Source organism: Pongo pygmaeus, chromosome 1, assembly GCF_028885625.2.
Source record: "Pongo pygmaeus isolate AG05252 chromosome 1, NHGRI_mPonPyg2-v2.0_pri, whole genome shotgun sequence".
Lineage (NCBI taxonomy): Eukaryota > Metazoa > Chordata > Mammalia > Primates > Hominidae > Pongo > Pongo pygmaeus.
This window is the reverse complement of record NC_072373.2, coordinates 12737263-12857990: the sequence shown is the minus strand read 5'-3', so window position 1 is coordinate 12857990 and position 120728 is coordinate 12737263. Positions and strand designations below refer to the sequence as shown.

The window sequence follows — 120728 nt, the reverse complement described above, 5'->3', positions numbered from 1 at the left end:
GTTTCGAAAACTTTTGACTGTTCTTCCTCCAAATACATTTTTCAGTTGGCCTCCCTCCTTTGGAGGCTTTTTTTATCTGTATGCTAAGCAGCTCTAAGTTGTCCCACAGTTAACTAGGGCTCTTATCATCCTTTGTTCTTATTTTTCTCACAGTATGTCATTTGGTTTAGTGTCCACTGCTATGTGTTCAAATTCACTAACCTTTTTTCTGCAATGTTTAATCTGCCTTTAATTCCATCCAGTGTATTTGTCTTCTCATAATTTGTCATTTCTTCTCTAGAACTTTGATTTAGGTATTTTAAAAATACCTCCCATATTTCTACTTTAACTTCTTGAACACATGAAATGCAATTTTAATAACATCTAAACATAATTCTAAATGTAACAGATATAATGCTAACATCAGTGTCAGTTCTGGGACAGTTACGACTGATTACTCTCTCATTATGGGTCATATTTTTCTGCCTCTTCGCATGCCTGGAAATCTTTGGTTGGCTGCCAGACATTGTGACTTTATCTTGCTGGGTGCTGGATATTTTTGTATTCCTATAAATCTTCTTCAGCTTTGTTTTTTGAAAACAGTTGGATCTTCTCGTGTCTTGCTTTTAAGATTTGTTAGGTGGGTGTGGAGCAGTGCTCTGACAGAAGCTAATGACCCCCTACCACTGAGCTGAGACCTTTTTGAGCATGCTACTCAATGCCCTGTGAATTATGAGTTTTTCCAGTCAGCCTGGTGGGAACAGGCACTGTGTCCTTTGTCCTCTGTGTACACTGGGCACCTCTAATCTTTTCTGATAGTTCTGTCCTTGGCCTTGTGTAGATTCTCTCCACACTTCTGCTGATTAGCACTCCACTGAGTACTGAGGGAAACCCTCCACAGATCTTTGTGCAGCTCTTTCCTGTCTGGTGTTCTGACCTACGAACACTAACTGCTTCGGTCTCCCTAAACTCTCAGCTCTATTTCTTCAATGCAGGAAGTTGGCCAGATTTGGCCTCAGTTCTTCTTCCCTGCATCTTGGCCTGGAAGCTTTCTCAAGGCAGTAACCTGGGTCAGAGAGCTCATCTCTCTTTTTTTTTTTTTTTGTCTTTCAGGGATCATTTTTCACCTTTGCTTAATGTAGAGTGTCTGGCTAGGCGCAGTGGCTCATGCCTGTAAATCCAGCACTTTGGGCGGATCACCTGAGGTCAGGAGTCTGAGACCAGCCTGGCCAACATGGTGAAACCCCATCACTACTAAAAATACAAAAATTAGCTGGGCATGGTGGCATGCACCAGTAGTCCCAGCTACTCAGGAGGCTGATGCAGGAGGCAGGAGAATTGCTTGAACTCAGGAGACAGAGGTTACAGTGAGCCAAGATTGCACCACTGCACTCCAACCTGGGCGACAGAGTGAGACTCCATCTCCAAAAAAAAAAAAAAAAAAAAGTAGAGTGTCTTGAAAACTACATTTTCACAGATCTTGCCTGTTTTTTGGGTTGTTTCAGGCTAGACAATACCTCCAGTTCCTGTTATCTCATCTTGGCTTGAAGCAGAAACTAAGAGTTTTATTTATTTTATTTTATTTTAGACAGAGTCTCGCTCTGTCACCCAGGCTGAAGTGCAGTGGCATGATCTTGGCTCACTGAGACCTCCGCCTCCCAGGTTCAATTGATTCCCCTGTGTCAGCCTCTCCAGTAGCTGGGATTACAGGCGCCCACCACCACACCCAGCTATTTTTTGTATTTTTACTAGAGATGGGTTTCACCAAGTTGGCCAGGCTGGTCTCAAACTCCTGACCTCAGGTGATCTGCCCGCCTCAGCCTCCCAAAGAGCTGGGATTACAGGCATGGGCCACCACACCCAGCCCATTTTATTTCATTTTTGTAGAGACGAGGTCTCACTATGTTGCTCAGGCTGGTCTCAAACTCGTGGGATCAAGTGATCCTCCAGGGTTGGCCTCCCAAAGTGCTGGGATTATAGGTGTGAGTCACCATGCCCAGCCACAATATTTTCCAAACCCTAAAATGAGACATTTGGGCTAAGATGTTTTGGCTTATTCATTTATAAAAAAGGACCTACTCAGACATAGGCTACTGTTGATATACATTTCATAACTGACTCTAATGAAAAATAAAGAGGAAAAACATAATCGGAGTATACTCTTGATTGGGCATTGTGGCTCATGCCTGTAATCCTAGCACTTTGGGAGGCAGATGCTGGAGGATCACTTGAGCCCAGGAATTCGAGACCACCCTGGGCAACACAGCGAGACCTAGTCTCTACAAAAAATTTAAAAATTATCCATTTGTGGTGGTGCACACCTGTAGTGCCAGCTACTCAGGAGGCTGAGGCAAGAGGATCACTTGAGCCCAAGAGTTTGAGACCAGCCTGGGCAACATAGTGAGACACTGCACTGCAGCCTGGGTGACAGAGTGAGACCCTGTCTCAAATAAAAAGAAAAAATCCAATCCCAATAAGTAATATAAAATATTGGGAATCCAGTCAAAATTAATTTCTATACCTCCAAAAAGTCATAAAACTTTCATCATATAGCTCATAATATTTGCCACCATCAACATCACAAGGAAGCCTCTGGCCGGCATTTAAGGTCTTCAGTCAGGCTTTTCCACCTCTTTCCAACCTTATGTCCCGTAGAAATCTTTACTTCAGCCAAGTGCTATTTAGCTATTTTTCAATTTCTCGTTGTATAACCATTCACATTATTCTCTTGTCTTCATAATCTTTGTTCTCTCACCCCAGCCCCAATCCAGTCTTTTTTTTTTTTCTTTTTTTTTTTTTTTTTAGACAGAGTTTAGCTCTTGTTGCCCAGGCTGGAGTGCAGTGGCGCTATCTCGGCTCACTGCAACCTCGGCCTCCCGGGTTCAAGCGATTCTCCTGCCTCAACCTCCCCAGTAGCTGGGATTACAGGCAGGCACCACCACACCTGGCTAATTTTGTATTTTTAGTAGAGAAAGAGTTTCTCCATGTTGGTCAGGCTGGTCTCGAACTCCTGACCTCAGGTGATCCATCCACCTCAGCCTCCCAAAGTGCTGGGATTACAGGCATGAGCCACCGCGCCCGGCTTCCATCCAGTCATTCTTACAACACTTTCACCTCTTGTTAGTCTTGTGAACTTTACAACTCTAAAAAATCTTTCTCTTATATTTCTATTTCTTTTAAGCTTTATAGTACTTACTTTCTGTATCAATCATTTGACAATCCATGATCCAGCTATGTATTTTTCTTTTATTATCTGTGTATGTCTTCCCAAAAATATGTAAATTTTTGAGGTAAGGAATATGACTTTTTAAAACAAATTTTTAGAGACAAAGTCTTGCTATGTTGCCCAGGCGGGTCTTGAACTCCTGAGCCAAGTGATCTGCCTGCCTCAGCCTCCCAAAGTGCTGGGATTACAGGTGTGAGCCACTGTGCCCAGCCTATAGCTAGCTTTGTAGTAAGTCTTGAAGCAAGGTATTGTCAATCCTCCAAATTTGCTATTCTTTTTCAATATTGAATTGCCTCTACTAGGTCTTTTGACTCTTCACGTACACTTTAACATCAGTTTGTTGATATCCACAAAGTAACTTGCTGGGACTTTGACTGAAGTTGTGTTAAATGTATAGATCAAGGTGGGAAGAACTGTCACCTTGATGATATTGAGTCTCCTTACCCATGAGCATGAAATATCTTTTCATTTATTTAGTTCTTCTTCGAGTTCTTTCATCTTTTCTTCTACTGTTTTCCTTATACAGATTGCAGAGGCCAAAGCAACTTCATTTGGATCCTAATCTGCCATTTTGGCTTCTGATTAACCGCTGTTCCAGGAAGCCGTCTAAGATTTCCAGTTTATCCGTTGTTTTTTGTATAAGAGCCAGTACTTATCATAAAATTGTTATCATACTTCGGCCGGGTGCAGTGGCTCATGCCTGTAATCCCAGCACTTTGGGAGGCTGAGGCAGGCGGATCACCTGAGGTCAGGAGTTCAAGACCAGCCTCAACATGGAGAAACCCCGTCTCTATTAAAGATACAAAATTAGCCGGGCATGGTGGTGCATGCCTGTAATCCCAGCTACTTGGGAGGCTGAGGCAGGAGAATTGCTTGAACCTGGGAGGTGGAGGTTGCGGTGAGCCGAGATTGCAGCATTGCACTGCAGCCTGGGCAACAAGAGCGAAACTCTGTCTCAAAAAAAACCAAAAAAACAAAAAAAAATTTGTTATCATACTTCAACTATCCTTGATGTTATCATACTTCAATTGTCCTACACATCCCTTCTGAACCACCACTTCTCTTTGGTATGTAAGTGCTGGGTCTAAGTGATAAGTTTGCAGGGATCCACCATCTTGTCTCACTGCCACCCAAGACACAGTCATGGCTTCTGTTCAGAAGTCCCTATTAACTATTTCTTTCTAAGAAACATGTAACCACCCAAGGGGTTCATCTTGCCCGCTGCCTAGACAGAGCCGATTCATCAAGATGGGGGAATTTGCCAGGCACGCTGGCTCACACCTGTAATTCTAGCACTTTGGGAGGTGCAGGCGGGCAGATTGCCCGAGCTCAGGAGTTCAAGACCAGCCTGGACAACATGGTGAAACCCCATCTCTACTAAAATACAAAAAATCAGCCAGGTTTGGTGGTGTGTGTCTGTAGTCCCAGCTACTCAGGAGGCTGAGGCACGAGAATTGCTTGAACCCGGGAGGCAGAGGTTGCAGTGAGCCAAGATCATGTTACTGCACTCCAGCCTGGGTGACAAAGCGAAACTCTGTCTCCAAAAAAAAGACAGGGGAATTGCAATAGAGAAGGAGTAATTCATGCAGAGCTGGCTGTGTGGGAGACCAGAATTTTGTTACTACTCAAATCAGTCTCCCCTAGCATTCGGGGAACAGAGTTTTTAAGGATAACTTTGTGGGTTGAGGGAGGCCAGTGAGCCAGGAGTGCCGATCAGTCACAGATGAAATCATGAGGAGTCCAAGCTGTCTTCTTGCGCTGAGTCAGTTCCTGGGTGGGAGGCCACAAGATCAGACGAGCCAGATTATTGATGAGGGTAGTGCCAGCTGATCCATCAAGTGCAGGGTCGGAAAAATATCCCAAGCACTGATCTTAGGAGCAGTTTTGGGAGAGTCAGAAGCTTGTAGCCTCCAGCTGCGTGACTCCTAAACCATAATTTACAATCTTCTGGCTAATATTAGTCCTACAAAGGCAATCTAGTCCCCAGGCAAGAAGGAGGTCTTTGTTTAAACTGTAAACTAAGTTTATTTCAAAGTTAGTTCAGCCTACACCCAGGAATAAACAAGGACAGCTTGGAGGTTAGAAGCAAGATGGAGTTGGTTAAGTTAGATCTCTTTCACTGTCTCAGTCATAATTTTGCAAAGGCAGTTTCAATCCGAGTTTGTCAGCCTCTTTCTTCAGCCTCTCAGCTTCCTTGGACTTTAGGGGTAGGTTTGCATAGGTACCCCCCATGAAACATAGATCTTGTACATATTTTGTTAGATTTATACCTAAGTATTGCATCTTTAGAGGTGCTAATATAAATGGTACTGTGTTTTTAATTTCAAATTCTACTTTGTCATTGCAGGCATATGAAAAAGTGATTGGCTTTTGTATATTAATGTTGGATTCTGCAACCTTGCTGTAATTGTTTATTCGTTTCAGGAGGTTTTTTGTTGTTGTCATTGAATATTTCAGATTTTCTACATAGACAATCATGTTATCTGCAAAGATAGTGTTAATTCTTCCTTCCCAATCAATATATTTTATTTCGTTTTTTTGTCTTATTGCCTTAGCTTGGACTTCCAGTATGATGTTGAAAAGGAGTGGCAAGAGAAGACATCCTTGACTTGTTACTGATCGTATCAGAAAACTTCTAGTTTCTCACTATTAATGGATGTTGGCTGTAGGTTTTTTTAAGATTTTTTTTTTTTTTTTTTTTTTGAGATGGAGTTTTGCTCTTGTCGCTCAGACTGCAGTGCAGTGGCACGATCTCGGCTCACTGCAACCTCTGCCTCCCGGGTTCAAGCCATTCTCCTGCCTCAGCCTCCCAAGTAGCTGGGATTACAGGCGCCTGCCACCATGCCCAGCTAATTTTTTTGTATTTTTAGTAGAGATGGGGTTATCATCATGTTGAGCAGGCTGGTCTCGAACTCCTGACCTCAGGTGATCTGCCCACCTTGGCCTCCCAAAGTGCTGGGATTACAGGCATGAGCCACCGGGCCCAGTCGTAGATGTTCTTTATGAAGTTGAGGAAAGATTTGCTCTATTCCTACCTTGCTAAGGGTGTTTTTTTTTTTTTTTTTTTTAATGTATTTTTTTGAGATGGAGTCTCACTCTGTCTCTCCCAGGCTTTAGTGCAGTGGTGCAATCTTGGCTTACTGCAGCCTCTGACTCCCGGGTTCAAGCAATTCTCTTGTCTCAGCTTCCTGAGTAGCTGGGACTACAGGTGTGTGCCATCACACCTGGCTAATTTTATATTTTTAGTAGAGATGGGGTCTCACCATGTTGGCCAGGCTGGTCTCAAACTCCTGACCTCAGGTGGTCCACCAGCCTCGGTCTCCCAAAGTCCTGGGATTACAGACATGAGCCACCGTGCCCAGCCCCATTTTTTTCTTTTTTATCATGAAATGGTGTTGGATTTTTTCAAATGCTTTTTCTGTATCTATTGATATGATTAGTGATGTTTCATATTTAACCTCACGTTGCAATAGGTTACATTAGTTGATTTTTGGATGTTAAATCAGTCTTGCATATCTGGGCTAAATCTGCTCAGTCATGGTGTATAATTCTTTATATACATTGTTGAATTCAATTTGCTAATATTTTGTTGAGTATTTTTGAATCTATGTTCACAGAGATATTGGTTTGTAGTTTCTCTTCTTGTAACACTTTTGTCTGGTTTTGGTATTAGGCTAATGCTGGCATCATAGAATGAGTTAGGTTCCCTCCACTGCTATCTTCTGGAAGAGAGAATTGGTATAATTTTCTTCATTAAATGTTTGGTAAAACTCACCAGTAAATCCATTTGGGCCTGGTGCTTTCTGTTTTGGAATGTAATTAATTATTGATTCAATTTCTTTAATTAATAGATAATAGGCTTATTCAAATTGTCTGTTTCTCCTTATGTGAATTTTGGTATAGTATTTATTTAAAGGAATTGGCTCATTTCATCTAGGTTATTAAATTTATGGGCATAGAGTTGTTCATAATATTCCTTTATTACGTTTTTAATGCCCATGGGATCATTGTGATGTCTCTTCTTACATTTTTTTTTTTTTTTTTTTGAGACAGTCTCTCTCTGTCACCCAGGCTGGAGTGCAGTGGTGCGATCTCGGCTCACTGCAAGCTCTGCCTCCCAGGTTCACGCCATTCTCCTGCCTCAGCCTCCCGATTAGCTGGGACTACAGGCGCTTGCCACCACGCCTGGCTAATTTTTTGTATTTTTAGTAGAAATGGGGTTTCACCGTGTTAGCCAGCATGGTTTCGATCTCCTGACCTGGTGATCCACCCGCCTTGGCCTCCCAAAGTGCTGGGATTACAGGTGTGAGCCACCATGCCCAGCCTTTTTTTTTTTTTTTTTTTTTTTTGAGACAGAGTCTCCTTCTGTCACCCAGGCTGGAGTGCAGTGGTGCCATCTTGGCTCACTGCAACCTCCGCCTCCCTGGTTCAAGCGATTCTCCTGCCTCAGCCTCCTGAGTAGCTGGGATTATAGACATGCTTCACTATGCCCAGATAATTTTTGTATTTTTAGTAGAGATGGGGTTTCACCATGCTAGCCAGGCTGGTCTTGAACTCCTGACCTCAAATGAATCACCTGCCTTGGCCTCCCGAAGTGCTGGGGTTACAGGCATGAGCCACCGTGCCCAGCTCCTTCTTACATTTCTGATATTAGTAATTTATGTCTTCTTTCTTTTTCTAGGTTAGCTTTTCTAGACGCTTATTGATTTTACTGATCTTTTTAAAGAACCAGCTTTTGGTTTCGTTGATTTTTTTCTATTGATTTTCTGTTTCCAATATTATTGTCTTGGGCTCTAATTTTTATTCTTTCTTTTCGTCTCCTTTCTTTGGATTTAATTTGTTCTCCTTTTTCTGTTTTCCTAAGGTGGAAGCATAGCTATTGATTTAAAATCTTACTTATTTTCTAATATATACATTCAAACTATAAATTTCCCTCTAAGTACTGCTTTTGCTGAATCCCACAAATTTTGATAAGTTGTACTTTCATTTTCATTTAGTTCAAAGTATTTTTAAAATTTATCTTTTGATTTCTTCCTTGATCCATGTGTTATTCGGAAGTATGTTGTTTGATCTACAAGTACAATATTTTGAGATTTTCCAGATATCTTTTTATTATTGATTTCTAGTTTAATACCACTGTGGTCTAAGAGCAGATACTGTGTAATTTCTATTCTTTTAAATTTGTTGTGGTGTGTTTATGACCAAGTCTGTTGTCTATCTTGGTGAATGTTCATGTGAGCTTGGAAAGAGTGTGTGTTCTATAGTTGTTAGATGAAGTAGTCAATAGACATCAATAATATCAAGTTGATTGATGGTGCTATTGAATTCCACTATGTTCTGTTCCTACTCATTTTCTGCCTGCTAGATCTGTTCCCTCCCTCCCTCCCTCCCTTCCTCCCTTCCTTCCTTCCTTCCTTCCTTCCTTCCTTCCCTCCTTCTCTGAGACAGGGTCTTGCTCTGTTTCCCAGGCTGGAGTGCAGTGACATGAACCTCCTGGGCTCAAGCGATCTTCCCCACCTCAGCCTCCCAAGTAATTACAGGTATGCATCACCATGCCTGGCTAATTTTTTTATTTTTAGTAGAGACAAAGTCTTGCCATGTTGCCCAGGCTGGTCTCAAACTCCTGGGCTCAAGCTATTTCCAACCATAATAGTAGATTCATTTAGTTCTCCTTGCACTTCTGTCTGTTTTTGCCTTGTGCATTTTGATGCTTTGTTGTTAGGTGCATACACATTAAGGATTGTTATGTCTTCTTGAATAATTGACCCTTTATTATTATGTAATGCCCCCTCTTTAGCTCTGATAACCTTCCTTGCTCTGAAGTCTGCTCTTTCAATATTAATATAGCTATTTTCACTTTCTTTTGATTAGTGTTATCACAGTATGTATCTCTCTAATTTTTACATTTAATGTATATATGCCTTTATATTTAAAGTGGGTCTCATGTGAACAACATCTAGTTGGGTCTTTTTTTGATCCACTCTGACAATCTCTTTTAATTGGTGTATTTAGATCATTGATGTTTAGAGTGATTATTGATGTTTAGAGTGATTATTGATATAATTGGTATCTACCATATTTGTTACTGTTTTCTATTCATTGCCTTTATTCTTTGTTCCTATTTTTGTCTTCTACAGTTTTTCTGCTTTTTGTGATTTTAATGAAGTATTTCATATAATTCCATTTTCTCTCCTTTCTTAGTATATCAGTTATACTACTTTTTTAAAACCTACTTTTTCTTTAGTTGTTGTCCTGCAGTTTGCAATATACATTTACAGCTAATACAAATCCACTTTCAAGTAGCATTATACCATTACACAGGCAGTGCAGGTACCTATAATAACAAAATAATCCTAATTCTTCCCTCCTATTTCTTATATCATTATTGTAATTCATTTCACGGATACATAAGCATACATAAATATATATGTATATAAGCATACATAATTGAGTACATTGTGGTGTTATTATTTTGAACAAACTGTTATTGTTAGTTAAATTAACAATAAGAAAAATAACCAGGCCAGGCGCGGTGGCTCACGCCTGTAATCCCAGCACTTTGGGAGGCCAAGGTGGGTGCTGAGGTTAGGAATTTGAGACCAGCCTGGCCAACATGGTGAAACCCCATCTCTACTAAAAATACAAATATTAGCCAGGTGTGGTGGCACCTGCCTGTAATTCCAGCTACTTGGGAGGCTGAGGCAGGAGAATCACTTGAACCCGGGAGGTGGAGGTTGAAATTTGCTGAGATCATGCCACTGCACTCCAGCCTGGGCGACAGAGTGAGACTTGGTCTCAAAAAAAAAAAAAAAAAGACAAAAGAAAAACAACCAGCCTGGGCGACATTGCAAGACCCTGTTTCTACAAAAAATTTAAAAATTAGCCAAGATTGGCGTTGCATGCCTGTAGTCCCAGCTACTTGGGAGGCTGAGGCAGTAGGATTTTTTGAGTCCAGGAGGTCAGGGCTACAGTGAGATATGACTGTGCCACTGCATTCCAACCTAAGTAACAGATTGAGCCCCTGTCTCTAAAAAGAAAGAAAGAAAGAAAAAAACGAATGTTTTTATTTTACTTTCTCCTTTTTTTTTTTTTTTTTTTGGAGACAGAGTCTCACTCTTACCCAGGCTGGAGTGCAATGGTGTGATCTTGGCTCACTGCAACCTCTGCCTGTGAGGTTTGAGCAATTCTCCTGCCTCAGCCTCCCAAGTAGCTGGGATTACAGGCATGCACCACCACGCCCTGCTAATTTTTGTATTTTTAGTAGAGACGGGGTTTCACCATGTTGGTCAGGCTGGTCTTGAACTCCTGACCAAAGGTGATCCACCTGCCTTGGCCTCCCAAAGTGCTGGGATTACAGGAGTGAGCCACCATGCCCGGCCTACTTTCACTTTTTTCGAAAGATCTTCCTTTCTTTACGTAATCTGAGTTTCTGACCTATGTCATTTTCTTTTCCTTTAAAGAACTTCTTTTAACATTTCTTTCAAGCATGACTACTGGCAAGAAATTCTCTCATTTTTTTTTTATCTGAGAAGCTTTTTATCTCTCCTTCATTTGTGCAGGATAATTTTGCAGGATATAGAATTTCAGATTGGTGCCTTTTTTTCTCTCTCAACAACACTTTAAAAAGTTTCACTTCACTTTCATCTTGCTTACATGATTTCTGAAGACAAGTTGGGTGTCATTCTTACTTTTGGTCCTCTGTAAATAAGGTGTTTTTTTCTCTCTGTCTTCTTTCAAATTTTTTTCTTTAAATTTGATTTCCTATAGTTTGAACATGATATGCCTACATGTAATTTTTTGGCATTTATCCTGCTTTGCATATTCTGAGCTTCCTGGATATGTGGTTTGGTGTCTGACATTATTAATATGGGGGGAAATACACAGTCATTATTCTAATAATTTTTCTGTTCCTTCCTCTCTTTTCCTTCTGATATTCTCATTATGTGTGTGTTAAACCTTTAGTAGTTGTCTTACAGTTCTTAGATATTCATTCCAGTTTTTTCCAATCTTTTTTCTCTTTGCTTTTCCATCTTGGAAGTTTCTATTGACATATCCTCAAGCTCAGAGGAGATTTTTTCCTCAGCCATGTTCAGTCTACTAATGAGTCCATGAAAGACATTCCTTCATTTCTGTTACAGTATTTTTATCTCTAGCATTTCTTTTTTGAATTATTCTTAGAATTTCCATCTTTCTGTTTACATTGCCCATTTGTTCTTTCATGCCACCTACTCTATCCATTACAGCCCTTAACATATATATATATATGTTATATATTTTGTTTATTTATTCATTTATTTTGAGACAGAGTCTTGCTGTGTTACCCAGGCTGGAGTACAGTGGCATGATCTCGGTTCACTGTAACCTCCACCTCCTGGGTTTGTGCCATTCTCCTGCCTCAGCCTCCCGAGTAGTTGGGATTACAGGGGCACGCCACCACACCCAGCTAATTTTTCTATTTTTAGTAGAGATGGGTTTTTGCCATGTTGGCCAGGCTGGTCTCAAACTCCTGACCTCATGCTATTTGCCCATCTTGGCCTTGCAAAGTGCTGGGATTACAGGCGTGAGCCACCATGCCCAGCCCAGCCCTTAACAAATTAATAATAGTTATTTTAAATTCCCAGTCTGATAATTCCAACATTCCTGCCATATATATATGAGTCTGATTCTGATGCTTGCCCGGTCTCTTCAAACTGTATTTTTTTGGCTGAGCGTGGTGGCTCACGCCTGTAATCCCAGCACTTTGGGAGGCCGAGGTGGGCAGATCATGAGGTCAAGAAATCGAGACCATCCTGGCCAACATGGTGAAATCCCGTCTCTACTAAAAATAGAAAAATTAGCTGGGCGTGGTGGCGCATGCCTGTAGTCCTAGCTACTCGGGAGACTGAGGCAGGAGAATCACTTGAACCCGGGAGACAGAGGTTGCAATGAGCCAAGATCGCACCATTGCACTCCAGCCTAAGTGACAGAGTGAGACTCCATTAAAAAAAATAAAAAACAAAAAACAAAAAAAACCTGTAACTTTTTGCCTTTTAGTATGTCTTATAATTTTTTCTTAACCTGCTGGACATGATATACTGGGTAAAAGGAACTGAGATTCATAGGTCTTCAGCAATGTGCTGTTAAGGTGTCAGGGGAGAGAAGCTTTCCCTAGTCCTATGATTACATCTGAGTCTTTTTGTCAGCCTATGACTCTGAATTGTGAACTTCACAAGTGTTTCTCAGTCCCACCCACCCTCCTTTAGGTGGGATCTGATGGTTAGAGTGGGTTGGAGTTGGGTATTTTTCTTCCTCCAGGCCAGTTAATCTCTCATAAAATAGTTTCTTCTAAGATCAGGCCTTGTTAAGAAGAATAGAATGCTCTGGTATATTTCAAAATGGTTCTTTCCTCTCCCTCTTCTGCAAGCACAAGGGGATTTTTCTCCAGGAGTCACTGTGTGAACCTGGGGGAACTTCTAAGGTGAATACAAAAGTGTGGTGAGGGAGCCTGAAGTTTTTATTGCTCAGAGAATTGCTAGCAACTCAGCAATTCTTCAGTTACAGTTCAGGTTTTCCTACCCCAGAGCTGCTTCCCGGGGAGGTTTCTACTCCCATCAGTTGTGGGTCTCTATATCCACCTGTCTGTGTCTCCAATTCTGGGGGCAGGAATTTGCCCTATGACCTTACCTCTCTGACAAATGTAAGAAGAGTGTTAGATTTTTCAGTGTGTGGAGCTTTGTACTTGTTAGGACAGAGTGATGACTTCCAAGCTCCCTGCGTGCTGGCCATTATAAAGTTTTAAGTATTTGAGAGCAAAATAACTATTTTATTGTTGAATTGGTATATTTTGCAATCTTCATTAATGTAGCATGATTCAACCACTCTACAACTTCAACCACCTACTGAAGTTTTAGATACACTTTTTCCTTATTTATCTCTGAAGTATTTATACTTCAGCTAAAATGATCATCTTGTATACTTAAAATTCTTCTTTTTTTGGATTATTTTCTTTTTATATTCAAAATTTAGATTCATAATCCTCAATCTCAAACTCTATTTTTTAAAAAAGACTACAGTGTTTTGTAATTGATTAGATCACTAGATGCGGAGAGGGGATGAGGAGAGAGGGATAAAAATTATTCTTTCCAGAGCTACAAGTCTTTGACTGATTGAAGTAAAAAAATCTGAGGAAAACTCAGCATTATTGGAAGTTGCCCATTTAAACAACTAAAGTCAGTCGGGCGCGGTGGCTCACACCTGTAATCCCAGCACTTTGAGAGGCCAAGTTGGGAGGATCATCTGAGGTCAGGAGTTCGAGACCAGCCTGGCCAACATGGTGAAACCCAGTCTCTACTAAAAATACAAAAATCAGCTGGGTGTGCTGGCGCATGTCTGTAATCCCACTACTTGGGAGACTGAGGCAGGAGAATCGCTTGAACCTGGGAGGTGGAGGTTGCAGTGAGCCCAGATCATGCCACTGCACTCCAGCCTGGGTGCCAGAGCGAGACTCCATCTCAAAAATAAATAAATAAATAAATAAACAACTAAAGTCACAATCCCTGCCTTCTCTACAAAACAGATACCCTTGAAACTGAGAAAGCTTCTATTGAAATACTGGTGATAGGCAGTTCTAAAATTCAGGGTCAGGGCCGGGTGCAGTGGCTCACGCTTGTAATCCCAGCACTTTGGGAGGCCGAGGTGGCAGATCACCTGAGGTCAGAAGTTCGAGACCAGCCTGGCCAACATGGCAAAACACCATCTCTACTAAAAATACAAAAATTACCCAGATGTGATGGCGGGCACCTGTAATCCCAGCTACTTGGGAGGCTGAGGCAGGAGAATCGCTTGAACCCCAGGGGGTGGAGGCTGCAGTGAGCCAAGATGGTGCCACTGCACTCCAGCCTGGGTGACAGAGTGAGACTCCATCTCAAAAAAACAATAAGTAAGATTAAAAATTAAAAATTAAATGCAAATTCTTAATGATCACAAGAGAAACGTAAATTAATTTGTTAACCTATGATAAATTATATTCCAAATACAATTGAACTAAATTTATCTCTGTGCTAAAAGTGCCAGGTATAACTTGCTTATTTTAAGAAGTAGGCGTTTCTGCCCCTAAAATTGCTGTGTTACAGCTATTAATAACACAACAGCAGTGCTGGTTTGAGGTTGCTGATGTGCAGGTCCTCTGAACTGCTGTTTGCCTTTGGTGCCCCTACCCGCCTCTCAGTGTACTTCCATTTCCTTGTTGCTTTCATGATTTCCTTCCTTCCTAGAGAAAACCTGATTGGATAAAAATTATCGATAATAGCATAAGACTATTTGCATCTTGAAAAGGATTAAAATAGTGTGACACAAAGGAATAAAGTGCTAAAGGTGTAAGTTGAGATAGGAAAAAGTCTGAAGTCACTTCACATATGCTAACCACAACTCTGTAAAATGGAGGAAAAATCCATTTTACTTTCTTTTTTTTTAAAGGAAGCAAGTGTAAATTAATATTGCTTTTGTTTTTATTTGAACAATTCATAGTCTGGAAAATGAGAAGACTGAAGGGAAATTTTTTAGGTGACTAAATATTTGGAACAGATTACTGCATGAAACATGGTTTGTTGGGGGACAGGGAAGGTCAAGACTTATTTTGCTAAGCAGGTGCCTTTGTAAAAAATCATTTCTAAATTTGCTATTAAAATTTTTTAATTACATAAAAATACATAAATAAGTTACTTATTTTAAATGAAAACATTACAGACAAAGCTAAAGTCCCCTTTAAGCATTACTTTCTCCCAACCCTAGTTCTTCCCTAATTGCCCAGAAATAGCCATTATTAGCTATTGTTATGAGCTTGGCATGTATCTGTTTGTTTGTTGTAGAAATGGGGTTTAGCTATGTTGCCCAGGCTGAATGCAGTGGCTATTCACAGGTGCCATCACAGTGCACTGCAGCCTTGAACTCCTGGCCTCAAGTGATCTTCTCGACTCAGCCTCCCCAGTATCTGGGACCACAGGCTTGTGCCATCAGTGCCTGGCTATTTATTTAAAGTAGCTTTATTGGGGTATAATTGCCGTAGAATCAACTGCACGTATGTCAAGTGCACAACTTGATCAGTTTTGACATACATATAGGCCCATGAAACTATCATCATGGGCAAAAGAATGAACATGTCCATTAGCCCCCAAAGTTTACTCATCTGCCTTTGTAATCCATCCTTCCCTCCCCACCCTCAATCCTGGGCATCCATTAATCAGCTTTCTGTTATTATAAATTAGTTTGTGTTGCAATAGATTTATTATCAGTGGAGTCATACAATACTCATGCTTTTGTTTTTTTCTGGCCTATTTTGAGATTCATTTGTGTTGTTATGTGTATCAATAGTTTGTTCCTTTTATTGGTAAGTAGTATTCCATTCTAAAGATACACCATTCATTTTTATTTTTATTTTATTTTATTTTTTATTTGTATTTACTTTTTTATTATTATTATACTTTAAGTTCTAGGGTACATGTGCACAATGTGCAGGTTTGTTACATATATGCTTGTGCTATTTAGTGTTTACTTAAGCATTTATCATATACATCTTTAACATGTCAGAGTGTATTTTTAAGTGATATTACAACAATTCATGCATAAAAATCCTTAGCTTCCATATCTCCCTTCTAGGCTTTTGAACAATTGTTGTCACTAGTTTTATCTCTACATATATCATAAGCCCCAAATACATTGTTACTATTTTGATTTAAAATATATTTTTTAAGCTGGGCATGGTGGCTCATGCCTGTAATCCCAGACATATTTTTCTGTCAATTCTTTAAAAAAATAGCTCCACTGCCTCCTGCCTTACATGGTTTCTGATGAAAAATCTGCTGTCATCCTTGTTTTTATGCCTCTGTAATATGTCTTTTTTTTTTTTCTTCCTGTGGTTGCTTTAATTTTTTTTTTTTTTCAGAGTTGGATGGGATCTTATGTTGCTCAGGCTGGCCTCAAACTCTTGGGCTCAAGCCATCCTACTGTCACAGCCTCCAGAGTAACTGGGACTACAGGCACATGCCACCATACCTGGCTTAGTCTGTTAAAATTTTATCTTATCCATGGCTTTGAGCAATGTGATTATGTTGAGTTTTGGTGATTTTTTTTTCATATGTCTTGTGCTTGGTGTTCATTGAGTTTTTGGTCTGTGAGTTTAAGGTTTTCCTCAAATTAAAAAAATTTTTGGCCATTATTTCTTCAAACATTTTTGTCCTTCCTCTTTACATTTCTGGGATTCCAATTACATGTATATTAAGAGATTTGAAGTTACTCATAGTCCTTTTCATTTTCTAAAATTACTTTTTCCCTTCAATTTCTATGTCTCCAAGTCACTAATATTTTCTTCTGCAATATCTTATCTGCCATTAATTCCATCCAGAGTATCTTTACTCTCAGGTATTATAGTTTTAATTTCTAAAAGTTGTAGTTTGGACATTTTTATGTTTTGTGTGTCTCTACTTAGCTTGTTGAACCTATGGAATACAGTTACAATAAAAGTTTTAATGTCCTTCTTACTAACTGTATCATCTGTGTCCATTCTGGGTCTGTTTCAATTGACCAATTTTTCTCCTTATTGTAAGCTATGTTTTTCTGCTTCCTGCAAGTCTGGTAATCATTGTATTCCAGATGTTATGAATTCACTTCATTGGATACCAGATATTTTTGTATTCCTATAACTCTTCCTGAGCTTTGTCCTGGGTGCAGTTAAGTTGGTTGGAAAGAATTTGAAACTTCCAGGTCTCACTTTTAAGGTTTGTTAGGTGGAACTGGGGCAGGGTGTGCTCAGTCTAGGACTAATTATGCTCCACTATTCAGGCAAGACCCTTTTGTGTACTCTACCAAATGCTCATGAATTATAAGGTTGTTTTCCAGTCTGGTTGGCAGGAACAGACACTATTACTAGCCCTGAGTGAGCACCAGGCACGGTTCCCTCTAAAGTTCCCGCATGGTTCTTTCCCCAGCCTTGGATAATTTCCAGGATGCATGCGCTGATCAATAAGTGTTCTGCTGGGTCCTCAAGGGGGACATTCTATAGATCTCTTAGGATCTCTCTGGGAAGTCTTTACCCTACAGTATTCTGTCCTGAGACTTCTAGATGTTTTGATTTCCTCAGACTCTCAGTTCTAGCTCCTCAAACCAGGGAGTCCAGCAGTCTCTGTCTGAGTGTCCTTTCTCTGCACTGCAACTTAGAAATCTCTCAAGGAAGGCCAGGCGCAGTGGCTCACACCTGTAATTTCAGCACTTTAGGAGGCCAAGATGGACATATCACCTGAGGTCAGGAGTTCGAGACCAGCCTGGCCAACATAGAGAAACCATGTCTCCACTAAAAATATAAAAATTAACCAGGCATGGTGGTGCATGCCTGTAGTCCCAGCTACTCGAGAGGCTGAGGCGGGAGAATCACTTGAACCTAGGAGGTGGAGGTTGCAGTGAGCCAAAATTACACCACTGCACTCCAGCCTGGGCAAAACTCCATCTCAAAAAAAAAAAAAAAAAAAATCTATCAAGGCAGTAAGCTGTGTGCAATCATAGGAATCCGCTTGTTTGTATTCCAGCTCCCAGAGAGCACCATCCTTCTTCATCTGGTGTGCTGTGTCTTAAAACCTGTTGTTTTATATATTTTGTCTGGGTTTTTTGCTGTATTGTTTCAGGCAGAAGGGAAAATCTTGTTCCTGTTACTCTATCTTGGTTGCAAGACAAAGTTGACATGTATCCATTTACAAAAGAATTACATGTAGTTATAGAAAATATACAGACTGGATTTTCTTTCTACCTCTGATATTAATCTGCAACTTATTTGGTCATTTAAAAATGTTTTGGCTGAGAATAGTGGCTCATACCTGTAATCCCAGCACTTTGGGAGCTGAGGTGGGAGGGTAATTTGGGGTCAAAAGCTGGAGACCAGCCTGGGCAACGTAGTGATACCGTATCTCTACAAAAAGTTTAAGAACTAGCCAGGCAGTGGCACATGTTTGTGGTCCCAGCTACTCAGGAGGCCGAGGTGGGAGGATCGCTTGAGCCCCGGTAGGTCGAGGCTGCAGTGATCTTTGATTGTGCCACTGCACTCTAGCCTGGGTGACAGAGTAACACCTTGTCTCAAGTAAAATAAAATAAAATAATATTTTTGAGTTTATATCGTGTAACTTCTGTAAAATATTCTATTACATGAATGTGTTGCATCATATTTACCCATACCCCATTGATGAATGCTTAGGTTATTTCCAATCTTTGTTATTACAAACAATGCTGCAACCAGTGTTCTTATGCATGTCTCCTTGTACCCACATGTAAGAGTCTGCTTAGGGAAAATACATCAGTCAAATTCCTCTACAGTGTAATCATATCAATTTATATTCCTACAATGTATGAGGGTCTATGTCTCTGCAATCTTGCCAATATTTGATATGAACAAGCTTTAAAAATTTGCCGATCGGTTAACTCATTCGTATTTTAATTTGCATTTATCTTATTTTTAGTGGGTTAAGTACCTTTTTCAATTTTTTGTTTTTAAAAGATGGAGTCTTGCTCTGGAGTGCAGTAGTGCAATCATAGGTCACTGCAGTCTCAAACTCTTGAGCTCAAAGGATCCTCCCACCTCAGCCTCCCAATTAGCCTGACTACAGGTGCAGGCCACCATACTTGGCTAATTTTTAAATATTTTTGTAGAGACAGGATCTTGTGTATTGCCTAGGCTGGTCTCAAACTCCTGGACTCAAGTGATCCTCCCACCTCAGCCTCCTGAGTAGCTAGATTACAGGTCTGTGCCACTGCATGTGGCTAAGTATTATTATTATTATTTTTTTGTAGAGACAGTGTCTCACTATGCTGCCAAGGCTGGTCTAATCTCAAACTCCTGGCCTCAAGCAATTCCTGGACCTTCCAAAGCTCCTGGCCCATTTTCAGACAATAATTTTATTGCCTATTTTTATTTCTTCTAGAAATTTTCTGTTTAGTCTTTGTTTACACTTATATTGAATTATTTTTATTATATTTTAACTTACTTGAAAAAATGCTTTAAAAATTGAATATTCACCTTTGTTATATAACAAAGATTAATAATTAATATAAATTAATTTATCCAAGTCTATTCCCTGCTTTAGAACTTCTCTTGTCTTGCTGCAGAGAATTTAAATTTGTATCTGGTTGCGTTTATCAGATTTTTCTTCTATACCTTTTGATTTTTTTTTTTTTTTTTTTTTTTCCCCTAAGAAAGCTCTTCCTGGCCGGGCGCAGTGGCTCACGCCTGTAATCCCAGCACTTTGGGAGGCCAAGGCAGGCAGATCACAAGGTCAGGAGATCGAGACCCTCCTGGTGAACATGGTGAAACCCCGTCTCTACCAAGAATACAAAAAAATTAGCCAGGCGTGGTGGTGGGTGCCTGTAGTCCCAGCTACTCGGGAGGCTGAGGCAGGAGAATGGCATGAAGCCGGGAGGCGGAGCTTGCAATGAGCCGAGACTGCACCACTGCACAGCCTGGGCGACAGAGTGAGACTCCGTCTCAAAAAAAAAAAAAAAAAAAATTGCTCTTCCAAGGTGGGCATGGTGGTGCACACCTGTAATCCCAGCACTTTGGGAGGCCGAGGTGGGCAGATCATCTGAGGTCAAGGGTTCAAGACCAGCCTGGCCAACATGCTGAAACCCCGTCCCTACTAAAAATACAAAAATTAGCTGGGTGTGGTGACAGGTGCCTGTAATCCCAGCTACTTGGGAGGCTGAGGCAGGAGAATTACTTGAGCCCAGGAGACGGAGGTTTCAGTGAGCTGAGATTGTGCCATTGCACTCCAGCTTGGGCGACAAGAGCAAAACTCCATCTCAAAAAAAAAAGAAAGCTCTTCCTTTTACCAAATTGTTAAGAGATTCTCTTGTATTCTCTCTTAATAATTTGAAAGTTAATGTTTTACAATTAGATCTTTAATCTATCCAAAGCTTACTTTTGTGTATAGGGTGAGACAGAAATATAAATTGCATTATGTGTGTGTGTGTGTGTGTGTGTGTGTGTATCCTCCCAACACCATTTGAACTGTCTTTTGACCATTTAAATGTGTCTATCATTTATCATATTCCAAACACATACATGAGTCTGTGTCTTAAATTTTTGTTCTGTTCCATTAATCTTTTTTTCACTTTTCTTGTACCAATATTCAGTGTTTTAACTACTGTTGTTTTATCATATCTTGTTATATTGTAAGACAAATCCTTGTTATTCTTTCTCAAAGTGATCTTGAATTTACTCTCCCATATGAATTTTGCAATCAGTTTTATGTTCCAAGAAAATCTTGTTAATTTGGTTGAGTTAGCATTGAATCTGTAGATTAATTAAGGAATCATGACTATCTTTACAATATTGAGACATTTTATCCATTAACATGGTATAGCTTGCTATTTAGTCAGATTTTTTAATGTTTTTCACTAAAGCTTTGTAGTATTTGCAATAATTTCTCACACAGTTTTATTGAATTTATTTCTAGTTACTTTATAGTTTTACTTGTTGGTTTAAATGGGACCTTCCCCCCGCACCCAGTTGGGTATTGTCATATAAGAAAGCTCTTGGTGTTTGATAACTCCCCACCAAGCTATATTCACTTATTAGTTCTAACAGTTTCTCAGGTGACTCACTTGGATCCAAGTCCACCTTCTTGTCTTAGCTCAGAATAAGTTCTAAATGACAATTTGTTAAATGAATTTTTAAAGTGATTGATCCTTTTGTAGATTCCTGAGTTACCAGTCTGAGCCTGTGTTCTCCATTCTGGGGGTAGAAAGCACAGGAAACTGAACGCTAGCTACGGTCACTGATAACACTAGATTGTTTTTCCATTTGTCCTTTTCTTGCAACAGCAATAACCAAAGCAAACATCCCTCAAAAAAACTTCTCTAGCTGAATTTCATTACTTGGGTTTCAGGTTTTAATATATGAAGTTCATCTTTTGGAACAGATTTTATCTCAAAATCTGAAGCAAGAAATAAATTTCTATGTATGAAGGCATTCACTAAAAAAGCAGCTGGAAATGGTGTGGGTGTGGGAGCACCCATGATCAAGGCACCAGGAACACCTGCAAGGTGGTGAGTGAGGATCCCGAGGCTGCAGGAGGATATGTAGAATAAAAGTGCCCTCTGCACAGCCACACTTTTTCACCCTATCCCATTTCTCCTCTCTGCTCTGCACCTACCACTCCCCACCCAGGGCATTCTAAGTGTGTTTAGCAATACACCATACTAAGAATCACCCACACTTTGCCATTCTCTTTGTGGGAAACCAAACATTGCTCATGCTTCTAGTGAGTAAACAATTCAAAGTAAACTGCAAGTAGACAAGAGAGATTTAATCTCCTGTGTGAGGAAGGGTATTGCATAAGTGAAGAGAGGAACTTAAGAATTATTCATGCTTAAATACACGCACTGGAATACTGTGCCTCTGACAAACAGAAATCAAATCAGCACAAAGGTAATATTTTACTTAAGCTTTTGTCCCTCTGTTGACATTTTGGAATATAACTTTCCAGATAATTTTATGTATGTATGCAAAATCTACAAGGCAATTGACTCCTGTATAATAATGAATGCTTAAGAAGGTAACAAGACTAGGCATGGTGGCCCACACATGTAATCCCAGTACTTTAGAGGACAAGGCAGGTGGATCCCCTGAGCCCAGGAGTTCGAGACCTGCCTAGGTAATGTAGTGAGACTCCTGTCTCTACAAAAAATAAAAATAAAAAAATTGGCCAGGTGTGGTGGGGCACATCTGTAGTCCCAGACACTCAAGAGGCTGAGGTGGAGGGATTGCTTGAACCTCAGGATGACGACGCTGCAGTGAGCTGTGATCATGCCACTACACTTTGCACTCCAGCCTCGGAGACAGAGCAAGACCCTGTCTCAAAAACAAGAAGGTAGCAAAAGAAGATTTAAAATTTTCTGATAGGAATGGAAAACCAAACATCATGTGTTCTCACAGATGTGTAGGAGCTAAGCTATGAGCATGCAAAGGCATAAGAATGATACAGTGAACTTTGGGGACTTGGAGGGAAGAGTGGGAGGGGGCAAGGGATAAAAGACTACCAATATGGTGCAGTGTATTCTCCTCGGGTGATGGGTGCACCAAAATCTCACAAACCACCACTAAAGAACTTACTCATGGCCAGGCGTGGTGGCTCACGCCTGTAATCCCAGCACTTTGGGAGGCCGAGGCGGGCGGATCACGAGGTCAGGAGATCGAGACCATCCTGGCTAACACGGTGAAACCCCATCTCTACTAAAAATACAAAAAATTAGCCGAGCATGGTGGCGGGCGCCTGTAATCCCAGCTACAGGAGGCTGAGGCAGGAGAATGGCGTGAACCTGGTAGGCAGAGCTTGCGGTGAGCTGAGATCCAGCCACTGCACTCCAGCCTGGGGGACAGAGCGAGATTCCGTCTCAAAAAAAAAAGAACTTACTCATTAACCAAATACCACCTGCACCGCAATAACTTATGGAAAAAAAATTCTGATATGAGTTTCTCCTGCATTTGGATAAGGATGTAAATTCAACTCTAATAAATTACAGTGTATCAAAAGGATTAAAGGGTCTCTCCCTGCATTCTCTCCTAGCTCTGTTCCATCCTACACACAGCTGCTGGATTAATCTTCCAAAACACCAATTTTCTCATGCCACTTTTCAAAAACTAGCTTCCTGGCTTCCTGTTGTCTAAAAACTAGTTTCAAATGCTTTTGTCTGGCATTCAAGGAGGTCAGTAGTCTAGAGCCTCCTAAATGTTTCACTCCTGCTCCTTCCTTCTACCACATACCACCTGTATGCTCTTGGATTAGTTATTATTATTATTATTATTATTATTATTTGAGATGGAGTCTCACTCTGTCACCAGGCTGGAGTGCAATGGTGTGATCTCAACTCACTGCAACCTCCCCCTCCTGGGTTTAAGAGATTCTCCCACCTCAGCCTCCTAAGTAGCTGAGACTACAGGCGCCCGCCACCACGCCCAGCTTGGGCTAATTATTTTAAGACTGGTCCCCCTGTCCCTGTAAAGATCCCATGCACCTCCTCCACTCAGTGGCTCACTGTAGCAATGCCCTGAAAGGCTGTAATTGAACTCAGGAGTCAGGGGTGATGTCGCCACCACCTAATTGCTTGGATTGAGGATGGGAACAGTGATTCTCAAGAAGAAAACTTGGACACTATTACCAAAAGTTAGTACAACTGCCTTAAAGCACTCTGGGCAAAATTTAACAACTGTCTGTTCCAAAAATGTAGAGACACGGAAACTTAGTAACTCTTGCTGGGGCATCTTCTATCACATATGATTCAGTAAGGGTATATCAAGCAAATTCAACTGTAGGAACTGGCCCATTCTGAGGCATAGGGTCTCTTACGTTCCTAAATTCGTATTTTCCCATCGTGGTTCTAGCCACTTTTCTATAGATCAGGCCCACTTGAGCAGCCCAATTTGCTGGGTTTTATCTGTATGCAATGTACATATCCTTTGAAATAAGACGCATGTGGTTCAATAATGTAACTTTTTATCTTAGATTGCAGAAATTTCACTGTAACGCTTACCTCAAATGGCATAAAATAAACAAAAACGATGTATTCTATGATGAATCAAACAAAATATATTTTGAGTTGTTGTTTCCCCCGTTTAAAACAGCACATTTCTGATCATTGTCATCTGTTTGTGAAAAGACATGAGACCAACAGTTCTTTCCACACTTACGGCTGCAGCCTTGTACCCATGAGTTAAAGCCTCGGAATTTGCCTGAAACTTTCCCTGTCAATCCGAGACGGTCATATCCAAGCCATTTTGCTTCCATACGTCTTCAGCGCCTCCTTCCACACACACATCTTTCCTGGTTTAAACTTTCATTTCTCCAGTTCTATAGCAAAACAGTATTTGCAAATCTCTTTTGACCACAAACTCCTAACAGTCAGGGACTTCTCATTTGGATTTCCCCAGGGCTTGGAATTTTGTTTCGTTCATGGGGAGGGGGTGAGATTTTTTAAATTGCATTGATGAATGCAACCAATCAGTCCATTGCTCCATGCTGTGTACAAACACTGTAATAAATATTGGTTGACTTCTTATAACTAAGGCAATAGGAGCTTCTCTCAATAAACTAAATTCCAAGGAAAGAATGAAGGTAGGAAAGTAGCTGGTTTATTTGTACCTACTATATGACAGGCCTTAGTTTAGGTTTGTTTGTTTGCTTGCCTGGAGACAGGGTCTCATTCTGTCACCCAGTGGTGTGGTGTGATCATAGCTCCCTGAGGTCTGTAACTCTTTGGCTCAAGTGACCCTCGTGCTTCACCCTCCAAGAGTAGCAGGGACTACAGGCATGTACCACCATGCTCAGCTAATTTTTTTTTTTTTTTTTTTTTTGAGTCAGAGTCTTGCTCCGTCATCCAGGCTGGAGTGCAGTGGCACAATCTCAGCTCACTGCAGCTCTGCCTCCCAGGTTTAAGTGATTCTCTTGCCTCAGCCTCCCAAGTAGTTGGGTGCCTGCCACCACACCTGGCTAATTTTTGTATTTGTATTTGTATTTGTATTTATTTATTTATTTTGAGATGGAGTCTCGCTCTGTCACCCAGGCTGGAGTGCAGTGGCACGATCTCGGCTCTCTGCACCTCCACCTCCTGGATTCAAGTGATTCTCCTGCCTTAGCCTCCCAAGTAGCTGGGATTACAAGTGCCTGCCACCACACCCAGCTAATTTTTGTATTTTAAGTAGAGACGGGGTTTCACCATGTTGGGCAGTTTGGTCTCGAACTTCTGAGTTCAAGCGATCCACCCACCTCGGCCTCCCAAAGTGCTGGGATCCAGCTAATTTTTAAATTATTTTGTAGAGACTGAGTCTCAAAATGTTGCATAGGCTGGTCTTGAACTCCTCGCCTCAAGCAATCCTGCCACCTTGGCCTCCGAAAGTGCTGAAATTGCATGTGTGAGCCACCGTGCCCAGGCAGTATTTTCACATAAACATTATTTCAGTGAATTCTCACAATCCTGCAGACACTTGCAGACTCAGTTTTGGTTTTTTACTTAATGTAACACAACCTTACAGTGACAGGTCCATCAGCAAAATCCAGCATATTTGACTCCATGATTACCAAATGCACTATCTCCATTTATTGGAAAAGGAAAATTGGAGGTGAAGTTATGGAAATATGAAATTTTTCACATGACTCTGAGATTGAGTGTTTGGGTATTATCAGGAAATGTTAAAAATATCCATTTTCTTTTCTTTCTTTCTTTTTTTTTTTTTTTTTTTTGAGACAGAGTCTCACTCTGTCGCCCAGGCTGGAGTGCTGTGGTGCAATCTCAGCTCACTGCAACCTCCACCTCCCGGGTTCAAGTGATTCTTTTGCCTCAGCTTCCTGGCTGGCTGGGACTACAGGCATGTGCCACCAATCCAGCTAAGTTTTTTGTATTTTTAGTAGCGGCAGGGTTTCATCACATTGGCCAGACTGGCCTCGAACTCCTGACCTCAAATAATCCGCCTGCCTTGGCCTCCCAAAGTGCTGGGATTACAGGTGTGAGCCACTGCACCCAGCCCAAAAATGTCTATTTTCAACAGTGGTTTAAAACACTCTTGGACAGCAAAAGAAATAAAAGTCGAAGGACATTGTGACAGCAAATTGATTGTATGGGAACTCTGGTGAAAGAGAATCATTTTTAAATTACTTTTTTTTGTAAAGTGCAAAACAACAATAGCATCCATTTGCGTCATACTTTATAGTTCGCAAAGCACATGGGAAAAATCAAGGTAATGATGGTGATCGTTGCAATTCATAGGAAAGGAGGCATGAGGAAATGAAAATGAAAGAGAATAATAACTACATAACTAGTCAATCTTCCTTAAAAAAAACTGTTAAAATATACCACCATCTTCTATTTGATATAATGCAGAATGGGAATGATAAAAAGATGAATTACATTTCAGAGTTTCAAAAAGCAAACCAGCTTTAGAGCAATGCTTGAGGTTGGGCTGCTAACAAGCTCACTCAACTAGTGTTTCCTGACGGCCAACGTCAGAATAATTCCATCTTCATGAGAAGTACAGAAGGAACCACAAACAAAACCTCCAAATTGATTCTAAGATAAAATACCCTTAAAAAAAATTTCCCTTCCTATCCGAAGGCAGACCAAGAGGAAGTTTATCCTCCCACCTACAAATTCCCCAGAGAGCTTTCATCTAGAAGGTTTGACTCTGGCTAGACAACCAGTGAGCATCTTCTCCCAATCTGTTGCTTCTTCCATGGCAAACTCCAGAGAATTAAGAAGCCAAGCTCAACATCGCCATGGGCCTCAGGACGACTAAGCAGATGGGGAGAGGCACTAAAGCTCCTGGTCACCAAGAGGGTATGTAGGCATTTGCTGTCTTCCTGGATTTCTCAGAGCTGAGTTTTTAGCCAGAGGTTGCTTATTTATGATAATTCTTGGATATATTATACACTAAATACTATTATTATCTTTTTCCACCCGACTTTTATCTTTCTGTTCTTATGTGTGAAGGCAGAGAAAGATTATTTAGAGCTCTTCAAAGATTCCTATTTAATTTAAAATGCCTGTCGCCTTCCTATAATAGACTTATGATGGATGATAGCTTTAGTTAAAATGTAGCAATCTTAAATATATTCTTCATAACCAATTCCAATGTGTTCTCACTTAAGTAATGGGTATAAAACCCCACTTAAACGTACTATTTTAAATATTTGAAGCCATCCTTTCTGAGAGAACCCGAAGCTGTTTTTTCTAGAGAAGCTGTGAGTGTGTATCGGGCGACTTCTGTTCACTCCTTTTCTGCGGCACTCACCCTGGAGGTAATGTAGTAACTAAGGCCAAAGAAAAATCAAAATAGAAAGTACCAGCGTGTGCCATCATGCAGCGGCATAGTCTGCTTAAAGATCAGGAAATTGTCTAAATATCAGATCGCCGGCGGGCATCTCAGCCCAGGCCTCTGTTAGGGGAGTTCTGGTGTCTCAGCTGAGGGCGTGATTAGGGAGCCAGGAAAGGGACCCGCGACTGCAGCCGTTTCTTAAGGCCAGTCCTTCGCTCGCAGTCTGTGCCGGGCGGCAGTCGTGTCAGCCCCCCGCTAGGACCCGCCCAGGGGGACGTGGGCACCGGGCAGGACGCGCGCTCCGGGCGCTGGGGACGCCCGGGACACTCGGGGCCCCGCCTTGCGTCCCAGCCCCGGGTCGCGGCACCCCGGCTCCCGCCCCGCGCCTCCGGAGGGAGGTACCGAGGGACGCGCAGCGAAGGGGCTTTGCTAATTGCCAAAGCAGGAAGTGAGCTCGTGGAAGAAGCGAAGGAGGAGAAGAAGAAGGGAGGGGAAGGCGGAGGAGGGCAGGGGCGCGCAGAGCCACGGTTTGCTGCAGGCGCGTCGGAACCGTAGGACTTTTCATCCCCGTGGTCCCACGGTCCTCCCGCGCCCCGGAGCCTGCCAGCCCCGCTCGGACGCTCGTTTGCCCCTAACCCGCCCCCATGGCTTCACCGGACGACCCTCTGCGCGCAGGTAAAGGGACACAGCGCCCGCCCGCACCTGGAGTGGGCACCACGGGGCGGGAGCTCGGGAGGCGCTCGCAGCAGCCGCAGGGCTATCGAGGCCGGGCCTTGGCGACCCCCGAGGGACGCCCGGGAATCACCCCCGACCCAGGCGCCGGACCCGGAGTCGCACAGGGCTCCCAGTCCAGCCCCGCGAGCAGCTGCTGACCGCCCCTCCCGCGCTCGCCAGGGCCCCTGCCCCGCGTCACCCACCGCGCGCCTTCCCCCTGCCCATGCCGCAGCCCCCGTGGCTTTTGTTCTGGACTCGGGATGCCAGGTTGAGACACGTCCTGCAAACCTCTGGCAGAAATGGGCGCAAGGGGGTGGATTTCGTTTTCCCCTCCCGGGCTCTTTCTTTCTCCCCGCTCACATGCCTTCTCATTACTCCTCTTCCTCTCTCCCATTGCACTTTGATGGAATGGTTTTGTTTGTCTAAACATTGACCCTCGGAGCTATTTCATCAGATAGTATCCGCAGAATCGAGAGGCGATCCCACCTGTGGGATCCCATCTGTGATTAGAATGGCCTCTAGTTCTGTCTTTATTTTAAAATATTGTGTGTCGGTACCCGAGGTCGGAGTGGAGATTTTTCTCTATTCTCTCACGTGAATCTAAAATCCGTCCCAGGCCTCGCTTTCCTGGAGTTCTCTCTCCGCTCTCCTATAACCTAGACGGTGACCTCCGTGGGTGTTTCTTGAACACACGAATGAATGATCTATCCCTCAGAGTACACTGGGGCTTTACTTGGTTTTGTTGAGGTTGGAAACACTGAAGAGAGTTACGTAGAACCTGATATAACCCTTTAGATAAACGCGTTTCCTATTTCATATTCTTGAGCTTGGGCAGGGGCCGAGTTTGAATGTTCCATCCTTAAATTGTGGCTTCAGCAGTCAAAAGGAGACAGTGTGTCTGCAGGTGGTCAGAAGACTACACCCAACAACTAAGTTGGCATTGTGATGGCTGGGTTTGGGGGCGTTTCTTGGAAACTTTAAAGAAAGATCTACCTTTTTTTTTTTTTTAAGTGGGGATTGGTAAACATTTTATCAATTGGATGCAGAAAATAAATACATTGTCTAGATATTCTTCCCTATCCTCATACCTATTGTTTGAAAAAACAGAAGGGGAAACAAAGGGAGAAACCCTCCTACTGCCCCATCCCACTCCACTCCTACCCTAGCATCCACCTCCTTTTCTGAGAACCGAATTGACAAGGTGCCAAGGGGTGTTTTAGGCTAGATTTTACTAATAGTGGTCTCAGATCTCATTAAATGATGATTGCAGGGGTGGGGGTGGGGGGATGCACAAAGATCTTGAGAGAGATACACTTCATGGAGATAAAATGTAAAATCTACTTGGGCCCCCCAAAATCGACAGTACCAGGCAAGATGGGGGCTGGGAAACAGCTCAGCAGTGACTGCAGTGTATAAAAAGCTCAGTGGCTGGGTGCAGTGGCTCAGGCCTGTAATGCCAGCACTTTGGGAGGCTGAGGCAAGAGGATTGCTTCAGGCCAGGAGTTTGAGATCAGCCTTGGCAACATAGTAAGACCCTGACTCTACAAAAAATAGAAAAATTAGCCAAATGTGGCAGTGCATACCTATAGTCCCAGCTACTCGGGAGGCTGAGGCAGGAGGATTGCTTGAGTCCAGGAGGTCGAGGCTGCAGTAAGCTGTGATTGAGCCACTGCACTCCAGCCTGGGCAACAGAGGAAAAACCTGTATCTCACAAAAAAAAAAAAAAAAAAAAAAGCTTCAGGTTCCAGATTTCCCAAGATGGTATTCTTAGTCTGCCCGGGCCAGCCAAAATGGATGTTCGCAACCTGGAACAAATGGGCAACATGGAACAAAGGGCTTTCAAAATCCCAGAACTCGTGGAAGAGTGAGAGGACAGAGGATATGATGATAAGAGGGTGTCATGTGGAAAGAATCTGTTTCTTTGACTTCAAGAGGTGGAATCCAAACCTGTCGGTGAAAACTTTAGAGAGAGATGGATTTGGGCTTCCCACAAAGAGAAAGGAGGCCTCCTAAGGGTGAGAGCTCCCCACCAGTTGGCAGAGGATGCTGAAGAACATACTCGACCATCTGAAAGATGATCCAAATGTCCATTCCCGCTCTGGGACTCTATTCTGTCTGTAAAATGAGTGCTCCTCCATTTCAACACAGGCTCACACACACACCCCAATTTCCCCTTCCTAACATATTATTTCGCTTCTGCAACCCACAGGAGACACCCCCTTACTCCTATTTCCGTAATGAAACCATAGACGGTGCCCATATCTTGAGCTTGCTTTACGCCAGACCAAGTGACCGTACTCTCTCGCCCGATTTCCCACACTCTTCTCCTGCCTAGTGTTTTCACACCATTCCAACTTAGGTTTTCACACCCACTCTTGCCTTCTGGTAACCTATTCTGCAAAAGGTTGCCAGGGTCATCTTTTATTTTATTTTTATTGTTATTGTTTTTCAAGACAGAGTCTCACTCTGTCACCCAGGCTGGAGTGCAGTGGCGTGATCCCCACTCACTGCAACCTCCGCCTCCTGGGTTCAAGAGATTCTCCTGTCTCAGCCTCCCAAGTAACTGGTATTACAGGTGCATACTACCACGCCTGGCTAATTTTTTGTATTTTTAGGCTGGTCTCGAACTCCTGACCTCAAGTGATCCACCCACCTCGGCCTCCCAGAGTGCTGGGATTACTGCTGTGAACCACTGTGCCCAGCCAGTCATCTTTCAAAAACAAATCAGATTCTGCCATTTGTCTGTGCTGGCTTTGAATCCAGTGCTGGCTTTCCAACACTTTCCGACAGATCCTCAGTCCTTGAGGCTTCCACACTCTGTACAATCAATCCCTACCTATTCCTTCACCTGCCTCACCTGACACCTAGCTTGACCCCTGCTCTCTGCACGCAGCCGTTCTGCCTCCTTCCATTTCCTTGAAGCCTCTTGCACCCTCGTGCCTCCTGGCCTTTGCAAACTTTGTTCCTGCGGCCTGGAAGGCCCCCTGCATTCCAGCCCTCACCCCATCCTCCACCCACCCGTTTCCTTCTACTTAACCTCCAGATTTCAGCTCACAGGTCACCCGGATCCAGCCAATGTTATACATGCTCAGCAAACCCTGTACCTTTCCTTTCTGGCACCTGTCACAATTTCTAGCTGTGATTATTTGGCCACTGTGGCTATTTCCAGTAGGCAATAAACTCATGGACAGAGGCCATGTCTGTGTGGTAGCTCTCCCTAACACTCAGCATAGTACTCCGCACATAGTAAGCCCTGGGCAAATACCACCTCAGTGAATGAAGGAAGGTTATAAAATTTAACTACAGGCCCTTTAAAGAGTTGGGGGAAAAAAAGCTCTTCCCATATTGGCATTTTAGGAACTTACTCATCGAGTTAGCCGTATTAACTAAGTTTTCTTTGTAAAGTTAAAGTAAGATGTTTGTATATCCACGTGCATGTAACAAAAGTATGTATATGATTATAGTATATTATGAGCTAATTTTATTTATTTTTTATTATTTATTTGTTTATTAATTTTTTTGAGACAGAGTCTCACTCTGTTGCCCAGGCTGGAGTGCAATGGTGCAATCTTGGCTCACTGCTACCTCCACCTCCTGGGTTCAAGTGATTCTCCTGCCTTAGCCTCCCAAGTAGCTCGGATTACAGGGGTGCGCCACCACACCTGGCTAATTTTTGTATTTCTTTTTTAGTAGAGACGGGGTTTCACCATGTTGGCCAGGCTGGTCTGGAACCCCTGACCTCAAGCGATCTGCCTGGCTCAGCTTCCCAAAGTGCTGGGATTACAGGCGTGAGCCACCACGCTCTGGCCATGAGTTAATTTTAAGTGACTTTTTACATTGAGAAAATTCACAAGACTGTCACAGTCACGTGGAAGGAAAACAATGATGGTGGTTACAGTGTAGCTGTCACCCTGTGTCTCTCCCACTAAGAAACAGTCTCACACTGGATGAGCCAGATTTGTCTGTCAAATGTGTGTAAAATCTGGTTGTTCATGATTGTTCATACAGATAGATTTTAAAGACAGAAACAAACAACCAGGCTTTGAACGTCTGGGTCAAAGGTGGCACAATTCCTTGCTTCATTACAGTAAGGCAAGTGCTGATGGCCACAGAGCATTGCAAAAGAGCACATTCTCCCTTTGTTCTGAGACTCCACACCGCAGGGCTGTTTCCTGGGGGAACCCTGGCCCTGGGCCACCAACGCAGGACAGCCCCAGTGGTGGCACCTCACCTCCCACTGCCCCTCATGTGGGCTTCAATGGGTCCAAGGTGGCAACCTACCGTCCTGTGGCATTGGGGGCAGTACCCAGGACTAAAGGATAAACCACTTCCTGGAGCACTTATATGTGCAAAGCTGGACCAGCCAAATCTTTCTGCAGATACACCAAAGAGAGGGATGGCAGTCTGTGGTTTTCCCTTCTCTGCTCCTTCTGCCCTCTCTCTTTCTCCTCCATGTGGGTTTTCCCAATGCTCACTTCATTTCTCTTCATTTCTTACAATGCCTCTGCTTTCTGAGTTTCCTTCTCTCTACCCGAGCATTTTCCCTGAGCTTTATCTCTTTGTTTGCTGTCTTCCCTCATCCTCACCTGCCCTCTTCAGTTTCATCCCCTGTCAGTAGCCTGGCTGACACACTTAGTGCTCGGCTGCCCTCCAGAGAAGTTGCTGTAGGGATGTACTTCTGTGATCCTTGCCCCTTTCCCAGCTTGTTCAGCCCCTGCTCCGGGGTCTGAGGTTTACAGAGTAGCTGAGGTCAGGGTGGGGTGCTGAAAAGACAGAGGAAGCTCAATGAAACAGTGTCAGCACTACCATGCAGCAGCACCCCTGCAGCTCTGAGAGCTTCTGGAATCCCGAATATGTCTCAGGACTCCAGAAAAACTTCCTTTTGTTTTTTCTGTCTCGCTCTGCACTCAGGCTGGAGTGCAGTGACACGATCTTGGCTCATTGCAACTTCCATCTCCTGGGCTCAAGCAATCCTCCCACCTCAGCCTCCTGAGTAGCTGGGGTCACAGGCTCGTACCACCACACCTGGCTATTTTTTTTTTTTTTTTTTTGTATTTTTAGTAGAGATGGGGTCTCTCCATATTGCCCAAGTAATCTCCTAAGCTCAAGCAATCTGCCCTCCTTGGCCTCCCAAAGTGCTGGGATTATAGGAGTGAGCCACCACACCCCACCTCCAAGCCTTTTTTATATCCAATAATGACAATAGCAGTCAAAAGAAAAGTTACGGGCCGGGAGCGGTGGCTCACGCCTATAATCCCAGCACTTTAGGAGGCCGAGGGACGTGGATCACCTGAGGTCAGGAGTTCCAGAACCAGGCTGGCCAACATGGCGAAACCCCATGTCTAATAAAAATACAAAAATTAGCTGGACATGGTGGTGGGCACCTGTGATCTCAGCTATATGGGAGGCTGAGGTGTGAGAATCACTTGAACCCAGGAGGCAGAGGTTGCAGTGAGCTGAGATCGTACCACTGCACTCCAGCCTGGGCGACAGAGCAAGACTGTCTCAAAAAAAAAAAAAAGCTATGGTACAAAACAACACACAAATAACAAATGAGAAAGAAATTAATCCTGCAATCACACATTCAAAGAATTGCCTGTAATTCTTCACTAGAAAGCACAGTGACTGTACTTTTCTGGCTCAGGATGCTTGGGTAGGCCAGGAAGTCCTGACATACTTCCTTGTTTTCTCTGAAAGGACATCTTTAGAGATGTTTGAACTTCCTTTGAGAAACCGTCTCTAGGAAGCATTCACCGCTATCTGATGTCAGAATGCGGCAGTGCAGTCCTCGGCCACCCTACCAGTGTCTGTTTCGGGTTATGTGCTGAGGATTCTTTCTGGAGAGGCTGTTGCATACAGTACCTGGTTCCCAGCATTCCTGAAGAGGCTCTGATTTGGTAGATGATGGGATTTGAGTCTTTGAGTTGAAGATGAGTAAATGAGATTTAGGACTTAGAGTGGATGCTGGAATGATTAACGCTTTTGGGCATGTCGGGAGGAGGCAAATAGATTCTGCATGTGGAAAGGATGGGCAGGGGGCAGAGTGTGAACTGTTATGGGTTGAGTTGTGTCCCTCTAAAAAGATATGTTGAAGTCAGAATTCCTAGTACCTCAGAATGTAACTTTCTTTGGAAACAGAGTCTTTCCAGAGGTAACCAAGTCAAAATGAAGTCATCAGAGTGGGCTCTAAACCAATATGATTGGTGCCCATATAAAAAGGGGAAATGGGACACACAGACACTTACCTTCTCAAGAGAGTCTGTCGGGTGGTCAGTGCATGAACCACTTCTATTTTATTTTGAGACCAAGTTTCACTCTTGTTGCCCAGGCTGGAGTGCAATGGTGCTGTCTCGGCTCACTGCAACCTCCACCTCCCGGGTTCAAGCAATTCTCCTGCCTCAGCTTCCCGAGTAGCTGAAATTACAGGCACCCATCACCATGCCCAGTTAATTTTTGTATTTTTAATAGAGACAGGGTTTTCCCATATTGGTCAGGCTGGTCTCGAACTCCTGACCTCAGGTGATCTGCCCGCCTCGGCCTCCCCAAATACTGGGATTACAGGTGTGAGCCACCATGCCCAGCCCATTTCTATTTTAAATTTTATTTTATTGGCCAGGCGTGGTGGCTCATGCCTGTAATCCCAGCACTTTGGGAAGCCAAGGTGGGTTCAGGAGTTTGAAACCAGCCTGGGTAACATAGTGAGACCCCCTTCTCTACAAAAATAAAAATAAATTAGCCAGATATGACAGTGCATGTCTGTAGTCCTAGCTACTCAGGAGGAGGTGGGAGGATTGCTTGAGCCCAGGAGGTGGAGGCTGCAGTGAGCTGTGATTAAGCCACTGCACTCCAGCCTGGGTGAGAGTGAAACCCTGTCTCAAAATTTTTATTTGATTTTTATTATTTTAAATAAGTAGAGATGGGATCTCACTATGTTGCCCAGGCTGTTCTCAAACATCTTGAACTCAAGCAGTCCTCCCATCTTGGCTTCCCAAAGTGCTGGGACTACAGATGTCAGCCACCACACCTGGCCATGAGGCACTTCTAGAACCTGATTATACTGGAAAACAGGCAGATTATGAAGCCAGAAAGTCCCAGATACAAGTTCTGGCTTTTCCACTTACCACTTACCCTGTGATCTTGGGTACTCAATGTGTGAAAAAGGGGATGCCTAATGCCTCCCTCCGGGTTACTGTAAGGCTTAGCTGAGACTGTGGGTAAGCCATGCCATGCAGAGCAGACACTAGGGAAGCTTTTAAACTTTTGTTTTCTTTTCTCTTTTTTGAGACAGAGTCTTGCTCTGTTGCCCAGGCTGGAGTGCAGTGTTGAGATCTTGGCTCACCGAAATCTCCGCCTCCTGGGTTCAAGCGATTCTCCTGCCTCAGTGTCCCCAGTAGCTGGAATTACAGGTGTGTGCCACCACGCCAGGCTAATTTTTTGTATTTTTAGTAGAGACGGGGTTTCACCATGTTAGCCAGGATGGTCTCGATCTCCTGACGTCATGATCCGCCTACCTCGGCCTCCCAAAGTGCTGGGATTACAGGCGTGAGCCACCGCGCCCAGCCTAGAGCTTTGAAAGTTTAATTGTGAACTTTCAGCCTGGAGGTGCTCTTTGACCCATATGGATACTACTAGTCACCACTCATGGACTTTTAAAGCAGGAAGGGGATGCAGAGGTGCTCTGTTCACCTCCTGAGATTTAAGTTAGGAATTTAGTACCCACAGAAAGAAAATGAGGGTGCAGCCTGCCCTGCCTGCTCTCACCCGCAGCCTCTGTGAGCCAGGCCAGGTGCCCTCGCCAGCCCTGATGCATCAGTTCACCAGGTTTCTCTCATGCCTTTTGAGGAACTTTCCAGAATATGCTTGAGGGAATTAAACCTCATTCTCACTGCTGGCAGAGATATCCCCATCAGTCAGTTACCAGCTAATTTGAGGCGATCTGAGCCTTGTGCAGAGTCACCAACCTGGGGGAGCCTAGGCAGCTTTGGCAGAAAAGCACAGCCTGGCATAAGATGGCAGCCACGAGCAGAGGACAGATCCCGAACCGGCCCTGGCAAAACCACTGGTCTTGTCTCCGCTGGGCTCACGTGGCCCCGCTTCTCCTCTGCTCCTCTGCACCATGTCCCATCAGATATCAGAGCCTTGCCTGAAGGCTCAGCCTGCTGTTAGGCGGGGACTGGGAAAAACAAACATTTTAAAGCTTCTAGATAAACGATTTGATTTTACACTTAATAGTATTGTAAACATGCAACTCCAAGGCCCTAAGAAAGACCTTAGGGCAACTTTCCACTTCTGGATCAGTCTCAAATAACCAGGATCTGCTCTCCTCCAAATAACTTCCCTGGTACACACTCACATCTGGACCTGTGAGAACAAAAGGAGTCTGCCATGATCTAAAACAAAGGCCAGGGAGAAAGTGCAGTATCAGATACAGTGCATGGGCGCCACCGTAGGCCTGGGTCAATGAGCGTATTTGGCAGTAACACGTATGTAAGAACTTAATCCACAGCTTAATATAAGGCAAAGGCTGATAAAGTCAGAACCACAATTAGAAAAATCATAAAAGACCTGACTAGCCTGGGCAATATAGCAAGACCCTGTCTCTACAAAAAACAGAAACAAAATCCCCCATACATTAGCTGGGCATGGTGATGCATGCCTGTGGTCCCAGCTACTTGGGAGGCTGAGGTGGGAGGATCGCTTGTGCTTGGGAGGTTGAGGCTGCAGTAAGCGGTGATCACATCGCAGCACTCCAGCCTGGGTGACACTGTGAGACACCGTCTCAAAAAAAAAAAAAATATGTCTGGCGCGGTGGGTTACACCTGTAATCCCAGCACTTTGGAAGGCTGAGGTGGGTGGATCATCTGAAGTCAGGAGTTTGAGAACAGCCTGGTCCAACATGGGGACTGTCTCTACTAAAACCGCATAAACGAATCGGGCATAGTGGTGGGCGCCTGTAATCCCAGCTACTCAGGAGGCTGAGGCAGGAGAATCGCTTGAACTCAGGAGGCGGAGGTTGCAGTGAGCCGAGATCATGCCACTGCACTCCAGCCTGGGCGACAGAGTGAGACCCCATCTCAAAAAAAAATTAACTAATTAATTTTTTTAAAAAGACCTGAAAATGCCTCTAATACCTGTTCTAAAAGTAGTGCCTTTCCCACTTCCCCTCTCACTTCATTGTTGTGCTTCAGAAAACAAAAAAACCTAAATTCTCTGTGTCTTTCCCATCTTAAGTTCCATTTATTCTGAGATGTCAGACCGAAGCAAGAGACTTTGTGCCTATAATCCTGTGTTGTCTTCTGTCTCTGTCTTGTTGGCCTCATAACCCTCCAACGCAGGTCCCAGGATCTCACAGAACTCGGTCAGAGTCTGAGGGGTGTTGAAATTCACCCACCCAGGAGGTTCCCAAATCCAGAATAAAGGTAGTAAGCTGAGTGTGGGATCCGGAGACCCGGGACTCCTCATGGTGCAGAGGAAGAGCCCGAGGCTGAGAAAGCTTACGTGACTTCTCCAAGGTCACACCTCTAGGCTTGTCCAAGGCCACAGCACTAGACGTGTTTAAGGCCAGACTGCTAGCTCTTAGTGATGTGCCAGTGAGGACCGGTCCTTCCTTGCTTTTAACTGTCCTGTGTGTGTCCTCAATGATGCTTTTTTTGTGGCTCTGCCTTTCCCAGTGATCTACTGCATTTTCCTCTTCTTTTATTTTTTTTTCTTTCTTTCTTTCTTTTTTTTTTTTCTGCTCATTCTAATTTTCCTGTAGGAAACAGGATTAACTTGTCCTGGACACAGCGGGCATTGTCTGCAGAGGATGGTGTCTGGGGCATTTAAAAGCCCCCAGCCTCACCCCACCCCTGGCTCCACACTCCAAACCCATTTACCTGAAATTTCACTGTGTTGATGCCTATTAACAAGCCACACTCCTGGCAGGATGGCATTTTTAAAGTATATCCTCCAGGTACACTTTAGTGAAGATGAAATATGTGAGACTAGGCTGTGATAGGAGGAGGGAGAAGGGACTTCAGGCTTTTTTGTGGTGACTTCTACCAGCCCCTCCCCAGCTAGGAACCAACGTGTGAGAAGGATGGGAAGGAAAAACTGGAAAAACGAATGCACGTGTGTCTGGCTGTAAGGACTCATCTGAAGCATCGTCATATGTCACTTAACAACAGGGATACACTGTGAGACATGCATCACTAGATGGTTTCGTAGTTGTGTGAGCATCACAGAGTTCACTTACACAAACTTAGACGGTGTAACCTACAACACTCCTGGGCTGTATGGTACAGCCCATTGCTCCGGGGCTACACACCTGCACAGCATGGGACCACCCTGAATACAGCAGGCAGTTGTAACACAGTGCTGTTTGTGTGTCTAAACATATCTCAACATGGAAAAGGTATGGTGAGAAGATGGTGGTCTAATCTTTATGGGACCACCATCATATACATGGTCTGTCCTGTGACTGTACATTAATGTGTCATGTTCTCTCTCTTCTCTACGGCTATGCTATTCCCTCTGCCTAGAATGCTTTTCCCTTGTTGCTTGGGCAGTAAGAGTTCTGCCATCTCAGGGAGGCGTTAGCAACACGATTTGTTTTTCATTGTCTTTCTATCCATTTAAATCCAAATCTGAGTGTGTATTGCACTGGACTGGCTGGAAATTCCACTTCAGTCAGAACTGGGGCTCTGTCCCTTAGGGCCGCACAGGAATCTGAGGGGTTCATGTGGTGCTGGGAAAAACTAGGAAAGGACCTCAAATTTGCAGTGCATCGGGGAGGCATTGCTGTCTTATGGTCCCGGCCTGAGAAGTTCCTTGAGACCCAGCAGCCCTCTGTTTCTGTGCTGGACACAGGGCACAGGTCTCTTTGCTGGGGCTGGGCCACGGTCCCCGGGGGTTAGGCTGCTCTGTGCTGTCTCTGATGCAGTCTTGCTACCTTCGTGCTCTGCAGATGTCTGTGCCCTGCTCCATGGGAGGCACTGGCAAAGGCTCTCTCCATTCATCCCCACTTCTCTTCAGTGACTGGAGGCTGTCATAAAACAAAGAGATGTTGCCTTCTCGAAGCTTCTTTGGGCATTATCAACACCTGCAGGGCAAAGAAACTGTGGAAAGTTCAGACGCATTCTCAGCTGGGAAACACCTAGGAAGAACACACACAAATTATTATCTTGACAAATTGTCCTGCTGTGCTTATTTGGATCCCCAAAGGCATTCCCAGGACCTAATTCCTAGTCTGCAATGTGTACTTAATGAGGATTTGGATCAAAAGTGAATGCTGACTCTTGGCAGACCCACGACTGCCACTTAGGGTACTGCAGGTCGTGCACTGCACAAATCTGGAGGATCCCACACAAAAAGATTTGATTATTTATTAAGACAGCTCTCTGGCAGATGTCTTATAAAGCATTTTGGAGATGGGAAACTTTTCTGATTTGTACTAATTAGGTCCTGACTGAGGTCTGTGCCTTTTTCCATATTTCCCCTTTAAATTCCTTAAATGCTTCAAGTGATAAAGTATCAGAAACAAAATATTGAGAAATCAAGATTATTTTTGATAAAAAAACTATAAGTTTTTTTGCTTTATCAGTCCACATAAACAACATTCAGAAGATTAAGAAAAATGAGTTGTGGCAGAACAGGAAATCAGGAAAGAAGTAGATTCAGAATGGAGTCATTCCTGCCGAAAATAGTGTCAAATTCAGTAGGCAAGAGAGTCATTAATGTGATGCCTGCATAGTTTGTGGTTGTTTGTAACTCTGGGTGTTTGAAGATATTTATAGGTAACCTGTTCCAAAATATGGTGGGGTTTTTTATATAGTTACTTTTTATATTTTTAATTAATTAATTAATTTTTTTGAGATGGAGTTTTGCTCTGTTGCCCAGGCTGGAGTGCGGTGGTGTGATCTCAGCTCACTGCAACCTCCACCTCCCAGGTTCAAGCGATTCTCCTGCCTCAGCCTCCCAAGTAGCTGGGACTACAGGTGTGCCCCACTATTAGCCCCAGGCTAATTTTTGTATTTTTAGTAGAGATGGGGTTTCCCTATGTTGGACCAGGCTGATCTTGAACTCCTGACCTCAGGTGATCCGTCTGGCTTGGCCTCCCAAAGTGCTGGGATTACAGGCGTGAGCCACTGCGTCTGGCCTATAGTTTCTTTTTATTAATCTCTTTCTTGATGCAATCTGAATCTGTTCCTCTTTATTTTATCTCAACTAATAATTGGAAGTAAGGCTTTCAGGCCGGGCGCGGTGTCTCATGCCTGTAATCCCAGTGCTTTGGGAGGCTGAGGTAGGAGGATCGCTTGAGGCCGGGAGCTTGAGGTTGTAGTGAGCTATGATTGTGCCGCTGAGTGTACTCCAGCCTGGGCTACAGAGAAAATCCTATTTCTTTTTTCTTTCTTTTTCTGAGATGGAGTCCCACTCTGTCTCTCAGGCTGGAGTGCAGTGGCACTGTGTTGGCTCACTGCAACCTCCGGCTCCTGGGTTCAAGCGATTCTCCTGCCTCAGCCTCTTGGGTAGCTGGGATTACAGGCACCCACCACCAAACCCGGCTAATTTTTATATTTATTTTATTTTATTTTTTAGTAGAGACAGGGTTTTACCATGTTGCCAGGCTGGTCTCGAACTCCTGACCTCAAGTGATCCACCCGCCTTGGCCTTCCAAAGCGCTGGGATTACAGGCATGAGCCACCGCACCCGGCCGATCCTATTTCTTAAAAAAAAAAAAAAAAAAAAAAAAAAAAAGAAGTAAGGTTTTCTTCAGCCTGAGTAAAATTACTTGCCTCTGTAGACAGACAGTTATCAAAGGACTCATTTGTGTTTTTAAATTAAAGCAAACCCGCTCTATTTGTTTGTTTCTGTTCTTTTTACAGATCATATGGCAAAGGAACCAGTGGAAGACACAGACCCTAGCACTTTATCCTTTAACATGGTAGGTGACAAATTTTACACTAATGGTGATAATTATTGTTTTGCTTTTTTCCTTTGTTATTTCTTTATGTTTTTATTACTCAGTATTTACATGTGCATCAGAAACCCCAAAGTAAGATTTTTCTAAGATAAACTGCTTTATCTTGGTATTCTATGTGATAATAATAAACTTTGGGTTTCTCCAGGCTGAAAATGGCGTTAGATTCTGTTCTTCTTTTGCATGTGTTGCAGGTGATATTACATTATGTGAGGGCTTTGTCCACTTCCCTGGTTTTTTTAAATTTCATTTTTTATTTATTTATTTTTTTAGACAGAGTCTTGCTCTCTCACCCAGGCTGGAGTGCAGTGACACGATCTCAGCTCACTGCAATCTCTGCCTCCCAGGTTCAAGCGATTCTCCTGCCTCAGCCACGCAAGTAGCTGGGACCACAGGCATGTGCCACCATGCCTGGCTAATTTTTGTATATATATATATATTTTTGGTAGAGCTGGGCTTTCACCATGTTGGCCAGGCTGGTCTCGAACTCCTGACCTCAGGTGATCCGCCACCCTCGGCCTCCCAAAGTGCTGGGATTACAGATGTGAGCCACCGTGCCCGGCTTACTTGCCTATTTTTAATACTACTGGTCTGATAATGGAGCAGCCTGGATGCCAGGTGGACACACGCTATTGGATTTACCTCAGTTACAGTGTTTAATTCTAGCAGCTGCCCTGTGAGCCTCATTCTCTCCACACCCTCCTGTAACCATTCTGAGGCTATTGTTTTAAGGTTATCCAAAGATTTCACATATATTGGTTTTTTAAAATTCATGTTATGGTTTTATTGTTATTATCACTATAATTTCAGATTCCATGGGTACATACGCAGCTTTGTTGCGTGGATACATAGCATAATGGTTAGGTTTGGGCTTCTCGTAAATCCGTCACCCACATAGTGAATGCTGTACCTAATAGGTAATTTTTCAACCGTGAGCCCTCCTCCCAACCTCTCCGCTTTCGGAGTCCCCAGTGTCTGTTATTTCCATCTTTATGTCCATGTGTACCCATTCTTTAGCTCCCACTTATAAGTGAGAACATGCAGTATTTGATTTTCTGTTTCTGAGTTATTTCACTTGGGATGATGGCTTCTAGCTGTATCCATGTGGCTGCAAAGGACAGAATTTTGTTCTTTTTTATGGCTGCCATCATTATTTTTCAATCTCCCAAGATCCTCCCAACCATCCCTTGAGATGGTGGGGCAGGTATCCCCATCCTACAGATGCAGAAAGGACAGTTAATGGAAGTCTGCAGCCACCTAGACCGGAGCCCTGTGCTCCTGCCCAGCACTGCCTCTTGCTGAGGGCCAAAGCGGTGCTCTCTGACAGGCGGCATGTGTGATGGGCATATCATGTAGGACACATTCCTTCTGTTCCAGATCCTCGGAGGATGGGATCTACCAACTCATGAAAAGTTTTGGGCTGTTGCAACAAAATACCACAGACTAATTTGGTTACAGCGACACAAAATACACTTCATATAATTCAACTAAATGTCTTTAAATCTTAGGTGTCTTGAGGACCTGAGGTGTTTGTTTTCCTGTCCTTTAATTACCCCTGGCTTGGTAAATTGTGGACAGCGTAGGGGGTCAAGCTTTGATACCCACTGGAAATTCCTATGAAAAATTCTCAGTCTCTTCACTCTGATCAAAATGGAACGAAGAACAACCCTGTGGCCATGGCTTATACGTCTCTGGAGTAGCTTGTTACTAAAGCCTTTGGTTTCTATAAAGTGTTATTCAGTTTGCCTTCTTTCCCTTCCCACTGCCCCCACCTGTGACTCTCCAGGTCTCCCTGGTATCCTGCTCACTTCCTGATACCAGGTTTTCTTTCCCTCCCTTGGAGCCATGTCCTTATGCTCACCTTGGGGCTCTGCTACCTCTAATTGCTATCTCCATGCTGGGGACAAAGTGATCTTTCCAAAGTGTCCCTCTTACTAGTTTCTTAGGGCTGTTGCAACAAAATACCATAGACTGGGCAGCTTTCACAATAGAAATGTATTTGCTCCTGGTTCTGGAGGCTGGAAGCTTGAAATCAAGGTGTCCTCAGGGCCATTCTCCCTCTGAGACCCATAGGGAAGAATCTTTCCTTGTCTCTTCTAGCTCATAGTGGTTGCCAGCCATCGTGGAAGCTCCTCAGCTTATAGAGGCATCACTCCATTCTCTCACTCGTTAGCACATGACCATCTTCTCCTGGGGTGTTTGTGTCTTGTCTCTCCTTCTCCTTCTTCTCCTTCTCCTTCTCCTTCTCCTTCTCCTTCTTTCTTCTTTTTCTTCCACTTCTTCCTTTTTTTTGGGGGGGATGGGGTTTCACTCTTGTCGCCCAGGCTGGAGTGCAATGTGCAATGGTGTGATCTCAGCTCACTGCAACCTCCGCCTCCCGGGTTCAAGTGATTCTCCTGCCTCAGCCTCCCAAGTAGCTGGGATTACAGGAGCCCGCCACCAGGCCTGGCTAATTTTTTTGTGTTTTTAGTAGAGATGGGGTTTCACCATGTTGGTCAGGCTGATTTCACACTCCTGATCTCAGGTGATCCGCCTGCCTTGGCCTCCCAAAGTGCTGGGATTGCAGGCATGAGCCACTGTGCCTGACCCTCATCTCTTCTTTTAAAGATACCAATCATATTGGGTCAAGGGCCTACCCTCCTCATAACTTAACTAATTACCTCTACAACTACCCTATTTCCGAATAAAGTCATATTCTGAGGAACTGGGGGTTAGGACTTCAACACATCTGGTTTGGGAGACAGAATTCAACCCACAATATTCCCTCTGGGTACAGGATTTAGTATATACCCCTTGACATGGGAGATGAGGTCCTCCATGGCCTTACTTCAGCATCCACTGCTCACCTGATGACCCAGCCCTGTGTAGCTATGTGGTGCTTCTTAATACGCCATGCCCTGTCACCCTCCCAGGGTAGCAATAATGCTGTTCCCTCTGGCAAGGAATATCTCCCTGCATCCTTACCTAATGAACGCCTGTGCTTCTTCCCATCTCACTTCAAGTGTTCCCCTGATCTACGAAGCCTTACTTGCCTTGGGACCTTCAGGTGCTCCCTTCTCCGTAGCCCAATCCCTATTTGCCATCTCAGAGAATTATCATTGCCTGCTTGTCTGACTTCTTGCAAGACTGTGTTGACCATCTTCCCTCATGCAAAGTTGGTGCAAGGCAGGTAGCAAGTTTCCCGAGAACCTAGAAGGGCATCCCACCTAAATCCCTTTGCTTATCTTTCTTGGTCTTTCTTGGAAACTGGGTCCATCATTGCTCATCTAATCCCACCTTCCTCTGTCCACCTCCAACAAACTCTCTGTTTCAGTTCTATACCCTCAGCTCTTCCAGCCACCTGATCCCTGCTCCTGCCATGCCTGCCACCTGCAACTACTTTGCTGCTGCTTCTCAGTTCATCTGATTCTCGGCCATTTCTAGGCCTAGCTCCAGCGTCAGTCTTTCTAGGAGCCCTGCACTTGCTCCGGCTTCTGTGTTCTTCCATGCAGACTTTCAGTGGATGTTTACTTAAAACTATGTTACAATCTGGGAATGCACAGATTGTAGTTCCATCTCTGGAAAAACTGAGTCTATCTGAGGAAATAGACAAGTACTGTTTTTTTTTGTTTTGTTTTGTTTTTTGTTTTGAGACCAACTCTTGCTCTGTTGCCCAGGCTGGAGTGCAATGGCACAATCTCAGCTCACTGCAACCTCCGCCTCCCGGGGCAATTCTCGTGCCTCAGCCTCCTGAGCAGCTGGGATTACAGGCACGAGCCACCATGCCCAGCTAATTTTTGTATTTTTAGTAGAGATGGGGTTTCACCATGTTGGCCAGGCTGGTCTCGAACTTCTGATCTCAGGTGATCCACCTGCCTCAGCCTCCCAAAGTGTTGGGATTACAGGCGTGAGCCACTACACCCAGCCTCTTTTTGAAACAGAGTGATAAATGTTCTAGTACAGGTTTGTGTTCCACGGTCTTGGGAGTGGAATGATGAGAACTAATTTGATCTGGGGTAGAACTGTAGGACTATTCTGTGTGATTAATTTTTATTTACTAATTTATTTTTGTTGGGAGAGGTTGGAGGCTTCTAGAAGTTCTGAAACTTTACTGCCCAGCTCCAAAGAAACTCCAAGGAAAGGCATTTAAAACAAAACCCTCGATTCTCCATTTCTTTCTTTCTCTCCTCTCTCAGAGGAAGACATGGATGGAGACCTACAGGAAATTGTTGAGGTGTAATTTCATTCAGGCTGAAGGACAGGGCTGAGTGGAGTTGGGAGCTGAGCAGGGGTTAGGGGACAGGGTTGGGAAATTAGGCTCCTTTTCATTCCTCTCATGGACGTTTTCAGAAATGGCTACATTGTTTAGCCTGAAATAAGTTTCTGGAACTTTAGATATCAGCATGTAAGTATGAATAAATGAAAATAAATATATGTGATTGTGAGACCATTTGCTATTTTGAATTCCTGTAACAGTATTACTGTCAACTGATGCATTGAGGAACTGTGCTGAATTTTGCATAATTACTGATTTTTAGATCTTTGTGCAATCAGTAGGGAAGGGATCTTTTGAATCATCCTGTCTCAGTCAACCCAGGCCAGAGCTCTGCAATAGTGAGTACTGCCCAGAACACATGCTTATTGACGCCAGTGACTATTGCAGAAACAGTGAGAAGAAATGCATCTGTCCTCATAATTCATGACAACAAATGCTCCTCAATTGTAAACTGCAGGAGGCTAGCACTGCAGAAAAGAGAGTAAGTGTAGTTTTGTGGTCCAAGCTATGGAAATTTGGAAGGCTTATTCTGTTTCATGTTCCAGCATTAACCTTTTGTCAACCTTGATTTCATTCCTGTCAACTGAGAATAAACACAATCAGTGGATAAGGCCAGTTGATAAGTTTGAGGTTAAACATTTTCAAGTTTTTAATTGAAGTCATAACTTTCCCAAGACAAACCTTTCTTTTCACTTTGATCTTACGTGGCATTTAAAAATAACTCTCCTCTTTTATTGGTTTCTACAGTCTGACAAATATCCCATTCAAGATACGGAACTCCCTAAAGGTATGTACAGTTAAAATAACTACTTGAACGTGTGATTATTTTAATATTGTGAACAAAGCACTAGTCGATCTAATTTTTCATTATTTAAAATTGTAAAGCAGAAACATGCCCATAGATTAGCTCATGACTTGTGATATAATTGTCTCAGAAGTTAATTATTTTCTTTTTTTAAATCATATCTTTTAACCTTGCAATAGAAATGAATTTTCTTATTAAAAACTGTAAATTATTCCATAACAAATTATGCGTAAAATTCCTGTGGTGTTTTTAACAGGCATAAAATGAAGACAGCTGGGACTTTGGGTTGCAAAGGGAGAGAAATCTAACACTAATTTGTTTAAAAAGCGGGGAACTGGCCAGGCATGGTGGCTCGCACCTGTAATCCCTACACTTTGGGAGGCCAAGGCGGGTGGATAGCCTGAGGTGTGGTGTGGGCGTGGTGGCAGGCACCTGTAATCCCAGCTACTAAGGAGGCTGAGGCAGGAAAATCACTTGAACCTGGGAGGCAGAGGTTGCAGTGAGCCAAGATCGCACCACTGCACTCCAGACTGGGCAACAAACTCTGTCTCAAAAAAAAAAAAAAAAAAAAAGTGGGAACTCGCTGACTTTGGGGTCTTTGGGCCCTGCTGGATCCAAGCATCTAAATGAGGCTGTCAGGCTGAGTCTCTCCATCTCATGGCTCTGTCTTCTTCCATGTTGGCTCCATTCTTGGGCAGGATTTCCCCCCATGGAGGGAAAGATGATTACTAGCGCCTCCTGCTTTAAATGGTGTTCTCAAGGTGGTGGAGGAAGAGGGAGCCTTTCCACCAGCACGGATAGCACAATTTTAGAGATGATTGTGATTGTGGCAGTTCAGGTCATGTGGCCATCCTTAAATCAACTATTGTCATCAGGAGGATGGAGGACATTGGTCAGGTCTGAGCCTTGAGATCGGGTCAGGGAGGAGGGTCGTGGAGTGGATTTTGCCCAAACCACTGTTCTGTGGCTAGACAAAGGGGTGAGGGATGCTTGTTAGGCCCGAAAGCAAACTGAAAAAGCTATCTTTGATAACCCATACACTTATGCTTTAGGCATGGTGCAGACCATAGGGGTGGCTAGACCCTAGCTTTCCATAACCTCTCCTGCTGGGTGGTCACCAGGGCTATGTTCCTTTATTTTTTTTATTTTTTGAGACAGAGTTTCACTCTTGTTGCCCAAGCTGGAATGCAATGGCTCAATCTTGGCTCACTGCAACCTCTGCCTCCTGGGTTCAAGCGATTCTCCTCCCTCAGCCTTCCAAGTAGCTGGGATTACAGGTGCCTGCCACCACACCCGGCTAATTTTGTATTTTTAGTAGAGGCAGCGTTTCACCATGTTGGTCAGGCTGGTCTTGAACTCCTGACCTCAGGTGATCCACCTGCCTTGGCCTCCCAAAGAGCTGGGATTACAGGCATGAGCCACCCACTGCACCTGGGCCCTGTGTTCCTTTATGGAGGCCAAGCTGCTGGTTGTCACAGTGGTGCCTCTACCTTGTAGTCTGCTGACAACCCAGAGATGAGGGGTGGGATGGGGTGGAGTTGGGGACAATCAGATCTGACTAGTTTCAGAGATGGCAGGGGCACCTGGCATCCTGGTCACCATGGAGCGGTAGGCCTGCCCAGCACGCACTAACGTGGGTCTCCCCAGCAGTTCTTATGGTAGTGGATAATCGTAGAGAGATCCCCAGGGCGAACCTGTCCAGAGTTTGGCCAAATCTCTCCTCCTCTTCTCCCCCTACTATCCCAGACCTTTCTCCCTGCTCCCTGAAATGACACCATTAGAGTGTCCTTTCTTTTCTGTCCAAAAAGGCTGTGAGTGGCCTCAGCAAGTGGCTTCAGGTCTCAGGGTCTCTGTTTCCTCCTCAGCACAGCGGGGAGGACAAGGTTACCGTCCACCTCCCAGGGTGCTGGTGAGAATTCAATGAAATAAATCGAGAATGGTGCCTGGCACTTGTGAACACCAGACAGGGGCGCAGGGAAATCCAGCTGAAGAAGTGTGAAAAATCAAGCTTAAAATCAAGCTTTCAGTCAGAATGGCAAAGTGAAACTGTCTTAGAAAAAAACGGAGCTGTAGTGGCCCTAGCATTGAATGTCGTGGTGCCATCGGGCTCAATGTCTTTTTTTGTCACTCTTAAGTGTGATTTCCTGTTTTGAAAGAAAAAGATTGTTGCTTAGGAACCTGATACTACAGTAATTGTATTATCAGATTTCTCCTAGAATTTGAGTTCTACAAAATCTTAATGAATTTATAAGTAAAGTGAATGTGAAAACCATACCCTAGGTCTTCCCTTTGTCCTTATTCATGCTGAATAGTATTTTTTTCTTAGATCAAGGAACAGATTGGAGTGAACATTATTATTAAGTGCATAATTTCTTATCTCCAAATGAATACATCATTTTATATGTAAATGAACCATGTCTAGGAGTTTAAAAACTTACTCCTACATTTGCGCTCAACAATATAACAACTTGATGTCTACTAGCATTTTTCTTTGATGTCACTACTGGGACCAATACTATCATTAGACATTGTGGTAATTTTCTCATTAAAGTTGTTTGTGGCTGGGTGCCATGGCTCACACTTGACTCCAGGAGTTCAAGACCAGCCTGGGCAACATGGCGAAACCCATCTCTACAAAAATATATAAAAAATTAGCCAGGTGTGGTGACATGTGCCTGTAATCCCAGCTACCAGGGAAGCTGGGGTGGGAGGATCACCTGAGCCTGGGAGGTTGAGGCTGCAGTGAGGCATGAACTTCCTGGGCTACACCCCAGCCTGGGTGACAGAATGAGACCCTGTCTCAAAAATAAATAAATAAATAAGAAAAAAAAATCCGCGTGAATTAACGAAGAGACTGATTTATAGACTTAAAAGCAATTGTAATTTAATTCTGTAAAGGAAAGACTAGGACGCCAACGTTTAAGTGAGTTTTAAGGAGGCCAGCTTTATTTACTAGAAGCATCATTTGTAATTAGCGTTAACAGTTTCACAAAATCTCTTTCATACTGCTAGCATATTCCTACTTTATTCACAGAGTGTATAAACCTTTAACAGTGGCCAGAATAGATTGGTTTTGAATAATGTGGTTTTAATAATCAGCTGTGGAAATCTAGTGTAATTTCATTTGTCAGCATCTGTTTTTGAGGTAAAATGTGTTAATATAAATTATATCTGTTTTCTCATTGGGCATAAATGCAGAACTTCCACATCAAGCAGCCACCCCCTGATTTTACAGTTTTTGGGGGCTCATTTTGTTTGGGGCTCTTTTCTGATGACTGTTCTGTGAGTCTGCGGGTACTAAGAACTGGTGAGATTGAGGTTTATTTTCCATGACGTGATTCCCAGTATCTCATAGAAGCTGCTGCTTGATTGTTCTGAAGGGAATGTGACTGTTCACATTTTTGAGAGAAAAATGTGTTTGGAAAAGGAATTTTGATTTTTGAGCCACTATTCGTAATGGGAGAAAATTACACTTAAATACACGAATGTAACAAGACTTTATCATCTTCATTTTCTCTCGTGTCCAGGCTCTTTTCTTTGATTATTCAAAAAAATGTTATAGTGTATTTAGAAGTTAAAGAGAAGTAAGGTAGACTTTTTTTTTCTTTTCTTTTCTTTTTGAGACACGGATTCTCGCTCTGTCGCCCAGGCTGGAGTGCAGTGGTGTGATCTCGGCTCACTGCAAGCTCTGCCTCCCAAGTTCACGCCATTCTCCTGCCTCAGCCTCCTGAATAGCTGGGACTATAGGCGCCCACCACCACGCCCAGCTAATTTTTTGTATTTTTAGTAAAGACGGGGTTTCACTGTGTTAGCCAGGATGGTCTCGATCTCCTGACCTCATGATCCACCTGCCTCAGCCTCCCAAAGTGCTGGGACTACAGGCGTGAGCCACCGCACCCGGCCTCTTTTCTTTTTTTCTGAGTCTTGCTCTGTCACCCAGGCTAGGGTGCAGTGGCATGATCTCGACTCACTGCAACCTTTGCCTCTCAGGCTCAAGCAATTCTCTCACTTCAGCCTCCTGAGTAGCTGGGACTACAGGCGCCCACCACCACACCCAGCTAATTTTTGTATTTTTAGTAGAAATGGGGTTTCACTGTGTTGGCCGGGCTGGTCTCGAACTCCTGACCTCAAGCGATCCATCCACCTCGGCCTCCTGAAGTGCTGGGATTACAGGCGTGAGCCACCGCGCCCAGCCAAAGTAAGGTAGACTAATGCTACCTTAAGAAGTCTGAGGAACTTGAACTTAAATATAGATGCTGTTTGGGGGTGTCTTTTAGAACAATGTGTTAATTAAATGTGGAAGTAGTTCAGTTTGAACCCGTGAAGAGAAAACAAACAAGTACTAGGAAATCACTAAATAATTCAAAAGTAGAAAGATCTGTCCTAAAACTAGGAAGCCAATATGTTGTATTTGATATGATTTCCTACCTCACGGATTGGTAATGATGCCATGTGAAGAGTTGTCCCTGTTCTCACGGGAAACTCCTCATCCTCCCACCTGTATGGTTTGCTGTGTGTTCTCATCCTGCTTGTTCAATAAATACACTCCCCGCCCCCGCCCCCCGAGCCTTGACAGAGACCCTCTTGGGAATCTTCTGTTACAGTAAACCAAAAATCAACCTGCCGTCCCCTCCCAGTTATGGCAAGAATACAATGGTAACAACTCTCCAAAACATTTTTTAATCTTTTGTGTATAGCAGGATAGAGGGGAGGGAGAGGACTATAACCATGGGAGCATTTGGAAAACCACCTGAGAAAAGTCGCTATTAAATTCAAGTTCTTTGCCCGTGTCTCAGGAGGCTGAGGCAGGAGGACCACTTGAGACTAGGAGTTTGAGACCAGCCTGAGCAACATAGTGAGACTGCTATCTCTATTAAAAAAAAAGCAAAATTAATTAGCTGAGTGTAGTGGTGCACACCTGTAGTCCTAGCTACGTGGGAGGCTGAGGCTGGAGGATCGTTTGAGCCTGGGAGTTCGAGGCTGCAGTGAGCTATAGCTATAATTGCACCACTGCACTACAGCTTTGGCAACAGTGAGCCCCCATCTCAACAAAAACAAAACTAAAACAAAACAAAAAACTCAACTTCTCGTACTGGGAAAAAAGCACTTTAAAGAAATCTGGGTTAGTAATTTTGACATTGTGAGGATGACTGTGATTGAAGTCACACGCCTATTACGTTGGGCTGTGACGAATGACACTTCAGTGTGCATCAGAATGTGGGGATGCTTGTCAACAATGCAGACTTCTGGGCCCCTGGAGATTCCAACTAAGGCGGTCTGGGGGAGAGCTCAGCACTCTGACTGACAGGCAGGAGAGCTGAGAGCGACGCAAGCCTGGGTCAGATGGCGACTGCTCTAGCTGTAAAAAGATAACATACATAGCCTCAGGCAAAGACCACACTTTTAGCTTCGGTTTCTCAGATCATACTATTATGAAAAGAAAGTCTTTTATTCCGGTCGGAATTGTGTGTGAGACAATGAATATACATGGTCCCTTATTTGAACCAATCTAGCAGCTCAGCGCATAATAGGTGAATGAATGCCAGTGCATGGACTGTGACTCATGCCTGTAATCCCAGCACTTTGGGAGGCCAAGGCAGGTGGATTACTTGAGGCCAGGAGTTCCAGACCAGCCTGCTCAACATGGCGATACCCCGTCTCTACTAAAAATACAAAAATAAAATTAGTCAGGTATGGTGGTGGCACGCACCTGTAATCCCAGATACTGGAGTGGCTGAGGCACGAGAATCGATTGAACCTGGGAGGCAGAGATTGCAGAGAGCTGACATCATGCCACTGCACTCCACCCTGGACAACAAAGTGAGACTCTGTTTCAAAATAAATAAATACATAAAATAAGAAAGACTGCTAATGAAGGTAAAAATCAAATGGCTTAATCAATCAATCCCTCACTTCATCCTGACTTTTCAACCCTGAGTTAAATGGTTCTGTATTTAAGGCTAAATAACTGTAAACATTTACATGGTGCTAAAATTTCTGTTATAATATATTTCTGCCAACTTTAAAGTTTAGAGTATGCCCTTGAATTCTGTGAGTAAAGATTAGAATCTGATGGAACAAAATCAGTTTTTAAGCTATTTTGTACCATCTTCACCACAGGTAGGAAAACTGTAAAGTTAACACAATTTTGGAATGGAAGTTGCTTCCTAGCAATTCATATGGAAAGATGTTAAATGTTTAACATGAATTTCAAGTTCCTTTGCTTTTCACTGGCAACCTGAACTTGAACAAGAGAACCAAAATGGTTTAGGTTTGACCTTTAGGAGGGTGAGCTGTTGGGACAAGTATAATCCCACTCTCTACTGTCTGAAAGGCTTAGTAATATGACAGACAAATGAATGAACACAGTGGAATTTGATATCATCTTGTTAATCAGGGGAGAATTTTTTTTTTTTTTTTTTTTGAGATGGAGTCTTGCTCTGTCACCTAGGCTGAAGTGCAGTGGCACAGTCTCGGCTCACTGCAACCTCCGCCTCCTGAGTTCAAGCAATTCTCTTGCCTCAGCCTCCAGAGTAGCTGAGATTACAGGCGCCCGCCACCACACCAAGCTAATTTTTGTATTTTCAGTAGAGACGTGGTTTCACCATGTTGGCCAGGCTGGTCTCGAACTCCTGACCTCAGGTGATCCACCTGCCTCGGCCTCCCAAAATGCTGGGATTACAGGCGTGAGCCACCGTGCCCTGCCAGGGGAGAATGTGTTTTGATTGTCTCCTCTTCACCCCGTTGGTGAGGGAGGGATTCCATCTTAGGATTACAGGGATGGCCAAACACACGACACTCAACACTGAACAGATGAGATCGACAGGAATTTATGAGTCATGTATACTCAGTCCGGGAGAGGAGGACACTGCGCATCATGCAGGGCCACATGGGGATTGCACTTAGGAGCAGAGCAAACAACCAGGGGCTGTCAGACAGACTTTATGATAGTAAGCAAGTGGGGTGCCTCCTGGTTGTCAGGGAGGATGTGATTGGCTTGTTTGAGTAAGTCCATGGAGTTGGGGGAAATGAAGCCCATTACAAAAAGAGAACAAGGACTGTGCCTGGTCCCCTTGGTAAGGGGCATTGTTTGGCTAGGGGACTTTGGCCATGGAGCAGAGTGGGAAGGAGACTTGTGGTTAGGCCATTCAAGACCTTCCCAGTTCTTTTTTTTTTTTTTTTTTTTTTTTGAGACGGAGTCTTACTCTGTCGCCCAGGCTGGAGTGCAGTGGCTCAATCTCGGCTCACTGCAACCTCTGCCTCCCAGGTTCAAGTGATTCTCCTGCCTCAGCCTCCTGTGTAGCTGGGATTACGGGTGCCCACCACCATGCCCGGCTAAGTTTTGTATTTTTAGTAAAGATGGGGTTTCACCATGTTAGCCAGTCTGGTCTCTAACTCCTGACCTCAGGTGATCCACCCGCCTTGGCTTCCCAAAGTCCTGGGATTACAGGTGTGAGCCCTTCCCAGTCCTACCAATGTCAAGGCAGCACATAAACTGAGTCTCAATGTTAGGTCTTATACAACAGTTCACCCCTAGATGCCATGGCATAAATTTAAGCCTTGATGATGGCTGAGACTTCTAGGGAATAGAAGTGCCCCACTGAGAAGCAAGGAAGGCACTTGACCAGGAGGGAGAGGGCCGCATGGTGAGACGGTCATCAAAAACATGAACTTTAGAGGTGTCCCCCTGATGGCCAGTAAAGGCAGTTGAGGAACCCGTGTGGCATTAGTGTAGGGAGTACATGTCCCCAGAGGTTGTGGATTTAGATTCATTAAGGCCTGTGGCAATAGTGACACCCAGTAACTTACATAGGAGTTTCTTGAAGATTTCATTATGCCTCTCAATCGAACCTGCTGCCTGATATGAGAGGGGAGGTGGAAGTTTCATTAAATGGCTTAAGAGCCCGGCATTGTATGTTCTCAGAAGAAAAATGAGTGTCTTGCTCACTATCAGTAATATGTGGGACTCCAAAGGGGACCAGAAATGTTCTGCTGAAGCCTTGTATTGTGGCCTTGCTGTACGTAGAGACATCTGTTTCTTTATTTATAGTTTGGGTGTATTTGAGGCAAGAGATTCTGAGAGTTCTTTTTACCGCAAAGGGTGCAACTCTTAGGCAATGGTCCAAGAATTTATAAAAACTGTGCAGATGGGGCGATTTGTTGGCCAGGACATCCAGCAATAAGATGACTGCCTGAAGTCTGGCCAGTTTTGCTAATCTTAGGTCCTTCCTTTATCAGGGATATCCTGGTTAAGGGATGGAAAGCAGCAACTGTCTACTGAGCTTCATCGTGTATGATGGGGGTGATGTCATCTGTAAAGTCTACAAATTCCCATTGCTGTTCACTCAGTTGCTTTGAAGGGGCTCCCCAGATAACCTAGGAGTCTGCAAGAGGGGTGACTTTTTCTAGCATCATGGGCTTTGGTGAGGGATGGGGGAAGCCACCCCTTCCTGCAGATGGAATATGCCAGAGTGCCTGGGTTTAGCTCCATCCTGTATCAAGGAGGCCTTGGTAACCATTCGGAGCTTGCAGGATTTTGCTTCCATGACCCAGGGCATAATGGACAGCGCAGTATGGAGGGTCACGGCTAGCGTTTAAGGACAGCCTCTATTTCCAAGAGAGCCCAGTATGCAGCTAGCAGTTGCTGCTCTAATAATGTATAGAACAGGGCCTAGGAGGGCAGTTTCTTGCATCAAAAGCCTATGGACAACTTTCAGCTATCGTGGGTGGTCCAGAGACTTCAGGAGGAATGAGAGGAGGTTGCTGAAGCCCAAGAAATCTCTGGGTGTCCTAATGGGACTGCCTGTTGTAGACTTTTATCGGAGGGGCCCAAATTTACATTGAGCTGACTTGCAAGTACTGGCATCAATGAGATTAAATTTGTAAATGAGAAATATGTTGCCACCAGAACCCAAAAAAGAACTAAAAAAATACTAGACTTGTATTCACATTGTGGGTGCAGAGAGGGTCAATAGCTATTTATTGGCAGTGTCTGGGTGGGAGCAGCCCTTGGTTTACCAAGTAATTTTTAGGAATTTCACCAAGGTGGCAGGGCCTTGCACTATGTGTGGGGCAGTGGCCCATCTCTTTCTGTGAGCATTATTGTGAGTACTGTATCGCGTGGCCTGCATGAGAATGTCGAGTGAGAATGTCCTCAGAGGAGGATCTCATCCATGTAATGTCATCACTCTCATGAGGCTGAGAAAGTGGGATGCAGTTAGATCTTGCCTGCAAAGCCTGTGTGTGATGACCAGGCTCTTGAAATGCCCCATGGGTGCCTTGTAAAGATGTATCGTGTCCGTTTGCAGATGAAGGCAAACTTTGACTGAGAGGCTATTGAGATAGGCACTGAACAGAACATTTCAGGCAAATCTGTAATAGCAAAATATTTTCTAGTCACTAGTTGGATGGAGTCAGTGTTTTCCAATCATATTGGGCATGGGGTATGGAAGCCTTAAGGGATGGGACCACAGCAATAAAAGTGTAGTAATCTGGCTAGATGCGGTGGCTCACACCTGTAATCCCAGCACTTTGGGAGGCCGAGGTGGGCACTTGAGGTTAGGAGCTCAAGACCAGCCTGGACAACATGGTGAAACCCTGTCTCTACTAAAAATACAAAAATTAGCCAGGCATGGTGGTGGGCACCTGTAATCCTAGCTTCTTGGGAGTCTGGGGTAGGAGAATCACTCGAACCTGGGAAATGGAGGTTGCAGTGAGCTGAGATCGTGCCACTGCACCCCAGCCTGGGTGACAGAGCAAGACTCCGTCTCAAAAAATAAATAAATAAAATAAAATTGTAGTAATCCACCGTGAGGCTTTTTTTTTTTTTTTTTTTTTTTTTTTTGAGACAGGGCATTGCTCTGTCACTCAGGGCTGGGGTGTGGTGGTGTGATCATGGGTCACTGCAGCCTTGACCTCTGGGAGTCAAGTGATCCTCCCACCTCCGCCTCCCAAATAGCTGGGACGATAGGCATGTGACACCATGCCCAGCTAATTTTTAAATTTTTTGTAGAGATAGGGTCTTACTGTGTTACTAGGGCTGATCTTGAACTCTGGGGCCTCAAGCAACCCTCCCATCTTGGCCTCCCAAAGTGCTGGGATTACAGGTGTGAGCCACCAAACCCGACCTGTCTTCTCCTTTGTGTCCAGGTTTCTTTTTATCTTTCTTTCATTCCCTTTTTATGGTCACTGGATATACTTTTGGCAGGGGCAGCCTTCTCTACTGTGCTCATATTGATAAATTTCTTCCCCCAGAGAACCTCAAATCAGTATCATCAGGGGTGGGGCCTTCCCTGTGGCAGTGGTTGCTCTCATATAGTTTAAAAACTGTGGGCTTATGTCAGGGTGAATTAACCCTTTTACTGTGTCCCGGGGCTACCAGGAGTTTTCCCTACAACTCTGAGGATCAGGATCTTTGCTGCAACAGGGCCATAAGCTGCAGCGTGGTCCAGCCCAGTGGAAGAGTGCTGGCCTGTAACCCACAGGTGGAGGGACTCTGCTACAACTTTGTCTTTTCTGCCATGAGGGTTTTCTTTAATTAATTAACTAATTTGTTTATGGATTTTTTCCTGTCTTGTACAAATGCCCTCAGAATATTTTGGATTTCTAGCCACGTAAAGTTGTGGCTTTCAGTTTTTGTCTCCATATGGTCCTCTGTGACAGGGACCTTCTGGGAGGTTGCAAGCAAAGGGTTGGGAGCCAGGTGGCCCCCGTCGCAGGCAGCCACCTCTTCCTCCAGGGAATGCCAGTCGGTCTCCCTGGGGATGGGGTCCTCATCCAGCCAGGTGGTTTTGTCTGTGGCCCAGGTGGGGACATTAAACCCACTATGGCAAGATGAGCTCTTTGGCGTGTTGGAAGCAGCAGCGCTAAGCACAGCTGGGTGCGCTCGCCAGGGGCTCTGCGCCGAGAGAGCAGTTGAGTACCAAATGCTTTTTCTCGTTTTCTTTTTTTCATTAGCACCTGGGCCACAGACCACCGTGGCTGTGCACCTTGATGCCCCTGGGGGTCAAGAGAACACATGGGCAGCAGCAAGGGAAGCAGCAGCTGAGGGGACGGGCAGGGTCACTGCCCTTGCCTTAGCAGCAACCAGGGCACCAGGGAAACTCCCCTGGGGAACTCCCTGGTCTCTCTCCTTGCTTTCTGCAAACTTGTCTGCAAAGGACCGCCCCCATGGCTGACCTGGGGATGCACTTCACAAACAGTGTCTGTACAGCTGCCCCAAGTGGCCAGTGATGGTCACCAAGCTAGTTGTATTGCTAAGACAGCTTGCACCTGTCCCTCGATAAGTGGGACTTAAGCAGCAACCAGTTAGGGGGATGTGCTACCACCGTCTTTACAGATGGGAGCCTCAAGAGACCACCTGCCAAACACAGGCCTAACCTGACAGCTCTGGGGTCCAGTCAGTTCACAACAGTTTGCATCTTGGGATGAGATAGCAAACAATCAACAAAGACAACACAGCGTTGCATAGGCCAGAGTGCAAATCTTCCGGTAATTGTCAATTCTATCCCAGGCAGCCTGCATGGTATTAGTAAAGTTGGTTAGCCGAGAGCAGTTAATGAAATCTGACCAAATGTCCTTGATTGTGGTTGGGTCATCCTGTTCATTATGCCAGTTGTTTCTTTTCTTTTTTTTTCTTGTCTTTTTTTTTTTTTTTTTTTTTTTTTTGGAGACAGGGTCTCATTCTGTCCCCCAGGCTGGAGTGCAGTGGCATGATCGATCAGAGCTCACTGCAGCCTTGAACTCCTGGGCTCAAGCGATCCTCCTCTCTCAGCCTCCCCAGTAGCTGGGACTACAGGCACACACCACCATGCCTGGCTAATTTTTAATTTTTTTGAGACTGGGTCTCACTGTGTTGCGCAGGCTGCTCTCAAACTCCTGCCTCAAGTGATCCTCCTGCCTCAGCCTCGAGTAGCTGTCATTACAGGCATGAGCCACCACTCCTGGCTATCATGCCAGTTGTTTTGATCACCTTCTCCTCACCCCTGCTCTAGGATTATGGGGATGGACAAACACACACATCCAACACTGGAGAGACAAGATCAGCAGCAGTTTGTGAGTCACATATACTCACAGCCCAGGGGAGGAGGACACTGCCTGTCACACAGAGCCATGCGGGGAGACACAGATGTTGTACTTGAGAGCAGAGCGAAAAACCATGGGCTGTGTGAGGCAAGCATTGTGGCATCAAAAGGGTGGGCTGCCTTCTGGTTCCCATGTGAGTTCATGATCAGCCTGTTTGAATAATTCCACATGTTGGCAGGAAACTGAAACCCACTACCCAAAGATAAGCAGGGGGCAGTCACAGTGGCTCACGCTAGTAATCCCAACACTTTGGGAGGCCAAGGCAGGAGAATCACTTGAGGCCAGGAGTTCAACACCAGCATGGACAACACAGTGAGGCCCTGTATCTTACTTAGCTTGGTGTGGTGGCACATGCCTATCTTCCCAGATACTTGGGAGGCTGAGGCGGGAGGATCACATGAGCCCAGGAGTTCCAAGTTACTGTGAGATGCACTCCAGCCTGGATGACAGAGTGAGACCCTCTGTCTCTTATTTTTATTTTTTTGAGACGGAGTTTTGCTCTTGCTGTCCAGGCTGGAGTGCAATGGCATGATCTCAGCTCACTGCAAACTTTGTCTCCTGGGTTCAAGTGATTCTCCTGCCTCAGCCTCCTGAGTAGCTAGGATTACAGGCATGCGCTACCACTCCTGGCTAATTTTGTATTTTTAGTAGAGACAGGGTTTCTCCATGTAGGTCAGGCTGGTCTCAAGCTCCTGACCTCAGGTGATCCGCCCGTCTCTGTCTCTTATTTTAAAAAAATAAATAAAAAATAAGCAGGAATTGTGCCTAATCTCTTGATAAGGAACATTGTTTAGCTGGGGGATCTTATCCTTAAGAGCAGAGTTTGGAGAGGAATTTGTAGTCCAGCCCTTCTGATTTTACCAGATGCCAAGGCAGCACGTGACACTGAACCTTAATTTTAGGTCTTACTCCACCGAGTGTGTGCTTTTTAAAATCACACTTTGTTTCTTTGTTTCTTTTTTTTTTTGTCCTAGCTGAAGAATGTGATACAATTACTTTGAACTGCCCACGAAATTCAGATATGAAAAATCAGGTAAGAATAATTTCAACTATATTTTACCCTTAGGTACATGATAATCCACCTTAAATTTTTTGAGAGTTATAGAGCTTCACAAATAAAAAATGAAACACAGGATTTCTAGATCATAAACAGGGTTTGCAAATGGTCTCTAAGCATCCCAGTTAGGTAGCATATCTTTAGAACTTTTTTACTTCTAATAAATATTATAGCTTTCATTCATTCTTTGAAATACTTTTCTACATGCCAACAACAGAAAATCAATGCTGGTGAGTTAGAAAGGAGAGTTCCTTTCTTTCTAATGCAGTTGGCACTCTGTGGATGGGCAAATTCTTTAAGACACAACAAAACTAGATACTGTAATATAACACTTTTGTAATGCTTTATAAAACTTTAACTTTTTTAGATATCAGATGTCAAACTTTAACATATTATTTCTATTATCTTTTTCCAAAAAGGAAATATGTTTGTTGTGTTATGATTATAAAATAATGTTCATATTTTTTAATTTTTAATTTTTTTTTTTTTTGAGACAGAGTCTCACTCTGTTGTCCAGGCTGGAGTGCAGTGGTGCGATCTCGGCTCACTGTAACCTCTGCCTCCTGGGTTCAAGAGATTCTCGTGCCTCAGCCTCCTGAGTAGCTGAGATCACAGGTGTGCACCACCATGCCTGGCTACTATTTTTTTTTTTTTTTTTTTTTTCGAGACGGAGTCTCGCTGTGTCACCCAGGCTGGAGTGCAGTGGTGCGATCTCGGCTCACTGCAAGCTCCACCTCCCAGGTTCACGTCATTCTCCTGCCTCAGCCTCCCGTGTAGCTGGGACTACAGGCGCCCGCCACCATGCCCGGCTAATTTTTTTTTTATATTTTTAGTAGAGATGGGGTTTTGCTATGTTGGCCAGGCTAGTCTTGAACTCTTGGCCTCAAGTGATCTGTCCACCTAGGCCTCCCAAAGTGCTGGTATTACAGGCGTGAGCCACTGCACCTGGCCAGAATGTTCATTATTTTAAAGTTCAGATTGTGCAAAAAAGTACACGCAAAAGTATGAGAATTTCCTGTCATTCCACTGTTCCACCTTTTGATATACATCTTTCTGGGGACTTCCTTGGTCAGTTACTTCTTGTACTGTCCAAGCCACCTCTGTTCTCTCTCCCAAAGCTCATTAGCAGAGTTGCTTAACTATATTTACAGCATTCAATATCTCAAAGGCATGTCTTGCCTCAAATAGGCTGATTCAGTTCTGCTCCTTCTATATATAACATCAAATTAATTTGTAACAAGTTTTGCCTAGTCTTGCTTTAAAAACATCAGTCTGTAATAAAGTCTTTAATAGTAACATTGTTGGGTAGTCAAATCACCTCTGTAATAAAGAGAAGTTACACAATAGTTGATAAAATAAGCAGTTTAAATTAAAGCACATAACTCTCTTGAAAATGGTCAGTGATGCTACTTTTAACTTTGTTTTGGGGAATCTTCAACCATTAATTGTGAATATCAGACTTCACTCTTTACACCTGATACTCAACATTTTCCTTGAAATTACAGTCTAATGATAGGCTTCTGTGGTGACCGAATTTAAACTAGTTTAGTAAACTGAAGTATAAATTTGTTCTTCTCATAATCCTAATTTTTAAACCAAGTTTTGCTCCTCAAATTTTTTTGGTAACACGTAGACTTCCTTGAAGATAAAAGAATGCTAAGTTTTTCATGTAGTTTACTTTTAGGGATTTTCCAAAACCACTTAAGATGAGGTACAGAATATATGTTAGCACACTGTTCAGTATTTTTCCTAATTTCAGTGTTATAATTTTGGCTATATCAAGCAAATACTATCCTAAAAGGTGAAAATATATTTATCAACTAAAAAAATAGGGGAAAGACCTCTTTGAGATTTTTTTAAAGTTCTAATTTAAAACAAAATGTCTTCTTGTCCTGTAAAAAGTAGTACTATAAGCAGCTGGCTGCTTCCGTTGACTATTTCTTTGTATAATCTATAGGATTTGTTTTAACTGCTAGATACTCAGAAGGATTCTTTGAAATGAACTTGGCAGTTAGAACAAAGAAAATTCACCAGGGAGAAACGTTTAAAAGAAGAAAACAACCCACACTCCATTCTATAGTTCAGACATTAAAAGCAAGCTGGAGGCTGAGCTCGGTGGCTCACGCCTACAATCCCAGCACTTTGGGGGGCTGAGGCAGGTGGATCACGAGGTCAGAAGTTTAAGACCAGCCTGGCCAAGATGGTGAAACCCCATCTCTACTAAAACTACAATAATTAGCAGGGTGCAGTGGCAGGTACCTGTAATCCCAACTACTTGGGAGGCTGAGGCAGGAGAATTGCTTGAACCAGGAGGTGGAGGTTGCAGTGAGCCGAGATTGTGCCACTGCACTCCAGCCTAGGTGACAGAGTGAGACTCTGTCTTAAAATAAATAAGTAAAATAAAATAAAAGCAAGCTGGAAGTATGTTCTTTAGAATAATTATTATCTGCCTTTTTAGTGATTTTTATAATTTAAGAACTAAAATCTACTTCTACTAAGGATTAATTTTAGCTTGCTTTTTTGAATGATGCCGAGGAAAAACATCGTATTGTCCTAGTGTCAAAAATTAAAGTCTAAGGCAGGCATGGTTGCTCATGCCTGTGGTCCCAGCTACTCAGGAGGCTGAGGTGGGAGGATCACTTGAGAACTGGAGTTTGAGGCTAGTCTGGCAACATAGCAAGACCTGTCTCTTAAACAAAACATTAAGGTCTGACATTTCAAGTACAATTTCAGAAAGAACTCTTTACTTTTAGTTATTTAAAATCAATACCCCATCTACTAGAACTATTCAACTTCTACAACTTATTACAACCAGTATTTATTGAGGATATACTCTAAGACCAATCTGAACTGGGTATTCTTGGACATAAAAATTCAGGAGGAGGAGGTGGAAGATAAGACCCCGGGCAGACCTTATAGACTTGTTGGAGAGGCAGTACACACACAGTTTGGTTCTCGAATGTGCGTAAGGCTCAGATGTGTAAACAATTTCCATGATACTTTACATTAAGGAAAACATTTACTAGGACCTTTATCAATCAATAAAGTTGTAATTACTTTAACTACATGCAGAAGCATATGGCAAATGAAGGTAAAGCAAAAATTTGTTCCAGCTGGGTACGGAGGCTCACACCTATAATCCCAGCACTTTGGGAGGCCAAGGTGGGCAGATCACTTGAGCCCAGGAGTTCGAGACCAGCCTGGGCAACATGGCAAAACCTCAACTCTACAAAAAAATACAAAAATTAACCACACCTGTGGTCCCAGCTACTCAGGAGGCTGAGGTGAGATGATTGCTTAAACCTGGGAAGCAGAGGTTGCAGGGAATGGAAATCGTGCCACTGCACTCCGGCCTGGGAGACAGAACCAGACCCTGTCACCACAAAAAAAAAAAAAAAAATTGGTTCCAATTTGTAGCCAAGAATCCATGCCAAGAGGAGTCTAAGGTAATAAAACAAAAATAAGAAAAATAATAAATATTAGGATACTAAGTTGGAGTTAGAAGTTATGAAAAGAATGACATTGTCTTCTATGTTGTTTATTTGGGTTACAAAACAAGTTTTTTTAGTTTTAGAAACTACATTAAGAAACTACAGACCAGCTCGATGGCTCATGCCTGTAATCCCAGCACTTTGGGAGGCCGAAGTGAGCAGATCACCTGAGATCAGGAGTTCTAGACCAGCCTGGCCAACATGGTGAAACCCTGTCCCTACTAAAAATACAAAAATTAGCCGGGCATGGTGGTGGGCACCTGTAATCCCAGCTATCTGGGAGGCTGAAGCAGGAGAATTGCTTGAACTCAGGAGGGGAAGGTTGCAGTGAGCTAAGATCGTTGTCGGCTTGAGCCTGGGAGGCTGAGGCTGCAGTGAGCTGTGATTGTGCTACTGCACTCCAGCATGGATGACAGAGCAAGACTGTCTCTCAATAAAAAAAAAAAAGAAAGAAAGAAACTACAATACCATTAAGTTATTGGCTCATTTACTTGCGACAAACGTATCCCACTAATGTAAGATGTTCATAATAAGAGAAACTGGGGGTAGGATATATATATAGGAATTCTTTACACTGTCTTCTCAAATTTTCTGTAAATCTAAAATGATTCTAAAATAAAAGAGTTACTTTAAAAAGCATACTAAATAAAATTTAGATTCTAGATCAATGAAAGGCACATCGCCCATTCCACCACTCGAATACAACTATTTTTGTCACTTCATTGTATTCCTTTGTACGTTTTTGTATGCATGACTATAAAAACAAGCCCGGGCGCGGTGGCTCATGCCTGTAATCCCAGCACTTTGGGAGGCCGAGGCGGGCGGACCACCTGAGGCTAGGAGTTTGAGATCAGCCTGGCCAACATGGGGAAACAGAAACCCTGTCTCTACTAAAAATACAAGCGATTATCCTGCCTCAGCCCCAGAGTAGCTGGGATAACAGGCGCTCACCACCACGCCCAGATAATTTTTGTACTTTTAGTAGAGACAGGGTTTTACCATGTTGGCCAGGCTGGTCTCGAACTCCTGACCTCAGGTGATCCACCCACCTCAGTCTCCCAAAGTGTTGGGATTACAGGCGTGAGTCACCGCATCCAGCCTAACTCGTATAGTTTTCAAAATGAGCTTATGCAGGATGTACCATTATTATGCTCGCTTTACACATCGAGATCCAGAGTGGTTAAAAAATAAAATAAAATAAATATAAAAATTAGCCAGGCGTGGTGGTGGGTGCCTGTTATCCCAGCTACTCTGGAGGCTGAGACAGGATAATCGCTTGAACCCAGGAGGCGGAGGTTGTGGTAAGCCGATATCGCACCACTGCACTCCAGCCTAGGTGACAGAGTGAGACTCCGTCTCAAAAATCAAAAACAAAAAAAAAACCCTGCAAATAATTTGATATTGTTCTATATCCTGCTTTTGTTGTTTAATAATTCGGAAACATTTTATCCAGTTTGCTCCGTGGTTTTGCCATCCTGTTGCTCCATGGTCATGATGATGTCACGGTCAATGGCAGCATGGTATGCCCATCTGACACAGAAATAGATTCTAGGATGCGAGTCTGAGGGCCGGAGCCAGAGCCCTCCCAGTAGATGGAATGATATAGCCCAAGCTTGTCCAACCCATGGCCTGCAGGCCATATGTGGCCCAGGACAGCTTAAAACGCAGCCCAACACAAATCTGTAAATGTTCTTAAAACATTATTAATTTTTTTGCGATTTTTTTTTTTGAGATGGAATCTTGCTCTGTCTCCCAGGCTGGAGTACAGTGGTGTGATCTCCGCCACCTGGGTTCAAGCAGTTTTTCTGGCTCAACCATCCTAGTAGCTGGGATTACAGGTGTGCGCCACCACACACAGCTAAACTTTTTGGATTTTTAGTAGAGACAGGGTTTTGCCATGTTGGCCAGGCTGGTCTCGAACTCCTGACCTCAAGTGATCCACCCGCCTCAGCCTCCCAAAGTGTTAGGATTATAGGCGTGAGCCACTGTGCCTGGCCTTTTTGCGATTTTTTTAAAGCTCTTCAGCTATCATTAGCATTAGTATATTTTACGTGTGGCCCAAGACAATTCTTCTTCTTCCAATGTGGCCCAGGGAAGCCCAAATATTGGACACCCCTGGTATAGACAGAGGATCTGAGGGGAGAGTCTGTGACAGAGTGAACTTGGCCTGAGAGATCTTAGGTGATGAGGCTGGAAGGTAAGTTGAGACCAGGGCCCCAGAGCCTTGAATGCCGGAGAGGGGTGGGTGGTGGAAGGTATTGGGGATTTTCAGTGATTTTCTCATGACCTTATCTGGGATCCTAGGGGGACTTGAAAGAAGATGAGACTGGGTTTTAAGCCTGTGCCTGGGAGATGGATGCTATTGACAGGATCGATAGAGAATTCAGGAAGAAGACCATCAGATGTGTGTGTGTTGTTAGGATTGAGTTTTCTTGGTTGGTTGGTTAAGAAAGAGGAGAGAAAGGTGTGTGGAGTCTGGGGTATGTGAGATTTGTTGTGCCAGTGAGACTGCTTGTGTAGATGACTAGGTACTGTGCTTAGGATTCATGCATTGGGAGGTTATAGTTGAAGCCCTAGGCATGGATGAGACTGTCAAGGAAAATCGTCCTTATAGGAAAGCAGAGAGGTTAACCAAGATGAAACCTTGAGGAACACTTACTCTTGGAGGTCAGAGGAAGAAAGGAGCTCAGAGGTAACTAGAGGAATAGCCAGAGAAGAAAGCCATCTGTGGTCAAGGCAACGATTCTTTCCTTCATAGCACTGATCCTCGTTCATAGTCACATGTTTGCTGACTATTTCATTGTCTTCACCCATTGACTAGGCTGTGCCCCTTGAGGGCAGGGACTCCTGTGTCTTTTTGCTCATAATTGTATCTTCAATGCCTACTACATAGTAGGTCCCAATAACTAGGTATTGAATAAAGAAAGGGAAAAGCCAGGGGAGGGCATTGCCTCACATGTCGAGGAAGGAATGGTCACCACCCTCAGGAGGCACAGTGTGGTCGAGACCTACCAAGACATCATTGGATTTACTTACAAGAGTTAAGAAGTGAGTATGAGAATGTTTATGCAGTTCTATCCAGAAATTCATTAAGGTAGCAAAGCAAAATATTAAAATGTTATTTGAAGGTATTGGAAAGTACAGAAAAGGCTTCCTTTTTACTTTTCAGGATGAGAAACTTCAGGATTTTAGAAAGAAAAAGGATCAGCAGGAGTGGAGGATTAAAAATAATAGAGGGAAGGGGGATAATACATGGGATGTTTTCCTATGGAAGGTAGAGGGGATTCATTTTCTTAGCAAATATTTATTGATAACATATGTTTGGTAGAAAACACACAGCACTAGATTTTCCTCAAGGAATCAGTAACCTGGCAAGGAAGTCAAGATATATGCACACATAATTTTGATTAATAAGAGTTGTCAAAGGCATAGAGAGATGAATTTGCATTTTAAAAGTAAAAACCTCAGCCGGGCATGGTGACTCAAGCCTGTAATCCCAGCATTTTGGGAGGCCGAGGCAGGAGAATTGCTTGAGACCAGGAGTTCAAGACCAGCCTGGGCAATAAAGTGAGACCCCATCTCTATAAAAAAAAAAAAAAAAAAATTCTTTCCTTCTTTTTTTTTTGAGATGGAGTCTCACTCTGTTGCCCAGGCTGGAGTGCAGTGGTGTGATCTCAGCTCACTGCAACTTCCACCTCCTGGGTTCAAGCGATTTACCTGCCTCAGCTTCCCAAGTAGCTCGGACTACAGGTGTGCACCACTGCACCCAGCTAATTTTTGCATTTTTAGTAGAGACCACCATAGGTCTCACCATATCGGCCAGGCTGGTCTCGAACTCCTGGCCTCAGGTGATCCGCCCGCCTCAGCCTCCCAAAGTGCTGAGATTACAGGCGTGAGCCACTGCACCCAGCCAAAACTTTCTTTTAATTAGCAGGTGTGGTGGTGCACACTTGTAGTCCCAGCTGCTTGGGAGGCTGAGGCAGGAGAATCACTCGAGCCTGGGAGGTTGAGGCTGCAGTGAGCTGTGATTGTGCTACTGCACTCCAGCATGGGTGACAGAGCAAGATCCTGTCAAAAAAAAAAAAAAAAAGTAAGAACCTTAACTCTTTTTCAGAGGCAGGACTCAAAGAAGGTTGGATGGGGAAAGATAGAAATATTCTTTTTAGATGCAAAGGCAGGAAGTTGAGTTAGTTGATGTGAAACTGGTGTTGTGCCTTGAATCATGGCATTTGGTTGGGACAGGAGGGAGGAAATGGAGCAGAGTTATTAGGGGGCTAAAGAGGCAGAGACCTGCGTGAAATAGGCAATGGTATAACAGTATTTGATAAATGTGAAATAGATTGCGAGATGGTAGATGGTGAAACATCCATTCATCCCTCCATCTTTCAAGTATTTCAGTGCCAAGAATGTATTACCAGCACTCCCTTAGGGTCTGCGGATACAATGGTGAATACCTAGAGCTTACAGTCAAGTTTGGCATTGAAAATCTCCAACTGGGAAGGGTGAGTGGAAGTGTTTGTGGATGCTCCAATCACAGAAGCTCCGTAGGCAAGTACACTAAGAAAATCCCCCTCTTAGAGAAGCTCAGCACACATCCCTAAAGGCAAAAGATAGAGAGGACACCTGATCAACAGGTAAGCTTAGTTGAACAGAGAAATACTTGTTTTTCCCGCCCCTGGGGCATGCCTGTTAAATGTCCCCTGCATCTCATGTTTCCTCTAAACACTGCTTTGGGAAGAGTTGTTCAAATGGAAGTCTTGAATGCCAGGATGGAAGAGTGTGAACTTGATGTCCCACACCCTGGAAAGTTCCCGAAAGAGTCTGACGGTGGAATGATGGGGTAAAAAGGCAGAGTTCTAGAAAGGTCATCCTAGCAAAGGATGGTCTAGGGGTTAGATAGGAAGAAAGACTGAGGCCAGAAGAGCCTGAGGGCTATTGCAGTCACCCAGGGATGTAATCCCAAGGGCCTGGATTTGGGTTGTGGCAGGGAGAAGGAAGAGGGGAGACTGCAGTTCTAAAATGTTGGTATTAGTGTATTAGGGCTGCCATGACAAAGTGCCACAAATGAAGTGGCTTAAACTTACCGTCGTCTCATAGCTCTGGAGGCTACAACAAGTCTGAACTCAAGGTGTCGGCGGCACGGTTGGTTCCTTCTTTTTTTTTGAGACTTGCTCTGTCACGCAGGCCAGGGTGCAATGGCGTGATCTCAGCTCACTGCAACCTTTGCCTCCTGAGTTCAAGCGATTCTCCCACCTCAGCCTTCTGAGTAGCTGTAGCTGAGATCACAGGCACCTGCCATCATGCCTGGCTAATTTTTATATTTTTGTAGAGACGGGGTTTCACCATGTTGGCTAGGCTGGTCTTGAACTCCTGACCTCAGGTGATCCACCCACCTTGCGCCCTGCCCAGGGTCGGTTCCTTCTGAGGGCTGTGAGGGAAGGACCTGCTCCAGGCCTCTCTTCATGGCTTGTAGCTGGCTGGCTTTTCCCTGTGTTTCTTCACATAGTTTTCCCTCTTTGTTTGTCTGTCTGTGTCCAAATTTCCCCTTTTCATAAGGAAGCCAGTCATATTGAGTTAGGGCCCACCCCAATGACCTCATTTTAACTTGATTACTTCTGTAAGGACCCCATTTCAAAATACAGTCACATTCTGAGGTACTGAGGGTTAGGATGCCAACATGGGAATTGTGTGGAGACACAGGTCAATCCACAATAATGTTTGAAAACAAAGTAAAACAAGAACCTTACAATAATAACAACAGCGCATTTTGAGGGAGAGAGGAAAACGATTTGGTGTCTGGGAGACGCTGGGACGGAAGTGGAGGGAAGGGCTGAAGGTCCACTTCAGAGAACCCTGCTGGTGACCAGGGCTGTGGTGGGTGCCACTGTCGAAAATAGAAAAACCACTTGTTTGGGCAGTGGGAAAAGCAAGCACAGAGTCTGATCAACAAAAACTGAAGACCCCATGTCATTTTATCCTCCGAGGGCTGATTGTCTAATTGGTGGATGACCTAATGCTATCATTATCCCACTCCCTGCAAATCATCCGTAGTTGATTCTTTTTTTATTATTTTTAATATGCTTTATGTTTTTAGAGAATTTTTAGGTTCACAGCTAAATTGAGCAAAAGGTGCACAGATTGCCCATGCACTCTCTGCCCCCACTCATGCACCGCTCCACCCCCATTCTCAGCATCCTGCATCTTAACGGTGCATTTGTTATGACTGATGAACCTACGGTGACACACCATTATCATCCGAAGTTCAAATTAGCTTAAATTAGGGTTCACCCTTGGTGTTGTACATTCTATAGGTTTGGACAAACCTGATGACATGTATCCACCATTCTAGTATCTTACAAAGGAGTTTCACTGCCCAAAAAATCCTCTGAGCTCCACCCATTCATCTCTCCCTCCCCACTAACTTCTGACCAACAACTGACCTTTTTCCTGTCTCCATACTTTTGCCTTTTGCAGAATGTCACATAGTTGGAATCATATGCTATGTAACCTTTTCAGATTGGCTTCTTTCCCCTAGTAATATGAATTTAAGTTTTCTTGCTGTCTTTTTACTGCTTGATAGTTCATTTCTGTTTAGTGCTTAATAATATTCCACTGTCTGTATGTACCACAGTTTATTCACCTACTGAAGGATGTCTTGGTTGCTTCCAAGTTTTGGCAATTATAAACAAAGCTGCTGTAAATATTCATGTGCAGATTTTTGTGTGGCCATAAGTTTTCAGCCCCTTTGGATAAATCCAAGAAGCATGATTGCTGGCTCATACAGCAAGAGGCTGTTTAGGTTTCTAAGATGCCACCAAACTGTCTTCCAAAGTGGCTATACCATTTTGCATTCCCACCCAGCAATGAATGAGAGTTCCTGTTGCTCCACATCCTTGTCAGCATTTGGTATTGTCAGTGTTCTGGATTTTAGCCATTGTAATAGGTATGTAATGGTATCTTATTGTTGTTTTAATTTGTATTTCTTTGATGATATATGATGTGGAGCATCATTTTATAGCTTATTTGCCATTTGTGTATCTTCTGTGATGAGATGTTTGTTAAGGGCTTTGGCTCATTTTAAAATCAGGTTATGTTCTTATTGTTGAGTTTTAAGAGGTTTTATATATTTTAGATAACAGTCCTTTATCTGATATGTCCCTTGCAAATATTTTCTTCCAGTCTGTGTCTTTTCTTTTCATTCTTTTGACAGTGTCTTTCACAGAGCAGAAAGCTTTAATTTTAATGAAGTCCAGTTTATCAATTATTTCTTTCATGGATTGTGCCTTTGGGGCTATATCTAAAAAGTCATTGCCATGCCCAAGGTTAACTAGATGGTGAAACCCCTAGTTGTCTCCTATGTTATCTTCTAAAAATTTTATAATTTTGCTATTTAATTCTAAGTCTGTGACCCATTTTGGGTTAATTTTTGTGAGAGTTTAAAGAGCTTAAATTTTGTGAGAGCTTAAGGTGTGTGTCTAGACTAATTTTTTTTGTTATCCCATTACCATTTGTTGAAAAAACTATCTTCCCACTATTATATTGCCTTTGCTCCTTTGTTAAAAATCAATAGACTATATTTATGTGGTTCTATTTCTGGGTTCTCTGTTCTGTTTCATTCATCTATTTTACTTTTATTTGTCTCTTGTTTGCCAATACCACACTGTTTTGATTACTGTAGCTTTCCAGTAAGTCTTAAAGTTGGGTAGTATCAGTCTTTCAACTTTGTTCTTTTCCTTCACTGTTGTGTTGGCTGCTCTGGGTCTTTTTGTCCCTCCATGTAAATTTTAGAATCAGTTTGTTGACATTCACAAAATAACTTGCTGGGATTATGATTGGGATTGCATTTGATCTATAGATCAATTTGGAAGAACTGATACCTTGACAACAGTGAGCCCTCCTATTTATGATCATGGAATATCTCTCCATTTACAGGGCATACCTCTTTTCATTGTGTGTTATGTTATTGTATTTTGTAGATATTGCATTTTTTTTTTTTTTTACAAATTGAAGGTTTGTGGCAACCTTGTGTCAAGCGACTCTATTGGTGCCATTTTTCTAACAGCATATGCTCACTTTGTGTCTCTGTGTCACAACTTGGTAATTCTCACAATATTTTGGTATTTGTTATGATGATCTGTGACTCGTGATCTTTGATGTTACTATTGTAATTGTTTTGGGGCACCATGAACTGCACCCATATAAGACAGTGAACTTAATTGATAAATGTGTGTGTTCTGACTGCTCCAATGACTGGCCATTCCTCTGTCTCCCTCTTCTTGGGCCTTCCTATTCCCTGAGACCCAACAGTATTGAAACTAGGCCAATTGATAACCCTACAATGGGCTCTAAGTGAGGAAGAGTTGCATGTTTCTCAGTTCAAATCAAAAGCTAGAAATAATTAAGCTTAGAGAGGAAGGCATATCAAAAGTCAAGATAGGCTGAAAACTAGGTCTCTCATGCTAAACAGCCAAGTTATGAATGCAAAAGAGAAGTTTTTGAAGGAAATTAAAAGGGCTACTCCAGTGAACACACAAATGATAAGAAAGCCATTATTCTTATCTTATACTTATCTTATTGCTGATATGGGGAATGTTTTAGTGGTCTAAATAAAAGATCAAACTACCCACAACATTCCCATAAGCCAAAGACTAATCCAGAGTAAGGCCCTAACCCTCTTTATTTATATATATATTATATATATATATATAATATATATATATATAAAATATATATAATATATATATATAAAATATATATATAATATATATATTATATATATATAAAATATATATATAATATATATATAAAATATATATATAATATATAAAATATATATAATATTATATATAAATATATGTATAAAATATATAAATATAAATATATAAAATATATGTTATAATTATAAAAATATATATAATTTATATATAATATATAATATATAATTTATATATAATATATAATATATAATATTATATATATAAAATATATATATAGAAGAAAGTCCTAGATGGCATCTTCTTCCAGTAAAGAAGTAAAAGTAAAGAAATATTATATATTATAAATATATAAATATATATTTATAATATGTAATATAATATTTATATATTTTGTATATATATATTTTTTGAGATGGAGTGTCGCTCTATTGCCCAGGCTGGAGTGCAATGGCACGATCTCCACTCACTGCAACCTCCACCTCCTAGGTTCAAGTGATTCTTCTGGCTCAGCATCCTGAGCAGCTGGGATTACAGGCACCCCTCCTGTCCACCACACCTGGCTAATTTTTGTACTTTTAGTAGAGACAGGGTTTCACCATATTGGCCAGGCTGGTCTTGAACTCCTGACCTCAGGTAATCCACCCGTCTCAGCCTCCCAAATTGCTGGGAATACAGGTGTGAGTCACCACACCCGGCCTCCCAACCCTCTTTAATTCTATAAAGGCTGAGAGAATTGAGGAAGCTGCAGAAGAAAAGTTTGAAGCTAGCATAGGTTGGTTCATGAGCTTAAGGAAAGAAGTCATCTCCGTAACATAAAAGTGTGAGATAAAGCAGCAAGTGCTGATAGAGAAGCTGCAGCAAGTAATCTAGAAGATGTAGCTACCATCATTGATGAAACTGATGAAGGCAGCTATACTAAACAACAGATTTCCAATGTAGATGAAACAACCTGTTACTGGAAGAAGATGCCGTCTAGGACTTTTTTTTTTTTTTTTTTTTTTGAAACAGTGTCTCATTCTGTCACCCAGACTGGAGTGCAGGGGCACCATCTCAGCTCACTGCAACCTCTACCTCCGGGGTTCAAGTGATTTTCGTGCCTCAGCCTCCCAAGTAGCTGTGATTACAGGCATGCACCACCATGCCCAGCTATTTTTTGTATTTTTAGTAGAGACAGGGTCTCACCATGTTGGCCAGACTGGTCTCAAACTCCTAACCTCAAGTGATCCTCCTGCCTTGGCCTCCCAAAGTGCTGGGATTACAGGCATGAGCCACTGTGCCTGGCCATGAGCCACCAAGCCTGGCCATCTAGGACTTTCCTAGCTAGAGGATAGAAGTCAATTCCTGGATTCAAGCTTTATAGGACAGGCTAACTCTCTTGTTAAGAGCTAATGCAGCTGATGACCTTAAGTTGAAGCTAATGATCATTGACCATTCCGAAAATCACAGTGCCCTTGGAATAAGGCTAAATTTACTCTGTCTGTGCTGTGCTCTATAAATAAAACACCAGGCTTGGATAACAGCACATCCGTTTATAGCGTGTTTACTGAATATTTTAAGCCCACTGTTAAGACCTATTGCTCAATAAAAAAGATTCCTTTCAACACATTACTGTTCATTGACAATGTTCCTGGTCACCCAAGAGCTTTGATGGAGATGTACAAGGAGATTAATGTTGTTTTCATGCCTGCTAACACAATATCCATAGTGTAGCTGCTGTGGTTTTGATGTTTGTCCTCTCCAAAACTCATGTTGAAATTTAATCCCCAATGTAGTAGTTGGGAGAGGTGGAGACTTTAAGAGGTGATTGGTTCGTGAAGGCTCTGCCATCATGAATGGATTAATCTGTTCATGGATTAATGGGCTTATGGATTAATGAGTTATCGTGGGAAAGGAACTGAAGGCTTCCTAAGAAGGAGAAGTTACCATATTAGCATGCTCAGTTCCTTTGCCATGAGATACCCTGCACTGCCTCAGTAGAGTCCCCACCAGCAAGAAGGCCCTCACCAGATGCAGCCCCTCAACCTGGGACTTCTTTGCCCCCAGAACTGTAAGAAATAAATTCCTTTTCTTTATAAGTTGCCATGTTTCAGATATTCTGTTATAAGCAGCAGAAAATGAACTAATACAGCACCCCATGGACCAAGAAATAATTTTGACTTTCAAGTCTAATTTAAGAAATACATTTGGTAAGACTAAAAGTAGTGATTCCTCTGATGGTTCTGTGACAAGTAAATTGAAAACCTTCTGGAAAGGATTCACCATTCTAGATGCTATTAAGAACATTCATGATTCATGAGAGGAGATCAAAATATCAACATTTACGGGAGTTTGGAAGAAGTTGATTCCAACCCTCATGGATGACGTTGAGGGATTCAAGATTTCAGTGGGGGAAGTAACTGCAGATATAGTAGAAATAGCAAGAGAATTAAAATTAGAAGTGGTGCCTGAAGACGGGGCTGGATTTCTGCAGTGTCATGATAAAACTTGAATGGATGAATAGTTGCTTCTTATGGATGAGCAAAGAAAGTAGTTTCTTGTGATGGAATCTGCTCCTGGCGAAAATGCTGTGAACGTTGTTGAAAAGACAACAAAGAATTTAGAGTAGTACATAAACTTAGAATACTACATAAACTTTGTACATAAATAATGCATGAAGCAGGGGCAGGGCTTGAGAGAATCGACTTCAATTTTAAAAGAGTATCTACTGTAGGTTAGATGCTCTCAAACAGCATCATATGCTCCGAAGAAATCTTTTGGGAAATGAAGAGTCCATTGATGGGGCAAACCTTATTATTATATTTTTAAAGAAACTGCCACTTCCATCCTAATCTTCAGCAACCACCACCCTGATCAGTCAGCAGCCATCAACATCAAGGCAAGACCCTCCATCAGCAGAAAGATTACAACTTGCTGAAGGCTCAGGTGATCATTAGCATTTTTTAGCAATAAAATATTTTTAATTAAGATGTACTTTTTTAGACATAATACTATTTCTAGACTACAGTATAGTGTAAGTATAACTTTTTCATGCACTGGGAAACCAAAAATTTATGTGACCTGCTTTATTGCTATATTTGTTTTATTAACTATGTTTAATTATTATTATTTTATTTTATGTTTAATTAAATCATATTAACTAATATAGTTTACAAAATGACCCTATGCAGGATGTACTATTATTATGCCCACTTTACACATCGAGATCCAGAGAGGTTAAATAACTTAAGGTCATGTAGTACTGAGTACTGATTCTCCTGTCTTGACTCTACCATCTTTTTCTTGAAATGGAGTTTCACTTTTGTTGCCTAGGGTGGAGTGCAGTGGCACAATTTTGGCTCACTGCAACCTCCGCCTCCAGGGTTCAAGTGATTCTCCTGCCTCAGCCTTCCGAGTAGCTGGGATTACAGGCATGTGCCACCACGCCTGGCTAGTTTTTGTATTTTTAGTAGAGACAGGGTTTCGCCCTGTTGGTCAGAGGCTGGTCTTGAACTCCTGACCTAAGCTGATCCACCCAACTCGGTCTCCCAAAGTGCTGGGATTATAGGCATGAGCCACCGCGCCTGACCAACTCTAGTCTTGATTCTATCACCATAGTCACTGCACAATTACCTGATATGGGCAGTGCACTCTAAGCTGAATTTTTGCACCTGCCCTCAGCAGCCAACCCCACCTCTTCAGTCTGGAACTGAACCCACAATAATTCTGAGATATGCCTGTAGTTTTTATTTCGTTCATCAGAGTTTTTATAGTTTTCCTCACATAGATCATATATGTATTTTGTTAGATTTCAACCCAAGTCTTTCATTTTGGAGGGAGTTAATATATTATGAATGGTATTGTGTTTTAGATGCCAGGATCTACTTCTTCATTGCTGATATATAGGAAAGCAATTGACTTATTTGTATTAATCTTGTATCCTGCCACCCTGACGTAATCATTTACTTTTTTGTTGACTGTTTCAGATTTTCTACATAGACAGTCACATCATCTAAGCAAAGACAGTTTTATTTATTCTCCACTGTAACGTTTATTTACTTTTCTTGTGTTATTGCATTAGTTGGGACATAATAAATTCTTTTTTTTTTTTTTTTTGAGACAGAGTCTTGCTCTGTCACCCCGGCTGGAGTGCAGGGGTGCAATCTCGGCTCACTGCAACCTCTGCCTCCCAGGTTCAAGTGACTCTTCTGCCTCAGCCTCCCGAGTAGCTGGGATTACAGGCATGTGCCACCATGCCCGGCTGATTTTTGTATTTTTAGTAGAGACGGGGTTTCACCATGTTGGCCAGGCTGGTCTTGAACATCTGACCTTAGGTGATCTGCCTGTCTTGGCCTCCCAAATTGCTGGGATTACAGGCGTGAGCCACCGCACCCAGCCCATAATCAATTTCTTATTGACTGTCCTCTACATCTAAGGATGAGCTAGGCAGGAGGGAGGAGCACACTAGAGCAGGGATCTTTGCCACTGGCCAATGTCACAGGAGGTAGAAATGGAGGAAGAAGAAGATTAAATTCGTGGCTAATAAACTTTTCAATATAGTTGTAAGTCACATGACAGTCTTCATAAATGTGCCTGCCCATATTTGATGCCTCCAACAGTCTTGGGAGGTGAGATATTACCTCCACTTCATAGATGAAGAAATGCAGAAGAGTTAGATCATCTGTTCATGTTCCAGAAGAACGAAGGTGGGAGCCCAGGTTCTCTGTCTTCAGGCTCCCCGCTTGGCTGCCTTTGTGCCTTTCCTTTTTCTCAGCAGTTCCACCCCTGTTGGAACCAATCACTGTGAGCACCCATACACAAAGAGTGCTTTCAGGATTGGCAGGTCTAAGTACCGGAGTGTCAATTGTCGGAGAGTGAGAAGTCATGATTCATTATTGATGTCTGCAGAGCGTGGCACTTATACTTTGAAAGACATAGAAATGCTTTATATGAAAAATGCAAGCTCCATTTTACTCTAAGAGAAGAACGGGCCATCTTCCTGCTGCCATTTTTTAAACAAAGACACAGAGGTCTTGAGTCCCTAAGGACCTTCTCCTTCTCCCCTCTGTTACACAGACCTCCTGTACAGCCCTTGGCCTGGCTATGATTGCTTACGCCCCGTCTGCCTATAGTTCAGTATTTTTCAAACTTTAGACAATAACATAGATAAGAAAGTCATAAGGAGGCCGAGGCAGGTGGATCACAAGGTCAGGAGTTTGAGACCAGTCTGACCAACATGGTGAAACCCCGTCTCTACTAAAAATACAAAATATTTAGCCAGGGATGGTGGCGCACACCTGTAATCCCAGCTACTCAGGAGGCTGAGGCAGAAGAATCACTTGAACGCAGGAGGCAGGTTGCAGTGAGCCGAGATCGCACCACTGCACTCTAGCCTGGGTGATAGAGCAAGACTCCGTCTCAAGAAAAAAAAAAGAGAAAGTCATAAAAGCTTCTTAAGTCTTGACCGGCATTTCTACCAATGAAATGAGTAGTATACAATACAAAAAATCAGACAGTGTGGCAAAATGCTGTGCATGAAATAGAATTATTTTTGTAAATTTTTGGTTTTGAGTATATATATATTTTAAAACACGTATATTTATGCAAAATAGTATTACATGTTTCATTTCTGTAGGTTGTGGTCAAAAAGTTGGAAGAGCCCTGCACTAGACTGTGAGTTGCTTAAGGACAGAGAGTCTGTCCTGGTCCTGTTTGGTCCCCAGTGTCGTGCATGAAGTGTGCACGCACTGTAACGCATGTGAATATTTAGTGTCCACATTTGATCAAGTTGTCCTGGGTACTGCTCAGAGTGCTGAGATGTGGTGGTAAACAAAAGACAAGACCTCTGCCATCAGGAGCTGACAGCCAATGGGCGAGGAGGGGGCATAGCAGGGCGGGGCAGGTCACCAGTGCTGGCACCGGAGCACCTATAGCGAAATCTCTGTGACCCTGGGCAGTGCCTCTCTTTCTTTTCTTTTCTTCTCTTTTCTTTCTTTCTTTCTTTCTTTCTTCTTTCTTTCCTTCTTTCTTTCTCTTTTCTTTTCTTTCTTTCTTTCTTTCTCTCTCTCTCTCTTTCTTTCTTTCTTTCCTTCTTCTTCTTTATTTCTTTCTTTCCTTCTTTCTTTTCCTTCTTTTCTTTCTTTTCTTTCTTTCAATGGAGGTCTCACTCTGTCACCCAGGCTTGAGTGCAGTGGTGCGATCTCAGCTCACTGCAACCTCCTCCTCCGGGTTCAAGTGATTCTCCTGCCTCAGCATCCCCAGTAGCTAGGATTACAGGCATGTGCTAATTTTGTGCGATCTCGGCTCACTGCAACCTGCCTCCTGCGTTCAAGTGATTCTTCTGCCTCAGCCTCCTGAGTAGCTAGGATTACAGGTGTGCGCCACCATCCCTGGCTAATTTTGTGTTATTAGTAGAGACAGGGTTTTGCCATGTTGGCCAGGCTGGTCTCGAACTCCTGACCTCAGGTGATCCTCCTGCCTTGGCCTCCCAAAGTGCTGGGATTACAGGCATGAGCCACCACGCCTGGCCTTCATTTCCCTGTCTGTAAAATACTAGGCAATAGTAACGATAAAGCATACAGTAGTACCTCCCTCGTAGGGTGGTTGTGATGATTAAATGAGTTAATATTTTTTAAGCTTTAAAAATATTATCAAGCACATCATTAATGCCTTATGGGTGTGTAACAAATAAGACTAACCATGAACAGATTTGTACAATATTGTGTAATATAGATAGTTTCTAATAGTAATGGGTGCTATGGAGAAAAATAAAGCAGGGGAGAATGGGGAGTGTCATTTTAATAGGGAAAAAGACACAAACTATGCAGTGTTCAAGGTGTCCCAGGAGGAGGAGGCTGCAGTGAGCTCTGATTGCCCCACTGTGCTCCAGCCTGGGCGACAGAGCAAGATGCTATCTCAAAAAGAAAAACAAAACCAAAAAAACAGTAGATGTGGAGAGTCCCCAGCAATCAAACGTTAGCTTGTGCTAACTCAAGTCCAAGCGGCCTTGCCTCTTCCGCCACGCAGGCGGTGGCTTGAGCAGCGTGGTGTGCAGAGGATATAGAGGGCCAAGCTCCCCCCTCCAGAAACCTGTGGTGTAGCTGAGCTAGCAAGACACTTGGACAGGGAACAAATGCAGCTCAGGACCCTGCAGGGCTCGTCCAGGCACATGCATCCCAGCCCTGTGCTCTGAAGAGGTTTCCAGGACTCTCTCCTGCAGCGGGTTAGTCCTGTCACTTGGGGGGGTGGAAAGTGGGGAGGCCTTAGCTAGACCACATAGCTGTCATTGAGAACAGAGGCAGGCAGGGTGGGGAAAGGAAGTAGGGCCGTGTTGCAGGAGCTCTTAGCTTCCAGAGCTGCAAAAGCAGATCTTCTCAATCTTCTTTCCTCTCTCCCTCCCCAGCCCCCCAGCTAACATTGTCTGGGAGGAAGTAGTTTTTAAAAGTCTTATGGGAGCAGGGCATGGTGGCATGCACCTGTAATCTCAGCTACTCAGGAGGCAGAGGCGGGAGGATTGCTTGAGCCCAGTTGGTTGAGACCAGCCTAGGCAGCTTGGTAACATAGTGAGACCCCGCCTCAAAATAAAAAAAATAAAAATAAAAGCTTTATAGGTGATTCTGATGTACCCCAAACCAATACCCAATATGAAATCATTGAACAGGAGGGCTAACTGGCTATGGGTTAAATTCACCTGTTCCACAGCAGGATGGATATATGAATAATTTTAGTGTGGGTTAACACAAATCTACAGTAGTAGTGATTGTGAGATTTGTCACACATGTACCAGTACCCTTCATTTGCATGTCCTCCCGCCATCCTACCCTTCTTAGCTGTTTCTGGATAACCCCTGAACCTGCTGCATCACTTTGTACATGGAAAGTGCTTCAAACATCAGCCCTGTTAAGCGGGAGGGGTCAGCAAGCTTCAAGTGGCCATCCTATGAGTAGCACATTAGGCAGTAATGAGAATCCCTAAGGATAGATTTGAAAAAAAAAACCATGGAAAGTGCCTATTAGTTAGTGGCCCAAAGAAAACAGATTTAAATTTTGTTACTAACAGTATTAGTACCCATCTATGATCTGCTTAAACCAATGGTTCTGGTCCTTGACTACACATTGGAATTACTTGGATAACTTTTTTTTTTCTTTTTTTTTTTTGAGACAGTTTCACTCTTGTTGCCCAAGCTGGAGTGCAAAGGCGCAATCTTGGCTCCCTGCAACTTCCGCCTCCCAGGTTCAAGTGGTTCTCCTGCCTCAGCCTCCTGAGTAGCTGGGATTACATGTGCATGCCACCACGCCCGGCTAATTTTGTACTTTTAGTAGAGACGGGGTTTCTCCATATTGGTCAGGCTGGTGTCAAACTCCTGACCTCAGGTGATCTGCCCGCCTTGGGCTCCCAAAGTGCTGGGATTACAGGCATGAGCCACTGCGCCTGGCCTACTCAGAGAGCTTTTATTAAGTACCAGTGCCTGGGCCCCATGCCCCAGAGATTCTGGCTTAAGTGGCCTGGGGTAGACTCCAAGCATTGATCTTCCTTAAATGTCCCAGGGCTTTCCCAGCACAGTCAGAGTGAGGAAGGCCGGCGTAGACCACGCATCCACAGGGCAGAGGAATGCAGACATGTTCACTGCTTAACTCTTCATGTGGCCTGCATGTGGGCCGCTCCTCCTGGCTGCCATGGATGGCCTGCTGGGCTGAAGTCGAATTGGGCAGCCTGGGAGGGTCTGATCCTAGAGTCAGCCCCACCGTGGGGTCAGATCAGGCCCACAATGACAGCCCCAGCTGCTGGGGAAGAGCATGAGAAAGCGTATTCCCTGACTCCCAAAACCCTTTCTCCATTTCTAATATATTAACTCCCCCCAAAATGAAAGACTTAGGTTGAAATCTAACAAAATACGTATATGATCTATGTGAGGAAAACTATAAAAACTCTGATGAAAGAAATCAAATAACTAACTATAGGTGCTCCAGTGCCAGCACTGGTGACCTGCCCCGCCCTGCTATGCAAATTTCTTAGGCCAAGGAACGCACATTGAGAAATGCCGTCTTCACCTAACCAATGTGCATTCTGATATAGAGATTGTGTAGACTTATAGGACACTAGAAGTGGAAGGAGCTGTATCATTTAGTCCAGCTTTCTTTGCAGATACAAAAACAGAGGCCCAGAGATTTCTTCTTTTTCCTTTTCAGAAGCAACTGACATAACCACGTGTGTCTAGTCTGCTTGGGCTGCCATAACTAAGTACCACAAAGTAGGAGGCTCAAACAACAGAAATTTATGGTCTCCTAGTTCTGGAGGCTGGAAGTCTGAGATCAAGGTGTCAGCAGTGTTGGACTCTCCTGAAGGCTGTGAGGGAGATTCTGTTCTATGCCCCTCTCTTAGCTTCTGGTGGTTTGCTGGCACTCTTTGGCATTCCTTGGCTTGTAGAAGCATCATCCCACCCTCTGCCTGTTCTCCCTGTGTGCAAAGGCATTTGTTCTCCAAATGTCCCGATTTTATGAGGACACTGGCCATATTGGGTTTTAGAGCCACCCTAGTGATCTCATAGTAACTTGCTTACCTCTGTAGAGACCCTATGTCCAAATAAGCTTACATTCTGAGATATTGGGTATCAGGACCCCAACATAGGGATTTTGCGGGGGACACAATTCAGTCCATAACAGCACACAATAACTTGGTGATGATTATATTGCAGTATTTGTCTTGGAATCTGACACTTAGTAGACGTTTATTAAATGGAATGGATGGATGACTACATAAGTCTTAGCATCCGGGGTATTGTGTGTTTCTCTGTATCAGAAAACATAAACCCTGATGGTTTCCATTCTCCTCTGAGCAGAAGGCTGGTGTTTTCCTGACCAGCCTCCACTGTCATGAATCATTTTGCTTTATCATTCGTTCTGGCTATATCAGTTATACTTATATCTTTTCCTATGCATTCTCTTTTGTTCTACTTCCCATCCGGGATATGGCTGCATATGCTTACCTACCCTTTGCTAAATCACAAAGCCTTAGATGTGATAGGTACTCATTATTTGTTTAAAACTGTTAATAGCAACAGCAAGCTAGGGATACAAAATTCTTTCTGTTACATGATTACTTTTCTATTATAAAAGTAATAGGCGGCTGGGCGTGGTGGCTCACGCCTGTAATCCTAACACTTTGGGAGGCCAAGGCGGGACGATTGCCTGAGCTCAGGAGTTCGAGACCTGCCTGGCCAACATGGCAAAACCCCATTTCTACTAAAAATACAAAAATTAGCTGGGTGTAGTGGTGGGCGCCTGTAATCCCAGCTACTGGGGAGACTGAGGCATGAGAATCCCTTGAACCCGGGAGGCGGAGGTTGCAGTGAGCCGAGATTACACCACTGCACTCCAGCCTGGGCGACAGAACGAGACTCTGTCTCAAAAAAAAAAAAAAAAGTAATAGGCTTATTAAAAGATGATGAATGATGAGGGCCCAGTGTGGTGGTGCAAGTCTGTAGTCGCAGCTACTTGGGTGGCAGTGGCTGAGGACGAAGGATCACTTAAGCCTAGGCATATGATCAATATGATCGTGCTACCACACTCCCACCTGGGCCACAGAGGAAGACTCTGTCTCTAAAATAATAATAATAAAGAAAATGAAGGAAGTATGATCTCCTCTTTTTCCCTTTGCATGGGTATAATTATTTTTTTGTATAGTTATAGTCACACTGTATAGACAATGGAATGTCTTGCTTTCTTCACTTACTACAGTATCATAAACACTTTGTATAAAGAGTTAATTTGATGTGATCAAATGAATAATCATTATAATTAAAAATTTTAAGGCCAAGTGCTGTTCTAAGGACTTCCTTTCTCCCCCCACCCCCCTTTTTTTTTTCTTTGAGACAGAGTCTTGCTCTGTGGCCCAGGCTGGAGTGCAGTGGTGCAGTCTCGGCTCACTGCAACCTCTGTCTCCCGGGTTCAAGCGATTCTCCTGCCTCAGCCTCCCGAGTAGCTGGGATTACAGGCACCCGCCACCACACCTAGCTAATTTATGTAGTTTTAGTAGAGACGGGGTTTCACCATGTTGGCCAGGTTGGTCTCAAACTCCTGACCTTAGGTGAGCCACCCTCCTCGGCCTCCCAAAGTGCTGGGATCACAGGTATGAGTCACCGCATCCAGCCTAACTCATAGAGTTTTCAAAATGACCTTTTGCAGGATGTATCATTATTATGCTCACTTTACACATCGAGATCCAGAGTGGTTAAATATTTGTTTAAGGTCATACAGTACTGAGTACTGATACTACTGTGTTGACTCTACCATCTGGATTCTATCACCATGGACACTGCACAATTACCTGATACGGGCAGTGCACGCCCAGCTGAATTTTTGCGCCTACCCCCAGCAGCCAACCCCAGCTCTTCCTCTCCCAGGGGTACACAATGCAAGTCTTGACTCTGCTACTCAGTACTGTATGACTGGAAACATGGTGATAGAATCTACTATCTTGATTCTATCACCGTGGCCTCTGGAGCTAGACGGACCTTCTCAGTCCCTAGCTTTGCTACTTTTCTGTGTCACCTGGAGCTGGTTCCCTAACCCCTTTCAGTCAGCTTTCTCCTCGGTAAAATAGACATCATAATACTGATCTCCTAGCTCACAGTAAGTGCTCAATAAATATCTGGTTAATGTTATATTTACATGAAACAAACTCTGGAGTATTTGTCTGTCATCCAGTTCAAAGCTTCCTTTCTTTCTTTCTTTTTTTTTTTTTTTTGGAAACAGAGTCTTGCTATGTCGCCCAGGCTGGAATGCAGTGGCATGATCTTGGCTCACTGCAACCTCTGCCTCCCAGGTTCAAGGAATTCTCCTGCCCCAGTCTCCTGAGTAGCTGGGACTACAGGTGCCCACCACCATGTCTGGCTAATTTTTGTATTTTTAGTAGAGACGGGGTTTCGCCATGTTGCCCAGGCTGGTGTTGAATTCCTGACCTCAAGTGATCTGCCTGCCTTAGCCTACCAAAGTGCTGAGATTACAGGCGTGAGCCACCGCACCCGGCACAAAGCTTCTTTCCTCACCTTCAGCCCAGGCCTGTTCTGAAATTTGGAGGCCTAAAAGTTAGGCGGTTGGACCTGGCTCTCTCCCTCCTCCCCTGAGATGAGAATTTGGCCACTGCACAATTACCTGATATGGGCAGTGCACTTCCAGCTGAATTTTTACATCTTCCCCCGGCAGCCAACCCCAGCTCCTTCTCTCCCAGGAGTACACCTTGCACCTCTTACCTGAGCAGGTAAGAGGCCTGCATACTTTCCAGAAGGCCCTGCTGCGTGTGACCCATGGAAAACATGCCCCACTGTGCCATCATCCAGGGCGGCTCTAGCTAGCATCTCGCTTCCTCATGCCCACAGGTTAGGTCTTCCAGTGGCAGAAAGGTTGGGCCTGTGAGTACCTACAGTCCACAGGAATCCAGCTGGGGAGTGAGAAGCTGGTCCCGCCCCTGCTGATAAGCACCCCCTAGTGGTGATCTTGATGCCCCCATCACTTGGCTTGGATGGGGCAGAGAGCAGCCCTGTTTCTCCTTATGAGCAGAGGGAGGGCAGCAGCCCCAGCTTTCACTTCTTTCGTGAATTTCTGCTAAGAAATCTCTTTCTCTTATTGATATGGTTTGGCTCTGTGTCCCCACCCAAGTCTCATCTCAAATTGTAATCCCCATGTGTCTCAGGAGGGAGCTGGTGGGAGGTGATTGGATCATGGGGGTGGTTATCCCCATGCTGTTCTCATGATAGTGAGTGAGTTCTCATGAGATCTGATGGTTTAAAAGTATGTGGCCGGTCCCCTCTCTCTCTCTCTCTCTTTCTTGCTGCCATGTAAGACGTGCCCTGCTTCCGCTTCACCTTCTACGATGACTGTAAGTTTCTTGAGGCCTCCTCAGCCATGTGGAACTGTGAGTCAATTAAACCTCTTTTCTTTATAAATTACCCAGTCTCAGGCAGTTCTTTACAGTAGTGTGAAAATTGACTAATACACTTCTATAAGCTGAAGGTGGGGCTTGGGGCACGGGTCATACCACCACATTTGGCCCACCCTTAGCTGGTCTTTTGGGGTTTATCCGGCACCTCTCTGTGGAACGTGTACACACCACTGTCGTCACTTGGGCCCAGTCAAAACTCCTATGACACTAAAGACATCCCATCTCACATCCTCCTATAGGATGTCCCATTACAGTCTCTGCCGTACAGCTACGTAAGAGTTTCTTTATGTTTATTACGGGACTTGGAGATTGTTTCAACTATTTCACTGTTCTAAATGCTGCTTGGTGAATGTCACGATGTGAGTACCTGCCCCCCCACCCCCATATAAAGCTGTATCTTTCCTACAACTACCCTGATGTCTATGTTTGTAGACTAGACCTAAGGCCGATTGCCAGTTCATTCTTCCACTAAGCAAACCAGAGGCACTCAAAGTCCCTTCCTAGTGATAAATGCCACCAAATAAAAGAAATGATGCTGTTTTATCTGTTGAAAGCCTAGCAGTAACTACAGTCTTGTGCTGCATAACAACTTTACTGTCAACAATGGACCATGTGTGCGACAGTGGTCCCTTGAGATTCTTTTTTTTTTTTTTTTTTTTGAGATGGAGTCTTGCTGTCACCCAGTCTGGAATGCAGTGACATTGCTTCAGCTCAGTTCAGCCTCCACCTCCCGGGTTCAAGCGATTCTCCTGCCTCAGCCTCCCAAGTAGCTGGGATTACAGGTGCGCACCACCATGCCAAGGTTAATTATTGTATTTCTAGTAGGGATGGGGTTTCAACACGTTGGCCGGGTTGGTCTCTAACTCCTCACCTTGTGATCCACCCGCCTCAGCCTCCCAAAGTGGTAGGATTACAGGCATGAGCCACCGTGCCCGGCCGAGAGTCTAATACCATGTTTTTACTGTGCCTGTTCTGTGTTTAGATATGTATTTACCATTGTGTTACAGTTGCCTACAGTATTCAAGTCAGTAACATGCTGCACAGGTTTGTAGCCCAGGAGCAATAGGCTTTACCACCCAGCCTAGGTGTGTAGTGGGCTACACCATCCAGGTTTGTGTAAGGGCACTCTATGATGTTCACACAATGAAATCACCTAAGGACGCATTTCTCAGACCATATCCCCATTGTTAAGGGACACATGACTGTAATTGATTTCTTTGATATCTAACACGTCTCTCAAAAATTTAAATTTTGCATTATGTTATGCAGAATAAATGGGGAACTATCTTAGTTAATGACTGATGCTAAAGTAGCCACCCAATACATAGTGACTAGTTTTACATCTTGTTTCCTCATCAAAGAAACAGAAATCTATTTCTAAGGATGCAGAGTTTGTATCTTTTTTTTTCTTTTCTTTTCTTTTTTATTTTTTGAGACAGAGTCTCGCTCTGTTGCCCAGGCTGGAGTGCAGTGGCATGATCTTGGCTCTCTGCAACCTCCATCTCCCGGGTTCAAGCAATTCTCCTGCCTCAGCCTCCTGAGTAGCTGGGACTACAGGCGTATGCCACCATACCTGGCTAACTTTTTGCATTTTTTTTAGTAGAGACAGGGTTTCACCCTGTTAGCCAAGATGGTCTCGATCTCCTGACCTTGTGATCTGCCCACCTCGGCCTCCCAAAGTACTGGGATTACAGGCATGAGCCACCGCACCCGGCCCAGAGTTTGTATCTTCAGTGGGACATGCCCCTTTGTCTTTGACCCTTCACACACCGCCTGCACCTTCCTTTTAGAGGGCTGGATTCCTCCTTCCTCCTAGCCCCCATGCACACTCTGTCATTCAGAGACCAGGGCCCCATCTATTGTGCTTTATTTCCTAGGCTTGGTGCCATCCAGAACTAGAGCAGGGGGATGACTTGGCATTGCTAATCTTGACAATTTAGAAAGGGAGCCTGGGGCCCAGCTGCCCAGTTTGACAACTTGGCATCTTAAAGCCGAAGGGAACCTTAGAAATCACGTTGTTCAGCCTCCTTGCTTTACAGATGAGGGAACCTGAGACAGTGGATGAATAACAGAGTTGGCCCCGGGGCCTGGCCCAGCACCCCCACCAGGTGCCCAGCATGTCTGAGTTGGTAGCAGTTGTTACCACCTGCTGCTGGGCCTCTTGCCTTGCCTAAATCTAGGGAGATTTAGACTTTTCCACAGTTCTAAATGATACTCATCTGGCAGAATGGTGCAGATAAAAGCTACTGAAACAAAACTGAGAGATGGAAGGGTTGCTCCTTTCCTTAAATTGGATGGAGAGGCCGGGCATGGTGGCTTGCGCCTGTAATCCCAGCACTTGGGGAGGCCAAGGCGGGCAGATCATGAGGTCAGGAGTTCGAGAGCAGCTTGGCCAATATGGTGAAACCCTGTCTCTACTAAAAATACAAAAATTAGCTGGGCATGGTGGTGGGCACCTGTAGTCCCAGCTACTTAGGAGGCTGAGGCAGAAGAATCGCTTAAACCCGAGAGGCGGAGGTTGCAGTGAGCCAAGATTGTGCCACTGCACTCCAGCCTGGGTGACAGAGCAAGGCTCTGTCTTAAAAAAAAAAAAAAAAATTGGATGGAGAGGCAGTGGGCAGAATCCCATCCAACAACTTCATTGGTTTGGCAGGGCAACCAGCTCACCAGACTCTCTGCAGACCCGAAGTCATTACATACAGTATAATACCAGGGAATGGACCCGACCAGCACTTGCTGGAGGTGATATCTGGTGTGAGTCAGCCCGGCAGGCCCCTACCTGCTTCTCTTGATATGCAGGAATCCTTTCAAGCTCCAACAAGATCTGTTTAATAAACTGGAGAGTCCTTTAGTTCCTTCCTCTAAGGGAAAATCAGATCATTCTGGTTTGCTTGGTAATTCCTTACTTCATCCCTGATGGGAAGTTTATAGAATGAGGAACCAGGGCTATTAGATGAAACTATAAAGCTGCCTAGAGCACATACTTGGTATTTTTAACACTGATGAGAGGGAGTCACTTCATTCAGCCTTGCAGCTATTGCATTCCAGTCCAAACCAACGGCAGGGTCTCAAAACAGGCGGTGAAAGGGTTCCTGTTGCAGAGCTGTCTGGACATTTAAAGAAGGGAGAGGAAATCTCAAGGGGTCAATTGCACTGGAATAGAAATCGCCTGTTCTTTTTTTTTTTTTTTTTTTGAGACGGAGTCTTGCTCTGTCACCTAGGCTGGAGAGCAGTTGCACGATCTCGGCTCACTGCAACCTCTGCCTCCCGGGTTCACGCCATTCTCCTGTCTCAGCCTCCTGAATAGCTGGGACTACAGGCGCCCGCCACCACGTCTGGCTAATTTTTTGTATTTTTAATAGAGATAGAGTTTCACCATTTTAGCCAGGATGGTCTCGATCTGCAGACCTTGTGATCCACCCACCTCGGCCTCCCAAAGTACAGGGATTATAGGCGTGAGCCACCGCGCCCAGCTGCCTGTTCCTTTTTTAAGAGTCTCGCTCTGTCGCCCAGGCTGGCGTGCAGTGGCGCGATCTCTGCTCACTGCAACCTCCGTCTCCTGGGTTCAGATCAAGCGAGAAATCACTTGTTCTCTTCTGTGAACAGAAGCATCGCGGATCTCTCTTGGCCTCACACTCCTCCATCTCCCTGTTTCCTCTGTTCTTCATTTACCTACCTTCCCAGCAGTCTGTAGAGCTGGCCGCTCACTCACCTCTAGTAAGGTGTTGGAGGGTCCTGTGTTAGAATAACTCACTGACCGCGAGAAAGTTAAAAATCAGTGAGTAATGCCAGGAGAACTTGGCTGGTGCCTTTAAAAGCCGTAGAACTTCTCTTTCCATCTTTAGATAACTGTAGACAATTTTGCCCAAAACAGATAATGATCTGATTCTACCTCCCATTGGTATTTCCCTTCCTCGGCCTGTGGCATCTCACTTTCTCTAGACTGAACTTCTTTATCCCAGACTGTGACCTTGCCATGACCTTCCTCCTGCGTGTGCCTGTGCCACCACAGGAGTGGCCATGCCTCAGATCACGTCACCGCTGGCAACAAACCCTCTACCTGCGACTCTGAAGTTCCCTCTGTGACCCCAGCCTTCCTCTTTTCTTTATTCCCCTCTCCCCTCTGCCTCATTCCCTCTGCACCTGTGTTTCACTGTCACACTCCCAACTCATCCCTGTACAGCCGGTGAAGAGATGCTGATGTAGTTCTTGACCTTGAACCCCAGCCCTGCAGCCCTCCTCTGGCCTCACTGAAGCAGCCTCATGCCCTGGTCAAGCATTTTGGTGATGCTCTTGGTGATTTTTAATGGAACCTGCGTTGCCAAGCCCTAGGCTTAGGTGAACCAGGACCACCTACATTCTATGTTTTTGATTGCTGGAAAAAAAAATCATGACATGTCAGCTGTTGTTCTCATTTTTCCCACTGCCAATTCCTGCTACCCAACCTCCGCCATCATTTCAAGGCCTTGAGTACTTTTTTTCTGTAGTGAAGTCTCCCAAAAATGATATTTTTTAAAAAAAGAAAAACCACAGTACTTTGATTTGATGTGGTCTGTTAATACCTGTGGGCTTTGACTTATTTCTACTTTTAGACCCGGACAAAATAAAATATCTGTGGTAAAACATATTCAAGTTTAGCGGGCACGGGGGCTCACGCCTATAATCCCAGCACTTTGGGAGGCTGGGGCAGGCAGATCACTTGAGCCCAGGAGTTTGAGACCAGCCTGGGCAACAGGGTGAAACACCGTCTCTACAAAAATACAAAAAATACCTGGGCATTGTGGTGCATGCCTGTAGTCGCAGCTACTTGGGAAACTGAGGTGGGAGGATGGCTTGAGCTCTGGAGGCGGAGGTCATAGTGAGCCAAGATCGTGCCACTCAACTCCAGCCTGGGCAACAGAGCCAGACTCTTTCTCTCTAAAAAACATAAAATAAAAAAAGGCCAGGCGCAGTGGCTCACACCTGTAATCCCGGCACTTTGGGAGGCCAAGGGGGGCGGACCAAGAGGTCAGGAGATAGAGACCATCCTGGCCAACATGGTGAAACCCTGCCTCTAGTAAAAATACAAAAATTAGCCAGGCGTAGTGGCACATGCCTGTAATCTCAGCTACTCAGGAGGCTGAGGCAGGAGAATTGCTTGAACCCGGGAGGTGGAGGCTGCAGTGAGCCAAGACTGCACCACTGCACTCCACCCTGGGTGACAGAGCGAGACTCTGTCCCCCACCAAAAAAAAAAAAAAAAAAAAAAAAAAAATTCAGGCCAAAGGGTAAAAATGCTTGCTTTTTAGCACTTAGTAGTTATTTCCCCAAGAAGAGCGGGAGAAAAGTTTATTAATAATTAAGCTGGACAGTTCTTTATCAGCTCTAATTGTTTGACTCAATGGCTTCTCTTCTCGTTACCGTGCAGTGCTCTGCTGACTGCAATGCCTTTGAACTTCACAAGAAGGTTAGAATTTCACTTAAACATTTGCATGGTGTGGGTGTCAGGGTGCAGCTCTCACACAGTTGAGAGTGTAAATTGATACAACTTTATGGAAAATTATTTGGCAGTACCCATTCACACTCCTGTCTAGCAATCTCACTTTAAGGACTTGATCCTACAGAACTCATTACATGGTGCAAGGTACACAGTGTGGCATTCAAAATAGAGAAGAGCTGCGGGTAACTCCCATGCCCGTTGGCGGGAACTGGTTGAATAAATTATGGTGCATCGACGCTGTGGGGTATCGTTAAACCATTAAAAAGAAGAGAGAGTCCTTGCCTTAAAAAACTTATCGGATGTGTTGTTAAACAGATAAAGCAGGTTGTAGATCAATATGATTTGGGGCTAAAAAAATATTTCTATACAGGTGTGAACATGGCCATGACTAAGGAATCAGGAAGGAAGTACCTAGATCGTAACCAGTAACATGTGGGGAGTGAGATGGGATTGAGAGACGTGATAATAGATTGAGAGAAAAAGATTTTCCCATCTCTTTTTGATTTTTTAAGAAAACAGCATGATTTTCAGTAATTTTTACTTTTGTGTGTTTTTGGTTTTTTTTTTTCTTTTTTTTTTTTTTGAGACGAAGTTTCACTCTTGTTGCCCAGGCTGGAGTGCGATGGCCCAGTCCCGGCTCACTGCAACCTTCGCTTCCCAGGTTCAAGAGATGCCTCTCAGCCTCCCGAGTAGCTGGGATTACAGGCCCCTGCCATTATGCCTGGCTAATTTTTGTATTTTTAGTAGAGATGGGTTTCACTGTGTTGGTTAGGCTGGTCTCAAACTCCTGAGCTCAGGCAATCCGCCCGCTTCAGCCTCCCAAAATGCTGGGATTACAGCCGTGAGACACCGCCCCTGGCTGGTATTTTTTCAAATCAAAGAAAAAATAATAGAGTAAATCATCCAAAACTTTAGATGGTATTTAGACTCAGTAAACGTTTCATATATGACAGATGAAGCCAAATGGTCTTTCTGTGCAGTCAGCTAGTGCACAATTGTGCACCCGAGGAAAATTAGAGACTGAACCAGGGAGTCTGTGGATGCATTTCCTCAGCATTCAGCCTTCCCATTGCCTGTGTTCTAGCATTACTTCTGTTCTGCAGCCTGGGATTTGTGAATGAAATAGATAGGTGCAAAAACTCCCTGCCTCTCTGTAATATCCATAGCCCCGTGCTCTACTTGTATTTGCATGTACAAACCATAATCTCTTGTAAAATACTCTGTGATATTTCTGAGTAATAATAAACTCTACATCTTACACAAAGGGAAAACCCCTTTATCTTTCATCTTTGAAACCATAGCAAAGGTATGAAATTACACCTGAGCATGCCTGGTCTCAAAGTCCCGGAACAGTTATGTCTTTGACCCCCACTTCAACTCGACTCCAGAAGAAGCAGGTCTTCCTTGTAATTGGATAGAAAACTCATTGCAGAGGAGAAAGACCTACAGGTCAAGAAACCCACAGGTTTGCTGTCATCCGAGGAAAGCACTGTAGCATTTATTTTCCATTTTCACTCTTCCTTATTTAGCTCTTTTTTTTTTTTTTTTTTGAGATGGAGTTTCATTCTTGTCACCCAGGCTGGAGCAATGGTGCGATCTCGGCTCACTGCCACCTCTGCCTCCCAGGTTCAAGCGATTCTCCTGCCTCAGCCTCCTGAGTAGCTGGGGTTACAGGCTCCTGCCACCACACCCAGCCAAATTTTTGTATTTTTAGTAGAGACGGGGTTTCACCATGTTAGCCAGACTGGTCTCAAACTCCTGGCCTTAGGTGATCCACCCGCCTCAGCATCCCAAAGTGCTGGGATTACAGGCGCACTGGCCTTAGCTCTTTTATCCTTAATGAAATGCTCCTCATTCCCTGAGGTATCACTTGAATTCTTGCCCACCTCTGGGCTGCCTTCCTCTTCTGTCTGTGCTTTGTAACACATGGTTCCTTGTGATGTCAATATTTATGCATATGTCTTCATTCCATTACTGGATTATAATCTTGAAGCAACAGATTTTTGTCTCTATATTCCAGAGCCTAGAATGGTTTCTTACACTGGGCAGTAAGTATTCAATAAATGTATCCCAAATCAAATAAATATATTTCTTCTTTTTCTTTTTCTTTTTTTTTTTTGAGACAGGGTCCCACTCTGTCACCCAGGCTGGAGTGTAATGACGTGATCTTGGCTCACTACAGCCTCAATCTCCTGGGCTTAAGCAATCCTCCCACCTCAGCCTCCCAAGTAGCTAGGACTACAGGCGCTCACCACAACACCTCATTTTTGTTTATTTTTTGTAGAGGTGGGGGGGATCTCACTACATTGCCCAGGCTGGTTTTGAACTCCTGGGCTCAGACAATCCACCCACCTTGGCCTTCCAAACTATTGAGATTACAGGAATGAGCCACCATTCCCTGGCCAAATACATTTCTAAAAGCCAGTTTCTGGAGTATACTATTGAGTAATAGATATATGTCCACATTTTTATATGGACTTATACTGTAAGAAAAAGTAAAAATAAGTGTGAAGTTATTACAATAATAGTAATTATTTTGCAGAAAAAGAACTGAGTTTAAACAGGCTTTTTAGAAAAACCCAACAGGAGATTCACAGTCTGGTTCTAATGTTTAGACATGGATCATCAGTAAATGTGTTCCAAAGAGTTACACAGATACCAGCTTTGTCTTGGGAATTCTTATCCCTGAAAATTGATTGAATATCACTGACTGTGTGACATGAGAAAGTTTTGTTGTTTGTTTTTTTTTGTATTTTTTTGAGACGTAGTCTTGCTCTGTCACCCAAGCTGGAGTCCACTGGTGGGATCTTGGCTCACTACAACCACTGCCACCTGGTTCAAGCGATTCTCCTGCCTCAGCCTCCGGAGTAGCTGCGATTACAGGCACCTGCCACCATGCCTGGCTAATTTTTGTATTTTTAGTAAAGACGGGGTTTCACCGTGTTGGCCAGGATGGTCTCGAACTCCTGACCTCAGGTGATCTGCCCACCTCAGCCTCCCAAACTGCTGGGATTACAGGCGTGAGCCACCGTGCCCAGCCTGAAAAAGTTTTGAACGGTCTAAATCTGTGTGCTGTGAATCCTGTTACCATCACACACCTAGGCATTTAAAATCATATTTTCAAGGCCAGGTACTGAAATATTTTCTGCAAGCAGAGAGATCAAACTTTAGCATTGTTATTCTTGTAGTAGTTTCACAGTTTGAGGTCTTAGATTTAAGTCTTCCATTGATTTTGATTTGATTTTTGTATATGGAGAGAGATAGGGTCTAGTTTCATTCTTTTGCATATGGATATCCAGTTTTCCCAGGACCATTTATTGAAGAGACTGTCTTTTTCCCCAGTGTATGCTCTTGGCACCTTTGTCAAAAATGAGTTCCCTGTAGGTGTGTGGGTTTGTTTCTGGGTTCTCTATTCGGTTCCATTGGTCTAAGTGTTTGTTTTTATGCCACTACCGTGCTGGTTACTATAGCTCTGCAGTATAACTTGAAATCAGGTAATGTGATTCCAAAGAAGCTAGTTAAGTAATTGAGCTGAACTGGTACCTCAGGTATAGAAGTCATAAGCGTGGGGAGCGTTTCTTTTCAGGTTCTCTGCCTATAATTTAGTTTGCCACACCAGATGAACAGTGACAACTTGGTCTTGGTGTTCATGGTGGTTTCCAACCAGACTTTGGTCATAACAGGTGAACCAGCCTGGGGCATGCTTTCCCATTCAGTTATCCTCCCCATAGTTTGCAAAGTAGCAAAGATGAACTCTTCATGAGTTGGCTAACCATAGACATTTCAAGACCAAACTAGATGTCCTGAAGAGCATGTTTCACAGAAAACTAGCCCCTAAGGGACCAGTGGGGGCTGTCAAAGAACAAGGTTTCAACATACTGAGTTTTAAAGATCTAACTGGCTTTTAATAATGATTCATGAACCAGGCACCATAGTCTACAAAATAGACAGGGGTTCTGCTGGGCACTGCAGGACAGTTGGTTTTTGGAAGGTGGCTTGAGCAGGAACAAGGAAACAGCACAGTGCCAAGAGTGGATTGGTTAACATCAGGGGACTTTGGGTGACTTTCCTTCTATGGGTTAAAGCAAAGGGGACTTCCCTAGCATGTCAGCTCAGGTTGACTGGGCCCCTTTGGATTGGTTGCTGTGAATCTCCTAGGATTTTTGTTTTGGTTTGGTTTGGGTCTTTTGGGGAAAACGGGCCAGTTTGGAGATTCAGCTATTATTTCTTTCTCCTGATATCAAAAGGTCAGATCTTATGAGTACACAGCTGAGGTTTTGGGTTGGTGATGTGGAACCCTGGTGTGAGTGACTCCATTTTGGATTGGTCTATTGGGGTCTCGGTGCAGGAGCTCAGTCCAAATCAATGGCCTCTCCTCATTTTTATTTGACTTCTCCATCAATCTATCAGTGTCTCCAGTCACATCAGTCCATTCCCACACGGGCTGCACATTCAGCTCGGAGCTGAGAGCTTTTCCCAGAGTGTGCCCTGGGGTTTCTGCTGCTTGGAGCCTGATATTAAATCTCGGGTGTAAATCTTTAGAGGCAACTGTTCCTTAGTACCCAGAGCTTTCAGCTCCCTGAGCAGAAATGGGACTTAACTGTCAGTTTATAAACTAACCAAGGTGTGAAATTCATGCAACTTAGCCAACTTTCTGTTCAAAGAATTCTTGGCAGCAGTTAATACATTTTGCCCAAATATAAGATAATTCCCTCGTACTCACAATGAGAAGGTTTTACAAAATGGGGGTTTTCTTTAGTTTACTTGAATATAAAACATAGGTGTTCGACTCTGCAGTACCTTAACATTTCTCAAGGAGTTGTTTGAAACAACCCATGTCCAGGCCTCACACCACACCAATTAAATAAATGAGAAGTTCTTCCCAGCCAGTGTTAAGAAAAATTAACATCAAATTTTAGGAAGGTAGACAGATTATGCAAATGCATACCTATATGATTTAAGTTATTACATTAATTTACACACACATATTTAAAATCATAGATTAATCTAATTTAGAGATGCTGCATTTTTTCCATCTCTCCTGTTTCATAAATGTTATTCACACGGCATTTCTCTGCTATCCTTGGAATAGTGTTTGTATCATGTCACTCTGGCACAGGGCTCTACAGAACATGTCGAGCATGTCGCCTTCCCTACTGCCCACATCGTTTGAGAGAATACATTTTAAACATTTTTTTATTGTGGTAAAATATACATAACATAAAAGTTACGATTTTTAACCTTTTTTAACTCTGTCATACAGGCTGGAGTGCAGTGGTGAGATCTCGGTTCACTGCAACCTCCGCCTTCCAGGTTCAAGTGATTCTCCTGCCTCAGCCTTCCGAGTAGCTGGGTTTACAGGTGCACACCACCACACCTGGCTAATTTTGAATTTTTAGTAGAGGCGGGGTTTCATCATGTTAGCCAGGCTGGTCTCGAACTCCCGACCTTAGGTGATCAGCTCCCCTCGCCTCCCAAGAGCTGGGATTATAGGCGTGAGCCACCGCGCCAGGCCCATTTTAACCACTTTTAAGTGCACAGCTCAGTGGCATTAAGTATATTCACGGTGTTGTGTAATCATCACCACCATCCACCTCCAGAACTTTTCTGTTTTCCCAAACTGAAATTCTGTACCCATTGAACGGTAACTCCCCATTCCTCATTTCTGCTTCCTATGCCCTGACACGGAGGCTGGGCCAACGGATATCTCACCTCCCTCCAGGCTTCTCCAGATTTGCCCCCGTTTTTCTCCCTCTTTGTCCCATCTCCAAAGAAATGGTGTCTTTTCATCGTCAAGGTCCATCCCTTGCCCCTTGAATACACTCCAGGCCCAGTGGAATAGGCATCCTGTGGGGTGCAGGGACAGGGTGCCTGGGGAACACCCACGTCACAGAACCCAGACTGGGGGTTTGGAGAAGGTGTCCTAGCAGAAGTGATGTCTAAGCTGAGGCCCTACAGATAAGAGAAAGTAAGCAGATGAAAGGGCTGGGGAGGGTGGCGTTTGAGGCCTACACAACCACACACGTGTTCTTCAGCCATCTCCATGGCCTCACTGCCTGCATGGTATCAGCCGGCCACCACCCTGCTAGAATGGCTTTCAAAATTGCTGCTTGTCTCCTCCTCACCAAATCTTGTCTTCACTTGGCGCTCAGAGCCCATCACCTTTCTGCAAGTATTTTTTTTTTTTTTTGGAGATGGAGTCTCGCTCTGTCACCCAGGCTGGAGTGCAGTGGTTCAATGATAGCTCACTGCAACTTGAACTCCTGGGCTCAAGATCCTCCTGCCATAGCCTCCCAAAGTGCTGAGATTACAGGCACAAGCCACCATGCCTGGTCCTTGCTGCAACTTTTTTTTTTTTTGAGACAGTCTCGCTCTGTTGCTCAGGCTGGAGTGCAGTGGCATGATCTCGGCTCAGTGCAACCTCTGCCTCCCAGGTTCAGGTGATTCTCCTGCCTCACCCTCCTGAGTAGCTAGGAACACAGGCGCTAACCACCACATCCAGCTAATTTTTGTATTTTTAGTAGGGCCGGGGTTTCACCACGTTGGCCAGGCTTCTCTCAAACTCCTGACCTCGGGTGATTGGCCCGCCTCGGCCTCCCAAAATGCTGGAATTACAGGCATGAGCCACCGTGCCTGGCCATTTGCTGCAACATTTGACACTGCTCCCCCTGCTTTTCTTCCCCTCTCTGACCTCCTTTCTCTGCTGTCCTTTCGTTCCTTCCTCAGCCACTGAAGCGTCCTTCTCAGGTCCTTCTCGAGGTTGTGACCTTACAGCTGTCTCTTCACTTCCAGTCATTTCTTTCATAATCACTTTGACATCTTTATTTTCATCTCCTGCTCTGGCCTCTCCCAGGGACCAGGACCATGCGTTCAGCTCCTGGGGGCATCTCAAGCTTGTTGTGTGTGAGCCTGCCCTTGTTGTCTTCTCCATCACCTCTTCACAGCTTGCTCTGCATTTCACCTCCTTTCCTGTTTTCCCCAGTGATCGCATCTCTACAGCCGCTCTCGCTTCATCCCCTTCTCTCCTAGAGGAGAGATGCGGAGTCTCATTAATCCTTGCTCATGTCATTCTTCCTCCTTCTCTGTCTGTCGCCTCCACATGTCCTGTTCCCCCATGAGTCCTACACTGTAGCCAGGTGGGTGTTTCCTGTGCTGGTCTTAGACACCCCCTGAGGATAGCCTGCTTCAGGCGAGAGCCCCTCAGTGACTCCCTGTTGTCTGGAATGACGTCCAGGTCCTTGGACAGGCCCTAGTCTATTCACCTGTCTCATCTCCTTTTTGTTTTGTTTGTTTTTCTTAACTTCCAGCCCAATTTCTGAATCATCTCCCTCTTGCCCCTCCCATTGCCTTTGCTTAAGACTAAATGCTCCTTCTTCCCAAGTCCCCACTGCCCGGATTTCAGCAGGGTCCATCTCAAACATGTTTGTCTCCAAGAAACTGCCTCTGATTTTTTTCATCAGAAGACACCTCTCCTCTCTGACTTCATCTGTACCCCTCTCTTGGAAGTCACTATCTTGTGCCTTGCATTTTCGTTGTTTAAGTGGTCTCCATTTCCCAGCATATCTTGAGGTCAAGGGTTCAGGTCCTTTTATCTTTGTCTATGCATTGCAATATGGGAGTTTTTACCTATTAGCTGCTCAATAAATAGGTGTTGAATAAAAGCATGTGTATGCTTTCATTAAGACTACAAAACCCACAAAAATCAGTGGTTTTGCTATTTCACTCTTAGAAAACAAACCCACAACATAGCACAACCTGATAATCAGAGCTAAGAACAAAGATCATGCATATTAATCTAAATTCTATCTTTATCACTTTCACAAGTAATTTGTATTTCCCTGTCTGCATCACGGGGATGATTCTGGCCAGACATTGACCTTGGTAAAATTTTCTCCAGATTATGAGAAATCAAGTCAAATATGCCAAGTAACATAGTTTCTACTTAGAGTCAGGTTCATGTTTTAGCAGGAACCTCAAATACCACAAAATCTGTCAAGTTCTAACATTTGTATCTCTCGACAGTACCTGAAGTTCCTGTTTCTGTTTCCTCAGCCCAGCTTTCCAATTCAGTGAGCAGAACGGTGACTGTGTTGGTAAAAGAGCCCACATACCTGCCCGATCCTGCAGGAGTGTTGCAGATGCGAACAGGCAGGTCTTCACATGACCTGCGGAGTAATGACTAGTGTCCCTAAAGTCGTGGGGCTTCTGGGGTTAGCCTTGAAAAAAAACAAAAGGTTGCATAGAGAGAGATTTCTATCCATTCAGAGACTCACTATAATTCTCTCTTTCTGTATCTGTCCTTCATCTGTTTCTCTCTTTCTCTCTCACTCTCTCTCTCTCTCTGATACACACACACACACACACACACACACACACACACACTCACACACTCCTGAGTAAGGGAAATGTGAGAAGAAGGTAAAACTTCAACTAAATGAAAAGAAATTGTATGAATTATTGTAAGCAGGTTAGTTTTTAGTTCCAGTAAAGATAGAAATATTTAGATTACTTAGGAGAAAAGTCTAGCTGGTAACACATGGGAATGTGCCTGTATGAAAATAAAACAAAACAAAAAATCTAGGCTTGTGGTTAGGTGAAGGTATGTACACTTCTGAGACATGGAGATGGATGAGCTTGGGATGAGGAGAAAGGCTTCTCTGAGAAGATTAAGAGAGAAAGATTGTTTAAAAATGTTTAAAACACGCTGGGCACTGTGGCTCACATCTGTAATCTCAACACTTTGGGAGGCCAAGGTGGGCGGATCACGAGGTCAGGAGTTGGAGACCATCCTGGCCAACATGGTGAAACCCTGTCTCTGCTAAAAATACAAAAATTAGCCAGGCATGGTGGCGGGCGTCTGTAGTCCCAGCTACTTGGGAGGCTGAGGCAGGGGAATGGCGTGAACCTGGGAGGCGGAGCTTGCATTGAGCTGAGATCATGACACTGCACTCCAGCCTAGGTGACAGAGCAAGACTCTATCTCAAAAAAAAAAAAAGCTTAAAACACATTGACACCACGACGGAGTTAGCACATCTTTACAGGTGAGACTCTCAGACCCGAGAAAATAGAGACACTTTAGAGCTGAGCTAATCCCACAGCCACCTCAATACACAAACGGGGAATCTGAGACCCGCATTGGCACCGTGCCTGAGGTTCTAAAGCCCAGGGCTTCTGACTCGCCTCTTGTGCTTCTTCAGTACTGTGGGTGGGGGTGGGGTGGGGGGGTGACATTAGCTGATGAGAAAGATTTTGGTTTTAGAAAGACGGAATTAACGTAAACAAAGGTATACTGGGACTGGTCTCCTCTGCTGACTTCATGGGAAGCACACACACACACACACACACACACCTGTCCAAGATCAGAAAAAATCCCTCACATCCTGTAGCATGGTCCTGATTGTAAAAATGGAGCCCTAGTCAGAAGGGCAGAAACATGATTGCCTCTCAAGAGATTTGGACGCCACTTTTTCGTAGTTGGTTTTAGCTGCTTTGCGATATAAACTGAAATAAATAGAAAAGGGAAAGAATTGTAACCTGGATTGACAGACAACAAGCCCTGACAGACAAAAAGCAGATAAGAAATAAAATAAGGAAGATAACCCATAATGTAAAATGGAAATAGCACATTGTTGCATGCATTGATACCCTTTTTTTTTTTCTTTGAGATCTTGCTCTGTCTTTCAGGCTGAAGTACAGTGGCTCAATCATAGCTCACTGCAGCCTCCAACTTCTGGGTTCAAGCAATCCTCCCATCTCAGCCACCCAAGTAGCTGGGGCTGCAGGCATGAACTATGGTGCCCAGCTGATAATTTTTAAAAATAGGGACACTAGTGCATTTAGCAAATTTGAGTGTCTGCTGTGTATCAAGCACTGTTCTGGGCACTGGGACAGCACAGGGAGCAAATAAACAAAAGCCCCTGTGGGCAAGGTGCTCATATTCTAGAGGGAGATGCACCTCCCATTAAAATGCCATTCTCAAGATCCAGTCCCTCCACCCACCCCAGCCCCCAGGGTTTTGGTGGAAATTTAAATAAGTTGGAAGATTGATAATATCTCCATTCACATTTGGATATGGTTTTAATGAAGGTTGCTTTTTGGTTTTTAGGGAGAAGAAAATGGCTTTCCAGATAGCACTGGAGATCCCCTTCCAGGTAAATGATTGATTCTAAAGCTATCTGGGCTAATAGCTAGTGTGGCTGAATTAAAGATAATTTGAGGCTGGGGTCGGTGACTCATGCCTGTAATTCCAGCACTTTGGGAGGCCGAGAAGGGCAGATCCTGAGGTCAGGAGTTCAAGACCAGCCTGGCCAACATGGTAAAACCCCATCTCTACCAAAAATACAAAAATTAGCTGGTTGTGGTGGGCGCCTGTAATCCCAGCTACTCGGAGGCTGAGGCAGGAGAATCGCTTGAACCCGGGAGGCGGAGGTTGCAGTGAGCCAAGATCACACCACTGCACTCCAGCCTGGGCAACAGAGCGAAACTCCATCTCAAAAAATTAAATTAAATTAAATAAATAATTTGAGACTATGTTTATCATCAACTTTAAAATCTGTACTGCAGAATAGAGCAACTTTCTACCTGCGGCGAACTGCAGGGAAAGCCGTATCTTACAAGACTTCACAAAAGCCTTCAAAGAGTATTTTCTCTGCACTAACCTTCCTTTGCGTGTGAGGGGCACGGCAGGGTTCTGAATGGGGCAGGTTTAGGATCAGGCCAGTCGGGACTGAGCGGATTCTCCTTCCCTCTGAGTTCTAAGAGCCATAGCACTGGCGGAGAACATGCTGTTTGTTGCTTGGTGGAAGGGACCAGAAGCCAGCTGGGTCATCTCTGTCTGTGTGTCTTGGCCACTTAGGTAGCCAAAGGAGCCCTCGTGACATTAGGTCAGGCGTTAGTCCCGTTCCTTTTCTGCTTTTAGTGTGTTTAAGCAAAGAAACATTAAAGTTGATTTCTCCCCCCTCCCCTTTTTTAATCATAAGACAGACATGTTTGCAATGTTTAAATTTCTCATTAATTAATCAGAAGGGATAGGGAGTGAGGGAGTAAGCATTAAAATAAGCTAGCAAATGGCCAGGTGTGGTGGCTCACACCTGTAATCCCAGGACTTTGGGAGGCCAAGGTGGGCAGATCACTTGAGGCCAGGAGTTCAAGACCAGCATGGCCAACATGGCAAAACTCCATCTCTACTAAAAATATAAAAATTAGCCAGGCGTGGTGATGGGCACCTATAATCCAAGCTACTCGGGAGGCTGAGGCAGAGAATTGCTTGAACCCGGGAGGCAAAGATTGCAATGAGCTGAGATTGCACCACTGCATTCCAGCCTAGGTGACAGAGCAAAACTCTGTCTCAAAAAAATGCTAGCAAAATAAGAATAATAATAAAACATACCTCACCAACATTTTCTACATCTTGTAAAGCATACATTGACTGACTGAAGTCACCAGAGTTTTGTTTCTTTCTTTCTTAAGCAGGGTGGGGAACCCGTAGAGCCCTCAGGGGCAGCTATCATCAGCCCAGGTAACCAAGCTGAAAAACCAGAACATGCAGTGCGTACTCAACTTTTTCCCCTTAGAAACACGATATTAGAAAATACACCAATACCAACATGTGAGCAGCAGTTCTCTCTGGAAGCTGCAGTTCTGGGTGATTTTTTTTCATTCCATAGATTTTTTTTTTTTTTTTTGAGACGGAGTTTCGCACTCTTGTCGCCTAGGCTGGAGTGCAATGGTGCGCCACCACACCCGGCTAATTTTTGTATTTTTAGTAGAGACGGGGTTTCACCATGTCGGCCGCGCTGGTCTCAAACTCCTGACCTCAGGTGATCCAACTGCCTTGGCCTCCTAAAGTGCTGGAATTACAGGTGTCTCACTATGTTGCCCAAGCTTTTCTCGAACCCCTGAGCTCAAGCCTCCTCCCACCTCAGCCACCCAAAGTGCTGGGATTACAGGCATGAGCCACCACGCCTGGTGAGTTTTTATTTTCTTTCCACTATCCTATATTTCTAAAATTTCTAACATGAGCTGGTATCAGAAGTGCCCTCCGCATTTAACCTGTGCATACAAATGTATATATAACAAATGATCACATGCTGGTAAGTACACCTTGCTGCATGGTGAAATAACCAAGGAAACTTCTAAAAGGTTAACTGTGGTTAGCCTGGTAATGGGAATATTAATTTTTTCCATATGCTCATCTGAATTTTCAGATTTGGTATGACAAGCACATATTTATTTTCTAATTTTAAAAATCTGTGTTTAAACTCTTTAAAGACTAACACCCCACACACTAATGTGGCACGTTAGCTAAAATAAAAATGAATACAGAAATTGTTTAGAAATATTTATAAACCCTTCAAGGACTCTTCTGAATGATAGTCATTATTAATTAGTAGGTTAATTTTAATCAGGCTTCTGGTCATCTTCAAACATTTTTTACTTGTGTCAGAATGAACCACCAGAGTGTGTTTTTTTTTTGTTTTTTTTTTTTTGTTTGTTTTTTTTAGACAGAGTTTCACTCTTGTTGCCCAGGCTGGAGTACAATGGCATGATCTCAGCCCACTGCAACCTCCACCTCCTGGGTTCAAGCAATTCTCCAGCCTCAGCCTTCGAAGTAGCTGGGATTACAGGCATGCGCCGCCATGCCCGGGTAATTTTATATTTTTAGTAGACGGGGTTTCGCCATGGTTGGTCAAGCTGGTCTCAAACCCCTGACCTCAGGTGATCCACCTGCCTCAGCCTCCTAAAGTGCTGGGATTACAGGCGTGAGCCACCGCGTCCAGCCAGAGTTTTAAAGAGAATAAACTTTCTCACCAAAGCAGGTAATGTGATGGCGTATTGGGACCCCACCCCTGAGCCCGCCCCTGAGATCTGTCCAAGTCGATATCTTTAGCACATCACATGGTACTTGGCACACAGGAACACCCAGGTGTTTTGTTTTGTTTCGTTTTCCATAAACAAATAGATGAGAGGCATGACTTAATGCCATTGCTCTTGAATGCACAACTGGCGAAAGCAGAGCCACATAGTCCGTCTTCGAATGAGTGCAGCCACTTAAGGAAAATTTGTTTTATTCACAAACACTAATTTGGCACAGAGTGAGTACCAGGCACTCTTCTAAACACTTTACTTGTGAGATGCTCATGACAGCCCTGTGCATAGGTCCTGTTATTTTCTTCGCCTTATAGATGCAGTGACTGAGGTATCACTCAATCACACAGGAACACGAGGGAATTCAAACCTGGGCCTGGCCCCAGCCAGCTCCCAGCAACCACGCCAGGCTGCCTCTGGTGCTCGCTGAATCCATCCCTGCGTAGCATGGACTTTGAATGCTGGGTGTCCTACCGGAGGGTGTAGTCCAACAGAGCAAAGTCCACACTCACATCCGCAAAAGCCCATCTCTGGGCTGCTGAAATACCTTTCACGAAAGTCTGCCACTTTCCATGGATGAAGCCCTCGGGCCTTAACTCAGAGCCTACTTTGTATTTAATGCTCCTCATTTGAAAGCCCTAGCTGTCTGCGATCCAGTTTACAGCAGGTGAAAATAAGCCGGCACTGGGGGTCTGCACAGGAGTGAGGGATGACAGCTGACAGTTTGGAATCAAGGAAAGAGAAAGAATGCAATTTGCACTCTACTCTCACCAGAAAAGCAAAGCCCCCTTGGGCGGAACCGCTCAGTACAGATGCGAGCAACCCTTGGGGAAGAGCGCAGGGAAAGAAAAGACATTCCTACTCTTGCCCTGGGTTAAAACAACAACAACAACAACAACAGCAACAACCAATTATGTGTGGCTTATCCTGTTAAAGGAGACATTAAAACACATTTTCAAAAGGAAAACATGTTGGGTATTTAAGGAATAAGACTCGTATATATGTGTGTGTGTGTGTATATATATAAGTATATGTATACATATATATTTTTAGTTACCCAAATTAGAGGATCTCATTTCTCCATTGTACCCAATAAATTGAAGCATCGCTTTTCTTTTTTTTTCTTTTTTTGAGATGGAATATCACTCTGTTGCCCAGGCTGGATTGCAGTGGCACAATCTCGGCTCACTGCAACCTCCACCTCCCGGGTTCAAGTGATTCTCCTGCCTCAGCCTCCTGAGTAGCTGGGATTACAGGCGCCTGCCAACACGCCCGGCTAAGCATAACTATTTTAAATTTTTTTTTTTTTTTTGGAGACAGGGTTTCCTCTGTCACCAGGCTGGACTGTAGTGGTGCAATCATAGTTGAATGAAACCTTGAACTCCTGGCTTAAGTGCTCATCTTGCCTCAGCCTCCCGAGTAGCTGGGACTACAGGCATGTGCCAGCACACCTGGCTAATTTTTAAAATGTTTCGTAGAGACAGGTCTCACTGGAAGCATCACTCTATGTTTATAAACTGAAGAAAAAATGGAAGAAAAACCCTGGTTCTGGTACTCCCTTCTAGTGGCAGTGATACAACATTTTTGCACCTGATGCCAGCTTTTCAAGGATGACTTTCTGGTGACCTAGCATGATTCAGCACTTGCCTAATCTACCCCATAGAAATGAATGTAAAATAGGATTTCATAGTTTTTCAAATTAGGTCCATGAAGTGACATGGTTAATATGTCTGTGTCACATCATTTCAAAACTACATGATTCAAATTCACATAAAATTCTATGCTGAATTTTAACCTGAGTCTTTTTTTTTTTTTTTTTTTTTGAGACGGAGTTTCACTCTTGTTGCCCAGGCTGGAGTGCAATGGCAAGATCTCGGCTCACTGCAATCTCTGCCTCCTGGGTTCAAGCAGTTCTCCTGCCTCAGCCTCCTGAGTAGCTGGGATTACAGGTGCCCACCACCACACCCAGCTAATTTTTGTATTTTTAGTAGAGATAGGTTTCGCCATGTTGGCCAGGTTGGTCTTGAACTCCTCACCTCAGACGATCCACCCACCTCAGCCTCCCAAAGTGCTGGGACTACAGATGCACACCACCACACCCGGTTAATTTTTGTGTTTTTAGTAAAGACGGGGTTTCCCCATGTTGGCCAGGCTGGTCTCAAACTCCTGAACTCAAGTGATTCACCTGCCTTGGCCTCCCAAAGCACTGGCATTACAGGTCTCAGCCACCGCACCCAGCCCAACCTGGGTCCTTTTGTATGTGAGAGTTTGCTTGTTTTTTTCACATGCTTTCTCTACTCCAGTTTTATTCTATGACAAAATTTAGGCCCAACATGATTTACTTGCCTGGATCCACCCAACCTGTCAGTTAGACTTCCCCGTGCTGCTGCCAACTTAATGTCTCCTTAAAAGGATGCTTTAGAGAAAACGAAATCATGTTGTTTTTCCCCTTTGGTTAAGAGATCAAACACCCACCAAAAGCCCTTGGGTCAGTTTCTTAGTAGATGAAAATAATTCTTCGTCACTTTCCGAAAGCGGCTAACATATAACTCTTATGATGAATAATGTGGTGTGTGTGTGTGTGTGTGTGTGTGTGTGTGTGTGTGTCCCAAATGCCAATGAGTTATCAAAGCCAGAAACTGGTATTTTAAATATGTTTATTTCCCAACCACATTGGAAACTACACACAGACAAAAAAAAAAGCATGATTATACCCCCTTAATAACCGTTACTGCAGAAGGATGTGACTCTACTTCAACACTTGTTGGTATTTTACAGCCTCCAAATCTGATCATGTATAACCACCTGGGATAGAGTTATTTTATTTCAGAACCATAATACTTAGCTATCTCTGAAGCTCACAATATAAAATGTTTACTCTCTAATGGTTTTGAACTAACTCAAGACCTGGTTATCCCGGGGAGCATCCTTACAAATGATCTGAGAGCTAACAGTCCTCTTGCAGCAGTGGAGGGAAACACTCCCGTGGCAATCACTCTCCAAAAGCCAGAGCGTGCTAGATAAAAGGGCACCTTCCCTGCAGGGAGGTACATTAAGTCAGTCTGTGATCCGCTGCCAACATCCTGACTGGAGCCGTTTCTACGCCTAACTAATCATGACGTTTGTGAATTGTGAAGCTTGTTGCAATTCACAATTAAATGTTAATTGACCCATATTTTATAACCCGCCAGCCATGAACTTACAAGTTAGGTACAGAGACTACCAGACATTCACTATTTTTTTTTACAATTGTTTTAAATGACATTAATGAGCGTGCTTGATTCCTGAACTCTTCTTTACAGTATAATTTTAAAATATTTGAGTGAGAAACGATGGAGAGGAGGGAGGTGGGGGAAGAAATGCCCCATGGAAAACCCACTCATCAGGTTGTGAGCGTGGAGAAGCCCTGTGTATCTGAGAACTCTTAATCATCAACAGACATGGCATCTCTCAAAGAGAAGTGGGTGTAATTCCAAAATCTAATTTTGGCAGGCGCTCCCGACTAAATACTTAATCTGGAGATGTCTTCAAGGCAGGCGGAGGTTTTCAGTCCTGGCTGCACATTAGAAGTCCCAGGGGAGCTTTTAAAAATTCCCACGTCCTCCCCGCGTCCCAGACTAATTAATCGGGATCTCCAAGGGTGGGACCACACATCAGGGTTTTGTAAATTTCCCTGGAGGTTTGGTGGGGTTGGGGGTGGGGGCATCCATCCTATGGCCAAGGTTGAGAACCACTGCTTTTTAAAAGACTGTTTGTTTGTTTGTTTGTTTGTTTTTGAGATGAGGTCTTGCTCTGTCACCCAGGCTGGAGTGCAGTGGCGCAATCTCAGCTCACTGCAACCTCTGCCTCCTGGGCTCAAGCGATTCTCCTGAAAAAGGCTGTTGGTTATTAATGCTTCCCCACAGCTATTCTATTCATTGTTGCATGCTTCTTACCGTGTGCTAGGATGGGAGCTTTAAATGATTACCTCATTTAATCCTCACAACCACCTTGTGAGAGAGGTGTCATTATCCCTGTTTGGAGAGTGAGACGGGGGCTTAGCAAGCTCAGTAACCTGTCCAAGTCGCACATCTGCACGGGGTTAGCTGCCTCTAAAGCTCATGCCGTTAATTTCCATGGTACACGGTGTCCTCTCCATAGCAATCTTGCGGCTGCCTTGTTAACACCAAAAAAACTTGCGTCAGCTGGTTTGACAATTTCTAGATAGAGAGCTCTTCTTGGGCTGCTAAAAAGCCTAATTTCTCATTTGATTTTCTTCTTGAACTATGTCACACTCATTCATTTGATGTATTCATCAGATACTTATTGAGCACCTGCTGTGTGCCTGGTGTGCCGCAGTGACACCAGACATCCAAAGTCCTTTTCCTCTTAGAGCTTATTCTAGCTGGGAGAGACAGATAATAAACACAAAATCAGTAAGTCACTTTACGTGGTGGTAGGTGCCTTGAGGAAGATAAGCCAGGTTAATGGGGTTAAGCCTGGTAGGGGAGGGTGCCACTTTAGCTCGGAAGGGGTAGTGAGACCCAAACAATGCAAAGGACCCGGCCCATGGAGATCTAAGACAGGAGGATGCCAGGGACAGGAAGTTGCTGGGGCAAAGGCCCTGAGGCTGGACTGAGCTCAGTATTCTAGGACGGGCGTGGGTAGTGAGGAGCAGCAGAAGAGGTGAACTGGGAGATGGCCTGGGGCCTCTTTCTTTTGCCTCCTTCAAAAAATAAAACTAGCCAGGTGTGGTGGCTCACACCTGTAATCCCAACAATTTGGGAAGCTGAGGTAGGTGGATTGCTTGAGTCCAGGAGTTTGAGACCAGCCTGGGCAACATAGTGAGACCCCCCGCCATTTCTACCAAAAAATCAAAAAATTAGCTGGGCCTGGTGGCGTGCGCCTGCGGTCCCAGCTACTCAGGAGGCTGAGGTGGGAGCGTTGCTTGAACCCAGGAGGTGGAGGCTGCAGTGAGCTGTGATTGTGCCACTGTACTCTAGCCTGGGTGACAGAGTGAGACTCTGTCTCTAAATAAATAAGTAAATCTAAAACCTAACATCTTGGAGTGCAGTGGCACCATCATGGCTCACTGCAGCCTCAATCTCCTGGGCTAATCGAGCCTCCCCTTCAGCCTTCTGAGTAGCTGGGACTATAGGCATGCACCACCACACCTGACTAATCAAAACCTAACATCTTTAAAGAACATTGGCATAAGACTTGGCAAAAATGGCATCTTGTCCTTCATCTCATTTAGTCCAAGCAATACAGGAACACTGCCATCTCCATTTTATAGATGAGGAGTCTGACATTCCTAGAGGTTCAATGCCCTGAGACGTCAAGCCTTGAGGAAGTTGGAGCACTGGGATTCGAAGAGCACCATCCAATACAGACCCAGAATCAGGATGATTTGGGATTATGCTTGTCAAGGACTCAGGGCAGGGCTACCATACATTAGGCACAAGAATTTTGATAGTGATAATTACTGTGTTAATTGTCACTTCATCATGACAGTTACTGTGATGATAAGAAACCTGGCCCTTCTTCACCTGACAAATGCTTTCTTCGTTTGAGCCACTGCTCAAACTAGACTGATCAAGAATAAATCTTCAGGGCTTTGGCCTTTAAAATAGGAAGTCATCATAAATAACTTGACGTGGTGTGTTTCATTATTGCTTTGCACCAGTAGAAAATATACAGGTCAAGCGTCAAAACATGGCAAATAGGGACCCCAATTATTAGAGAATCTAAGTGAATTTTTTTGTATGATTAATTTTTCAACAACCCTCTCCTCTCCAAACCAATAATTAATCCATCTTTTGTATTTTAAGACCAATTCTGTAGTATTTTCCATCAATATCTGTTTACTGCTAGCAGATATCAGCTACATTCTTTCTCCTTTAGTAGAAGTTCCCTCTTTAGGTATCAAGATTCATTAAACAACAATAACAAATCTACCTTGCCTCCCAGGGACAATGCACAGTTCTCATTCATTTGTTCATTTAGCAGATAATTTTTGAATTTCCACTGTACAGCAGCCCTGTGCTTGTGGTTCGCCTGTTATTTGAGAAGCAACAAATAATAATCTCATTTTTTGGCTGGGTGCGATAGCTCACGCCTGTAGTCCCAACACGTTGGGAGGCTGAGGCGGGTGGATCACTTGAGGTTGGGCGTTCAAGACCAGCCTGGCTAACATGGTGAAACCTCGTCTCTATTAAAAATACAAAAATTAGCCAGGTGTGGTGGCAGACACCTGTAATCCCAGCTACTTGGGAGGGTGAGGCAGGAGAATCGCTTGAACCTGGGAGGCAGAGGTTGCAGTGAGCTGAGATCGCCCCATTGCACTCCAGCCTGGGCAACAAGAGTGAGACTCCGTCTCAAAAAACAAAACAAAACAAGACAAAAAAAAAAAAAACCCAACAAATAAAATAAATAATCCCATTTTTCTCCATTTCTGATAAAGATTTCTTTGGTCTGAAGTCTTTCTCTCCCCTCCCCAAGGCATTACCCAGTTTAACCTTTCATGTATAATATATATGATAGTTATTTAAAGTATAGCAGGACAAAATGTATTTGATAGGAAAAAACCTTGTTTGCTCTGTGTTAAGTCCTCCAGAGAGCTAATTAGAGTTTGTGATTCTAAAAGGCAGCTATAGATTCACTTATATTAGCAGTTCATATAGATTCCAATTAAGGAAATGGTTTGTCACTTGTGTTATTGAAAACACACACAGGGCGAGCACTGTGGTCCACGCTGGTAATCCCAGCGCTTTGGGAGGCTGAGGCGGGCAGATCACGGGGTCAGGAGTTTGAGATCAGCCTGGCCAACATGGTGAAACCCTGTCTGTACTATAAATACAAAAAATTAGCTGAGAGTAGTGGCAGGCGCCTATAATCTCAGCTACTCGGGAGGCTAAGGTAGGAGAATCGCTTGAACCCAGGAGGCAGAGGTTGCAGTGAGTGGAGATCGCACCATTGTACTCCAGCTTGGGCAACAAGGGCAAGACTCCGTCTCAAAAAAAAGAAAGAAAACACATACACAAAAAAACTTTAGTAGATCTTTCGGCATATTATTTTTTAAAATAAACTGATAATGGTTAATATGATTGTTCAAAGAAATAAGAGCTTTTCATAAACTCAGTTTAAAGAAACTTTACGGGCCGGGCGCGGTGGCTCATGCCTGTAATCCCAGCACTTTGGGAGGCCAAGGTGGGTGGATCACCTGCGGTCAAGAGTTTGAGACCAGCCTGGCCAACATGGTGAAACCCTGTCTCTACTAAAAAATACAAAAATTAGCCGGGTGTGTTGGCTGGCGCCTGTATCTCAGCAACTCGGGAGGCTGAGGCAGGAGAATCGCTGGAACCTGGGAGGTGGAGGTTGCAGTGAGACGAAATCGTGCCATTGCACTCCAGCCCCAGCTGACAACAGCGAGACTCCATCTCAAATAAAGAAAGAAAGAAAGAAAGAAAGAAAGAAAGAAAGAAAGAAAGAAAGAAAGAAAGAAAGAAAGAAAGAAAGGAGGTTTACAGAAACCTTCTGATGTTTTTTTCTTCTTGACGATAACATTGCCAACACTGAATCTTACAAAGATAAGACAAGAAAGGGACCTTCAGACACCATTACATATAATTCTGTACTTGGCAGCTTAAATCCTTGTTTTTCTATGACATTAAAAAAATGTATATTTTAGGCCAGGCACAGTGGCTCACACCTGTAATCCCAGCACTTTGGGAGGCCGAGACAGGTGGATTGCTTCAGCCCAGGAGTTTGAGACCAGCCTGGGGAACATAGTGAGACCCCTGTCCCTACAGATTTTTTTTTTTTTGAGATGGAGTTTTGCTCATGTTGCCTAGGCTGGAGTGCAGTGACACGATCTCGGTTCACCGCAACCTCCGCCTCCTGGGTTCAGGCAATTCTCCTGCCTCAGCCTCCCAAGTAGCTAGGATTACAGGCATGTGCCACCACACCCGGCTAATTTTGTATTTTTAGCAGAGATGGGGTTTCTCCATGTTGGTCAGGCTGGTCTCAAACTCCCAACCTCAAGTGATCTGCCCCCCTCAGCCTCCCAAAGTACTGGGATTACAGGTGTGAGCCACCTTGCACAGCCTACAAAAAGTTTTAAAAAATTAAAAAATTAAAAAATTAGTTGGGCATGGAGGTGCATGCCAGCTACTCAGGAGGCTGAGGGAGGAGGATAGCTTGAGCCCATGAAGTGGAGGCTGCAGTGAGCCACGATTGCAGCACTGCACTCCAGCCTGGGCCATAGAGCAAGACTCTGTCTCAAAAATATATATAGTACCCAAATAAACACAATAATTATAGAAAATTGGAAAATATCCATAAGCAAAAAAAAAGAAAAAAAAATTAGTCACCTGCATTCTCATCACCCAGAATTAACCATTGTTAATATTTTTGTTATAGATCCTTCCAAACTTTTCTCTATGCTTGTGATTGTATTTATTATACATGATTTACAGGGATATAAACGACTGTATTATTAGTTATTATAAGAACTGGATTATGGCCGGGTGCAGTGGCTCACACCTGTAATCTCAGTACTCTGGGAGGCTGAAGTGAGCGGATCATGAGGTCAGGAAATCGAGACCATCCTGGCTAACACAGTGAAACCCCATCTCTACTAAAAATACAAAAAATTACCTGGGTGTGGTGGCGGGCGCCTGTAGTCCCAGCTACTCGGGAGGCTCAGGCAGGAGCAGAAATGCCTATCTGTTCTCAGGATTTTAAGGTGTTACATGGAAATAAGAAAACCATACAGTGTTTCTCACTACAGGGCGGGGTCAGGAGATGCAAACAAAATGATGTGGGGGTTCCAAGTGAGGTGGAATTCCAGACAGGGGCCAGGAAGACTTCGTGGAAAGGGGGAATCTGAGGTGGGTTTTCTAGGATGGGTAAAGTTCATTAGAGGAAGAGAAGTGCAATAGAGGAAGTTCGGTGAGAAGGAGAGGGAAGGCGTTCTGATCATGAAGGAAACACTGGAAAAGGCATGGAGATAGAAAAAGATAAGGCCTGATTTTTTTAACCTACCACTTAAAAAAAATCTTTGAAAAGAGATTTTTAAAACAAATACTTGGTGCTGACAAAGGTGAAATGACTGGGCGCGGTGGCTCACACCTGTAATCTCAGCACATTGGGAGGCCGAGGCGGGCAGATCACTTAGGTCAGGAGTTTGAGACCAGCCTGGCCAACATGGCGAAACTCCATCTCTACTAAAAATATAAAAATTAGACGGGTGTGATGGTGGGTGCCTGTAGTCCCAACTACTCAGGAGGCTGAGGCAGGAGAATTGCTTGAACCCAAGAGGCGGGGGTTGCTGTGAGCTGAGATTGTGCCACTGCACTCCAGCCTGGATAACAGGATGAGACTGTCTCAAAAAAAGAAAGAAAAGAAAAGAAAAAAAATCCGTACTGTAAACTGGTAAAGGCTTTCTTTCTGGAGAGCGATTTAGGGCACACGCACCAGTAGCCTTAGAAGGCTCATTCTTTTGACCTAATTATCCTATTAGTGGTGAGATGATTAAAGATGCGGCCCCAATTTATGTGAAAGGTATGCATCACATCTTCACTCATAATCAGGAGAACTGGGGAAAACCCTAACTGTTAATAGTTTATCCAAAATCCATATATATATATATATATATATATGTACATATGAGTATATATACGTATCTGTCTATCTATCTATCTATCTGATGGAATACTATTTAGCCATAAAAAGGAATGAATTAATGGCATTCGCAGTAACGTGGATGGACTTGGAGACCATTATTATTTTATTTTATTTATTTATTTATTTATTTTTGAGACGGAGTCTCGCTCTGTCACCCAGGCTGGAGTGCAGTGGCTCGAGCTCGGCTCACTGCAAGCTCCACCTCCCGGGTTGATGCCATTCTCCTGCCTCAGCCTCTGGGACTACAGGCACCCGCCATCACGCCCAGATAACTTTTTGTATTTTTAGTAGAGACGGGGTTTCACCATGTTAGCCAGGATGGTCTCGATCTGCTGACCTCGTGATCCACCCTCCTCGGCCTCCCAAAATGCTGGGATTACAGGCCTGAGCCACCGTGCCCGGCGAGACTGTTATTCTAAGTGAAGTAACTCAGGAATGGAAAACCAAACATCCTATGTTCTCACTCATAAGTGGGAGTTACGCTATGAGGATGCAAAGGCATAAGAATGATACGATAGACTTCGGGGACTCGGGGAAAATGTGGGAAGGGGATGAGGGATAAAAGATACAAATTGGGTGCAGTGTATACTGCTTGGGTGATGGGTGCACCAAAATCTCATAAATCACCACTAATGAACTTACTCATGTAACCAAATACCACCTGTTCCTCAATAAACTATGGAAATTAAAAAAGAAAAAAAGTACCCTGGGGAAAAAAACTTCTCCCTGGCCAGTCACGGTGGCTCACACCTGTAATCCCAGCAATTTGGGAGGCTGAGGCAGGAGGATCACTTGAGCCCAGTAGTTCGAAACCAGCCAGTGCAACACAGTGGGACCCTGTCTCAAGTAAAATCTAAAGATTAGCCAGGTGTGCTGGTGCATATCTGTGGTCCCAGCTACTTGGGAGGCTGAGGTGAGAGGATTGCTTGAGCCTGGGAGGTTAAGGCGGCAGTGAGCTGTGATTGCACCACTGCCATCCAACCTGGGCAACGAAGCAAGACCCTGTCTCAAAAAAAAAAAAAAAAAAAAAAAAAACTCTCTGTTCACCTTTTAAGAATACCTGGGCTTCTCTGTGAACACTTAAGCTTTGTTGGAGTCCTTAGACTTTTTTTTTGCTGTATCTGTGCAGTTACCAAGTCCCAGCCTTCCACTCCATGCTCCCCATGCTCTCTTCCTATTTTATTTTCCATGACTGCCTCAATATAACTTGTGCTCAACCAAACTGGACTACTCAATTCCCTGCATTTTCTTTTTCAAAGTTTAATTTAAAAAAACAAAAAAGAAAACTGGCTGGGCACAGTAGCTTCTGCCCACAATCCCAGTGCTTTGGGAAACTGAGGCAGGAGGATTGCTTAAGGCCAGGAGTTCAAGACCAGTCTGGGCAACATAGCAAGACCTCCATCTCCACAAAAAAATTTAAAAATTGGCTGAGTGTGATGGTGTGCACCTGTAGTCCCAGCTGCTTGGGAGGCTGAGGCAGGAGAATTGCTTGAGCCCAGGAGTTCCAGGTTACAATGAGCTATGACTGTGCCACTGCACTCCAGCCAGGGTAACAGAGTGGGACTGTCTCAAAAAACAAAACAAAATCCCTAATATAATCTCAGTGTGCCTTTTAAGTGTGCCATATATATATATAACATCACAAACATTTTCTGGGTTGCCATATTGTCTTCATAGTTACTTAAATAATATTCCATCAAGTAGTACAATCATTTATTTCACCAGTCCCCTAACTGTAGACATTTTGGTTGTTTTTGAAACTTAATAATGTAAATAACACCGTGATAACAATGTTTATGTAAATGCATATTTTGGATTATCTCCTTAGGGTGGATTCCCAGAAGTCACATTAGTAGGTCAAAGAGTATGAGTATATTTTCATGGCTCTTGTTTTATTACCTTTTAATTTCCACTTGCCTCAAGATTGCTGGTTTGCTCCCTTATGATCACCAGAGTTACTCCCTTGGTCCAAATTCTTTACTTTCCCAAACTGGGAAGGCCATGACTCAATGTTATATATGTAGTAAAGGCTATTATAACCTTCCCCAGAATTTTCCAAGCCAGTGGTCTCTAGAGTGACCTTTGGCTGTTAAAATCTGAATTCAAAGGGTTCATGAGACTCAGTGTTTTTGTAGAATTTAAGCTACTTAATTTGCCTTGTTGTTTAGACACCACTTAATACTTTATTGCAAGTGACTTGTCAACGCCTCTCACCTACAAACTTCATTCTCCTACAAACATACCTCCTGCTAATCAAATGAGGCTACAGTTGAGTCTTTAAGATTCAGTAGGAGGGTGGCCCTTCCTCTGGGGTGGGCACATGCTCTTCATGCTGAAGCTCAGCTGAAAAGCCTCCTGCTGAGTTTTCTGCCTCTTTCCCTCCCACTGCACACACCCCAGGGTGTTGGCGCCACTTCAAAGGGAGCCTATGGGTGAAGAAAACACAGGTAAAGGCAGAGGGCTGATGAGGGGGCCATAAATTTAAAAAGTAAGATTCCAGGCACTATCAACTATCACTTGTTTTCAGATATGCATATGGAGTGAATATTCCAGTTTTCATGTCTGTGTTGTTGTTGTTGTTGTTTTTTAAAAAGACCTTTCAAAGAACTGTGCATTTTTTACACGCTGACAGGCTGTGTTTGGTGTTAAACTGTCAGGGCTGACTGGTCACTTGGAAGGGGCAAAGGGCTGAGTTGCATGCAAGTGTGGGCTGGTTATTCACGGACACTGCAGACCCTTGTGCCCCGGAGAGAGTTCTGTTTGCTGGAGCCCTTATTCTGGCCAGCAGTGTCACAAATGCACACTGTAAGACATAGCCAGTCTTGGAAAGAAAGGGAAACTGGCTTTAAAAATTCTTACTCCTTCCAGCAAAGCAATTCATCTTTGGCTACAAAGAATAACACAGCCAGGTGCGGTGGCTCATGCTTGTAATCCCAGCACTTTGGGAGGTCAAGGTGGGCAGATCACTTGAGTCTAGGAGTTCAAGACCAGCCTGGGAAACATAGTGAAACCCCACCTCTACCAAAAAAAAAAAAAAAAAAGATTAGCCAGGTTTGGTGGTACGTGCCTGTAGTCCCAGGTACTCGGGAGGCTGAGGTGGGAGGATCGCTTGAGCCTGGAAGGCGGAGGTTGCAGTGAGCCAAGATCATGCCACTGCACTCCAGCCTGGGCAACAGAGTGACACCCTGTATCAAAAAAAAAAAGTAACACATTATTAGAAATGAGCATTCTGAGGCCGGGCGCAGTGGCTCACGCCTATAATCCCAGCACTTTGGGAGGCCAAGGCGGGTGGATCACAAGGTCAGGAGATCGAGACCATCCTGGCTAACACGGTGAAACCCCGTCTTTACTAAAAATACAAAAATTAGCTGGGCCCAGTGGCGGGCACCTATAGTCCCAGCTACTCAGGAGGCTGAGGCAGGAGAATGGCGTGAACCCGGGAGGAGGAGCTTGCAGTGAGCTGAGATAGCGCCACTGCACTCCACCCTGGGCGAAAGAGCGAGATTCCATCTCAAAAAAAAAAAAAAGAAATGAGCATTCTGAAATAGTCTTCCATATGATGCTTTTGACAATTCAGCAGGAAAATAAAGGATTAAGAAATGAATGCATATGTTAGGCCTCTTGTTGACCTGTGGACTAAATTGTTTCTCCCTGCAGAGATCAGCAAGGACAACTCCTGCAAAGAAAACTGTACTTGTTCCTCCTGCTTGCTCCGGGCCCCCACCATAAGTGACTTGCTCAATGATCAGGACTTACTAGATGTGATCAGGATAAAGCTGGATCCGTGTCACCCAACGGTGAAAAATTGGAGAAATTTTGCAAGCAAATGGGGGATGTCCTATGATGAATTGTGCTTCCTGGAGCAGAGGCCACAGAGCCCCACCTTGGAGTTCTTGCTCCGGAACAGTCAGAGGACAGTGGGCCAGCTGATGGAGCTCTGCAGGCTCTACCACAGGGCCGACGTGGAGAAGGTTCTGCGCAGGTGGGTGGACGAGGAGTGGCCTAAGCGGGAGCGTGGAGACCCCTCCAGGCACTTCTAGAGCTCTTCTTTTTCCTTCATTGGCCTCTCCAGATGTTGAAACAACCACAGTTCAAGAAGGAATGTGAATCTGTTGTTTTATAAGAGTTTAGGACAAGGACGCAGAACGGTGGACACTGGTTTTCCCCAAAGCTGGCAGTTTTGTGGAGGGGTAGCTTGTTTCGGTGGTGGATCTGTTTATTTTTGCACATGTTATAATTTAATATTCAAATCTGGAATTAAGAAAACATATTTTCTAGTATCCTCTAAGGGCCAAAGTCCTACAATCGGAATGGATTCATGCCATGTTGAAGATAAAATTATCCTCTCCCTGAAATACGGTAAAGATTTAAATAGGTCCTGAGACTGTTGATAGCCCCAGGCATACCTACAGCATTATATGTAACATCTCTCCTGATCAGTGCCATTCCCACAGTTTCAAAGAAAACAGCAACAAGGAACGCTCACCTCAGTGTCTGCAGCACCCTCCACTTCTCTCCTAGGCGATGAGACCCAGTGGCTAGAAATTCACCATGTCTATTCTCAAGATCCATGCCAGGGAGATCTTTGACTTTCATGGGAATCCCACTGTTGAGGTTGATCTCTTCACCTCAGAAGTTCTCTTCAGAGCTGCTGTGCCCAGTGGTGCTTCAACTGGTATCTATGAGGTCCTAGAGCTCCAGGACAATGATAAGACTCGCTATATGGGGAAGGGTGTCTCAAAGGCTGTTGAGCCCATCAATAAAACTATTGCACCTGCCCTGGTTAGCAAGAAACTGAACGTTACAGAACAAGAGAAGATTGACAAACTGATGATAGAGATGGATGGAACAGAAAATAAATCTAAATTTGGTGAGAATGCCATTCTGGGGGTGTCCTTCACCACCTGCAAAGCTAGTGCTGTTGAGAAGGGGGTTCCCCTGTACCACCACATCGCTGACTTGTCTGGCAACTCCAAAGTCATCTTGCCAGTCCCGGTGTTCAATGTCATCAATGGCAGTTTTCATGCTGTCAACAAGCTGTCCATGCAGGAGTTCATGGTCCTCCCAGTCGGTGCAGCAAACTTCAGGGAAGCCATGCCCATTGGAGCGGAGGTTTACCACAACCTGAAGAATGTCATCAAGGAGAAATATGGGAAAGATGCCGCCGGTGTGGGGGATGGACGCGCGTTTGCTCCCAACATCCTGGAGAATAAAGACGGCCTGGAGCTGCTGAAGACTGCAATTGGGAAAGCTGGCTACACTGATAAGGTGATCATCGGCATGGACGTAGCAGCCTCTGAGTTCTTCAGGTCTGGGAAGTATGACCTGGAATTCAAGTTTCTCAGCGACCCCACCAGGTACATCTCACCTGACTATCTGGCTGACCTGTACAAGTCCTTCATCAAAAACTACCCAGTGGTGTCTACTGAAGATCCTTTTGACTAGGATGACTGGGGAGCTTGGCAGAAGTTCACGGCCAGTGCAGGAATCCAGGTAGCGGGGGATGATCTCACAGTGACCAACCCAAAGAGGACAGCCGAGGCCGTGAATGAGAAGAAGTGCAACTGCCTCCTGCTCAAAGTGAACCAGATTCACTCCGTGACTGAGTCCCTTCAGGTGTGCAAGCTGGCCCAGGCCAATGGTTGGTGTGTCATGGTGCCTCATCGTTCTGGGGAGACTGAAAATACCTTCATCGCTGACCTGGTGGTGGGGCTGTGCCCTGGGCAGCTCAAGACTGGTGCCCCTTGCTGATCTGAGCGCTTGGCCAAGTACAACCAGCTCCTCAGAATTGAAGAGGAGCTGGGCAGCAAGGCTAAGTTTGCTGGCAGGAACTTCAGAAACCCCCCAGCCAAGTAAGCTGTGGGCAGGCAAGCCCTTCAGTCACCTGGTGGCTAATTAGACCCCTCCCCTTGTGTCAGCTCGGGCAGCTCAAGGCCCCCGACCAACATTTGTAGGGGCTGCTGCTAGTTAGCTACCCTTGCCCACCGCCGTGGAGTTCGCACCGCTTCCTTAGAACTTCTACAGAAGCAGGCTGCAGTGAGCTGAGATTGCGCCACTGCACTCCAGTCTGGTGACAGAGTGAGACTCTGTCCCTGCCCCCCCCCCAAAAAAAAAAAAGAACTTCTCCAGAAGCCAAGCTCCCTGGAGCCCTGTTGGCAGCTCTAGCCTTGCAGTCGTGTAATTGGCCCAAATCATTGTTTTTCTCGTTTTCCTCGCCTCACTTTCCACCAAGTGTCTGGAGCCACGTGATCTGTCAGTGTCATCTCCGGGGTGGCCACAGGCAAGATCCCCAGTGATTTTGTTCTCAAAATAAAAAGCCTCACTGACCCATGAGAAAAAAGAAAAAAAAAAGAAAACAGCAATGAGAAGTGACCCTGTCTTGTTGGTTTATTACTTTTTTTGTTATAAAGTACTTTGGTGAATTAACAGGATGCTAGTATTACGTGGTGATACTCTTCAGAACACCTGCCCCACCTTTTTTATGCAAGTATGTTTACAATCAGTGGACTATCAGTAATGCCATTTGCTCAAATATTTTTTAAAGACCTACAGAAACTGACGGTTATTGGGAAAGCAGTCAGGAAGTAGTGAGGCAACCAAGCCCATGGGAATAGTGTTTGACAAAGAGAGTACTCCAAATCCCCTTTGGTTACCCAGGACCTTAAAAAAGAAAGTACTCCATCACACCTGTAATCCCAGCACTTTGGGAGGCCGAGGCGGGCGGATCACAAGGTCAGGAGATCAAGACCATCATAGCTAACATGGTGAAACCCTGTCTCTACTAAAAATACAAAACATTAGCCGGGCGTAATGGTGGGCGCCTGTAGTCCCATCTACTCAGGAGGCTGAGGCAGGAGAATGGCTTGAACCCCGGAGGCGGAGCTTGCAGTGAGCCGAGATAGTGCCACTGCACTCCAGCCTGGGCGACAGAGCGAGACTGTGTCTAAAAAAAAAAAAAAAAAAAAAAAGAGTGCTCCGAATCTCCTTTGGTTACCCAGGACTTTAAAAAATTTAATGTGATAGTTAGGCTGGGCGTGGTTGCTCACGTCTGTAATCCTATCACTTTTGGAGGCTGAGGCGGGTGGATCACTTGAGGTCAGGAGTTCAAGACCAGCCTGGCCAACATGGCGAAACCCCGTCTCTACTAAAAATACAAAAATTAGCCAGGCGTGGTGGCGGGTGCCTGTAATCCCAGCTCCTCAGGAAATTGAGGCACTAGAATTGCTTGAACCCAGGAGGTGGAGGTTGCAGTGAGCCGAGATTGTGCCACTGCACTCCAGCGTAGGCAACAGAGTGAGGCTCCATCTCAAAAAAAAAAAAAAATTGTAATAATAATAATAACTTAATGTAATATTTACCTTTTCATGCTTTATATAAGGCTGAGTGCTTCACCCCTGAGATGAAGCTCAGTTAAGAAATAAATGAAAATCCCGTAACCTATTGGTGAAATGTAACGACCTCCAGCTCCTAGTAGCCCGACTTAAAACAGGACCCCATCACACTACACAGCAGTTTAGCCAAGAAGAGGGAGTCTTTATGTGGACACTGGGAGGGAAGGGATTCCTTCAAATCCAAACTTTAAAGGATTTTAAACAAATGAAACATTTGGTTCAAAGAATAGCTGATATTTTTATTTGATGATTTTGGAGAAAGGAAAGTGTGGGACATAATGGGGTTTGGTATTGGCAAGATCAGATTTTCTAGGTAATTTGGGGGGGCGGAAAGACAAAAGGCAAAGCCTTGCTTTGACTGACAATTCCATGAAAGTGCTATTTGGTTTTGGTTATGGGCTTAGAAAATTAAGACACTTAGTTCAATTTGGAAGGATTCTGTATAAGTCCCTGATTAAAATAAGCAAAAATGGTGAATAACACTGATTCAGTGCAACCGAAAGATTAGGATTAACTCAAAAGAAAGTTATTTTCTAAACCACCATGATTTTTTCCACTAACAATTACAGTGGTTTTCATTAGGTTGCTGACACATGAAGTCAGCCTCACCATCAATTGCAAATTCTAAACTAGCAAAATCTATTATAGAGACATACTTATCACTTCTGATTTAGTGCTAATCTCACCCAGTTTATCTTCTCTTGTCAGATTAATGAGATAAATGTCAGATTTATCACCAGATATATTGAAAGTAACAGCCAGTAATAAAATGTTGAGATTTTAAAAAATAGATTCTTTGGCAAATTGGTGTTCAGTGAGGCAATTATTAAACATTTTTGTCAGCCAGGTTCCAGGCACTGTACAGAAGCCGTTAGGAGTTCTCACCATCTACGAATTTGATTTGATGTATCGCATTCTCATTAAGCTACGTGTGACACATTCTCATTTATTAGCCCAGAATTTAAAAAGCTGTGGTTGTTCAGTGTTGGTGGTAGCAGATCCCAGCAGTCTGATGTTCTGCACTCCTTCTATCCTGCCACCCCCTGGGGATGCAAAGACTGGATCTCAGGGTGACAATCTTCTTGCGCAGGACTGCCTGGCCAAGTGCCTCCAGAAAGCCCCTTCCTTCCCCCATTTCCACCCAGGCCCACTTGTCACCTCAGCCTAACACCAGCCTGCACAGTCTGTGGCTACCATCCAGGCAGTGGGAGAGGGAAAGGGGAGGAGGGTGGAAGGGAACACCCCTTTCTGTACCTCTCCTCAGCCTGCTCTTTCCTTCTCCCACCTCTGAGCCTCCACCTCCCCCA

General features: G+C 44.1%; 1 protein-coding gene and 1 pseudogene across 2 annotated transcripts; both read left to right on the top strand.

Annotated features, from left to right (window-relative positions):
- The first annotated feature begins 26401 nt into the window (after positions 1–26401).
- Positions 26402–118359, top strand: EDARADD (EDAR associated via death domain). 2 transcript variants are annotated; one of them, XM_054452338.2, is made up of 6 exons: positions 26402–26545; positions 40601–40659; positions 45698–45737; positions 58814–58872; positions 99603–99648; positions 115688–116573. In XM_054452338.2, exons 1-6 carry the CDS (start codon positions 26485–26487, stop codon positions 116068–116070), a joined length of 648 nt encoding a protein of 215 aa, XP_054308313.1. In that variant the 5' UTR covers positions 26402–26484; the 3' UTR covers positions 116071–116573. The 2 variants fall into 2 exon arrangements, with proteins under 2 accessions (XP_054308313.1, XP_054308317.1); XM_054452342.2 differs by lacking the exon at positions 26402–26545 and adding an exon at positions 27218–27698 and having other exon boundaries at positions 115688–118359.
- Positions 116582–117886, top strand: LOC129014687 (alpha-enolase-like; annotated as a pseudogene).
- Positions 118360–120728: the final 2369 nt, after the last annotated feature.

Bases quoted from the DNA above. Each gene is read 5' to 3' on its own strand.
- EDARADD (XM_054452338.2), top strand. From the start codon at position 26,485: ATGGGCCTCAGGACGACTAAGCAGATGGGGAGAGGCACTAAAGCTCCT. The intron at 40,660-45,697 runs GTAGGTGACAAA...TGGTTTCTACAG, and splicing joins GCACTTTATCCTTTAACATG to TCTGACAAATATCCCATTCA. The intron at 45,738-58,813 runs GTATGTACAGTT...TTTTTGTCCTAG, and splicing joins AGATACGGAACTCCCTAAAG to CTGAAGAATGTGATACAATT.